At 38.3% G+C, this 120535-nt stretch overlaps 3 protein-coding genes and 1 non-coding gene across 12 annotated transcripts; 1 reads left to right on the forward strand and 3 right to left on the reverse strand.

Annotated features, from left to right (window-relative positions):
* Positions 1 to 295: 295 nt before the first annotated feature.
* Positions 296 to 44984, reverse strand: TOR1AIP2 (torsin 1A interacting protein 2). 4 transcript variants are annotated; one of them, XM_061383367.1, is made up of 5 exons: positions 44894 to 44984; positions 12046 to 12224; positions 9609 to 10118; positions 6656 to 6760; positions 296 to 5852 (listed from the first exon to the last, which is right to left on the reverse strand). In XM_061383367.1, exons 2-5 carry the CDS (start codon positions 12077 to 12079, stop codon positions 5092 to 5094), a joined length of 1410 nt encoding a protein of 469 aa, XP_061239351.1. In that variant the 5' UTR covers positions 12080 to 12224; positions 44894 to 44984; the 3' UTR covers positions 296 to 5091. The 4 variants fall into 4 exon arrangements, with proteins under 4 accessions (XP_061239351.1, XP_061239350.1, XP_061239349.1 ...); XM_061383366.1 differs by having other exon boundaries at positions 12046 to 12189; positions 44894 to 44983; XM_061383365.1 differs by lacking the exon at positions 44894 to 44984 and adding an exon at positions 39346 to 39435.
* On the reverse strand, positions 23930 to 44981 carry LOC133228050 (torsin-1A-interacting protein 2). 3 transcript variants are annotated; one of them, XM_061383369.1, is made up of 3 exons: positions 39346 to 39434; positions 27728 to 27821; positions 23930 to 26539 (listed from the first exon to the last, which is right to left on the reverse strand). In XM_061383369.1, exon 3 carries the CDS (start codon positions 25873 to 25875, stop codon positions 25480 to 25482), a length of 396 nt encoding a protein of 131 aa, XP_061239353.1. In that variant the 5' UTR covers positions 25876 to 26539; positions 27728 to 27821; positions 39346 to 39434; the 3' UTR covers positions 23930 to 25479. The 3 variants fall into 3 exon arrangements, with proteins under 3 accessions (XP_061239353.1, XP_061239354.1, XP_061239352.1); XM_061383370.1 differs by lacking the exons at positions 27728 to 27821; positions 39346 to 39434 and adding an exon at positions 44894 to 44981; XM_061383368.1 differs by lacking the exon at positions 27728 to 27821 and having other exon boundaries at positions 39346 to 39432.
* TOR1AIP1 (torsin 1A interacting protein 1) lies at positions 44246 to 89969 on the forward strand. 4 transcript variants are annotated; one of them, XM_061383359.1, is made up of 12 exons: positions 44330 to 45056; positions 47440 to 47517; positions 53913 to 53972; positions 55332 to 55376; positions 70534 to 70575; positions 71502 to 71585; positions 73553 to 73609; positions 76089 to 76130; positions 76666 to 76734; positions 84897 to 84941; positions 85299 to 85355; positions 87451 to 89969. In XM_061383359.1, the coding sequence occupies exons 1-12, from the start codon at positions 44576 to 44578 to the stop codon at positions 88236 to 88238; spliced, it is 1848 nt and encodes a 615-aa protein (XP_061239343.1). In that variant the 5' UTR covers positions 44330 to 44575; the 3' UTR covers positions 88239 to 89969. The 4 variants fall into 4 exon arrangements, with proteins under 4 accessions (XP_061239345.1, XP_061239344.1, XP_061239343.1 ...); XM_061383361.1 differs by lacking the exon at positions 55332 to 55376 and having other exon boundaries at positions 44246 to 45056; XM_061383360.1 differs by lacking the exon at positions 84897 to 84941 and having other exon boundaries at positions 44329 to 45056.
* Positions 89970 to 104210: 14241 nt separating this feature from the next.
* On the reverse strand, positions 104211 to 104317 carry LOC133228311 (U6 spliceosomal RNA). The gene has a single exon (XR_009730169.1). It is a non-coding gene; the product is annotated as a U6 spliceosomal RNA (small nuclear RNA).
* Positions 104318 to 120535: the final 16218 nt, after the last annotated feature.

A 120535-nucleotide genomic window follows, 5' to 3' on the forward strand; every position in this document is an offset into this window, starting at 1 on the left:
TAACACAATTCCCAATCAGCACACCAAGGTTAGGAGCAATTCCCTGAGCTCTACTTATTAAGCCAAGTCCTGTTTCTCTTACTCAAGAAAGCCTTGTTAAGTAAAAAGAGCACACGTAGAATGCCCAAAGAGGCCACTAACTGATGGCCAAGAGCCACCTGACATTCACAGGATTCTTTGGCTCTTGAACTTACTACCAAATGAGGGCCATCTCCCTTCCCATCATCAATGACAATATACCCATTTCTACAAACTTGCCATTTTGAGAAACAGAATCAAGAATTAGTCAACAGAGAAAAATTAAGGAGATTTATTTTTGGTAAAACCACATAATTTGAATAAGGCACATTCGTCAACATCAATGAGAAACAAATGAAAACACAATCATGGTTACATAAGGAAGAAGGGGAATACCCAGAATTTAGACATTAATATGGGCCATTTATGTTAAGTAGAAAAAAAGCAAAATGCAGTTGTTTGAAGGTCAATGTGTGCTTCTTTTATGACAGGGATGACAAACAGATTTTAATCTCCTGTAATCTGACCAACCAGAAGCAACTGCCTGGAGCTTTGGGCTTTAGAAGGCAGAGGCCAGTGTGGGCACAGAAAGAAGGTTCTGACTGCTGTGGGTGGGGGTGCCAAGCAGCGCATCTTCCTGCCTACTCAGCCCGCTGCTTCCCAAGTCCAAAATGTTCTTTCTGGTTCAGGTGACTGCTCTTAGCCAAGGACAAATTTAGTTTATGAGCCTCAATAAGGAAAAGTGGGAGATCATTTCTCAGTATAGGAACCAATCTATGGATTTTTAAAGCCATCAAAACAAACTGAAGTAAACAGAGCATGTAACCCTGGAAGGAAAGGCATTGAAGACTAAATTATTTGTACCTTTACCAATTATTTACACATTAGGGGATACTGGTTGTAGGCCGTTTAGACAAGGCTATAGTGCTCTTAACTAGTTAGTAAATTTTTAAAACCAGTTGAGGAGCATTGCCATATACAGATCTGATAGGGCAGTATTTTGGAAATGAGTTTCCATAGCCCAGTCTCTGAATGAGGCAAATTTAGGCCCCACATCATCAGCTACTTTACAGCCTAAAGCCTAAAACTTAACATAATAGGAATAAGGGATATTTTAAAGTCATCTGGAAAAACTGTTTTACACAGATATTTTTAGTTAGTTCTCTCTAGAATTGGTAATACCTTCTTTGTAAATGTATTACTCAAAACAAGTATTTCCCATGTGACTCACAAGCCTCAGTATTTCATAAACTCATAGAACCCTTAAAATATTTTAAAATAATCATTTCATCATAGTTCTATGGATTATAGTATTTGTAATCACTAATAATAATCATAATACACATATAAAGACAAATATCAACAGTCCCATTGAGCAAGTGATATAGTGTCCAAGGTATTTTAATTTTGGAAAAACACAAACAGAAAATAGAACCACTATGACTTTTCAATAAATAAATTTCAAAGTGAAATATATTATGCTGATTGACAAAATATTAAAATGAAGATTAGTATTTAACTACATATTCAACATGACAAATAGATTAAAAACTGCTTTTATAAAATGATGTTGAAGGCTTTATAAAGATGTCTTACTTTTATAATTATTTTTTATTTCCAGATGATAAAAATAAGGTGTCAGGTTCCTATTTGAAAGTCCTTCTCTATCAGTAAACTGTATATAAGCTTTATTCCCATTAAATGATAATCAGATATAATGATTATATCTTCTGCTTAGGTTCTGAAGTACTGGACACCTGATTATGCTGCATAAAAACTGGTCAGATGTATGCAAATACAGTCCCAGTGAAGACTACCTTGCTGAATTACTACTTCCACATGATGAATTCGTTGTATTTTTAACATCAGTGCTCCTTATGCTTCCTATATAAATCAAACAATTAAAAACTGTGAAAGGGACAAACCCACCTCAGCAGCTAACACTGTTTACCTGGGTCTTTACCTGGAGGATGGTGGGTCACAGGCCTGCTATACCTTACTCACCACATAAGCTTGGCAGGTTTCAGATGAAATAATATTTAAATTACTTAATTGATTTAAAAATTAGAAATAGAAACAACAGCATTGCTACCTTTGGTTTTATGAATCCCTAGAACTTCACTGCTAACCTGTGGGAACTGGGAAACTCAAAATTTACCCCATGGGGAAAGACACTTAAGTCTAGAGACGGTCTATAGTTCTACCAGTTGCTTCCAGAACTCTGATATCACTCAAAGAAGTGACTTACATTAATGTATAACATAATGAGAATTGTTCTGTGATAATAGTTAAACGGCAATGCTTGGATATCATGCATGGTTATCGTATGCCCACAAGTCATTGTTCGAAGTCAAACAAACTATCACAGTAATGAAAGATGAACACAAAAGAAAATTTGAAAACTTGAAAAATGTAAAAAAAAAAAGTACAACTGAATAGAAATTAATTTGAGTACATTATATAATAGATTTTATTTGTACATTTAAAAAATATGAAATTTTATGCTTTAAGAATAAATCATTGTATTCATGAGAAGACCCAGAGCTAACATACTGCTTCTTTTAAAAATGACTTTTGAAATAGTGGATAGAAAACTGACAACAGTTTCAGCTGACTGCACTTTCACATTGAAGGAGACTTTTTTAACGAAGTGAGTGAGTGAATGAAAGTCGCTCAGTCGTGTCTGACTCTTTGTGACCCCATGGACTATACAATCCATGGAATTCTCCAGGCCAGAATACTGGAGTGGGTAGCCGTTCCCTTCTCCAGGAGATCTTCCCAACCCAGGGATCAAACCCAGGTCTCCTGTATTGCAGGTGGATTCTTTACCAGCTGAGCCACCAGGGAAGCTGTTTTTAACAAAGACCAAAGAGTTTTGTTTTTGTTTTTTTAAAGAAAAGTGACATTTGGAAATGTTTTTCTAAATTATACTGAAAGGAAATGAGGAAACACCATATGCAACTGAATGAAGAAACAATCTTTGTCTGTGATCTGAGTCACTGATGACACGTACATACTCCATACCGGCTCTTTACAGATCCGAAGTAGCACAGGTCAGCAGGCATCAGTTCTACAAGGCACCACTGGTTTTGTGAGTGAATGAATGAAAGTGATGTAATGCTAGCATCTGAGATCTAGAAATATTGAAAAAAAATTGAATATGGTATATAGATTTTCCTTCCATTTCTATTGATTTTATACTGTATTAATATTGATCTTACATACACTATGTTTTAACTATTTGTTCAGGAAGGTCTCGCCTCAAATCTAGCAGAAGAGTCCTTCACAAAGGCCCCAGTGAAAACAGTTCCTTTAGGTATGTGGCCCTACACTCAATTGAGCACAGTGTCAGGTCTTGGTTAGAACAGATTTATATGTTTTTCCTGTGACAAACACTTTCAAACAGATTCTTCCTCCCATATCTTTATTATCTCTCTATAGGTATCAATAAAGACCCCTATATCTGATTACTGTTTTTGAAAAACCTTCTACCCTTTAGTCACTTGACTTTGGAGGTCAAAACCTAGCTGAAATATTCGAGGTTCATGGTGATAGTTCCTAGGTATGCCATGTAATGGGTTAGATCCTTCACTAGGTCAAGATCATTTTACTAAAGTTTCTGCTTTAGGGGTGAAATGCAAATCAATAATCACTGTCTCCATAAACACTGTTCTAGAGCTTTCTTACAATCACAGAACATGATCCAACAATTAATACTAGCTGTTAAAACCTCTTAGAATCTACCTACCATTTCTACTTCCTCTCACTAAGTATAATATCTCCTGCATTTTTCTAATTGTTAACCTACTGGTTCTTCTAACTAGAAGATCAAGAAATGAACTACATTATATAATGTTCCATCACTGTACAATAAGTAAACAGTATGGTAAAGTTATGCCAGCGTACCCATATAAAAACCTACTATTCAACTGGTTATTAAAATCAGTTCTGCATAAAGCATTCAAACGCATCTTAGACAATTACAGAATTTCATCAGGAGAGACAGAAATGCTGAGTAACAGAAATTAACAAACGCATAGAAATATGCTAGTAAATACAAGTTTACACATTCTGCTAATCATCTGTAGGTCTTTGTATTCTTCATAAATAGCATGTCTCTATGATAAACTTGTATTTCATCTTCTAACTACTTATGAGTTTTAATTCATTTCTTTCTACCCATTTCCTATCTTCCAAGCTGTCTTTTCCCTTAATCAGTGATTTTCAAACTTATCAGCAGAACTCTTTATTCCAATTAAATCTTATGTAGGATCCCAATATGTAAAATGGGCAAAAAAAGAACTTCTTTGATACAAAAGGGAGAGGGGCCAGTAGACGGCTTGGAAATCACTGCTCTATATCAGAAAATTGAAGCAAAGATACAGCCAGTTGCAATTTATTCATTTGCAATGATTATAAACAGTTCCCCCATCACTTCCAATTTTTAAGAACATTTCTTGAGCACAGGCTGCTTTTCCCTTAGAGCTCATTAACGGAAGAAAAACATACTGCCTTACATATAGTATTTAGGTAAATAAGTATTTGAATTCTTATTTCCTTTTTCATACTATTCAAAAGTGCAAAAAAGCATAAGACGTAGTCCTGCAACTACGTTATTAAAATGAGTTTTAAAAATATTTAACATGTAATAGAAAATTTTTAAAAATTTTAACTGCTTTATAACTGTAATTACTTTAATCTGAGTCCAAATACTATCCACAGGCTCCTTAGAGTCTCAAGAAAACAAAAATCACTCTGTAGTTACTGTGAGAAGATTATCTTCCCATTTAATCATTCTGTCGCTCTATTTTTAGATTGGAAAAAATTCCTCAGTTGTATATACCTGATTCACTTGAAAGGCAAGGAAAGAAAGTCAGGTCAACTTTTAGCTTTGCCAAGCTTAGATTAGAAAGATTTTACAGAAAGTAAAAAATGAAAATTTCTTTTCTAAAATAAGCTTGTTTGTGCTTTCCAGGCATTTCCTCACATTCATCAACCTCCTTCCACATAAAAAGGCTTTTCAACTAACTTTCTAATAATCCCATGCTGACCATAACCACCTCTGCGCTTAGCTTATACAAAGCAGCCTCGTTCTTCTATGCTCCTCACTGGCTGGACGGGCAGCACCAGGTGGGAAATACGGCTCCACAGCCCACTCAATTTGTCTGAATCCATGTGGTTAAAGGAGCTGGGAGTGTTAGAGTTGGTAAACCTCGCCCAGAGTAAATCTCGCACTTTCTCTTCGGTTTCCCTTGGGCTGACGCTTGCTTCTAATGTTTCCTCCTCCAGTAGGACGGTCAGGACCAGGGCCACATCTTTAAAGGCAGCATTCTCATGGTCACAATACTTATAGAAAATCAAGGTGGAGCCTGCAGGAAGGGATTCAAAGTGATGGACCACAGCTGCCTTCTGGCCCTTCTCAAATCCAGAGCTCAGCTCCGTGTCAACTGAATGCTTGACCTTATCACTGTCCTGCAGGGTTTTCCCAGCCCCATCAATCTGAATGGCAGAGACCTTCTGGGCAGATGTGTAGGCATCCGCGACATGGTGGCTGAGGCACTTCAGCGTCTCTCTTCCCTCTCGGGCTGCTGTGAATATGATGGTGGCTGGCTCACTGGGGTGTGAGGCGTTGAGGTGCTTCTGGAGAAATTTTCGTCCTCTCTGCCACAGAAAGGAACTCTGGCCTGGAAATTTATCCTTCAGTTGGCTAAAATGAACCAAGAAAGCCTCCAAAGCTGGATTTTTGGGGACTTGCTGGGCTGGAGATGAATAGTAGCTATTAACAGAACTTAGCAAAACTATGATAAGAACCAGGAAGCAAAAAATGATGGAGCCTGTCAGAGAAAGAGAAAATAAAAGACAAAATTAGAGAGAATGAGTCAGAAATAAAGCCTGTGGCAAACTAAAAAGAGGCAGATACACTGTCAGATTTTACTGACTGCGTTGTGTTTCTTTTGCCTAAATCCTTATAATTTTTAGCTGTTGAAATCTATCAGAAATTTTTTAATTTCTTAAATTATTTAAAGATACAATATCTTTGTTAAAAGGTAAAATATAATTTATGTATATTTTTCTATATCTAATGATGTGTTTAGAAACAAACTATCAGCATATTCTTCTACTAATACCTTCTCAGAAGTATCTACTACCTATAGGCCATTTTTTCCTAAATGGTCAAAATGTAAAAATGCCACTTCAAAAGTTAATACTTTCTTTCTCACTGAAGAGGCAGCTTTAATAGGAAGCTATATTGAATATCTTTTAATAGACTATAATGGAAAATAATCTGAAAAAATATACATATATATAACTAATCACTTTATTGCCCACCTGAAATTAGCACTACATTGTAAATCAGGTTTACTTCGATCAAAAAAATGTTTCAGTTTCTTGTTTATGAAAAGACCTTCCTCCATTGGGGATTCCCATTTTGTTAAGGATGGCAAAATATTGGCTAACACACCTAAAGAAAAAATCCCTAAAACTCAATTGCTTTGTTCTAATATTACTATCAAACATTAAAAAAAAAAAAAAAACTTAAAACAATGCTAAAGCTGTTAAATCTGTTAGTTTTCTGGGTATTTCTCTGCAGATTTCTGAATGTGAATTACTGCAGTAAGACCACTTTTGTTCTCACCATAGCTCAAAAAATCCTTTTTATCAGTCCTTCTTATGGTACCCTGGGCATTCTTCTCTTTGTTTTCTTCCAATTCTTGTGTTTCTTGTTGATGTGTCTCAGCCTCTGGAAAACAAAACAAAACATTATTATTAGGCAGTACACTAATGAGAATGTGCATTCCTTTATACTTCTTATCAAAGCAAAGAATTTGACTGAGGATGCCATACTTCATCAAAGTTTGTTTTGTACAAAGCTAATTATTTTTCCTGTCTTTTACTTAAGGCTCACTATTCTACTTCATTCTACTTAGAAGAATAAAATAAAATGCTGTGAAATCACTTAAGGATACTGTTGTTACATCCATAATTCTTCACTAGTCCTTACATCAAGGACCAAGAAACAAGATTGCAGCCAAACCTATATGTGATTTGACAAAATGTACAGAACTAAGAAGGAATTTAAGAAATGTTAACTATACACAAGACTCAACATCACAGGGCAATGATGCTCTAATTTCAGTATTTATATTTCAGAAGGTTCCTCAACTCCCAAATATGCAAATAATAGACACTAAGTTTAAAGACAGAAGAGATTACTATACACTAATAGCCTATTTTGCAAAATAGCTTACAAAAAAGCAAGCCTAAAACTTAATGAGAGGTATATGAAACAAGGACGACAAGGTTAAGAAAATTTATGAACTATATAAAATTGCAGGTATGGGGTGTGATATCAATCTTAAAATGTGTTGGTGAAAAGGAGGCAGTATTTTGTAGACTCTGAGCTAAATCCCTCTAGAGTCAAAATGTGTGCCTGACCCCAGCCAGGCACCTCATATAACAATGACAGCTGACTACTGCCCATAATCCTTACTACAGAAATAACTCAAATAGCATACTCTATTAACATAAAGGAGTACAGTCATCTTCACCTATAAAGAACAGTTCATTTAGTCAGATCACACCAAAATATGGGTTTTTAAAATATGTCACAGAATTTAAGGACTGAAAGGATCTGTAATGATCACCTACTCTAGCCTCCTACCTTACCTACTGTGACAAGAGGTCCAGAGATGTCAAGGGCTTTGCCCAAGGCCAAACTGAGATTAGAAAGAGGTTTCTTATCACCTGCTGCTGCTGCTGCTGCTAAGTCGCTTCCGTCGTGTCCGACTCTGTGCGTTCCCATAGACGGCAGCCCACCAGGCTCCCCCATCTCTGGGATTCTCCAGGCAAGAACACTGGAGTGGGTTGCCATTTCCTTCTCCAATGCATGAAAGTGAAAAGTGAAAGTGAAGCTGCTCAGTCGTCTCTGACTCTTCACGACACCATGGACTGCAGCCCACCAGGCTCCTCCGTCCATGGGATTAGATGAGCTCATTCCATTATATTAAGCTGCTTCTCACACATTAAACTGCATTTTTAAAACGATGTTTTCTTCCCCTACTCAGTGAACCTGCATACCACTGAAATTCTGATGGCACATATTGGTCCATATACAAATCCTATCATTTGCTCATTTAACAAATATTCATAAAGTCACTTCTCTGTGCCAAGAGCCACAGAAACACAATGAGTGAGACACAGCCCTTGTCTTCACTCAAGTTAATAGTAAACTAATGAAATGCATATTTGAGATCAGTCATTGACTTACACTGAAACATGGAATTCTAGTCCGCATTTAAGTCCAACAAAAACAATGTCTTACATTTTATATTCCTTTGCTCTGGCAAATAGGCATTTCAGGCTGAGCTTTTAGAGTACTTATAAAACACAAATCCACACAATCCAACTCCATAATATCACAGAAGGTAAAAGCTGGAAGAAACCAGCTGGATATCATCTTGTGCAACTTCTTCATTTCTACAAATAGGAAACTGAAGTACCAGGAAGTTGGGAGATTTGCTTAAAGTCACCCAAGTTAGGAAGTGGTAGGGCTGCAACTAGAATCCATATCTCTTGAGTTCCAGTTAAAGACTGAGCACACTGCAGCTATTCTTCGTGAGGAAGCTGTTCTCCTGAATACACAGGTGGGGAAAATCAAGTACAGAGAAATAACTAATTTGCTCAAAGTCCTATAAAACTGAAATATGACTGAGTTAAGGGTACTGGCTCAGACGGTAAAGAATTTGCCTGCAATGCAGGAGACCCAGGTTCAATCCCTGGGTTGGGAAGAACTCCTGGAGGAGGGAATGGCTACCCACTCCAGTATTCTTGCCTGGAGAATCCCATGGACAGAGAAGCCTGGCGGGTTACAGTCCATGGGGTCACAAAGAATCAGACACAGACTGTAGTGACTAACACTTCACTTCAAGGGTACTATACCACTGATGCTGGTTTTTAAATATACCTATCTCTTGATTTATGTAGCATTTAGTTTCCCCCAAAATAAAAGATTTTAAAAAGTGAAAGCGAAAATATGCTCGTAAGAAATAAAGAAAAGGCCAGGGGCGAAATTTTTAAGTCATACCTGTAAAAAATAAAAAAAATCATACATACAGTAAATAAATAGAAACTGTTAGAAAATGCAGCTTATGTATAAGTGGGAAGCATCTTAATGTAGTGAGCAGAATGAGCTAGCTTGAAAGCGAAAGCATTAGTTGCTCAATTGTGTCTGACTCTGCAACCCCATGGACTATAGCCTGCTAGGCTCCTCTGTCCATGGGATTCTCCAGGCAAGAATACTGGAGTGGGTTGCATTCCCTTCTCCAGGGGATCTTCCCAACCCAGGGATTGAACCTGGATCTCTCACATTGCAGGAAGAGACTTTACCTTCTGAGCCACCAGGGAAGTCTTAGGAGATAAGAAACCTCATTTAATCTCAATGTAGTCATATCTCTTTGTGAGCTTGGGCAAGATGCAAAGGCCTTAATCCTATGAAGTAAAGAAAAGCTCTCTGAAAAGAAGGGTCCCACCTATGTTGTGTTCCCAGGACAGAACAGTACACAACAGCACAGGCTCAGGGCTTCTCTCACCTGGTGCCAGCAGTCGCCTCCTCAGTGTGTGCTGGCTCTCCAGCCCTGCACTGGAATGGCCAGGGCTCTGGGCATCCTGAGGGTCAACGACTGGCGGCTCCTGAGATGCTCCGGGTCCGTCACTGACGTGCTCAGGGAGGGCTGCAGAGCTGCCCACTATGTGTGCGTCTGTTCTTCCTACCTTGTCACTTGGAGAACACTTGGTTTCTGGATCCACAGGGTCTTCACTCAGACTCTCTGAAGGGAGCTGATGGCCTTGTTCTCCACCCTGAAAACTCTGGCTGTTCTCACCTTCTGTATCCTTTAGATACTTCCCACAATCTGTTTCATCTGGATTTTCTGATTGAGCATCTGTATCTGTACTTCCTGGGCCAACTGTTTCTATCTCTTGGTGGTCTTTGTTAAGCCCAGGGGCGGGGTCTGGGGTCTGAGCTTCTTCAGTGGTACTTGTAGTGACTGTAGCCTCCTGAGTATTTAGTGATGGATCATTTTCCAAATCCTTTTGAGGGTCTATTGAGACAAAAATTTATAATTTTAAAAATTTCCCTATATTTTTTATTTCAACAAGGTCCCTGATTAATAAAAATATTTATATAGATTTTTATGGCTTAAGAGGCACTCTTCCTAAACATTATTTCTCTTGACTTTCACTAAAGATGACTGATTACCCAAATTTATTATCATGCTAATCTAACAAATAATATTAATTGAAAACTATTTTGAATGGCAAACCAACTTTTGGTAATATTAAATACATCCTCTTCCCTAATGAAACAACCTAGGCAATAATCATCAATAGCAACTGAAACCATTATTCGAAAGACTGAAGAGGAATTTTATAATGAATGAACCTGGCTGACAATTCCTGAACCCACTGATGAATCTTAATACCACAAAAAGAAGGAAAATCAGACATTTCTAACTTCCCAAATTCAATGCAATAAGAAGTACACTATACTACCTATGAGGTATTCTTGCCAAACTGAAGCAGAATCTGATCAAGCTTCTAAAGCTAATTACCAGTTTCCAAGAAACACAGGGATAGAGGAATACATTAAATTATGCCTCAGGAATGTAATCAGAAAAACTAAAAATGATTGAAATTCTAAGAGACAAAAGACTCTGTTTCTTTAGTAACAGCAAGAAATAAAAATAAATGGCAAGAAAAGATAAAAAAAAGGAGGGGTGACAGATTGATTGAGATACTTGAGACACATCCACAATGTGTGGACCACATTATAGATCCAGTGTCCCACAAACCAACTTTTAAAGAAGTATTAATGAGATAATCAGGAAAATCTGAATACCAGCTATTTGATGAGACTAAGGAATTATTGGTTCATCTTCTAGGTATGATAAAGGAATGGGGTAATGTTTTTAAAAAGGAATCTTTACCATTTAGAGATAAGTGTTCAAGTATTTTGGCTAAAATTATATGATATCTAGATTTTGCTTCAATACAATGATATGGGTATAAGGAGAAGTAAGAGAGTATAAATGAAACAGCGTTAGCCATATGTTGACAGCAGATGAAGCTGGGTCACGGAATTCATTTCATCTCTCTACTTTATATATGTTTGAATTTTCCATAATAAAGTTTAAAAAAAAAAGCAACCAAAAAGACTTATCAATGAAATGCAGTCTGTGACCCAAATGTAAAGAAAAAAAAATTAGAAACCCAACTGTGAAGAAAAAGAGATTATGAGACAATTGGAGAATGTGAATATTGGCTGTATATATGAAGAATAGTGTGGAATAACAATTTATTTTTAGGTGTGACAGAGCTATTTTGGTTCTTTTTTTTTTTTAATGTAAAGAGATGTAAAATGTTTAAGAGATGTAAACTAAAGTACTAACAAAATTATATCATGTCTTGGATTTGCACTTAAATATTTCAAGGCAGGTAACAAGAGTAGCATTATGTAGGTAAAAGTTGAAGTTAGATGTTGAGTACATGTGACTTCATTATACTGTGCTATTTTTATATATTGAAAAATATCCTTAATAAAATATTTAAATATGCCCTTCTCTTCCAAAAAATCTATTTCATATTTTGCCTATATTTCCTATATATACACTTGGGCAGGATGAAGAATTTAAATTTCATCTTTCCTTATAATTGAAAGATCCTGCTCTCTCTATATAGCATATCACAGCTAACTTGACTTTTAAAAATATAACTCTAAAGATCTGTCTATCATACTTTTTTAAGATGTATTTTCCCAATACTACAGGAGTCTCTAAAACTTAATCTTCTTCATAATTAGGGTCTGGTATGATGGTAAAATTCAGTAAATATCAAAGAATAAGAATCATAATAAATCAAGAAATTAACTTCTTTTTTACTTCCAAACTTCAGTTTTAATCACCAGAGACTTTCTCAGCACAGCCTTAGTTTCCAACAGCACAAACTTTGTGCTGTACAAATGAGTCTTACCCTCTGGAGGATCCCTAAGTCCTCTGTCGGTCATGTTTGAGTTCTATCTCTTCAGACTCTGGGGTACTTTCTGTTAGTATCTGGATTTCCTTGTAAAGATGTCTTGGTTTCTTCTTCTCCCAAGTCCCAACAGGCTCATGCTTCCTGTGGACCCAGGAAACAAGGCATATATACAGTGACTAAAACAAAATGAGAAGAATTAAAAAGACTTTTTTATTCATACATAGGAAAAATGACTAGTTCATCTTTATTTACTAAATCTGCTTAGTTTGAGTACTATTTCCTCTCTGAAACTTTTCTAGTGGATAAAAAATGTTTTCTGGCTTTCATGAGGCTCATATTCCAAATCCTAGACGATAAACAGAAAAAAAAAAGCTTCAGATTATTAACCGTTGTATAGATGACATAACCTCCTAATACATTCTAGTGTGTCTGGAAGGATGTAAAAAGTAAGAACAAGTGACCAGAATCTTTAAGGAAACACCTTTGAAACTGAAATAAAAAGTAATTCCAAGAGTAAAAATTTAAGTCAGTGCTGAGTTAATCACTGCAGATTTCCCTATTATCTTCAATTTCTGTCCCATACAAATTTCTCAGAGTTTGCCTACCAGAAACTTCCATTTTTCATTAACAAGGAACATGCACAGGGGTGACCTACAGATGAAGGTGGCTGTCTTGGTATTAGGAAGAGCAAATACACATTTGGAGTTTCATCACTAAGAGTGGTTCTCTTACAGTATTCTTTTATAAAACATGGAGACAGTTTTCTCTTTATACAATGCCCTTCTATACACTGCTCAAAGAAGTTGTTGTGTTTAGTCACTCAGTCATGTCTGACTCTTTGCAACCCCATGGACTGTAGATCAAAGAAGAATATATATCAATTATTAAAAGCTGTATACAAAAGGAATCAAAACCAGAGGTAACTTATAAGCAATAAAAACTCAATTATATCTTATAAGCAGTTGGTGCAAACGTAATTGTGGTTTGGGTTTTTTCATTTTAAATCATTATAACTAGGCTTGAATACATCTTAATTAATCAAAATAGGAACCATTACAATCAACGCATTTTTGCTAACAAGAAATAAGTTTGTTTATTCCTGTAGCATGAAAATCTATGCTTCATGATTTGACAAATTCTTGGAAAGCATTTCTGCATTCTGTTGGTTGTGGAAGTGTTTTCCCTGCAAAAAGTTTTCGAGATGCTTGAAGAAGTGGTAGTCAGTTGGCAAGAGGTCAGGTGAATACAGCAGATGAGGCAAAACTTCAAAAATACATAGAAAATCCAGCGACAGAGGAGTCTCGTGGGCTATAGTCCATAGGGTTGCAAAGAGTTGGACACGACTAAAGCAACCAAGCATGCATGCATGCACCTCATAATAAAAACTACAAGGCACCTAGTAATGAATCTACAGCACATATACAAGGACTTTGGAGTGGGGTGAAGCTTATGGTATGTAAATTATACCTCAATAAAACTATTTTTTAAAAAAAGAACTTTTAGGGAGAAAAGTATTAAAACTTTACTGAAGAAGATAAAAAGGACCCAAGTAGAGAAATATACTGTGTGTATCGACAGTAAGATTCAAGGCCATTTAATGCTAATTGCACTCATCTCACACACTAGCAAAGTAATGCTCCAAGGCAGGCTTCAGCAGTACATGGACTGTGAACTTCCAGTTGTTCAAGCTGGATTTAGAAAAGGCAGAAGAACCAGAGATCAAATTGCCAACATCCACTGGATCCTCGAAAAAGCAAGAGAGTTCCAGAAAAATATTTACTTTTGCTTTATTGACTACACCAAAGCCTTTGACTGTGTGGATCACAATAAACTGTGGAAAATTCTTCAAGAGATGGGAACACCAGACCACCTGACCTGCCTTCTGAGAAATCTGTATGCAGGTCAAGAAGCAACAGTTAGAACTGGACATGGAACAACAGACTGGTTCCAAATCGGGAAAAGAGTACATCAAGGCAGTATGTTGTCATCCTGCTTATTTAACTTATATGCACATTATATCATGAGAAATGCTGGACTGGATGAAGCACAAGCTGTAATCAAGATTGCCGGGAGAAATATCAATAACCTCAGATACGCAGATGACACCACCCTTATGGCAGAAAGCGAAGAAGGACTAAAGAGCCTCTTGATGAAAAGTGAAAGAGGAAGAGTGAAAAAGTTGGCTTAAAACTCTACATTCAATCTGATCCCATCAGTTCATGGCAAATAGACGGGGAAACAGTAGAAACACTGGCTGACTTTATTTTGGGGGCTCCAAAATCACTGCAGATGGTGATTGCAGCCATGAAATTAAAAGACACTTGCTCCTTGGAAGAAAAGCTATGACCAACCTAGAAAACATGTTAAAAAGCAGAGACATTACTTTACCAACAAAGGTCCGTCTAGTCAAAGCTATGTTTTTTCCAGTAGTCATGTATGGATGTGAGAGTTGGACTATAAAGGAAGCTGAGCGCTAAAGAATTGATGCTTTTGAACTGTGTTGTTGGAGAAGACTCTTGAGAATCCCTTGGACTGCAAGGAGATTCAACCAGTCAATCCTAAAGGAAATCAGTCCTGAATATTCATTGGAAGGATTGATGCTGAAGCTGAAACTCCAATACTTTGGCCTCCTGATGCAAAGAATTGACTCCCTGGAAAAGACCCTGATGCTGGGAAAGATTGAAGGTGGGAGGAGAAGGGGACGACAGAGGGTGATATGGTTGGATGGCATCACTGACGTGATTGCCATGAGTTTGAGCAAGCTCTGGGAGTTGGTGATGGACGGGGAAGCCTGGTCAGCTGCAGTTCATGGGGTCGCAAAGAGTCAGACACAACTGAGTGACTGAACTGAACACCAATTCCCTCCAAAATAATCTGTAAGTTCATTGCAATTTGAAACAAAATCTTCAGACAATTTTTGTACTGTTATATGTTTCTTATGGAATGAGTGAGCTGACTGTAAAATTCACAAAAAGCAGTAAAGAATTAAGAGTCAAGATAATTCTGAAGGAAGAAAAAAGAATTCTGAAAGAGGGAAATCTTTACCAGATGTATCAAGATATTAAAAACAATAGGGTACTGGCATTAGAACAGACAAACATAACACAGAATAGACAGCCAGGAAATATGCACACACTTAAGTAAAGGAAACTGAGTGACAAAGAGAAAGAAAGGATTAGTGAGTAAACAGTTTGGGGACAACTGATTTTTCAAATGGGAAAAAAACTAGATTTCTACCTCCACAAAAATCAATTGAAGATTAGAGACCTAAGGGTAAAGTGCAAAACTTTGAAATTTTCAGAAGAAAGTGGGGAATACCATTATAACCTCAAGGTTAAACGATGAGGGGAACAAATGTGATGACATTTAAAAAGTTAAATCTCTATACAAATCATCAAAATCAAGGTTAAAAGATAAATTCACTGACTAGAAAACTATCAGCAACACATATAATCATCAATGGATTAATATCTAGAATACATAAAAACTACCCCAGATCAGTTAAGAGACAAATACTGCTATTTTGTTTTTTTAAGTGGGCAAAAGAGATGAACAAGCAGTTAAATAAAAAGAGGACTTTAAAAGTCTAATGAATTGGTAAGAAATGTAGGCAAGGAAATGCAAAAATTAATGATGAGATACCATTTCACGACCACCAGATTGGAAAAAAAAAATGTAATGCCAAGTGTTGGTGAGGATTTGGAGATACTCAGACCTGTATTGCGGAGAAGGCAATGGCACCCCACTCCAGTACTCTTGCCTGGAAAATCCCACGGACGGAGGACCCTGGTGGGCTGCCGTCTATGAGGTCGCACAGAGTTGGACACGACTGAAGCGACTTAGCAGCAGCAGACCTGTACTGACAATGAGGCCCCTGTTACAACCTGGGAGGGCAATAGGGCAATGCGGAGTTGACACACACATTCTACAAATCAGGAATTCTGCTTTTAGACATGCACCTTAGAGCAACTTTTCCTAAAGTGCCCAATGGTGTTTGTGGCAGCATTGTTAAAAAAAAATGAGGAAAAACTGAGAAAATCTTAAATGTCTATAAATAAGGAACTAGATTTTTTAAATTGTGGCATATTCTTTAAATGTAATATTATATACAGCAATTAACAACTTATGTATCAAAAATTCATAAATGTACAATATTAAAGCCTTTATATACAATTTAAGAAGCATAAAATACTACGTGTGTGTGTGTGTGTGTGTGTGTGTGGGTGGGTGGGTGTGTGTGGGCGTGTGCGCACGCACTCAGTCATGTCCAACTCTGCAACCCCAAGGACTATAGCCCACCAGGTTCCATTGTCCAAAGAATTTTCCACACAAGAATACTGGAGTAGGTTGCCATTTCCTACTTCAGGGGATCTTCTCAGTCCAGGAATCAAACCTGAGTCTCGTGTGTCTCCTGTATTGGCAGGCAGATTCTTTACCTGCGCCACCTGGGAAGCCTATAAATACTATGTTGTTGTTGCTAAGTCACTTCAGTCGTGTCTGACTCTGTGCAACCCCATAGACGGCAGCCCACCAGGCTCCCCTGTCCCTGGGATTCTCCAGGCAAGAACACTGGAGTGGGTTGCCATCTCCTTCTCCAATGCACAAAAGTGAAAAGTGAAAGTGAAGTCGCTCAGTCGTGTCCGACTCTTCACAACCCCATGGACTGCAGCCTACCAGGCCCCTCCGTCCATGGGATTTTCCAGGCAAGAGTACTGGAGTGGGGTGCCATTGCCTTCTCTGATAAATACTATAGAGTAATTCAAAAATAATTAAATGGAAAAAAAATGAACCAACTACTGATACGTAAGATGGATGAATCTGAAAAATGTGATGAGGGAAAAAAGCCACACACAAGATTATATGCCAAATGATCCCATTTATATGAAGTTCTAGAATGGCCAATGGTCTACAGTGATGGAAAACAGAAGTGGTTCCGAGGGTAAGGACTACTGACTGGAAAAGGGCATGAGAAAACCTTTTGGGGTAATTAAAGTGTTCTATATTTTTACTGGGGTGGTGGTTACATTTGTCATCAAGCTTAAAATCTGTGCACCTTGTTGCATGTAGGGTATCTTCAATAAACTTTATTTCATGTAAACCTAACTGAATGCTTAAAAAAAAAAAAAAAAAACATATTACTTGGAAACTAGGTTGCAGTCAGTAAGTAATCTGCAAAGGAACACCAGAGATATATCTATAATTCTACAAGTGCTCAATATATGCCTTTCTTATCACAAGGCACATATCATTTCTGTAGCCCATTTCACTCAGACCCTTTGACACACACTGCTGTTCATAGCTGAACCAGTATTCCCTCAAGGCTACAAGGAAGAAATGATGTAATCACAGAAGTTCTTGATGTATCTTCAGAAAAAATTACATGGTGGGGTATCTGGGAGACCTGGAGGCAGATTCCAGAGGCAGGTCAATTTTTTGAACTGTGTCTAATCCATACCAGGAAATGTGCGTATTAGAAACCTCTGGACTGCATAACAGAACTGAGGTAGCACCTCATTCTGATGGAAAATGGACATGTTGAAAACTTTTTGCAGCTTCAGGAAAAACCATCCATGAGCATCTCAAAATACACCACCACCCATCTTTGATGGTATCTTGAAAGGAAAAAAAAAAAAAAAACTGATGAAGACCTACATGCTTCATTTAGCACAGAGGATGTTCGCTTTTAGTCAATCCCTTCTTTACAGGTTCAATTGTGAAATACTGGTTTTCAGTGCCCCATTTATAGAGGTTACAATGATTCATTTTCCCACTTAAATAAAACTTAGCCTTATCATTGGCAGGTATCTTTGCTTCCCTGTGATCCTGAAATCTGCAGCAAAACTTACTGTTTTCCTCTAACTGTCTCCATGAGGGCTCAAATCAGGTTCAAGTAATAAGGTTTTATTGTCTATGGAGAATACAACAGGGAGTAGGCTGAGGGATGGAGAAGGCAATGGCACCCCACTCCAGTACTCTTGCCTGGAAAATCCCATGGACGGAGGGGCCTGGTAGGCTGCAGTCCATGGGGTCGCTAAGAGTTGGACATGACTGAGCAACTTCACTCTCACTTTTCCCTTTCATGCATTGGAGAAGGAAATGGCAACCCACTCCAGTGTTCTTGCCTGGAGAATCCCAGGGACAGGGGAGCCTTGTGGGCTGCCGTCTATGGGGTCGCACAGAGTCAGACGAGACTGAAGCGACTTAGCCTTAACCTTGGCTGCACTGGGTCTTAGTTGCGGCATGTGAACTCTTAGTTGTGACATGCAGGATCTAGATCCCTGACCAGGGATTGAACCTGGGCTCTTTGCTTTGGAGTTCGGAGTCTTAGCCCCTGGACCACCATGGATGTCCCCTGGCTCTGTCTTTTAGGGAGCACCCTTTCTGCTCCGTCTCAATGTACCAATGGTAATGCTTTGACAACCTGGCAGGTGTTGTTCACTGTTTGGTACATAGAATGATCTCTGCACTGCAGTAATAAAACCAAGTTTAGCAGCCTGGAACACACAAAATTACAAGTTGTGAGAGTAATTTTACAAACTGATGCATAACACAGTTCATATACAACTGGTACTGAGTAATAAAATGTTGAAAGTGTTCAACTTTTTTATTGCAATGTACATTGTTTAAATGCACATAAAAATTAAACACATGATCAGAAAAGATACATGTTTGCTTCTGTGGAGGAAAGGATAGGAAGAGGATGAGAATGAGTTTCAACTGTCATCCGTTAAGCACTTTTTAAAAAATGAGGTATATGTGGCAAAATGTTAGTATACTTTATCTATGAACAGAATTCCTGTGCTACACAAGGACCTTGTTGCTTATCCATTCTGTATATAATACTCTGTATCTGCTAACCCCAAACTCCCACTCCACGCCTCTCCCTACCTTCCCTCCCCCATTGGCAACCACTAGTCCATTCTCTGTCTGAGTCTTTCCCTTCCATAAATTCATTAGAGTCATATTTTAGATTATACATATCATCTTCTATCCATGGACATTTACACTGTTTCTATGTCTTGGCTACTGTGGACAGTCTTGGCACTATGAACATAGAGGTACATGTATCTTTTTGTTTTTGCCATGCCAAGAACCTTGCAGGATGTTCCCCCACCGGGATTAAACCCAGGGCCTCAGTAGTGAAAGCAAAGAATCCCAACCACTGACCCACCAGGGAATTCCCTATCTTTCTGAATCATAGTTTTGTCTGGAGTGGGACTGTTAGGTCGTATGGTCATTCTATTTTTAGTTTTCTTGAGGAAGCTCCATACTGTTTTCTGTAGCGGCTGCACCAACTTACACTTCCAGCAACAGTGTAGGAGGGTTCCCTTTTCTCCACACCCTCTCTAGCATTTGCTATTTGTAGACCTTTTTTCTAAGAAGAGCTGCTTTTTCTCTTTTAATATTTTTATTTATTTTCAGCTGCACTGGGTCTTTGTTGCTTTGTGGGCTGGGCTTTCTATAGCTGCAGAGCGTGGGGGCTACTCTTCTTGCGATGTGTAGGCTTCTTATTGTGGTGGCTTTCTCTTGTGGAGTACAGCCTCTAGGGTTCGCAGGCTTCAGAAGTTACAGCAAGTGGGCTCGGGAATTGTGGCTTGTGGGCTCTAGAGCTCAGGCTCAGCAGTTGTGGCATGTGGTCTTAAGTTACCCCTCAACATGTGGAATCTTCCCAGACCAGGGATCAAACCCATGTCCCCTGCACTGGCAGACAGATTCTTATTCACTGCACACCAGGAAAATTCCATTTGTACATTTTTTAATCTTGGCCATTCTGACTGGTGTAAGGTGGTACCTCATTGTATTATAGTCTTGATCTGCATTCCTGTAATTAGTGACGCTGAACATCTTTTTCATGTGCCTATTGGTCATCTATATGTCTTCTTTCAGAAATGTCTATTTAGGTCTTCTGCCCATTTTTCTTTTTCTCTTTCACAATTACAGGAGACTTGGACAATACAGAACAAAATTACAGATAGTTCCACTAAAATTAAGATTTTTATTTGGAGTTTCAATATAAAACTCTCAAAAATTATCAAAACGAATATACAGAAAAGTAGAAGCACCATGAACCAATTCAACATGATTAAGATTTATAGTGTATGATTTCAGTATCTTTAGTTCATGAAATTTTTGCAACTGTTTTATGTCCCTGTGTATGTTTCAGTGTCTCCTAGTTTATAAAAACTTGAGTAGAATTTGTATCCTATTGTATGAAAATTGCCCATTTTTCATTTGGGTTCATTTTTTGTTGTTGAATTGTATCAGCTGTTCATATATTTTGGAAATTAAGACTTTGTCAGCTGCATCATTTGCAAATATTTTTTTCCCAGTCTGTAGGCTGTCTTTTTGTTTACGGCTTCTTTTGCTGTGCAAAAGCTTGTAAGTTTAATTAGGTCCCATTTATTTTTGTTTTTATTTCTATTGCCTTGGGAGACAGACCTAAGAAAATATTGGTATGATTTATGTCAAATGTTTTGCGTATGTTCTCTTCTAGGAGTTTTATGGTTTCAATGTTTAAGTCTTTAGGACATTTTAATTTACTTTTCTGTATGCAATGAGAGTGTGTTTCAACTTCACAGATTTACCTGTGGCTGTCCAACTTTTCCAACATCACCTGCAGAAGAGACTGTCTTTTTCTCATTGTATATTTTTGGTCTTCTCTGTTGAAGACTGATCACAGGGGTGGGGGTTTAATTTTGGGCTCTCTATTCTGTACCACTGATCCATGTATGTCTGTTTTTGTGCTAATATCATCCCATTTTGATTGCTGTAGCTTTATAGTATTGCTTGAAGTCTGGGAGGGTTATGCCTTCTCCTTTGTTCTTTCCCCATAGGATTGCTTTGGCAATTCTGGGTCTTTTATGGTTCCATATAAAGTTTAGGATTATTTGTTCTATTTCTGTGAAAAATGTCATGGGTGATTTGATAAGGAATCACATTACATTTTGTAGACTGCTTTGCTTTGGGTAGTATGGCCATTTTAACAATATTAATTCTTCCAATCCAAGAGCACAGGACATCTTTCCTATGTTAATATAGTTTAGATTTGGGTGCATAGGTGAATACTATTTTCAGCACTTTTCTATAAAATGACTGATGTTAATAAATTTTTTAAATGAGTAATAAAATGTAATGTATTAGCTTCTGTGAGGAAAAGTTAAGAATCAAAATGAAAAACCTGTAAGGGTTAACTCTGAGCCCACACACAGGGAACTTATGTTACAAAGGCACGCTTCAACAACAGTTTCCTATGCATTTTGTCACAACCAGCTGAGAGGAGACAGAACAAAGGAAAGCTACTCTCAAGAATAAAACTGGGGCTGGGAGAGCAGTAGGACCTTACCCAACCTCTATTCCATCCTGGGAACTTCAGTCTTATGATATATGGACTTAATATTCCTTCTATTTTACAGATGAGGAAATTGAGACAAAGAAAGGCTAAGAATCTTACCCAAGAACCCACAACTAGTAGAGACAGTTAGGATTTGAACTCAGGTGATCTGAACTCAGGTATTCTGACTGTGGGACCCTAGCTGTTAACCATGATACTAAACAACAACAAAAATAAAACCACATAGTAAACCTACTAAGGCACTCCAAATCTAGGTGTGAATTGTGACTCTAGCACCTATGACCTGGGTAAATTTACACACATTCAACTTTTCTCTAATTGCTTTTTTTAGCATTGTGTAAAGTCTCAGGTGATAATAAATCATATAATAAGTTATATCTACCACAATTATGACTATAAATGGGCCTTAAGAAATGTGACAAGGATCTGCCTTGGGTTATTCATCCCTCTAAGCCTCTTAATCTTCATCTCAGACCATTGAATCACACAACTACAGACTTAGCCTCAGTTACAAGATAAATCTTGTCCTTCATCAGAAAAGACCTAAGAAATTTTTGATAATTTAGCATCCAGTTCTAACAGTTGGCCTTAATCCTTATTCTAAAACTGAGACTCTATCTTATCCCTAGTTCTAACTTTTGCCTCATTCTCTTATACCTCTCCTCATCCTAAAGACTTACTATGCTGATAGACATGTATCACATTTAAACCTCACAACAGTATGAAGTAGGTATTATTACACAACTTATTTCACAGATGAAACTGGACAAAAAAGGTTAAAATGTCCAAGCTTATTTAATAATGTCAGAATTAGAAGACAAACTCAGGTCAGCTGGCTGCAAGGCCATTATTTTTCCTCTATAACAAGCAGTTTTTAAGCTGTGTTTCAAAGACTGCATTGACTCAAGGGCTGCCAGGGGAGACTCCAGAAATAGAGGGGTATGGCTCTCAACTCACTTTTACAGACACGTGTATTATGATTGCCACCTACCCTTGGATGTCATGGAATTCTTTCTTGCATGTGTGCTTGCCTGGACTATGTTCTGCTACAACTTAGAGATGAATCTTAATTCAGTCACCCACAACCCAAGATAGCCTTCTCTTTAGTACTTTCCATTAAATTTCTCCTCCTAGGTCTGCATTAAAGTAACAGAAAGTAGTTCTGGAAGTCATTTTAGAAATGGCCACAATTACATGTAAGTAATATTATCAATTCTCCCAGAGGATGGAAGTAGAGCTTAATATGGTTCACATCATCCTAAACAGTGGATCATCTGTCATAAGAATTAATTTTAGGAATACACTTATACTTTCAAATTCATTATTCATAACCATGAATGAGTATTTAAAATAGTCTGCAATGTTTTAAACCCAGTGAAGTCCTACTAAAGACCTAAGTTGAAAAGCTATGAAGTTTTCTAAATTTTCTCCCTTGCTCCATTTTATGACCTCTACCACACGATGTTATTTCTGAGAGCTGACCATATCAGGTACGTGATAATAATCATGTATGAAGGCAGAGTACCCTTCTTAATGTAATATTAAAATTAGTATTTTTGATTCCTTTCTCTTGCCCATATACTCACAAAGTTTATGACGACACCCTACAGAACTATTTAAGGGCGACAATAGAGCCCTCCCCACAAACCGTTGAGAAAAATATGACTAAGTTATGACCTGAAATATCAGCAGAGTCCTTCAGTCTGCTATGAAACCTCTTTATATGTCACTGGCAAAGTACAATAACTACCACTATCTTACAGTATTATGAGTACTCTTGGTTCCTAGTCTTTTAAGCTAGGCAACTAAGTATGATGGATATGCTGCTATGGTATTTTTCAAGGTATGGTTCATAGAGCATCTGCATAAGAATCTTCTGAGGCACTATTTATAAAATGTAGATTCCTGGGCCCCATAAGAAACCTTGGAAATCAAAACTTCTGTAAGATCAGGAAATTTGCATTTCTGACAAGCTCACCGAGGCACTGACTTGAAACTCAACTGTATAAATCCATTTAATGTCCTACTATTTAAGAATGAGATTGCTTAAAACAAAAACAAAAGGACCTTTCTCTATTCTCTAAGTGAAGTCGCTCAGTCGTGTCCAACTCTTTGAGACCCCATGGACTATAACCTACCAGGCTTCTCCGTCCATGGGATTTTCCAGGCAAGAATACTGGAGGGGGTTGCCACTTCCTTCTCCAGGGGATCTTCCCGACCCAGGGATCGAACCCAGGTCTCCCGCATTGCAGGCAGATTCTTTACCCTCTGAGCCACCAGGGAAGCCACTATTTAAGAATGAGATTGGTTAAAACAAAAACAAAAGGACCTTTCTCTATTCTCCTGAATTGAACATAAGTAGTGTTTTTTGGTGTGTGTCTAAAAAAGTTTAGGAGACAGTAATATTGACTATAATACCATCCTCAAAAGCAATACCTCAAAGTAAATTTTCACTTTTTAGATAAAGCTTTAGGATAGTGTAGTTCTTAACCAAGGATTAATAATCAACTAATTAGTCTTCACTCAGTATAGCAGTCCACACACAATTTATTCAGCAATAGAACAGAAGAGAACGTCAATCATGACAGACATAAGGCAGATACAGGGTAGATCTCTGGGGTACATTCTTTATACAGACTAACAAATGACTTTTAACAACATGTGGCAGGCATGATTTGTTGCATACCAACAGCCATTCATTCCTCACTTCTTCCTAGAAGAGCCCTGATTTTATTAGGGGTGACAATGTGTCCTACCCAGGCAATGTCAACTCCATTCCCCTCTGTCAGGTTTCCAGGCTCCCTTGTGAATCAAGGATGTAAGGGAAAATCCCTGATGTAATGAGATGTAAGGAAAAATCTGAGGGACTTTTGAGAGAAAGATTTTCTTCCCAAATAAAAAACAGAGACTTGAAAGGACAAAGGTTTTTGCTCCCTACTTCCAGTCTTTGAGAGAGATTGAAATGTCTGGAGCAGCAACAAGCTATATTGTACTCACTGAGAAAACCGTGAGGACAAAAAGCCAATACAATAAGGATCCCAGAGGGGAAAGACAGAAAGAACCTGGGACCTTGAGAACATCGTTGAGTTGCTACATAAGCAATGGATTATTTAGCATCTTAAGTGGAATTTTTAAATTGTTAAGTGGACTCTGAGATGTTTTCAGCTGCTTTTTCCAAGTTTCTTAACTCAAACTCTGGTTCCATGATTCTTATGAACAAGTGAAGGCCAGAATGAGGCCAATGTCAGGTAAGTCCTTCTTAGTTCCAAGAAAAATGCTTCCCCTAAACTGTTCATTATCTATATGGAGTCAAGTTTGATAACTCCTTCTGTCACTTAGCTCCTAATACAGGTACTTTTCCATTTCCAGAGGAGGACATTCTAAGTTCAGTCACCACAAAGACAGGATAGTCTTTGCTTATGTAGAGCCAAGTAACTAGATAGTGGCATTTCTGCATATTATTCTGTAACTTATATAGGTGTTGCCTGATTGAATGTGGTTTCTCTGACAGTGACCAGTTAATGTCAAAGCCACACTGAGGATAAACCAAATAGAGCCAATGATGAATGTTTGGTTAGATATGAATAAATCTTATATATATATATAGTTATCACTGATTAATATATAAGAGGTGGAATTTAGAACAATATAGATTCTTATTAAATGTCTAATTGTTTTACTGGAATAATCTAGAATTCAGCTACAAGGATGCTTTCCCACAAAAGTTATTACTAGAATATAATTAAAGTACACACAGTATGAGGCTTCTCCTCAGGACTACCTTGTCATAATAACATCAATGATTAGGCTGTGGAGATTTTTAGGAGGAGCAAGCTAATTCCAAAACATAGGAAATATGGATTAGTCAGGTTCCAGAGGAACAGTCTGGCTTGGACTACTAATTAAATTCATGCTGAACAAGAGATGCATAGACCCTGGAAGCAGATCCAACAATTTAAGCAGTTTCCCAAAGCAGTGACAGTCTGAATCAGATTTAAAAAGGAGTCATTTTTCCATCTTCCTTGGGCTACTAGTACAAAAATCCTCTAGAGTCTCCAAGATCTTGACTGTTTAAGAAGTTATTTGCTTTGGCCAAGTTTTTTGTTTAAGGTTTTGTCTGTCCTCGTCAGGATTAACTGTAGTGCAGGGTTAAAACCAGCAACTCTAGAATCATGTATTCTTTTTCTAACCAGTGGAGGACCCAGAAGAAATGGGTGGCAAGCTTTTTCAAAGGTCCACCTGGTAAGATTTTGAGGAGCCCACTCAAGTGGGAAAGACCAAGGAAGAACAAGGCTTCTATTAGCAGGATTATCAGGATAACACTCAGGGCAATAATCAGCTCTGTTAATACGGTCTAAGAAGACTTGGTAACATTCATTCTCAACCAGTTCAGTTTGGTACAACCAATGCCCTAGTTCTAAACTAGGGAACCACTGCTGCCCACAGTCAGGGCAATGTGAATTATCTGAGAACATTGGGACCTGGAGAGACAACACAGAAAGCAAATGTAACAGTAAGAGGCAACAATGATAATAAAGAGAGACACCCAAGTAACCAGACCTATTACAATTTTGGTTTAGCACTTTCTGAGTCCAACCACCATTACTTGGAGAGGGTAAAAGCTGGCTTGCACCTCCGTGCAATTCTTCAAGATTTCGTTGTCTATTTTTCACTCACTTGTAGCCAGTCTCCAAACTCAGGGACTGATCCAGTCTATGTTATCAGTCACTACTAGCAGCACAGATGTCACAACAGCTCCTTTAAATCTCAGCTTCTTAAGAAAAGACAGGGTTCTAGTCTAAGTTACTTTTTCTTGTGTGTTATCAGCTGGTGGTATTTGCAGAGGCACTTGGCTTACTCTGCTTTGCTGGTAAGTTATTATGTCTGTTTGGTGAAACAGAAGCTGACAGTCCAATGAGTCTTTGGTGGGTGCTGGCACTCTTGCCGCTGTAATACAAGTACCCAAGTCTTAAGGCCTTAGCACTTTATAGCGATGTAGAGGGGTCAGGAAAACTTGGCAGTGTCCTCTTGAGCGTGGATCCAATGAAGTCTTTCTTGGGAGGACCTTAATCAGGACCCAGTCACAGGGAAGTAGCTGCTGCTGAGTTGGTTGAACGGTTCTGGGAATGCTTCACATACCTGTAAATAATAAAACTTCAGACAACTCATATGGGCTTTGAGTTGCTCATAATATCATTAGAAACATGCATTTGGAAATCATTTGGGTCAGTCAAGGTGCATAAGAATTGTCTCATGGGATTCCCCATGACAACTTTACATGGGTTCAAACCAACTTATCTTTTGGGAGTTATTCTTATGCTCGACTGGGCAACAGGGAAGATTCTAGTTCATTTAAGATTTGTACTAGTCTCATTTATTTTTTAGGACTATGTATTTATTTTTCCTACTCCTTTTGCACTCTGGGAATAATACGGTCTGTATAATCATATACATGGTAAAACTTTGATACTTCTTTTATCTGTCTTCCATGAAATGGGTGCCATATATATAGTATTACCATAATGAGTGGGATGTTAACAATGGTGACAGTCTTCTAAAACAGACTTCAATGCAAGGAAAACCTTACAAAATTATTAGATAATATTCTTAACAACCAAGCATAGAACGTTGGGTGAAATCCTTTTGAAGGCTGGAAACGAAACCATAAGGGACATGCCTCACTGCCCACATCGTCTTTATAGGCTTATTATACACATTTAAGTTTAAGCCAATTAAGGCCCAGTCCCGAACTATTCTTGGGACATATATAGTAAATCAGTTGGGATTAAGAGACACTTTCACCATCTTTCACTCCTTCATGACCTTTAAATGTAACAAGTAAACAAGGTGGGGAAAAGTAGGATGTGCTGAACAGTAGATAGCCACCTACAGTGTGCCACAGATCATCAGAATATAGCCTGCCTTTCTCCGGCAATTTTTTTGTGATTGAGGCCTGATTCTGTGAGAGCACTAAGGAACACTGGGGAAGATGGGTGTCCCATTTACACAGGGTTAAAATGTATAAAGATAGAGCCTGAAAAGCAGAGGCAGTTATAGCCTTAGCTGTGATCAGCCAAAGCATTTTCCTTACAGACTATCAACAGTAGCTGTGATTCTCATTTTTAAAATGGCAACTTTAAAAGATAACTGAAGAGCCACCTCTGACAGGGCTGCAACGCGGAGCGGATATTTTGGTGGGGGCTCCAGATGGGGTGAGACAGAACCAGAGTCGATACACTGATGTGTTTTATGAGGTTAGGTGACAATGTGTGAAGGCTACCAATCCAGCCTCTCAGGCAAGAGTGAACACAAAATAGGATTTCTGACCTTTGTGGTGACAACACAGGGTACAGCAGATCGCCCTGAGGGTCTGCTGTCAGGAGCCACTGTAGTAGAAGTTTCACTTGCTGAATCAGGAAATCTTGGGTACATGAAAGAGATGATGAATAAAACCCACATTACTGTGGGGTTTAACACAGAAGTTAGTGGTAAAGTTATATGACTAAGTTTGATGTTGAAAAGATATAGAATTTTGGAATTTTTAGAGTAAAAAGGGGAAACTCAATTAAAACCACAAGATACCATATTTCATTTCCACCAGACCGGCAAAAATGAACAAGTTTGACAATGTGGGCTCTATACACCCTAGGCAAGACCTCCCCTCCACCATGACTCCACATCTCTGTATAGCAGAGTCAAGAAGTCCTAAAGCTCCAAATGCTCAGAATAAATCCACCCTTCTCCCAACCTTCGTTTCTCCAACTTCAAGAGTTAAGAAAGCACTAGAGCTCCAAGTGCTTATATGTTAAGCGCTTAACTTCTATGCAGAGTACATGATGAGAAATGCTGGGCTGGATGAAGCACAAGCTGGAATCAAGACTGCTAGGAGAATATCAATAAACTCAGATATGCAGATGACACCACCCCTAGGGCAGAAAGCGAAGAAGAACTAAAGAGCCTCTTGATGAAAGTAAAAGAGGAGAGTGAAAAAGTTGGCTTAAAACTCAACATTCAGAAAACTACTAAGATCATGGCATCTGGTCCCATCACTTCATGGCAAATAGATGGGGAAACAATGAAAACAGTGAGACACTTTATTTTTGGGGGCTTCAAAATCACTGCAGATGGTGAACGAAGCCATGAAATTAAAAGACGCTTACTCCTTGAAAGAAAAGTTATGACTAACCTAGACAGCATATTAAAAAGCAGTGACATTACTTTACCAACAAAGGTCCGTCTAGTCAAAGCTATGGTTTTTCCAGTAGTCATGTATGGATGTGAGAGTTGATTATAAAGAAAGCTGAGTGCCAAAGAATTGATACTTTTGAACTGTGGTATTGGAGAAGACTCTTGAGAGTCCCTTGGACTGCAAGGAGATCAAACCAGTCAATCCTAAAGGAAATCAGTCCTTAATATTCATTGGAAGGACTGATGCCGAAGCTAAAACTCCAACAGTTTGGCCACCTGATGTGAAGAGCTGACTCACTGGAAAAGACCCCGATGCTGGGAAAGATTGAAGGCGGGAGGAGAAGGGGATGACAGAGGATGAGATGGTTGGATGGCATCACTGACTCAATGGACATGAGTTTGAGTAAACTCTGGGAGTTGGTGATGGGCAGGGAGGCCTGGCGTGCTGCAGTCCATGGGCTCGCAAAGAGTCAGACACGACTGAGCAACTGAACTGAACTGAGAGCTCCAAGTATTCCTAAACCAAGAGAACTCTAGTGTTCCATGTGTTCCAGACAAAACCGACCCTCCCTTGGTCCTCAAGCCTCTACAGGTAAGCAGAGAGTTAAAAGGGGGCTCCAAAGCACTAAATGCTCAGAACAAGATCACGTACTACCAGCCTCCTGACTCATTCCCAGCCTTATCACCGGAAGAGTGAAGAGGCCTTCCCCAAAATACTCCTGGCAAGATTCTCAAACCTTCCCGCTTCTCACCCCCACAACTTCACTACCATTATCTGCTTGAAAATATGAGGACCACCTAATCCCATCAAACCTGTACCTCTGTTTATGTCAATCACCACATGGAGCCCAAAGCTTCCTGATTATACTTCATCCCCTTAGTCTCTAATCTCCTATGGCTCTGAGCACAGTGAGACAATATTCCCTCTCCTTCTTTACTATTCCTCCCCATAAAACATGTACCATTTTGATATATTAAATATATATCAGAGAACATAGAGTAACTTGAATTCTTATACCCGAATGACAGGAACATAAATTAGTATAACCATTTTGGGCAGTATCTAATAAAGCTGAGAATGTGCGTTTCCTATAACTCAGTAACTCCACTCTTAGGTAACTACCCTAGAGAAAATTACATGTTTATTTAAAAACATGAATTAAAATATTCATGGTAGTTCTCTGTATAATAGCAAAACAACAGCTAAAATGTCCACAAACAGTAGAATGGCTAAAAAACCCTGACATTCTTATAAAAAGCATACACTCACTCTCTCTTATGTAATAGTTTCCATTTACATAGTTTCAATATATTGCTTAGGAATAAATATGCAATAAAGCTAAAAAAGAAAAGATAAGCACAAGGACAATTACTACCTTTGATAGGAGAGGGAAGAAGATGGGGTCAGGAAAGGCATGCAGAGTATTTCAAAGATAATTATAAACATTTTTTCTTTGAATGGTTGGAGGTACATGAATGGTCACAGTATCACAAATCCTAACAATTTACATAACCTCTATTTGGTATTTTATTTTTTTTCTATTTCTATCTTCATTTTTGTATTTTAAATAATTTTTACTAGAGTACAGTTGATTTACAAGGTTAAGTTTCTGCCGTACGCAAAGTGAATCAGTTATACTTAAATATATATCCACTCTTTAGAGCAGAGCAAAAATAGGAGTGGACTAGAACAACAGATTAATAGGCAAAACCAAACTTTCACACTGTGGACAAGATCAGCAGCAATTATTGTGTTCAGAGGCAAGGTGGGTGACTGAGGAAGAGGAACCCTATAGAAAGACACCGAGCTGTGTCTGCAAGCAACTATCTCTTTCTAAAAACAAGGTAAAAGAAAATATAATATTGTAAATCAACTATTTGTTGTTGTTCAGTCACTCAGTCATGTCTGACTCTTTGCGACCCCACAGACTATAGCCTGCCAGGCTCCTCTGTCCATGAGATTCTCCAAGAAAGAATACTGGAGTGGGTTGCCATGCTCTCCTCCTGGGGATCTCCCCAATCCAGGGATCTAAGCCAGGTCTCCTGCATTGCAGGTGGATTCTTTATTGTCTGAGTAACCAGGGAAGCCCAAGAATATTAGGAGTGGGTAGCCTATCCCGTCTCCAGAGGATCCTCCCGACCCAGGAATCAACAGGGTCTCCTGCATTGCAGGTGGATTCTTTATTGTCTGAGTAACCAGGGAAGCCCAAGAATATTAGGAGTGGGTAGCCTATCCCGTCTCCAGAGGATCCTCCCGACCCAGGAATCAACAGGGTCTCCTGCATTGAAGGCGGATTCTTTACCAGCTGAGCTACTTGGGAAGCCCTACCTAATGTTAATTAATGGAATTAATTTCTCCATTAGCTACATAATGGAAAGCAAAGTTTATCTTGGCATATTCTATGAAGGCACGCATCTCTTTGCAGCACTTTGTTTTTTCATATGGTGCCTTTGTGTGTATTAGAAAAGAAGCACTCTCCTTCCAGGCAAGATGAAGCCCAAAGAACCTCGACTGGCCTCACCTGGCCAAGCATTCAACAGTAATCCTCCATCTGTGAAATAATTTTTTTTTCCTGGCCACACAGCACGGCAAGTAGGGATATTAGTTCTGCACCAAGGAAGCACCCCCTGCAGTGGAAGCAGGGATCCTCCGCATCCTAAGATTCAAACAACCACAGACTATGCAGTACCATACTATTTATCGTTGAAAAAATCTGCATGTAAGTTGACCCACACAATTCAAACTGGGTTGTTCAAAAGTCAACTGTACACACATTTTGATTCCCAAAGGAACCTGAAATGGTTCAGAACCATTGAGCAGGAATGGCTCCTAATCATTTCAATATCAAAGGCAATTTTTATTCGTAGGCTCCCCCCTCAGATCTCACTTTGGAAGGATGCCAGAACTACCACCATTCTTGTAATGATGTCATTTTCACATTTTATTAATTAGATATGTAACTCTGCCAGTCAGAACTTCTAATAAAACAAGTAAAAAACCAGTGTTAATAGCCCTGGTTTAGAAATTTTCAATACTTTAAATCAGAGATAATATTCAAAGCACCTGTAACAAAGTTGGAAAGACTGAGACATTCTGGATTTGTTTCCTTTCTCAACACCACTAGCTTAAGTCAGAAGTGGTTGATTTGAGGTGAATATATGATAACCATTTTCACATGCATGCACAGTCACTTGTGACCCTTTGTGATCCCTATGGACTATAGCCCACCAGGCTTCTCTGTCCATGGAATTCTCCAGGCAAGAATACTGAAGTGGGTTGCCATTTCCTACTCTAGGGGATCTTTCAGACCCAGAGATCAAACCCACATCTTTACCACTGTGCATCATTAGGCTTGTAGAAATGCTGAAAGTACCCAGGGAACAACCGGTACTCGACTGATTATTGTATTAAGTTACTGAGGAAACCACCATGTACTAGGCACAATGCTAAATATTATAAATACAAAGAGGAAAAAACCTTACAGAACTTCTAGATGTCCAGGGAATCCAGAGTGGAATCAATGCTTTAGGTAAAGGTCTTATAAGGGCTTTTGAAAGTTAAGTCGCTCAGTCATGTCTGACTCTTTGCGACCCCACGGACTGTAGCCTATCAGGATCCTCCGTCCATGGGATTTTCAAGGCAAAAGTACTGGAGGGATTGCCATTTTCTACTTCAGGGGTTCTTCCTGACCCAGGGATTGAACCCAGGTCTCCTGCATTGTAGGCAGATGCTTTTACTGTCTGAGCCACCAGGGTGGGTTTTAAGGGCTTTTAGATGGATATAAAAAGATTACCTATAGAAATCACAGAAAATTATGGAAGGCCCACAGAAGTTGGAATGTTTTTATTTTCAAGAACCTTCCAGCCAACAATAGCGAGCAAAAAACAAAGTTTAAAAGGCTTCTTTACCACATAAACTCTATACAGTCATGCTATATAAGTGGGGGATTCAATCCAGGATCACCCAGAGATACCAAAATACACGGAGGGATGAACACTCCAGTCCCTTATATAAAACGGCATAGGATTTCATATAACTTATGCACATCTCAAGATTACTTATAATACCTTATACAAAGTAAATTCTAAGTAAATAGCTGCCAGAGCACAGCAAGTTCAAGTTTTGCTTTTTGGAACTTTCTGGAATTTTTTTTCACAAATATTTTCTATTCATGGTTGGTTGAATCCACAGACATGGGACTTGTAGATACAGAAGACCAACACTACAAAAGAAAAACACAAATCAGATTTTTTTTTTTTTTTTTTTACTGCACTGTGAGGCTTAGTTCCCCAACCAGAAACAACCTGGGCCATGGCAGTGAATGTGCCCAGTTCTAACCCTGGACTACCAGGGATCTCCCTAAGTCAAAATTTTTGTGTGTGAGATGTTTTCTGCAGCTTTATTAGAGGAAAATTTAGAAAACAGCACTTTAACATCAAAATAGAAAATGCAGTTCTATTTAAACCAGTGAAATTTACATCTACTAAAAAATGGCAGCTCAATATATATTAAATAATCATCTCTAAATATTGTGAGTCTATATCAAGAATCACTATTTCCTGAATGCATGTTAGTTAGACAGCTTAAATCTGCCTTTGATAGACAAAAACCACCTTATTCTTTTTAGGCTGCATAATATGTTTCAGATTGAGTAGAGTTGGGGCGACTTCTCCAGGCAAATATATCAGTTCAGCCAAGTTCTCATATAATACATAAAACTAAAAGACAGACACAGAAAAAAATACAAATGCTCTAAATTTTCTTGAGTCTCCATTTTAAATATTTTCTTACATGGAATATTTTATTCTAAAGTTAATCAATCATCAAAACTATTTTTTGTATGAGACAGTTTCTCTAGAAGTCTCAACCGTGTGTGCTCTGTCATGTCTGACTCTTTGTGACTCCATGGGCTATAGCCCATGAGGCTCCTTTATCCATGGAATTAACTGGCAAGAACAGTGGCGTGGGTTGCCATTTCCTACTCCAGGGTATCTTCCCCTATAAGTCTCACATATAAAGTGAAATCTCAAAAGCTTCTTATTTCATTAAACAGTTCTAAATTTAGATGTTGAGAGTTAAGAAGTAAGGCTTCCCAGGTAAAGTGGTAAAGAATCTGCCTGCCAATGCAGGAGATGCAAGAGGTGCCTCAATCCCAGGGTTGGGAAGATCCCTTGGAGGAAGAAATGCAACCCGCTCCAGTATTCTTGCCTGAAAAATTCCATGGACAGAGGAGCCTGGTGGGCTACATTTCAAGGGGTCCCAAAGAGTCGAATACGACTGAGCAACTGAGCACACACAGCACAGATTAAAAAGTATGAAAAAAAAGAATTCCTCTTCTTTTTAAATTCACATAATCTAAAATAATTCTTTGCTTAAAATATATTATGAAAATACATGCTCCTGAAAGACGTTTTCAGTCTGTTGTGTGAGGAATTACCTTTAATTTGGCAAAGTCTTGAGATCACAGAGAGAAGGCACACTCCGGCACTATTTGGCACACACACTATTCCTCTTCGAAAGAAGATAAGCTGAACAAAAAATATCCTGAGTTGCACAGGAATTGACACAAAGAGAATTCCCCTGGTGGTCCAGAGGTTAGGACTCTGAGTTCTTAATGCCGAGGACCAGGGTTCAATCCCTGGTTGGGGAACTAAGATCCCACAAGCCTCGAGAGGTACAGTCCAAAAAAAAAAAGTGAAGAACTGACAAACTTAACAGGTGTGTTTGTGCATTCCTGGCATTCCACAAAGGGGAACAACTGGTTTAGACACTAACTGGTGCATTTCAATCTACTTTGCCCTAATGGACACAAGTCCATGGTTCAAATTCTGTCTACAGTTTCAATTTAACACACTAGGAGCCAAACTTTTAAAAGTTAATTCGTAGTTTTCAATAGTGAGACCTAGTAGTGCTAAGGTTACGTATTTCTGAATTTGTACCAGCAATTTGGGCTTCCCTGGTGGACCAGTGATGAAGAATCCACCTGCCAATGCGGGAGACTCAGGTTGGATCCCTGGGTCAGGAAGATCCCCTAGAGAAGGAAAAGGCAACCCACTCCAGTATTCTTGGCTGGAGAATTCCATGGACAGAGGAACCTGGCAAGCTCGTCCATGGAATCCCAAAAGAGTTGGACTAACTGAACACCAACCAACACCACGCATGTCTGTGTTGAAAACTAAGTACCTAACTAAGTCTTGCCCACTCCTCTGTACCATATCCATTGTCATAATAAGTTAGGATTACTATGATCACAAATTAAAGTTATTTCCCAGTGTTTTCCCTAGGTAGTACTTATCCGATATTTTTAAAAGGCAAGTTGAGAAAGTACTAAACACTAAAAATAAAAAGCAATCCACTTACTTCCCTAGGGAACTTTTTCAAGGGCCTGGAGCAGTTCAGATATATACCTTCCTTGAGTACAGAAGTCTTCTTTTCCTTCTTACCCTTCGTTCTGCTCCCTCCCAACTCCTCTGATTTGTATCTCAGGTTTAGGATGACTTATGTAGAGGCAAAAAGCAAAGGTTCAGAGAGTTTGCTATGATTCCAACAGTGGGCAGCACAACTGATTCCCAGTGTCAGTTCAACTCCACTGATCATCTTTAGTATCTACATTAAGCCAGCACGTTTTTATTAAACATTTTATTTTGAGCTAATTTTGTATCTATTATAAAACCAAGACATTAACATGAAGTCAATTAACTACAGACTGTTAGAATTCTGCCAGTTTCTCCACTAATGTTCCTTTTCTGTTCAATGGTTCAATCTGGGATCCCTCATTGCATTTAGTTGTTTATTCTCCTGAGTCTCCAATCTGTGACAGTTTCTGTCATTATCTTTTGTGACTTTTCCTGGTCTTTGCAACCTTGATATTTATGAAAAATATCAGTTGGTTATTTTGTAGAATGTCCCTCAATTTGTGTTTATAATGTTTTCCCATGAGTAGAAAAGAAGGCACTGGCACCCCACTCCAGTACTCTTGCCTGGAAAACCCTATGGACCGAGGAGCCTGGTAGGTTGCAGTCCATGGGGTCGCTAAGAATCGGACACGACTGAGTGACTTCACTTCCACTTTTCACTTTCATGCATTGGAGAAGGAAATGGCAACCCACCCCAGTGTTCTTGCCTGGAGGATCCCAGGGATGGGAGCCTGGTAGGCTGCTGTCTATGGAGTTGCACAGAGTCAGACACGACTCAAGCGACTGAGTAGCAGCAGCAGCATGAGTAGAAAGATAAAGAGGTTATGCATTTTGGGCAAGAATAATACCAAAGAAATGATGTATTTCTAAGTGCATCACATCACTGGGTTCATGATATCCATAAGCCTTATTTCTGTGGAGATTTTAACCTTGGTCAGTTGGTTATCATGGTATCGCCACTGTCAAGTTACTAATAATTATCTTGGGGAGACACTCTGAGACTGCGCAAATAGCCTGTATTTCCTCAAACTTTCACCTACCAGCATTACAGGCACATTTTGTTTGCAATAATTACTATGCTGCTGTTTTGCGTAATAGTGATTTTCTATTTCCTTCTTGCCATGTTTGTTTATTGGAATTCTTCTATAAGAAAGAGCTGTCCCTTCTTGAATCCTATTTATGTACTCCGCTATGTCAGTATGGACTTGTGGCCACTTATTCTATGAGTTAAAATCCAGTACTACCATTATGCATTCTATTACGCAAGTTGTTCCAACTTTGGCAATCAGGAGCTCCTTCAAGTCACTCTTGTGTCTTTTCAACGAGCTCCCAAACCATTTTGAGCATCTCCTTAATTTCCAGCACCACAAAATGTTTCAGGCTCCTCTTATATTTTCCCTGCCCATGCCCTAGATTCAAGAGCTTCCCTCCCCCCAAAAAAAGTTCTGGTTCCTTTTATTAGAGGATAGTGTTTTAAAACAGGAGCTGGGTGCTCAATGCTACTGAGGTTTCACTATCAGGCCAACAATTTGGACAACCACCACTAATACTTGTTTCCTTACTGAACTCATTAGCTGGAAATCATTAGCATCACCTGGGCATTTATTAGAAATGTAAACTCTTGGGCCCCACCCTAGACTGATTAGACCAGAAACTTTGAGGATGTACAGGAATCTGTGTTAAGAGGCTCACCAGATGAGTCTGATGCTCCTTATAATGTTTAAAAAACACTTATAAACACTGTTTTAGTGAAGAAAAGGTAGCTCTCTTTCACTAGAAACCCTGTATTTACTTTATGATGTTTATCTCTAATAAAAAAAAGGGAAATTTTAGTCTTAATAACTTGTCTGGTGTATAAATCATATTTTTTACTACCACAACTATTAAAACTATAGGTGAATGCCTCAACTGTGAAGACACTAAACACCTCCCTACTCCTGTTTTTTTTTTACATGTGGTGGTCATGGTTGTTGTAAGGTACAAATACTGTTTGTTGTTTTTATACAAAGAAGTTGTAAGTCAGCCTCCAGGATCATCTCCTGCATACACATACAACTTGACATCCATATAGTGAATCTATAAATAGGAAAGACTGGCAGCACAGTCCCCTAAAGTCAGACTGCCTAGGCCTGAATGACTACTCCAGCACCTGACTTGGTGAACTCTTCCCTGTTTCTCTGATTTTCTTAATAACCACAAAATAGAATAACACTACCTACATGAAAGAAGCATTATGAGTGTTAAAGAAACAATGTGCAGTCCTTACCACAAAATAAGTCTCAGAAAATGTTTATTATTAGTCTAACTAAGTGAAAGTGCAACTAGACAGTTACTTTTCGGACTGAAGAAAACAAGTGGAAACTGTGCTAAAGGAAAGTTCTGCTCTTTCATCACTAGTAGATCAGAGAGGCAGAACCAGAAAGCTCTATTTGTATAATTAAGACAAAACCTTCAGAAGTTTACAAACTAATGTCTTAAACTTGCCTATCTGCAAAAATGTTATTTACATTATGTTATATCCATGAACGGATGCTAAAGAAGAGTATATAAAAATTTAAAATTTTTGATTTGTTGAGGTAGTGGAATTACAGGTAAAGTTTCCTCCACTCTATTTTAATTATCAGAACCATATGCCACTTATTTTAATATTAGTAAAGAGAAAATTAGCCCAATTGGCAATAACTGTTTCCACTTAGGTTCTTAAACTATCCCATTTAATGTTCCGAACAACTCTAAATCTCTGCTTTCATGGACTCAGAGTGATAAAGTAACCTGCCCAAGTTACAAAGTGACAGGACAGGAATTTAAATTCAGCTGTGACTCCAAAGTCTATGCTCATAACCAATGTGGGAGCCATCTTTCTTTACTCACAAGTGCTTAATTTGCTGTCCAAAACCTACGATAAAGTATAATCAGTGTACTGAATTATCTCTTGCTGGGCACAATAGTCATAAAATATTGACTAGCAATGAAATTTTAACACAATTAAATTTCTAAATGCAAAATGAGAAACAGCATAAAGCATACCAAGCTTCTCTGAGCAAACTTTCCTTCAGGAAATTCAAGTTTCACTTCAGAGGAATGTGGATTATCATTCAGCTTTCAAAACTACTTCCACGGCAAAGATAGATTACATACAAGGCACTGTATATTATTAAATTCCCAATAACCCCCAAATAATTAGATAAATTCTTGTTACTTTATTTGTGAATTACAGACGCTCTCAGGCTAGTATTATCTCTACATAAGTTAAAAAAAAACAAGTGAAATACTGCTTAAATGAGTCACTTATGGTTACGTGATAAACCAGAAGCAAAACTGGTAATCAAGTTCTGGACTCTGCGTTCAGTATAAAAAATATTGCTGAGGAGAGGCTTTCAAAGTTTTCAAAGCAAAAGCCAGTTTTCCAAACTATTCTAATCCACATAAAAGATTCCAGGAACATTTTCAGTTCCTCTACCATTAAGTTCCTTTTAAAATTATTTTCCACTGGCCAGTTACATACTAATCCTGTGCTTGAAAAACAAAACTGAACTGATAGATATGGAGAACAGTCACAGCCCTAACTCTCAACAAACAGACACAATGAAGGAATCTCTTATAGAGATCCAAAATAAAATGTTTTAGAACCTTAAGAGAGGTAAAATTGAAATAAAAACAGTGTATTGAATCAGATTAAGATAACTGATTTTTGTATCTTGTGTATAAAATCTTTCAATTAAGCACTACTGATTAAGCACTACATTTTTTTTGAAGGAACGAAAAGGGGATAAACTTTCTCACCGGGTATGAAATACAATTGGGAATACATATATAATAATGTAATGAATTGGTAATTGCAGGGTCTCATTAAAACTTCAAACTTCGCTCTTTTTAGCACCATTAAGGCTGATTTTCTTAGTTACCACAAAATAGAATAACACTACCTACATGAAAGAAGCATTATGAGTGTTAAAGAGTGAGGAGTTGGGGAGTGAGGGCGGCCGGGGCACTATCTTACAAGGATGAAGACGACGAATGATGGAATCCAGTCAAACACGGAGGTAAGAGAGTAACCAACACCTGCACTGGTAGATTTCCCGTTTACATTTGAACCTTAGAAAAATTCTACTTCTCGTCTCAAGGTCCAAACCAAACATTTAGTCTCACCTTCCTGTGTTTAATGTTTACGCGATTCTCTTTTTCACTCCAAAACAAAAATATACCTCCAACCTGCTCCGTTTAAGGTTTTTGCGGTAAGGAGGTGGGGGTGGGGAGGGATCTTTTCTGAAAGATATTTAAAAAGAAGGTATCAGATCAAATATTAAAACATGGGAAAGTTGTACACACATTTTACTTACAATGTCTAGCGAGGTTTTAAACCGTCGACTGTCAACGTCAGGAGAGCCTTTCGAGCGTTCTTTCTGCTTCACGATGCGGGGCTGCACCCCTCGGACGCCGCCGAACTGAACGTCGCCCCGTCCCTGCCCACGTGATGGCGACCTCCGCGGGGAGGGTAGGCGCCCGCGGAATGCTGGGACTGGTAGGCGCCGGCCCCTCCTCCTCCTCCCCCAGGCGTCACCCCCGGCTCCACTCCCCCGGCCAGCCGGCGGCGGGGCGGGAAGCTGGAGGCGTGGGGAGAGCAGGGACAGAACCGCAAAGCCTCCCAGCGTTCTCGCAGTCGCGCTGCTCTCTGACCCGAAGGCAGACATCTCTGCAACATATTGGAGGGCCTTGGAGTTGGTGAATGGCCAGAGAAGCCTGGCGCAGCCCTTGGGGCCGCAAAGAGTCGGACACGACTGAGCGACGGAACTGAACTGAACTGAGCCCTTAAAAAGACCTAAAGCTCACAGGCTTGAGGAACCAATGGAACTTACGCAGTGAGCGGCACTAGCCAACGATAATGGCAAGCACCAGTCAGGCATGATTTGGAAACCGAGTGCCACCTTTATGAGGTGCGTGCCCCCATGTTAAATGCGGACAACGCTACATACATACCTCATAAGGTGGTTGTGAGTAAATGAGATAATGAACAAAAGTGTCGGCTAAATGGATAAAAGATCTGTTTTCTTGATCTATTAATTTCATAAAAATGAAAATTGAGAGATGGAAAGCAGTTTACCCAAGAACACATAATTGGTTAAGGGCAACTGTCAAGTCAGTCTAAAAGTCCTGTTCCTGAACTAGGCCATTCAAGACAACAGAGAAGAAATCTGCTCATATAAATCTCACTTCCCCTTTCCTAATTTTTTCCTATAAAACTCCTGACCAACGTACTATTTTACTTACATTGATTTTTATCTGACTCCCATAGAATATACAATCCTAGAAAGAAAAGAGGGTTGTCTTTGGTCTAGTCTTCTCTGCTATATCCCCAGCACCTAGAATAGAGTTTACCTAGTACACAGCACCGGAGAAGGCAATGGCACCCCACTCCAGTACTCTTGCCCGGAAAATCCCATGGACGGAGGAGCCTGGTGGGCTGCAGTCCATGGGGTCTCGAAGAGTCGCACGCGACACTGAGCGACTTCCCTTTCACTTTTCACTTTCATGCACTGGAGAAGGAAATGGCAACCCACTCCAGTGTTCTTGCCTGGAGAATCCCAGGGACAGGGGAGCCTGGTGGGCTGCCGTCTATGGGGTCACACAAAGTCGGACACGACTGAAGTGACTTAGCAGCAGTAGCGACAGCAGTACATAGCACAAGCTCAAAATTTTATTGGGTTAATGATTCTTCATGTAAATAACTTATTTTTTTGGTGTCTTCAATCATCCTTTTTTGGCAGAAGTTCCAGGATTTGGGAACATTTTTAGATGTTTAATTGCAATTTCGAATTTAACAAAGAATAAGTGGAAGGCCATTTATTGTTGTCACTTCATTTCCAGCAAGACATTTTCATTTATATTGTCTTCAAAATATTTTTTCTATTACTTGTGAGAATGGGGAATAAATGCAGCTGGCTATTATGTCTTTACTTCCTCTTATTTAATATTTTAATCTTTTTATTAAAAATAACAATGTTACCTTTTTCTACTAAGATATAACCCCACAGTTATTCTTCTGACCAAAACTGTGAACACTATGTACAATGAATTGATAAATGCTTTCTCACTACATAACAGGATTTCTGCTTACCCTGAACTAAACACTCCAGGAGACAGTGGAGGACAGAGGAGCCTGGCTGCTGGAGTCCATGGGGTTGCAAAGAGTCAGACATGACTTAGCAACAGAACAGCAAACAAAAAACTCATGTACAAAAATTATCTTATTAAAATAGCTGCTTTACTTAGAAATCCAGTGTCAAGAACATTAGATTTCTAGACTGAGGCCTAATAGGTATTTAAATTAATGCCAATATATAATTGGCATTATAATTTTGTATATATCTGTCTTCCCTAATATATGGCAAATTCCCTCAGGGTGAAAAATACTCTTAATTGAATTCATATATTTATTAAGTATCTATTCTGTTTCAACACAGACGTTTAATAAATACATGAATTAATGAGTCTATTCTTTGTTCTCGGAGAAGGCAATGGCACCCCATTCCAGTACTCTTGCTTGGAAAATCCCATGGACTGAGGAGCCTGTTAGGCTGCAATCCATGGGGTCGCTGACAGTCGGACACTCGATAACAGTTGGACACTGAGTGACTTCACTTTCACTTTTCACTTTCATGCACTGGAGAAGGAAATGGCAGCCCACTCCAGTGTTGTTGCCTGGAGAATCCCAGGGACGGGGGAGCCTGGTGGGCTGCCGTCTATGGGGTCGCACAGAGTCGGACACAACTGAAGTGACTTAGCATAGCATAGCATTCTTTGTTCTAATCATTTCTTCTCTTGTTCTCTTTCGATTCATTGAATTCCTCCACAGATCTCAAACTCCCACAATAACTGTTTAACATTCAGAGTTCATGCTTCCTATTGGTATTAGCAGTCCAGCAGTTCCCTTATGATATTAGTGGAGTCTACCGTCTCTATAATGTCACTTCTTTTGTGCCACCCTTGGGTTTGGAAAACATCTACAGCAGAATATCTGGTTCGACAAGGGTTTAGCTTTACCTCACAGTTGGTAATGAAAGTTGGTTATTTGTCAGGTTGCTAAGTGTGGGAGGCACGTATGGCAGAGCTAGGATTATGTACCCTTATTACCTAGACAAAAGAGGGAAAACCCTAAAAAAATGTATGTTTTAATGCTAAAGTTACTATTCCTCTGATCCTGCGTAAGCTCATGATTTTGAAAACCATTCCTAAATTCTTCAAGCATTTTTAATTACAAGATGACACAGGTGGTGCTAGTGGTAAAGAACCTGCCTGCCAATGCAGGAGACATAGACATGCAGCTTCAATCCCTGGGTCGGGAAGATTCCCTGGAGGAGGGCATGGCAACCCATTCCAGTATTCTTGCCTGGAGAATCCCATGGACAGAGGACCTGGTGGGGTACAGTCTGTGGGCCTGCAGTCTGGGACAGGACTGAAGCAAATTAGCAGCAACAATACATGTACTAATGTATTGAATCTCCTGTCTTTTTAATACATCCCCCCAAATCTGTTTAACAATCTGTATCCAAGTTTCTATAAAGTTAACTGTCCTCATAACTGTTTAAAGAGCTTAATATTTGTATCAATATTACCACTATAATATGAATTTTATTAATACTACTTGTATAGTTTTATATCCTTTAATCTATTATATCCTTTATTATATCCTTGAACCTATTATATCTTTTCATCTATTACAGTACTTTTCCTGTTACATATTAATAGAGTAATATAATAGGTACCTTATAAAGCACTAGTTAAAACCAGTAAAAGCCAGATATTAATCAAGTATCAACACTTCTCAGCATTTTGTCAGAGAAAATTCTCACAAATTTTCCAAATATACTAACTCAGGCTGACAAGGGAGAACATGCTTTTAATTTTCCCTAAGATAAAAGATTCTTTAAAAAGTAGCATCTCTCATGTTGCTATTCCTTTAGTTTCTTTGGCTATATTGTATATAATTAAAAAAAAAAACAAAACAGAAAACTAAACGAGAGCTTCCATCAAGCAAAAACCTAGGTGATTCTAAAGCATGTAATTACTCGTGTCTGTGACCAAATTTATGGACTATTAGTGAAAACACGACATCATTAAGATTTCATTAAAATGAAATATGTACCCAGTTTGGACAATGAGTTGCTCAAAAACATTCTAAAGTGATTTTAAATACTTGAAAGAGTAAACACCTTTGTGGCTCAGCTGGTAAAGAATATGCCCACAATACGGGAGACCTAGGTTCGAATCCTGATTGGGAAGATCCCCTGGAGAAGGGAAAGACTAGTACTCTGGCCTGGAGAATTCCACGGACTGTACACCATGGGGTCCCAAAGAGTCGGACATGACTGAGCGACTTTCACTTCACTTCAAAATTTTCAGGCCCATTCACTGTAACTGCTATCCAAACTGCAAATTTTTAAGTCTAGTCACTAAAATCAATTATAGAAAATCGTCCGAGAAGGGTGTGTGTATGTGAAGGCAAGATTAACCGATTTTTCAATAACATTCCCTCAGTGTGTCTAACTTTAGATATTTGCAGATTTTCCACACAGAAGTGAAACAAATGGCTTTGTCATGCTTTCTTATTCAGTAAACTAAACGCAGAAAAAACCCTGTATCAAATGCAGTGTATCAAGTCATGCTCAGAATCAAAGTGAAAATAATGGATCACAACTGAAAATTACAGTGCTGTCTTTAATCAAAGTATTTGTTGATTTCTCACTGTCCATAACACAGCACTAACAAAGTCTCTGAACAGTGTTGCTGAAGTACAGCCTTTATACGAAATCAGGAGTAATACTGGTTGCTGCGTACGTTTTGTAAATGGAAATCCACCCAAGTAAGCCTGTAGATGCGATTTCGTACACTCAACGAGACTTTTAAAACCTAAAACTGGTAAACTGCCTTCCCAAGGAACTTGAAACTAAAATTTTCTCCAGGGAAAGATGACACCTGCGAATATGTCTTATCAGCCCTGCAAAGCGACACTTGGAAAGGTACGGCGAAGGCAGGAGTCGATCAAAAAGGCTGCGGGAAAACTGCGCAACAGCCTGGGGCTGAGGAGCGAAACCTCCACCCGCGTTTCACTCCGCCTTTCCCAGCTACGCTGTGCTGGGGGCCCGACCCAGCGCCTCTTGCGAGCAGGCAGCAGTTGCCAGGAGCAGCTGGACTGTGGACCGGCAATTTGCCCAGCCACTTGTCCCTTCTCCGTCTTCCCTCCCTCCCTCCCCGAAGGCCGAGGACAGCGACGCCTCCTCGCTCTTCTCCTCCTCTTTAGTGCCTTCAGCCAGGAGGCGGGAGTGACCCGCGGCAGCTGACCCAGCACAGGCACTGCCTCTCCCACAGCCCTCGGAGCACACCATGGGCCCAGAGGCCGGTTTGCAGCACAGCAGCGACGACGCAGGCGGCAGCCCCGGCGACGCTCAACTGCCTTCCTGACCGCCGACACCACCGCCCTTCACTCCCGAAAAACGATCGCCACCAACGGCAGGAGACTCTTAACGGCACCGCAAAACACCTTCGCGATCGACTCAAGCTACGTCAACAACTATGGCAGGCGAGGGGCAGCGGGCGGAGCCGGAGAGAGAAGGATGGGCGCTGTACGTCACGCCCAGGGCTCCGCTCCGGGAGGGAAGGCCCCGACTCGCCCCTCAAAATGGCGGCAGCGGTGACGTGCCTGCGTACGGAACTCCTACGCCGTCGCGCCACGGCCGGCGGGAAGTGAGGTTCTCAGAAGAGCCGCCCGAAGTGTACGGCGACTTCGAGCCCCGGGCGGCCAAAGAAAAGGCCCGGGTGGGAAGACAGATTCCGCTAGAAGGGTTCCGGCCCGATTCGGCGAAAGAGGAAGTGAGAGAAAGCGCCTATTACCTTCGGTCTCGGCAGCGAAGGCAGCCCCGACTCCACGAAGCCGAGGAGATGCAGACGCGGAGAGCCACTCTCCTCCAGCAGCAGCCGCACTCGCCGCCGCCTCCGCTACGACCCTCTCCGGTTACGACCAGAAGAGGATTACGGGACTCCCATTCATCCGAAGGTGAGACAGTCGGAGGTAACAGTGTCAGCCGCGAGTCAGGGAGGGAGTGCCGTGGGCGGGTACGCGTGAAGGGTGTGCGCTCCCTGGGCGGGCGTGTGCCTGCCTTGAGCTCATCCCCTCTGAGCTTCTCCGGGATGGACGTGAGCCCCCTCCTCCGGGCTGCCCCGTCGGCTGGCGGGAAAGTGGCAGGGCGGGGGGGCCGGAAGGAAAGGCGGTCGTGCGTAGTGACCTGAGCAGAGTCGAGGAGCCGCGTGCTTCCCTGGGCATCAATTTAGAGGTGTCAGGAAATTGCCTGTTTTCTGCAGGCCTGCACTTCGGGGCGGCGAGTTAGGCAAAAGGCAGGACACTGAATCACTCAGAGTTCAGTTTCACATCGGTTTCAAATTGGTTCTCTCTACCCTGCGGATGTTTCTGCCTAAGCCACTTCCATTTCCTCCTTTAACTCCGAGACCAGAAGTCCTTCAATGAGATTTTTGGCCCTCCTCTAACCTTCCAGTCTTTCCCCGTCACTATCCAGGGGGGGGAGAAAGGAAGGGGAATTTCGTGAGTGGCCGTTTTGAGGACTAGCGTAGTTGATGAATTGATTTGAGATCCCACCCACATGTTTACACTGAAATGGGGTCAAGGCAGTCATCCTGAACCTGAAGCTTCCCAGTGTGTGATAAACTTGAACTGATCGATCTTTCTCTAGTGTGGTGGTCTCTGCCAGAAATTCGCATATTGGGGACCGTCAGTGTAACCTCAGTAGTTAAGTAGTAGCGTGACAAAGCAAGACTTTAATTAGTTTTCATCTAAATGGGCCACAGGGTTACTGAGAAAGTGATTGTGTAGTCTTAGGAAAGGCACAGATGAATCAACGCCGGTAATGCATCCTTTGCCACACTGCCCCTTCTTCCCCATCTAACACTGAGTCACAGATGGAGTTTCATGTTGGCTCCAGGTAGGGCACCTATGAGGTAAAACCAAGGGGTTTGAATCATAATGGGATTACGTAGTTGGTGATAGACCATTGGTGGATACGATGAAGAGGAGGTGGATTTTCAATTTAGAGCTGGGTAATAGACTGCACATTGCCTGCTGATGCCTAAAATGTGGACACAGTAGAAGTGTTGATGATTTTGGAAATTATGTTAAAGATATGTGAGTTACTGTTGGGAGTAGCAATGCAAGACCGTTTAACCCCTATACATGTTTTATCTCTCTTTTAAGGTTATAAACTTGTGAAGACAAAGATCCTACATATATATTTGAGGGACCATGTTATATTTCAGTGTTGATCTTCTTTCTGTATCTCCAATAGCTAGAAGAATGCTTTGGAAGGCAAAGGGAATATGCTAAGTTGTATTGACTCTTCCACACAGGCCGGTGCAATTGTATAAGCTAGTTTTTTTTTTTTTTAAACACACAAAGGATTTACTTCTATTTTTAGTAATCTATGAGAATCTACACGTTTTTCAGTCTTCCTCTTTAGTCCATCTTTTAAATTTTCTAGAGTAATATTTCTATATTTATTTTGTAAAGCATCATTGGTGAGTAGTTTATTTTTATATTGTCCTAAAGAGTAGCTCTTACTAGTTCAATTCCCAAGTTTTGGTAAACCTAATTTTTTGTTGTTTAGTGTCCCCTAAGTCGTGTCTGACTCTTTTTGCCACCCTATGGACTGTAATGCACTAGGCTCTTCTGTCCATGGGATTTCCCAGGCAAGAATACTGGAATGGGTTGCTATTTCCTTCTCTAGAGGATCTTCCCTACCCAGGGGTCAAACCCGAGTCTTCTGCATTGGCAGGCAGATTCTTTACCACTGAGTCACCAGGGAACCCCTTAATTACACATTTCTGAAGGGATTGAAACTGAGTGGGCCCCTGTGAGTCTCCCCATTGTTTGGAGGCAGTACGCCAGCCATTATGACCTTCTCTGAGTTCCAAATGGCAGGTTCCAACAGTTGCTAATCAAGGGAAGAACAACCAAGAAGTCACCTGATGCAAGATTAAAAGGCCCAGATTAATCATCAGGATTAGGAGACTGACCACCTGAGATGAGAGTAAAGGAGTGCAGACCCTGCTCACACCCGTATCTTGTCAGACACCCCACCTTTGACCCACTTATAAAAACACTCGTGAAGTCCTCCGGGGATGGGACACGTAGTTTTTCAAGGCAGAGGCCTGTGTGTCTCCCTTTGCCTGGCAAAGTAGTAAAGCTATCCTTTTCTGCTTCACTCACAACTCTGTCTCTGGGATTTGATGTGGCACCCGTGCACAGAGAGACCAAGTTTTCATAACAGAATGAATTACTTGCGTTTCTATTTATATATTGCTGTTAATATACATAATCTCTACTCACTTTGCATATTGTGAATTTTACAATTGTTATGTCTATTCTTTAGAGGATGAACCACCTTCACAAACTGTTTTAAGCCAAACGGTCACAAAGAAAGCTATCAGGAGAACACAAGAGACTCCAGGTAAGAAGAGTTGAGTTTGTTTTTTTCTAACCTGTCAGCTTTTTTTATGTATAGATTATAGCCTATAATTATTGGGTTATTGGATTATTGGGTCAATCAGGGGTCCCAAATCATACCTCATTCAAAGTTTCAGTGAATCTTATTTTTAGGTTGTTAAATTGTTAAATAGTAGCATTTGTCAGGATAGATGTACCCACTTTTTTGGTGAGGAAACTGGAGCTCAGAGTAGCTGACTTTTCTCTTAAGATTGCTTGCTTTGTAACTGAGCCAAATTCAGACCTAGGCTTGTCTTCTCCAGAGCCCCTTCACTTGCCCCAAGTACCTCACTGTCACTCTCCCATGGAATAATTAGCTGCTCAGTAAAGCTTGTTAAGTGTTGAATGAATAAGTGTCATGTAAAATGGATTAAATGGTCTGCATAGTAAAATCATGATACAATATAATCAATCTCAATTTGATACTATATTTTATTAAATCTAGGATCTCATCAGTTGTAAGATACATCCTCTTCTTGGGCTTCTCTGATAGCTCAGTTGGTAGAGAATCCGCTTGCAATGCAGGAGACCTGGTTTGATTCCTGGGTCGGGAAGATCTGCTGGAGGAGGGATAGGCTACCCATTCCAGTATTCTTGGGTTTCCCTGTGGCTCAGCTGGTAAAGAATCTGCCTGCAATGCAGGAGACCTGGGTTCTAACCCTGGTTTGGGAAGATCCCCTGGAGAAGGGAAAGACTACCCACTCCAGTATTCTGGCCTAGAGAATTCTATGGACTGTATAGTCCATTGGTCACAAAGAGTTGAACACAACTGAGCGTCTTTCACTTCACTTAGGAGGAAGAAATGCTGCCAGTTAAGGGTAATGTGCCTTAGATTGTATAATATATCCCAATTTTAGAGATGTTAAAGTATAGAACTGTTTGCATCTTAGTATCAAGTGGCATTAGGCTACATTTGATAGTCAGATCAGATCAGATCAGTCACTCAGTCGTATCCGACTCTCTGTGACCCCATGAATCGCAGCACACCAGGCCTCCCTGTCCATCACCAACTCCCAGAGTTCACTCAGACTCACATCCATCAAGTCAGTGATGCCATCCAGCCATCTCATCCTCTGTCGTCCCCTTCTCTTGCCCCCAATCCCTCCCAGCATCAGAGTCTTTTCCAATGAGTCAACTCTTCGCATGAGGTGGCCAAAGTACTGGAGTTTCAGCTTTAGCATCGTTCCTTCCAAAGAAATCCCAGGGCTGATCTCCTTCAGAATGGACTGGTTGGATCTCCTTGCAATCCAAGGGACTCTCAAGAGTCTCCTCCAACACCACAGTTCAAAAGCATCAATTCTTCGGCGCTCAGCCTTCTTCACAGTCCAACTCTCACATCCATACATGACCACAAGAAAAACCATAGCCTTGACTAGACGAACCTTTGTTGGCAAAGTAATGTCTCTGCTTTTGAATATGCTATCTAGGTTGGTCATAACTTTCCTTCCAAGGAATAAGCATCTTTTAATTTCATGGCTGCAGTCACCGGCTGCAGTCACCATCTGCAGTGATTTTGGAGCCCGGAAAAATAAAGTCTGACACTGTTTTTCCACTGTTTCCCCATCTATTTCCCATGAAGTGATGGGACCAGATGCCATGATCTTAGTTTTCTAAATGTTGAGCTTTAAGCCAACTTTTTCACTCTCCTCTTTTACTTTCATCAAGAGGCTTTTTAGTTCCTCTTCACTTTCTGCCATAAGGGTGGTGTCATCTGCATATCTGAGGTTATTGATATTCCTCCCGGCAATCTTGATTCCAGCTTGTGTTTCTTCCAGTCCAGCGTTTCTCATGATGTACTCTGCATATAAGTTGAATAAACAGGGTGACGATAGTAGCCATTTTAAAACTTATTTTGAAAAGCAAGGGAAAGGATTAAGTTCAGTTATTAATGCATAGTATCCTTTGCTTTTTGGTTCTGTTTATTTTCAGTTTGCTTTTCTTGATATTAGGAAATCCACAATAATAATGACTGTAGCTATTGAAACTGATCATCCGTGGCTTTTTTTTTTTTAACCCAAATCCTGACTTACTTCCTTACCCATTCCTGCTAATAAGATTTTGCTTTGTAGTTTAAACTATTCTATTTAGTGTAAATAAATATCTGGTTAAGGATCAATTCCAAATAACACACCCTTTATGCTTAATTCCTTGAACAGCCTGTGTTCCTGTGTTAAGATTAGAAACTATTTTAGAAAAATGCTTTGAGTGATAGGCTCTATAATCACATTTTTCAGGCCATTTGAGAAAACTATATTCTTGAAATTTTATTTACAGTAGCTTCAATTACATGACGCTTATGCCTAGAAAAGCAAAAGTTTCTCATTTTTAAAATCTACAGCAAAAATAAATAAAATCTACAATAAATTTATAAAATTTATGGGGTTAAGTAAATTGATACAATGAAGACAGTTGAGCACCAGCCTATAGACCATACAGACCATTATAAAACTATTAAACAATAGAATGTCTCGTACAGTCTTTTGGGGTTCACATTAAGCTTGTATTTTAGGACTGCTATTGAGGTACATGGCTGCGTAATGTTGTGCAAAGAGCACTGGACCTTGGTCATATTAGCTAGCCATGTTGACCCTCAGGCCTTTATCTGTATGACTTAACGTGTCCTAACTCACAAGCTCACTGCAAAAGTGAAACAATACTTGCAAAATCACTTAGTATACAGTAAAACATATGGCTATAAGGTGGGGTTTTTTTTTCCCTCACGGCACTTTGCAGGCAGTGTGAAGTTCATAAAATTTTGCTTAAGCATTTCTTTTTCTGACAAAGCTCATGCTATGGTTGATAATGCAAAAGACAAAACATTTCCCAATGTAGATGGTAGATTGATGGAACTCATGCACATATTACCTGGAATATATTGTGCTACAATATAACTAGACATAAAGATATGTGCATTTTGGGGAGATTTGAGATACTCTGGGTTCTTTTACTATAAAAGGTGCTTTTAAAAATCATACTATATCTACTACTTGTCTTGCTCCTCTGTCATTCCTCTTAAAAAAGGAGAATGTTTAGGAAAGTCATTAAATGAACGCTTGTAAAGTCCGTCTTTACAAGCTTTGTAAAGTACTGAATATTCATTGGAAGGACTGATGCTGAAGCTGAAACTCGAGAACTTTGGCTACCTGATGTGAATAACTGATTTATTGGAAAAGACCCTGATGCTGGGAAAGATTGAAGGCAGGAGGAGAATTGGATGACAGAGGATGAGATGGTTGGATGGCATCACCAACTCTGTGGGCCTGAGTTTGAGCAAGCTCTGGGAGTTAGTGATGGTTAGGAAAGCCTGGCTTGCTGCAGTCCATGTAAAGAGTAGGACACAAATGAGCAACTGAACTGAATTGAAAGTCTGTCTAGCAGAGGAATTACTTAAACAGGAGTCAGTTTGATGGAAAACTACTTTAAGTACAAGTTTAAGATAGGCCCTTCCTTGTTTGAGGGAATATTAATTGGTACAACCACTATGGAAAACACTAGGAGGTTGCTTAAACCTAAAAATAGAGTTGCCATATAATCCTGCAGTCCCACTCCTGGGCATATACCAGGAGAAAACTCTTAATTCAGAAATATACATGCACCCACAGGTTCTTAGCAGCACTGTTTACAATAGCCAAGACATGGAAGCCACCTAAATGTCCATCAACAGATGAATGGAATAAAGACGTGAAAGTGGTGTGTGTGTGTGTGTGTGTGTGTGTATGTGTGTGTGTGTGTGTGTATGTATACACACACATGTGCAAAATGGAATAATAGTCATAAAAATGAATGAAATACTGCCATTTGCAGCAACATAGAAGGACCTAGAGGTTATCATATTAAAGTGAAATAAGTCAGAAAGAGAAAGACGTATATATAGTATCACTTGTACATAGAATCTAAAATATGATACAAACAAACTTATTTACAAAACGGAAACAGATTCACAGACTTACAGTTACCACAGGGGCAGGAGGGTAGAGGAAGAATAAGTTAGTTTGGGATTAGCAGATATAAACTACTATATATAAAATAGATAAACAACAAAATTCTACAGTATAACGCAGGAAACTGTATTCAATATCCTGTAATAAACCATAATAGAAAAGAATATGAAAAAGAATATATATATATATATATATATATATAGAACTGAGGAGAAGGAAATGACATCCCACTCCAGTGTTCTTGCCTGGAGAATCCCAGGGACAGGGGAGCCTGATGGGCTGCCGTCTATAGGGTCGCACAGAGTCGGACACGACTGAAGCGACTTAGCAGCAGCAGCAGCATAGAACTGAACCATTTTACTATACACCAGAAACTTAATAATACAACATTGTAAATCAACTGTACTTCAGTTAAAAAAAATATATAGGCTCTTCCTCCTCCTTGTAGAATCGCAGACTTTCAATTCAACTCTGGTGTTCAAAATCGTGGTGTAATTGTATGTAGGACCACTGGTGTGGTCTGACAAAACTTTATCCAAAAATGTCCTTAAAAATGATGACCTATACCAAGGGACTTCCCTGGTGGCTCAGCTGATTTAAGAATCCACCTGCACTGTGAGAGACCTGGGTTCGATCCCTGGGTTGGGAAGAACCCCTGGAGAAGGGAATGGCTACCCACTCCAGTATTCCTGCCTGGGAAATCCCATGAACACAGGAGCCTGGTGCGCTCCATCTAGTCCATGGGGTTGCAGAAGAGTCAGACATGACCAAGTGACTAAACAACATTTCGTCATGAACATTTGATTCTCTGACTGCTGTAGTTACAGAATTCATTCATTCTCCAGATGTTTATTGAGCACCTACTTTATACTAGTTCCGTTGCTAGATTCTGGGGGTGCAGTGGTGAGCAAGAGCAGCAAACAAGGGAAGGAGATTGCTACGAAAGAAGAATCCTTGTTATTTTATTCCCTAATACCCCTCTCTGCTACTCTCTGTCCTTCAACCCCTCTTACATAGGGCTATGTATTTGGTAGAGCATACAAGAAAAGCTTAAATGAAAAGATGGAGTCTGAAATAGTAATTGGTATCTATAGATTAAAGTTGAGTTTTAGGTTTTAATTAAACCTGCAAAGGATGGGAATATAGGGGGAAAAAAAGAGGAAAGTCATTGTAATAATAAGAGTAACGGACATATGTGGTATTTCTTTTTAAAGCTATTTATGTAAGTTCTAAATATGTGTTATGTAGAATGCTAACAACTGATACATTGCATAGAATCTTAGAGCTGGAAGGTTTAGGAGAGTCATGTACTCAGAGTTTCTATCAGTGTAGGTGTCCCTCTGTTAACATCCATTCATGCATTGTTGATCATCTGCAGTGATGTGGAAATCACTCCCTCGCCATCAGTTCTGTTTTGGAGACAGCACTAATAATTTGGTTGCTTTTGTTTTTACCGTTGAACTAAAAGCTACTTTGCTGTAAATTTCTCTTGATCTTAATTCTGCCTTTCGAGCTACATAAAATCAACTTAAGTACTTCTCTATATCTCTGTCTTTAAAATGTACAAAAACATGCTCAATAAGTATTTTTAGAACAAATAAATGGATGTCCCTTCAGGATTTCTCTTCTTGATGCTGTGAAGAGGAAATGGGGTTAAGTCAGTTTTATGAGAACAAACATAGGCAGCCAATATAGTGGAGAGGGGTCAGTGATAGCTGGTTCAGAGCATGGTTTTTGCACTTCTCACGCAAAGCCAAACATACTGCTTTTTTTATAGATACAAATGAAACTAAGTGTAATATAATCCAAATTTAAATATAGATTGGGTTTTATATTATGTTGTGCGAGGCTCTTTGAGGACATACACCTTGGATTTCTAGGCTAACATTAACATTATTTAATGGGATTGGCTTCCTCATTAACCCTGTGCCATTGAACTGTAGACAGTCTGAAATAAATTATGGCTAACGATAACATATTTTTTTAAATTAGAGCTTGTATTTGCTGAAACACACAGGGTTAAATAATTGGAAGGAATGTATTATCTCTTAGGAAGTTAACCCTCAAATCAAAGTTTAACATAAATAATCCACAGTGAGGGTATGCCACAATGGAATAGATAATTGAGTTGGTGCTACGGTACAGATTTTGGTTCTTAATTGAGACATTTAGAAGTTTTATTTGATGTTCCTTTCTTTTTATACAAATATGGTCTGGTGAGAAAAACTGCCAAATTTTACATCAAACCCATATGTTTTTCATGGCAGCAAACCTTTCTCTAGTTCACTATTGTATTCCCATACTTAGCATAATGGAGAGCTCAGAAAAAAACTTTGCTGACTAAATAGGTGATTGTATAATAAATCGAATATGTTCGAATTTTATATATGTATTTTATTTTTTTCTCTTCCCATATTAGTGATGAGTGAAGATCCTCTAATCAGCCTGCGTAGACCTCCTCTAAGAAGCTCAAGATCTGGTAAGAGATTGTTTTGTCTGTTGGTTCAGCTTTCTCATATTTTTAAATAGGGTACTTAACATGTATTTATTGGAGAAGGCAATGGCACCCCACTCCAGTACTCTTGCCTGGAAAATCCCATGGATGGAGGAGGCTGGTAGGCTGCAGTCCATGGGGTCACTAAGAGTCAGACATGACTGAAGCGACTTCACTTTCACTTTTCACTTTCACGCATTGGAGAAGGAAATGGCAACCCACTCCAGTGTTCTTGCCTGGAGAATCCCAGGGACGGGGGAGCCTGGCGGGCTGCCGTCTATGGGGTCGCACAGAGTCGGACATGACTGAAGCGACTTAGCAGCAGCAGGAACATGTATTTATATAGTTCAAAATTCAAAATTTCTATAAATATTCGATGGAAAGTCTCCCAGCTCCCTTCGTTGTTTGTCCACCCAGTTTCCTTAAGCAACCAGTGTTGTCAGTTTCTTAGGCAGTCTTCCAGAGATATTTTATGGAGATATAAGGGAATTCATGTATAAATCATCCTTTCCTGTCTTTTTTAACCCACATTTTACCCCAATAATTACTCTTTTCTGTACCTTGTTACTGTTGATTTTTACTTAAAATATATTGAGACATCCTTCCATATAAGTGTATAAAATAATTTCTTCATTCTTTTTTAGAGGTTGTGTCCTTGTATGTTGCTATGATTCTTTTTGCTAGCAAAATGGCTTTAAATTAATGTCAGGGACTTTTTATTCTTCCCAGTATAATGCTAATAAAAAATTGAAGAATGAGGCTTTGTGGCTCAGGGCTATAAATTTTTCCTGCCTTAACGGCATTTCTTCCCTTGTGGCTCAGCTGGTAAAGAATTCGCCTTCTATGCAGAAGACCTGGGTTTGATCCCTGGGATGGAAAGATCCCCTGGAGAAGGGAAAGGCTACCCACTCCAGTATCCTGCCTGGAGAATTCCATGGACTGTATAGTCATGGGGTCACAAAGAGTTGGACATGACTGAACAACTTTCACTTTAAGACTGTAGAAGAGTATTGCCCTTAAATTGATTTCATGACTATGAAAGAAAACTAGGAATGTCATTCTAAGAGATCTACTTCATTTTTAGAGTTTCCCAGCCCATAAGGGTGCTTTATTGTGGAAACTAAAAAAGGAAACATTTACCTTCACATGAGGTTTCTATTTCTCAGTTATTCTCTTTTAAAAAGAGTTAGGTTTTTTTTTTGTTTTTTTGTTTTTTTTCTGATAAATGACTGTCCTTTTAAGTGATAAAAATCTGTTAAGGTTTTGATGATGAACCTGTGGTAAAGAACCATATGATGCATTTCCTTTTAAGCACTAATCATTTTGTTGCTATCTCTCTTGCAGATTCGGCACACAAAACAAATGGAAATGCTAAAATGAGTGAATTAGGTTTGTTTATCTCTAATTCTTATAGGTTCTCTTTGAGGCTTCAAATTAGCAGTAGAATACAGGAGTACTTTCATTTGGTCACTGGCTTGAAAATATTACTTTGTTCATTATTTCAGCTTGAGGGACAGTGTCTTTATGACCAATAGCCTTGGTTTTTATTCTCTGAAATTATGTCCTTTGTTATATTATTAAGTTCACGTAAGAAAATGCATAACCTATATTTTAGTTTTTATTAGCAGTTGTTAACACTATCGCGAGAAAAAAGATAACAACTTACCAATTAAGTTTTTTCTTGCTTTAGAAAGTGAATTGGAAATTTTTCTGTAGTAAGTTGTGTCCTTTGCCATGTTTGTTGAAGTGGTTTATATTCTTTTCAGGATTTGCCTTGATATAGGACTTGAGCTACCAAGATCTGTGGCTTTAAGTGAACTTACATTGATTGTGGTTGGACTTAGTCTTAAGTTACAAATTTTCTAAATTTGGAGATGAGTCAAAGGAGAGAAGCTTCATTTTTCTTTATAAATAGTTGCAGCTTGGTTTAAATTTGTCTTCCACTTAAGCTCAATTTTTTTTAGAGACTTCAGAATTTATAGTGTCTGGGTACTGAAAATGATCCTTGTAGTATGCAGCTTATCATTTGTACTTTTACCTACCAGCTTCTCAAATGCTCTATGTAAAAACTTAAAAAAGGATTTTTTTTTTTAAGTCATAGAGTCTTAAATAGAAGCAAACTTGTAGATGAAATAATCTAGTACTTTTCTGTTCTTTCTATGCTAGATTTAGAAATTATTTCTGTAAGTACTTAATAATAAAAACTAACTTTACAAAAAGTACTTTCCAGCTTAAAGGAAATTTCTGTGAGATCAATAAAGAATGACACCCCTTTTTTTTTCCCCAATAGTAATGCTAGTAAATCTTGAAATGTATAAAATGGCTGTTCATGGAGCTTGAACATTTGTGATATTTCCAGACTATTCTTTATTCTCTTCTTGCTGCCCACTCTCTTGTTCTCCAAAGCATAATTGGCATTGAATAGTAAGGTATCTATACCGGGGATCCCCAGAGTACAGCCTCTGAGTAAAACCTGACATGTGGTCTTGTTTTTATACAGCCGGTAAGCTAAGAAAAATTTTTACATTTTGTGGAATAAATATATATATGTATACACACGCATATGACAGAGACCTTATGTGGCTAGAGAAGCCTAAAATATTTACTATTTGGTCCTTGATGGAGAAAGTTTACCCATCTCTAATTGCATTAATGGCAGACCTAAAGACAGCAAATCACCTAAATTATCATTTGTTTTAAGAATAAATTCAGAGAGTTAAATAACTGCCTGGACATAGATATATGTCCACACATAGATTGAACATTCCACACTAGGTTTTACTGACAACACAAAAAGGAGACACAGTGACTCCTGTCTTCTCTTTGAAAAAGCATGATCGTCTCACTTTTGAATCTTCATGCCTTTGTCCCCAGACATAACACAATTATGAAGTTTGTATTTCCTTGAATACCCTTCACGCCTCACACCAACACATTCCATAAATCTCTTGGAATAAGAAAGCCTATAGTAGAAATATCCTGGGACTTTGTATTTTTCTTTAAAACTGACCAGACAAAAGAAAGTGAACAGGAAGTGATACAGATAATGGTTGATGTTCACCAGAGGAGGTGGTTTTAAGTGATCTGTTTTTTATAACAAACAGAAAGACCTTAAACTTCTGAAAGTACCTTTTCCTAATTGGTTGAAACTGTTAGAAACATGACATCTCCTTAATAGCACATTTAATTACTGCTATTTGTCTAAAAGCCACAGCCTTTGTAATTTTTTTTAAATAACCTTTTTTTGGTTAGGATATTATTGCTCCAAATAGAATTCTAATGTCTTGAAAGTTTTCGCATGTGTGTAGGAAAGAGTAATACTTTAAAAAAAAAATTTTTTTTTTAATGCTTTAACTTCCCCCATGTAGCAGCCAAGAAGTTTAGAATAAAGGAAGCTGAATGACAAAAGAGGGAAATGAAATTAAAAGCTGTATAGTCATAGATACTGCTGATTCATCATCAAATTGTATTTGGATATTTATCTATACATTCTTTGCCGCTTGGGTAAAAAAATTGTTATAAGCATTAACATAGTGGTATATGCATATGGTAGAGAAGAGCCCTACTCTGTGGAAGAGGTCAGGAAGGTTTAATGGCGATGGCATTAGAATTTTGAAGGATGCAGAACAGGCAAAATGAGAAGGAGAGTTATAAATACTACAGTTTGTCTTGTAATAGAACGTCACTCTTTTACGTTTACAGTTCAGGCAATGTGAGAAACTCTTCTACGTTAGAAACAACACTCAGAGTAACTGCAGCTCCTTGAACTATTTTGTGGTAAATGATTTTCAGAATGACATTCTCAGTTGGTAGACTTGGGTTTCTAGAGTGAGAACTATGTTTTAAAATGTGTATATAACCAGGACAAAAGCCTATTACAGTGAAGAGTATGTGTCAACTATATAAAATGTATTATTGTTTAAGGTGTCTTAATTCATAAAATACTGCTGGATTATAAGGCACAAAATAATACTGATTTTGTTTTTAATGATGTTACCATGATAGCCTTGCTTGACAAATTATTATTTATGTCTTACATAGTGCTGATAAATATTTACTGTTAGGAACATGGAATTCTAAAGAAAGGATTTTTAGACCCTATATTAAAAGTCTTAAAAGTGTTCAAAAATAGATTAAATCCATGATTTATTTAATACTTCATATTAAAAGTAAGTGCAGAACTCCCTTATAGAAGCTGATTTAAAAATATTTCTAAATCCTTCATTGTGCTAATTAAAACTAATTGACATAACTAACATAAACTGAAAGAAGGGAGATTGAACTGTAGGCAACCTGGTATAGGAAGGATTGATTATTAGTTAATTTGCTCTAGACAATTGACACAGATTTGCAAAAGTATTGTGGAAATATATTTTATCAGGATGAAAAAAGAGGGATTACTGTACTATTTGTTTTTTCTGATAGTTTGGTGAATGAATGTAAATTTTCAACATACTTTTATTTCCATTAATACAGATTCAAAAATCAGTTCAGCCTTAAATTTTGCTACAACAAATAATTTTTGAACTATATAAAACATAATGCCTCAATATAAATGTGATTTTAACAAAGCTACTGTATTACATTTAGGTATTGTTGAAACCTCTCATTTTAGAAAGAATTCACTTTTCAGCTTTCCCCGCATTCATTCATTTACTCAAAAAATTACTGACGGAGACTTTTTAAAAAGTTCCACATGTAAGGAGTTTGGAAGTCACCACTTTAGCCTAATAACAAGTCAAAAACTGACAACTGAAAAATCAACAACTCTTCTTAGATCCATAAGAGAGGAAATGACACAGGTCAAATCACTGCCCCCAAGGTTGGAGAAATGGGCAAATACAGGAAGTCATAGCTTGCTGGAGCCGAGACTCACAAGTGGAAGCCTCTGCGGGAGGTAGTGCAGGGTAGGAAAACCTGAACTGCAGTTAATGAATTGTTGGATGTTCTGTGTGGACAAGTCTGAAGAGTTAAAAAATTTCAACAGGACCCAGTCTATGGCGGGCCCCTACTGTGTTGTGAAATTTACCTCCAGAGGCTCAGCCAGGCTCACATTAAAAAAAAAAAAAAAATCTCTTCATACTTCTGCAAGGTAGAGGGAGAAAGGCAGCATTTTGAAACATGTCAGGATATTCTGTTCTTAACAAGACAAGCCCTCAAGGAAATCTCCTTAACTGGAGCCTGTCCGTCTAGTCAAGGCTATGGTTTTTCCAGTGGTCATGTATGGATGTGAGAGTTGGACTATGAAGAAAGCTGAGCGCCGAAGAATTGATGCTTTTGAACTGTGGTGTTAGAGAAGACTCTTGAGAGTTCCTTGGACTGCAAGGAGATCCAACCAGTCTATCCTAAAGGAGATCAGTCCTGGGTGTTCGTTGGAAGGACTGATGCTGAAGCTGAAACTCCAGTCCTTTGGCCACCTGATGTGAAGAGTTGACTCACTGGAAAAGACCCTGATGCTGGGAAAGATTGAGGGCAGGAGAAGAAGGGAACGACAGAGGATGAGATGATTGGATGGCATCACTGACTCAATGGACATGAGTTTGGGTGAACTCCGGGAGTTGGTGATGGACATGGAGGCCTGGTGTGCTGCGGTTCATGGGGTTGCAAAGAGTTGGACACAACTGAGCGGCTGAACTGAACCGAACTGAACCTACTATATCAAAGCCCAGCTGACTTGAGAGATGGGAAATAAACCCAACTCCAGACAATTCTGAGCTCTCTATTTCACCTAAACAGGAAGGGGAAAATCTTTGAACTGTTGTGAAGTTCATGGTCTTGAGGCATGAGCTTACTAAAAAGTGGACACCTAGAGCTGGAAGATATTTCCCTTCTCCCAGGATACTGCCCCTCGCTGAACACCTTACCACCACTTTACTAAAGACCTATTTACAGCAGTATTCTTTTTACCCAGTATATCAAGAAAAAATTATAAAACATGACAAAATGCAAAAAAGCAGTTTGAAAAGATAGAGCAGTATCAACCAGATATGGCATGGATGTTAGAATTATCAGATCAGGAATTTAAAACGACTATGATTAATATGGTGCAGACTCTAATGGATAAAGTAGGCTACATGCAAGAATAGATGAACAATGTCAGCAAAGAAGTAGAAATCCTAAGAGTCAAATGCTGCAGATAAAAAAACACTAACAGAAATGAAGAATCTTGATGGGCTTATTGGAGTGGACGTGGCTTAGACTCTCTAGCAATAGAATATCAATAGCATTCTCAAAGAAATGATAATATATGATATGATTTATTAGCTAGTGCTATGATGATAATAATACAGCAATATGTAAATGTATCAAATCAACACATTATATACCTTACACATACACAATGTTAAATATCAGTTATATCTCAATTTAAAAAACAGAATCCTTAAAAACCAAAAAGCAAAGAGAACAATGACTAAATAATACAGAATATGCTAGACTGTGCAAAAGCTACAAAAGGTATAACGTATGCATACAGTGAATAACAGAGAAGAAAGGAACAGAGAAAATGTTTGAAATATTAATGACTGTGTGCTTAGTTGCATCCGACTCTTGGCTACCCCATGAACTATTGCCTGCCAGGCTCCTCTGTCCTTGGGATTTAGGCAAGAATACTCGAGTGGTTGCCATTTCTTCCTCCAGGGTGTCTTCCTGATCTGCGGGATTGAACCTGCATCCAGTGCGTCTGCATTGCCAGGTGGATTCTTTACCACTTGAGCCGCCTGGGAAGCCCAGTAATGACTAAGAATTTCCCAGGTTAATGTCAAACACTAAACTCAGATCCAGTAATCTCACAAACACCAAGAAAGATAAATGCCAAAAATAAAAATGCCCTTAGGCATATCTTTGTTAAGCCACAGAAAGTCAAAAGTCAAAAAAAAAAAAAAAAGAAACCTAAACAAAGCCTGAGGAAGACAACACGTGACCTGTAAAGGAATAAAGGTCAGAATTACATCTAACATCTCAGAAAGCATGCAAGCAAGAAGAGATCAGAGTAAAAGATTTAAAGTGTTCAAAGAAAAAAACCCACCAACCTGGAATATTGTACCATGCAAACCTATCCTTCAAAGGTGTAGCCTCTGCCCAAGTTAACTAAGAAAAAAAGAAAAAGAAAGAAGGAAAAAAATGGAGGGGAATAAAAGGTAGGATGCAAGTTACTAATATCAGTAATTAAAGAGGGGACACTGTATATCCTATGGAAATTAAAAGGATAACATGGGAATATTATGAACAACTTTATGCCCACCAATTTGATAACCTAGATGAGATGTAACTGATTCCTTGAAAGATATAATCTGCCAAAACTCACTCGAAATAGGTGATCTGAATAGCTCTATATCTCTTAAATAAATTGAATCAACAATTAATAACCTTCCAAAATAGAAAGCATGAAACCCAAGTGAGTTTCTTAGTGAATTCTATCAAACATTTAAGGAAGAAATTATGCCAATTCTCTACAGTCTCTTGGAGAATGGAAGCAGAGGAAGTACTTTCTAACTCATTCTGTGAGGCCAGCATTATGCTGATACCAAAACCAGACAAAAACAGTAGAAAAAACTATAGACCACCAGCGTCAGAAACACAGCAGTGTGAAACATCCACCTTTGTCTTCCCTTCACTCCATAACCAGTGAAAAATCCACAGCTTAACAAAGATGTCTCTGCTAAAAGCAACAGGATGCTGGAGAGTTCCACACATCTGTGCATCTACAGATGGGTGAAATGTAACACTTAGTGGAAGGGGAACTGAGGTAATAGTGGAAATGGGGCTGCGATTTGGGTCCATTGATGGGAACAGCAGAGCCCAGAGACAGAGAACCCAGAAACAGCAAGAAAGGCTATATGCATGACTCGAGCGAACCAACCAGCCTGGCACCCAAGGCCACAAGTAACTGGTCGACGGCAGCAGTGGGGCCTGGGATCCCAAAAACCCCAAATAGCAGCACCTCAATAGCTGCTGAGGTGCCCACATCCACATCACCTCCCATTCACAGTGGCAGAGCCTGCAAACCTTATAACAGACAAGGTAGAGTTGCCTGTGTGACTCCAGTCCCTCTGCCCCCTCCATCATCTTCCCTCATGATGGAGCTTGTGTCTCAGGGGATCCCAGATGCAAGGAATGGAAAGAGCCCACCATCCTGGTGATGACAAAGGCTCTAGCACAAGCAAGGAGCTATGACCCTGGTGGCACAAAAAAACTACAACAAAGGCACAGTCACACCTCTTACAGAGAAGGTGGAGTCTGTAAAATGCCATTCAGATAGATGTAACCAGTGGCAGCTCAGGTAAGAAAAACAAAACCCATGTGATAGTGCCACCAACTGGAAAACAAAGGAGTCTTAACTGCTAACCTATCATTTAATATCAAATGTGCTTACAGAGGAACAGTTCATCATCAAACAACACGAAGAACCACAGTAACAGTATACCACAAAAAGAAAATAACAGATCTCCAAAAACAAAAAGTCATGAAATATTGTAATCTGTTAGAGAATTAAAAAGTTATCATGAAGATACTCAAAGATATAATAAAGATATAATACTCAAAGATACTCAAAGATATAATAAAACTCAGTTTAATGAGCTCACTGATAAAACTAATGGCAGAAAGACTACCTTACCAAGACATTAAAATTCTGAAACAAATTCTGGACCTAAAGAACACAATAAATAAGATGAATTCATTAGAATGAGAGCAGACCACATGAAGAGAGAGTTCAGTTCAGTTGCTCAGTCGTGTCCGACTCTTTGCAACCCTATGGACTGCAGCACGCCAGGCCTCCCTATCCATCACCAACTCCCAGAGCTTGCTCAAATTCATGTCCATCACGTCGATGATGCCATCCAACCATCTCATCCTCCATCGTCCCATTCTCCTCCCACCTTCAATCTTTCCCAGCATCAGAGTCTTTTCAAATGGCCAAAGTATTGGAGTTTGAGCTTCAGCGTCAGTCCTTCCAATGAATATTCAGGACTGATTTCCTTTAAGATTAACTGGTTTGATTGCCTTGCAGTCCAAGGGACTCTCAAGAGTCTTCTCCAATACCACAGTTCCAAAGCATCAATTCTTCAGCACTCAGCTTTCTTTATAGTCCAGTTCTCACATCCATACATGACAACTGGAAAAACCATAGCCTTGACTAGACGAACCTTTGTTGGCAAAGTAATGTCAAAGTAATGAAGAGAGAGGTAGTGATGTCTAGATAGAAATCTAGAAGTGATACAAGTAGATGAGAAAAGAGAAATAAGATGTTTTAAAAATGAAGGAGTCCTAAATACTCAAAATTCAGTAACAGTATTTTAAAGGCAGCCAGAGAAAAAATGGTGACCTACAAAGGAACCCTCATTAGGCTATTGGTGAATTTCTCAGCAGAAACCCTATAGGCCAAGAAGGAATAGAATGACATTTTCAAAATACTGAAAAATAGAAACTGTCACAAAAGAATACTCTATCCACCAAAGTTACCATTCAGATATAAAGGAGAAAAAGACTCTCCCAGACAAAAACTGATGGAGTTCATCAACACTAAACATGCCTTGCAAAATATATTGAAAGGGGATCTTCAGCCAGAAACAAAGTGGCCAAAATGTGCAAAACTTTGAGCAGATAAGTAGATAAGTAGAGCCAGAAAATTACAACTGTCTATCAAAAAAGGTTTTTAAACCATCTTTTATCACATAAAGATTAAAGGGAGAAAAAAGAAGAAGAAATAGAGCTATCTCACTTTGATAACAGACTCACAACTTTAAAAGGGATAATTTAAGACAACAAAAACATAAAAGGAAAAGAGGAAAAGGACAGAACTTGTATAGGTGAATGAAGATAAGATGCTATCAACAGAAAATGGACTATTTTAACTGAGATATTTCATGCAAAACTTAGGATAAACATTAAGCAGAGACACAAAACATGAGAGGAACCTGTGGAAAATATCTTAGAAAATCACCAAACCAGAATGGCAACAGAAATACAAGGAGAAACAATGAAGATATAGATCAACCAGGAAAAAAAAAAAAAAGATATAATAGTAGTACTGTCCTTATCTCTCAGTAATCACCATAAATATAAATGGATTGTAGTCAGCAGTCAAAAGACACAGAGTGGCTGGATGGGTTGAAAAACAAGTACATGTTGCCTCTAGACCTCAGCTCTAAAGAGGCTAGAACTCTAAACATAGGCTAGAAGTAAAGGCATGGAAGATAATACATGAAGCAAATAGCAGCCAAAAGAAAGCTATCTCCATACTCATATCTGGAAAAATAGACTTCGAGCCAAAAAAGGTAGCAAGATGTAAAAATGAACAGTATATAGTAATGAGACAACCCATCAAGAAGACACTACAATGATTATCATATTTGCGTCTAACATAGGCACACCAAAGTGTATTAAAGCAATTGTTAGCAGACCTAAAGGGAGAAAGCGACAGCAACATAATAATAATAGGGCATAACACCTCACTTTCATCAATGAGTAGATCTTTCAGATGAAAGTCAACAAGGAAACACTGACTTTAAATTAAACATTAGACCAGATTGATTTGATAGATTTTTAAAGAACATTCCGTCCAAATGCAGCAGAATATGCTTTCTTCTCAAGTGAACACAGAGCTTTCTCAAAGATAGACAATATGTTGTGGCATAAAACTAGTCTCAGTAAGTTTAAGAAGATTGAAATCATATGCATCCTCTCTGATCACAGTGGAATGAAACTGGATATCAACTACAAGAAGAAAACTGGAAAAGTCACAGATATGGAAACTGTTTGAACAACTATTGGGTCAATGATGAGACAAGTGCAAAATTTAACAAGTGAGATTACATCAAACTAAGAGACCTGTGCACAGCAAAGGAAACCATTGAGAGAATGAAAAAATAACCTACTGAATGGGAGAAAGTTTTTGCAAATGATATATCAAATATGGGGTTAATATCAAAAATATATGAAGATCTCATACAACTCAAAAATTAAAAAACCCCAAACAACCTGGTTAAAAATTGGACAGAGGAGCTGAATAGATGTTTTTTTCTAAGAGACATACAGATGGCTAATAGATTCATGAAAAAATGTTCATAACTGGTTATTAAGGAAATGCAAATCAAAATCACAGTGAGATATCACCTCACACATGTCAGAATTCTCAAAAAAGGAGAGATAAAGCAAGTGTTGGCAAGGATGTAGAAAAAAGGGACTCCATACATTATTGGTGGAAATGTAAATTGATACAGTGACTGGAAGACTGTATGAAAATTCCTCAAAAAATTAAGAATAGAACTACCGTATGATCCAGCTTTCCCACTCCTGGGCATTTATCCAAAGCATATGAAGGTACTAATCTGAAGTGATATCTGCATCACCGCTTACCTCCATGATCATCACAGCATTACGTACAGTATCCAAGATATGGGAACAACCCAAGTGCCTATCAACAGATAAGTGAATAAAGAAGATGTGATGTATATATATACATACACAGACATATATATATATAACATATATACAGTGTAATATAACTCAGTAATAAACAGATGGCATTTTGCCATTTGTGACAACGTGTATGGATCTTGAGGGCATGATGCTAAGTAAGATAAGTCGGAGGAAGACATACATGTGATTTCATTCATATGTAGAATATAAAAAGCTAATATTTAAAATAAGTGAACAAACCAAACAAAAGTAAGCATGTAGATATAGAGAACAAAGTATTGATTATCAAAAGGGAAAGAACAATGGGGAAGGGGAAGTAGGTAAAGGGGGATAAAATATTTGATTGTGAGCACATAGATGTAGATATGTAATGCTGTATGCATGAAACTTATAGATCAGTGTTACTTAAATATTTGAAACTGTTTTACAAACTACAGACTAATATTTCTCATGAACACAGACACTGAAAGTACAAGAAGAATACACTACAACCAAATAGGATTTATTCCAGGTGTTCAAAGCCTGATTTAACATTTGAAAATCAACTCATATAATCATTAACAGAGTAAAGAAAAATCATAAAATAATATCAATAGATGCAGAAAAAAGCATTTGATAGAGTCCAACACCCACTCATGATAAAAAATTAGGAATAGAGGTAAACTGTCTCAACTTGATAAAGACTATCTGCAGCAACTACAGCTAACATCATGTATAATGGTAAGGAACTGGAACCTTTTGTACTAACCTCAGGTACAAGGCAAAGATGACTTTGCTCACCACTTTTAAATATCAGGCTGGAAGTTCTAGCTAGTGCAGTAAGAGAAAAGGAAATAAAAGGTATAGAGATTGAGAAGGAAGAACTAAAACTGTCTTTATTCACAGATGATATGACTGTCTATGTAGAAAATCCAAAAGAATGGACCAAAAACCTCCTGGCACTTACAAGCAGTCATGCAAGTTTGTAGGATACAAGGTTAATACACAAAAGTCAAGCAATGTCTTACATACCAGCAATGAACGATATATTTGAAAATAAAAACAATAGAATTATCATTAGCATATCCCACAATGTAATACTTAGATATAAGTCTAACAAAATATATATAAGAACTATATTTTTAAAAAATACAAAACTTGATGAGTAAAATAAAAGAATTACTAAGTAAATGGGGAGATGTTCCATGTTTATGGATAGGAGAACCCAATGTTGTCAAGATGTCATTTCTTCCCAACTTAATCAGTAGCTTCAATGCAACACTGAACAAAATCCCAGCAAGTTAACTCACGGATATCAACAAATCAGCCCTAAAGTTTATGTGGAGAAACAAAAGACCCCAAGTAACTAACAGAATACTGGAAGAATAAAGTAGGACAGAACTCCAAGCTAAACTAAACCTAAAGCTAGAATAACTGAGACAATGTGGTATTGTCAAAAGAGTAAACAAATACATCATTGGAGTAGAGTACAGACCCATAGGTAGAGCCATATATAGTCAACTGATCTTTGACAAAGGAGTGAAGGCAATGTAATGGAACAGAGAGTCTTTTCAACAGATGATACCGAAACAACTGGACATCTACATGAAGAAAAAAAAAAGAATCTGCACATAGACCTTAACACCTATCACAAAAATTAACTCAAAATAGATCATAGACCCAAACGTAAGCAGAAAGCTATAAAACTTGTAGATTACATAGAAGAAAACCTAGATGATCTTGGATTTGGTGATGCCTTCTTAGGTATAAACCAAAAGCAGAATCCATGAGAGAAATAATTGATAGGCCAAATTTTGTTAGAATTAAAAACTTCTGCTCAGCAAAAGACAGTGTCAAGGGAATGAGAAGGTAAGCTATAGATTGGAAGCAAATATTTGCAAGTGACGTATTTGAGAAAGTACTGTTATCCAAAATATACAAAGAACTCTCAAAACTCAACAATAAGAAAACAATTTAAAAATGGGTCAAAGAGCATAATAGATACCTCACCAAAGAAGTTAGATGGCAAACATACGTAAAGATGCTCTCCATTGTGTGTCATCAGGGAAATGCAATTGAAAACAATGAGATACCACTACTACTACTACTACCACCACTACCACCAGTCCCTTCAGTCGTGTCCGACTCCGTGCGACCCCATAGACGGCAGCCCACCAGGCTGCTCTGTCCCTGGGATTCTCCAGGCAAGAACACTGGAGTGGGTTGCCATTTCCTTCTCTAATGCATGAAAGTGAAAAGTGAAAGTGAAGTCGCTCGGTAAGTGTCCGACTCTTCGTGACCCCATGGATTGCAGCCTACCAGGCTCCTCCGTCCATGGGATTTTCCAGGCAAGAGTACTGGAGTGGGGTGCCATATACACTTAATACCAAATGCTGGTATGAATATGTAGCAACAGAAAGTCCTGTTTGTTGCTGGTGGGAATGCAGGGTGGTCCCCTTTGAGGTTACTTTTATAGTTTCTTAAAAAACTAAACATACTCTTAGTATGCAACCCAGCAATCACACTCCTGGATATATACCCAAAGGAGTTGAAAACTTAGGTCCACACACAAACCTGTACACGTGTGTGGCACCTTTTTATTCATAATTGCCAAACCTTAAAAGCAACCAAGGTATCTTTCCATAGGTGAATGGCTAAATAAACATCCAGACAATGGGATAATATTGTGTTAAGAACTATCAAGTCATGAAGAGACATGGAAGAACCTTAAATGTATCTTACTGAGTGAAAGAAACTAATCTGAAAAGGCTGCATACTGTATGATTCTCACTATATGGCATCCTGGAAAACGCAAAACTCTTGAGACAGTAAAAAGATCAGTGATTGCCAAGGATTGGGGGTAGGAGATGGGGGAGCAACGAATAAGTCTGGCACAGAAGATTTCTAGGACAGTGAGAATATTCTGTATAATACCATAATGGTATTATACATGTCATTGTACATTTGTCTAAACCCATAGAAGGTGCAGCATCAAGATAGAACTGAAAAAAGAAAGAAAAGAGCTGTAATGTAAATTACGGTCTTTGGGTGGTTATGATGTATCTGTGTAGGTTTATCAGGTGTAATAAATGTGCCACTGTGATAGGAATGTTGGTAATGGGGAAGACGATGCATGTGTAGAGGCCTGGAGCATATGGGCAATCTCTCTCCCTCCCCCAGTTTCATGAATCTTCAACTGCTATAAAAAAATTAATTTAAAAATAAAATTTTTTAAATTACTGAGTGCTTACTATGTGCTATTATTATGAACAAAGCTGATGTAGTGATAGAATAGTAGACTCGAAATCAGAAGAGTCTATTCCAGTCCTTTTTTTCACTTGTTGGTCTTGACACCCTTAGACAGGGCACTTGATATCTTTGAGCCTTACCTATGATAGTATCTCTTAAGATGTTGTGGGAATCAGATTAACACATGAGGTTTTTTGAAAACTAGCAACATGAAGATATTAAGGATTACTATTATTAAAATAACTAAGACGTGACCATTGGCTTTTAAAATATTTTTTGTATGCTTTGTAAATAGTTGCATAAATGAATAAAGCAAAACTGCTGTATAAAAAAGAAGTACTGTTAATGGTTATGAATTTAGAAAATAAAATGTCAAAGAGGGCAATACCTTTTAATGTGAATGGAAATATTAACATTTTAATAGAATAACGATAAAACAAGTTTGACTTTCCAGTTTTCTGCTTGGGAAAAAGAAGATAAAATGAAAAGACAGTCTTTCTAAAGAAAGAATCCTGTGCTGTGCTGTGCTTAGTCGTGTCCGACTCTTTGCAACCCCATGGACAATAGCCCACCAGGCTCCTCTGTCCATGATTCTCAGGCAAGAATACTGGAATGGGTTGCCATGCCCTCCTTCAGGGGATCTTCCTGACCCAGGGATTGAACCCAAGTCTCCCACACTGCAGGTGGATTCTTTACCTCTGAGTCACCGGGAAAGCCCAAGAATACTGGGGGTGGATAGCCTAACACTTCTCCAGGAGACCTTGACCCAGGAGTCGAATCTGAGTCTCCTGCATTGCAGGCAGATTCTTTACCAGCTGAGCAACTAGGGAAACCCAAAGAAAGAATTGCATAGTATTATTAGCAGTTTTCTCAGAGTTAATTTTTTTTATAGCAAAAATGTTGTCAAATGCCGATTTGCACTTGGCACTATCAAGTAAAAGTAGCTTGGCTAGTATTGATGTTACACCAGTCTAATTAAACTGATTTTTAAAAAGTATTTCCACATTCATAGTACGATGGGTTGTTGGTAGTTGCCTTCTACAATACAATCCTTTTTTCTTTTGAAAAGCAAATAGGAGTTACAGTCAACAGAGGAAGATCTGAAAGGAAACAAATTTTCATTCTGGTTCATTCTATTCTCATATGATCATTCAGCAGTATTTTAGCCCAATTGTGCAATGCTTAACATTTGGGTATATGTTCCTTTATTTCAAAAAAATCAGGAAATTCCCTGTGGTTGGGACTCTGCTCTTCCACTGCCAAGGCCTCAGCTTCAATCCCTGATTGGGGAACTAAGATACCACAAGCCAAGCTACACGGCCAAAAAAACCCCCAAAAATCAGAATAACCCATGTGAAAATACTGCATTTCTTTGACACATTGTACTCATTTATCTTTGTTCAAATTCTCTGACTTGAGAATAGTGGTGTATATGGACCTGCTGGAACTAGGAGCGTTTCTTTACCTTTCTTACAATCTCTGTAGACACACCTATGCATTAAAAGACTGGTTTTTCAGCTCCGCTTTTGTGGTTGGCTTTTTCAAAGGAGTATGGGAAATCTAGCAGATATGAGAAAGAGAATACAGTAAACCTATTTACCAACCTAGGGGACTCTATTTATCAACATAGAGCTTCACATTTTCTACAAACACAGGTTACATTTTATAATACAAATAGACCTCTCTGAAGAAACAAAGTTTCTGATTCTAGTTTGTAGCACACTTATTTCTGAAATACAGTGTAAAGGGAAATAATCCTTTCTTTTTTATGATTTAACGGGGAAAAAAAGTTTAATTGGTGTGATGTAATATTCACTTTCCTAAATTAAATGTTCTTATTTATTCCTGAATTTTGGCTTATAATGTTATATACAACATGTATGCTTCTCTTTTCTAGAAGCTGCCAGTGTCCAACAGAAGGTCAATTTCTTGGAAGAAGGTATTTTCGCCTAAAATACCATGCAGTATTTTCTAAATCTTTTTGTTGTTGTTAAGATTAGAAGCAATTGTGGTAGGTATTTAAGAGAGTGGACAGTAAAGAAGGCCTTTTTCTTCAAGAAAAAAATATTCATGCTTAAAATCTGAACTGTTAAATGAACAGGTAAAATAGGATAGAATGCGTGATGATGGCTCTTATGTATATTTTAAGCATCTTTTGTATGTTGAAATTAATTTAAGCAAAGCTAATATGTTCCATTTCTGTCATGTTCTAGCCTTTGATTATGGTATTAAAATAACCAGTTTTCCAAATCTTATATTTGAATAGTACCATAAAATTTAGTGTGTTTTTTTAAATTTATTTATTTTTTAATTGAAATATAATTGCTTTACAGAATTTTGTTGTTTTCTGTCAAACCTCAACATGAATCAGCCATCGGTTAGTCTGCTTTTAGGTTCACCGTAATCTGAGATTAGTCCCCTGCATACTGAAATGTTTGTGTATGGGTGTATGTATATACACACCCTTTTTGCAAACATACACACATATATGTAAACACATTAGTGCATATGCTAATCTTGTATGAATTTGTACACTAATTGTATGTACTTTTCCTCACCATAAGGTAAAACTTTCCTTCTGTTTAATGTTCGTTTGTTTACTTTTTTACTCTAAAGCCTTAGAATACAATCTTACTGAATATTCATTTGGGATATAATTATGTACTTCAGAGAACATGAAATAAATGAGCTCAATTTTAGCTTATTTAGAACTTTGTGACTCAGGATAGTAAGTATAATAGCAGTTCTATATCTGATTATTTAAAAGGCTTCATTTTAATGTCAGATTGTTTTTATTTTTTTTTAATCCAGATTTTTAAAGACATAGAATAAAGACTATAATAGTGTGTTTTTATTTTGTTTTAGGGGAAACTGAGGAAAATGATCAAGACCGCTCTGACAGTGATGTTACTGTTAAGGTCAGATCCGGGGATTCTGTTGAGTCTGGAGGTAACATTGCTTTATGCTTTATGACTCTTATCTTAGGAGCTGTAGTTCTAGGTAGAGTATAAAGTATTCTCTGAATTTGCTTTTTTAAAAAATATTTTAAAGTATTAAAACTACTTTTTAAAAAGTGTACTTTTAAACATTTATTAAAATTACTGATTCCACATATGTATCTGGATTAGTAATATATATCTAAACAAACATATCACTTCTACCTTGCCTTGTTATTTGTGGAACATATTTTTTTGCACCAAAAAAAAGTTATTTGTGGTTTTTAAAAAACTTTGATAGAGAAACTGATTACACTGGCATAGACTCACTATACTGTCAGGAGTGTTAGCTAGGTTTTAGGAAGTTTTGGTAAACTTAGATTACTACTTTTATCTGAATTGTTCAAATTCACACCAAGTTAGCAGTAACAGTTTCTGATTGTTCATGAAAATTGATGTTTAAGTTTATTCAAGGAAAAAATCAACTGAGGAAAAAGAAGTACCAGCTTGAGGCTTAATGAGAGTGCCGATCAAATTTGTAAACAGTGTAACTTATGAGTAGTTTTATTTATATGTTAGTCCCATTAACAATTAAATCTCTATTTACTCTTCCCCACCTTTCGAGAATTTCTATAATTTGTTTATGTTTTACTTAATCATTCTACTTTCAAAATGAGCTCAGAAGCCAGTTTATGGACATTTGATATTCTTTATATTTCCCATCCTTTGTCATTTTTCCCCATCCTTTCTTGACACATAAATCCCAAGGGAGATATGCAAGACTCTAATATAGTGGTTAAGATCGTGGCTCTTGAGTTTCACTGGGTTTCAGTCTTCCAGTACTATTGATAGGTTTTGTGCCCTCAGGCAATTGCTTAACTTTTCTGTTCCTCAGTTTCCTCACTGGTTTGTTGTGAGGTTAAATTACTCAGAGTGCCTGGCAAATAGTAAACACTCAAATTACGTGCTGCTGTTAGTTGTTGTTAGTTTTCCTATATGCATACACCTATGCTCTAAAACTGAGAGACTGAGTAAGCCATTCGTATAGCCGCTAGCTCGATACCATTGCCACCAGGGCTACTCTTTGGAACCACATAAACCACAGGCTCTGTAATCGCTTTTGAATTCTAATAAATTCTTATTGAACCACATATACCCCATGCAGAAGAAAACTCGAGCTAAAGAACAAAGAAGTGAAGCATATTAGGAAGAATACTGATGTTTCTAGATTCTCTTCTGGGCCTGTTGTCACCACAGAGGTGGGAGAAAATCCACTGGAGTGCAGAAGGGAAATATTAGATTTTAGTGTGTTACAGCTTTTATTTCATCCATTTAAAATGTCTATTTTAGTTTGTTTTATAGTATGTACATTAGTTAATATTATTTTAGTAATGCTTATATATAAATTTAAAATATATTTTGGAGATTGATGCTCAAAAGTTTTTTAGTTCATAGGAGTACACTAGCAAAACTACTTAGCCACTGCCTGGATGTCAAGTACTTTTGCTCCCAAGATAGCAATCTGATTGCTTTTAAACATAATTTGTTATAAATGCTACTTGTAAATGAAAAAAAAATGAAGATTTTTAAGAAGGGAAGACTAAAATATATAACATCTTGATCATTTACAAGAAAAATTTAAAGCAAAATGGATGGTAATGATTCCAGGAAGATCCATTATTGTAAACTTTTAAGATTTTCCCCCACTCACAGGTGTCATTATTTCTTTTATCTCCTGCCATGTTCTGTATCTTACTTTTATCTTTAAAAAGAAAAGACAGATAATTAATTTTTCAGATATAACATGACCCTTTAGAAACTATTTTTTTAAATAAATTATACATTCACATTCAAGTGTTGAATTCCCTGAGGTTTATCTGAATATTTTTGCTCTTTTGATTATTCATTATTTTCTGGTAAATGTGCACTTAGAAAGTTAAATGTGCTTTATAGTATACTATATTTCTTTTTTGTTTTTAGACCAAACCACCAGATCGTCAAGTCAATATAAAGAATCATTTTGGCAGTCATCACAAAGTAGGTAAAACCATAATTTACACTTTTAAAAGTCTAGATGTGATTGTGGTCAAATGCTATTCTTATTTTTGAAGATTGTCTTTTGCAGTTTAGTGTAAAATGTTGAAAGAGGGTATAGTGAATGTTAAAAAACAAAACAAAACTCATCTTGTATCTTGAATTTGCTTCTTGAGTTAATCACCTCTGTACTCAACTTTGGTTTTTGAATGAAAGAAAAACAAAAAACTACTGCTTTCTGCGGCTTGTTGAATGTCCTTGTTTGCAGTACACATTTGTTGATAAATCAGGTATAGTAAAGTTCATGGTACATTAGTTTGTGTGTATAACAGTCTTACAGCCTTGCTTCCAACTTTGAAATTTTTCATAATAAAATGTTGAGAAAATGTAACACAGATTGGGAGGTAATATAAAGATGCTAACAATGATGTGTTCAGGACAGTAAAACCGTTGTTGATGTTTTTCATTTTCTTTTATCTATATTTTGTAGATTATCTATAATGAGTATGTATTTCTTAGATTAAGCAGAAATTACACTGTTTTTTTCTTTTCCATTTTTAAGTAAAATCCCAAAATTCAAATGAATAATCAATCAAAAATATCCTGGAATGTAAAATCTTCAAGGACTTCGTTTTCCTCCCACATGGCCATTTTAAAAATGAGACTTTTTATATTTTTAAAGAAACATGTTTTTTAATATATGTCATTTTATTTATTTATTTATGGCTGTGCTGAGTCTTCATTGCTGCACTGACTTTTCTCTGGTTGCAGAGAGCAGGGGCTACTCTCCAGTTGCGGTGGCAGGCTTCTCACTGCAGTGACTTCTCTTGTTGTGAAGCCTGGGCTCTAGGGTACGTGGGCTTCAGTAGTTGCCACTGCTGGGCTCTAGAGCACGGGCTTAATAGTTGTGACACATGGGCTTAGTTGCTCCATGGAATGTGGAGTCTTCTTGGATCAGGGATTGAACACATATCTCCTGCCTTAACAGGCAAATTCTTTACCACTGAGCCACCAGTGAAGCCACGAGACTGGCCATGAGACTATTTTTATAAAGAAAGGCTTTGGAAATCTGTTTTATAATCAATATGTTCATAGAATTCCACTTTATATATGTGTGTGTGTGTGTGTGTGTATATATATATGTAAGTATACATATATATGTGTGTGTGTGCATACATATATACATACACAAACCTACTAAACCTATATACATACATATATATGTGTGTGTGTGTATATATATATACTATAAATGTATTAGTTTTTAGTAGGTTCTAAGTTTGGAATTTAAAGCAGCTGAAACAAAAATCAATCTTTTATGGAAAATTACTCTGAATCATCTTATATATTTGCCCTTTGTTATTCTAAATCTTTACTCTTTGGAAGCTCTGAAATGTGTCTCCCTATATTAATTATGCTGTACTTATGGTATACTTTACAGTTATGGAAAATGAGTTAGGTGATCAGTATATATTTCATTGAATGTAAAATGCCATTGCTTTTACATGTCACTGAGAAAGAAAACCATCTAGTTAAACTGTGTCATACCATTGATTGTAAGTTACAGCCCTAATGCAAAGGTGTTTTTTTAAAAATTACTTCATAGAATCAATGAAAGACAATACAAAAAAGCATGTGTCTACTTTTTTGGAGTTCTTTGTTAGTATAGACTGAAAACAAATCTGGAATATACGTCTGTCTGTGTTATTCATCATAGTTTCCCTACAGTGTTTTGCACATAGTAGACACATAGTAGATGTTAATGAATTTTTAGGTTATGCATTTCTAGAATGGTGTGTTTGTATTACAGCCAGCATATATATTACATTTATAGTCAGGAAAAAAAATTACGTTGAACATAAATTTATATTGATGCTTGTATCAGTAGGTAGAAGTAACTTGTTTCTTCAGGGCAGATTTGGAAATCTACCACATTATAATTGTAATATCATTTTCTAATTATCCCCTTGCATCATTTTATAGGTGTCCTTAAATAGCATCCCAAAACATGAAGTAGCGTCTTGCACTACTTTGCTTATACGGTGTTCACAAATCTGCTTGTGTGGTATATACTGTCGTATATGAACTGCTGGGTTTATATCTCAGTCCTACTACCTTTACATATTTAATTTTGGGGAAATTTTCAGTTTCCTTATTTGTGAAATAGGAACAATAGTATCTACCACATAAAGTGTGAGAATTAATAAAATTATACTTAGTACTGGTTAAGCAGTCAGTACATTTAGCCGTTATTTTGATGGTGTTCCTCTTAAAGCTAGCTTCTTATTATCCAACTCCTGAACATTTTGAAGTTTAGGAAAGGAAAACACAGGTTGTATATGTTTGGGACTGATGACAGAAAGGTTTGATTTTTTTGTTTGGTTTTGGTGTCAGTAGTAAACAAGCAACATGTCTATGCATCCAGCCATCTTCATTTTTTCCCCCAAGGTTTCTATGACCTTATCTCTGGCTTCTGTTTCAGGTGGAGACTTCACAGCTTTTGATGAGCAACCATTGAAGCTAAGTAAGTGGTTGGTTGTCTCTTCTTTATCAGTTAACCAAGTCTAACCCAGTCTTATTCTGCCAACAAAACTCTGAATAGGATTGACAGTCATTTTACCCCTTTGCCTTTTAACCCACTACAGCTTGGTGCTGTATGTAATACTGGTGCTCTGATGTGGAAATGTGCTCAGGACTACTTTACCAAACATAATTTATTTTCAAAAGTAAAGGTTAACCTTTCTCTTCTTAATTAACACCAAAGTGTTAGTTAATGAAGTTCAAGTATTGACAATCCCAGTCTCATAGACCATAGCAAAGGACTTGTACATAGTTTTGTCTGTTAGGAGATTATGTGTTTATTTGTTGCCTTTTTTGTTGTGGGAAGTAGTTCATCCTCACGGATGTGATCTTTTGACATTATTGTTAACTTCTGAACCTATTGCTTTTGTTTTTTCCCTCCTTAACTTTGTTTTACCTTTCTGATAAATGTACCTTATAACACTTAGATATAGTATACATTTTCAAAGTATGTGCAGTGATATCTTGATATGTTGCAGGCTCAGGATATCAGAAAACTCCTCAGGAATGGGCTGAAAAAACCGTAAGAATAAGGACTAGGATGCTAAGTAAGTTGATAAATCTGTACCTGTTACTGAAGTATTTTTAAATCTGTTATTGAAGTAATTTTATTTGCTGTTTTCTTGATTATTTAACAGATAAAGCTGTTTAATTCTTCAGATAAGCATTTGAGTTGTTTGCGATCTCATTAATAAAGGACTTTTATTATGATTGCTAGTGTAGTTATTTTTATGTTTGGACTGGTAAAAAATGTAGATAGTAGTGTGAGAAAACCAGTGGATGATACGTCTGTACTTGACAAGTTGTCAGTTCTATCCAGCAGTTGTACAATCTGCACATGAAAATGAAATTCTGATCTTTTGACAATACCAGTTTTTTTTTTTATATTTAACAATTGTTTGTGTGAAAGTCACTCGGTAGTGTCTGACTCTTTGCGACCCTATGGACTCTACAGTCCGTGGAATTCTCCAGGCCAGAATACTGAAGTGGGTAGCTGTTCTCTTCCGGTTGGGATCTTCCCAACCCAGAGATCGAATCCAGGTCTCCAGCATTGTAGGTGGATTCTTTACCAGCTGAGCCACCAGGGAAGGTAAACAGTTGTTTACCATTATGTAAATAAACACTTAGACCAGCTTTGCATGCCCATTATTTTTCAGTTATAAATGCTGAAATCCTCAAATTGTATTTTCAGTTATAAATGCTGAAATCCTCAAATTGTATTTTCATGTTTAGGTTTAAGATAGAGTAGATGTCATAGAGTTTAAGAAATATTTATTTAAGAAATAAATAGGTGCTGTAAAACTTTGAATTCATTGTCTATCGTAACACCTATAGCAATGTATCCACATTAAACTTTGTATTAAAAAAAATCCATGCCATGCCTTAAACTAAATTGATAACTCCTATGTAGTATATTCTCTTTGCATTTCTGCTTTGTCTTAAGTTTGTACATTTGCTATCGCGTAAACAGTTATATGCTGATTGATAGCCATCCACCTTATATATAGGACTTCCAGAATTAAATAGAAATTATGTAGCAGAAGTTTGTACATCAAGGTGCAGATAACAACATTTTTTAGATTTTTGACTGCACAAGGACTTTAAGATAAGAACAATAAACAGGAAGAATTTTCAAAGTAGAAGACTGCAGTGGTTTCTAGACAGCCTTATAAATTTCTCTTCAACCTAAGATCATTTGAAAAAACTTTTCCTTAGGTTTCCGAGTTTCAATCTCATTGTCTTAACTCTGAATTTCTGCTTCTTTGAGGAAAAAAATACTCATTTTTAGATTTATGTAAACTTGGATTTCAGATTGTTATTATTCCTTGTTAGTCCTGGCTTCTTGGGTAGACAGGTCCCAGTTCAGGTTTCTGCATGTATCCAAACCTTTTGGGAAAGATAGAGCCACTGTCTTTACTTTTGGTGTTTCCCAGGTGATAAAATAGTGAGAGTAAGGAAAACTGTCCATGGAAAGTCAGGCCTCCAAGTCTGTGCTTCCTCAGTATACATGTTTTGGAACCTGCCTCTGAAAGTAGTATAGAGAAAAGAGGAGAGCTTGGAATTAGAGCTACTGGGTTGTGGTCCCAGATCTTCTATTTACTAATTGAGTGATCTCGGTAAAGTCACTTAACTGTTGTCAACTTCAATTTTCTTAACTTAAAAGTTGGGACGGTAGTACCTGTAACTGGGTTATTCTAATGAGCTCGATATGTGAACACATTTTTTAAGTCTCAGTGTATTAGTTACTCAGTCATGTCCAACTCTTTTTGACCCCATGGACTTTATAGCCTGCCAGGTACCTCTGTCCATGGGATTTTCCAGGTAAGAATACTGGAGTGGGTTGCTATCCCCTTCTCCAAGGGATCCTCCCAACCCAGGTTTCCTGCATTGTAGGTGGATTCTTTGACCATTTGGGCCACTAGGGAAGCTCAGGTCTCAATGTATCACATGAAAAGTGAAAGTCACTCTGTCTGACTCTCTGTAACCCTGTGAACTATATAGTCCATGGAATTCTCCAGGCCAGAATACTGGAGTGGGTAGGCTTTCAGATTTTCCCAACCCAGGGATCCAACCCAGGTCTCCCGAATTGCAGGCAGATTGTTTACCAGCTGAGCCACAAGGGAAGCCCCATGTATCACATAATTAATACTTATTTATTATTAACTATATACGTGTAATAATCAGTAGTAATACCTATGAAATATTCATGCCCTCTGTTTTTGACGTTATAGAATGATTGATTGTTACCTACTCTTCATACTAAAAAAAACTCTGAGCTTTATCTTTTTAAAAAGAGCTTTTTTAAAGGAATTTTTATTACTGTCTCTAAACATATTTTTAATAAGAAAGATAGAGTTTACCTTTTAGACAGTGTGCTGCCTCAACAGTATGTGCCCTGCTAAGTTTGTGTTCTTTGAATTCTACAAATAAATATTTCATATAGTGTATAGTAGCTGTTAATAGTAAATTTTCATACAGTATGTAGTAGCTATTCCATAATCTTTAAAATCATCATAGAAGGGCATGTAAAAACATTGTTATGTGTTGTCACGTTGGATCTTTGCAACCATGGATTCAAGATAAACATCTTGATGGATTTCCTTCCTTTTAAGAATATTTTATTGAAGTGTAGTTGATTTACAACATCGTGTTAATTTCTGCTGTGTAGCACAGCGATCCAGTTTTATATATATATGTATATTCTTTATCATATGCTTTTCCACTATGGTTTATCACAGGATATTAAATTAACTTCCCTGTGCTACACACAGGGACCTTGTTTTTCCAGCCTATACATAATAGTTTGCATCTGCTAATCCCAGACCCCAATCCACTCCTCCTCACCCTCACCCTCTTGGCAGGTCAGCCTGTTCTCTATGTCTATCTATGTCTATGAGTCTGTTTCTGTTTTGTAGATATGTTCATTTTGTCTTGTATTTTAGATTCCACATATATAATATCATATGGTATTTGTCTTTCTCTGACTTACTTAGTTTGATAGTCTCTGGGTCCATCCAATGCAAATGGCATTATTTAATTCTCTTTTATGGCTAATATTCCATTATGTATGTATGTATATATATATATATATGCCACATCTTTATCAATTCATCTGTAACTGACATACATTTTATGTATAAAATTTATGTATTTAATGTATACAACTTGATGAGTTTGAACATAAGTATACATCTGTGAAACCATCACCATAATCTATACCATAACATATATATCACCTCCAAAAGTTTTTTCCCACCCTCTTTACTTATTGTTATGTGTGTGAGATAAGAACACTTAACATAAGATCTACCCCTCTTAGCAAGTTTTTAATATATAGGACAATAAATACAGGTACTCCACAGTAGATGTCTAGGATTTATTCATCTTATTTAACTGAAACTGTGTACTCTTTGACTAGTATCTTCTGATATCCCCCTGTCCCAGGCCCTGAAAACTACGTGCTTCTATGAATTTGACTATTTTAGATTCCTCACATAAATGACATCATGAAGTATTTGCACATCTGTATCTGACTTATTTCTTTTCCATGGGGATGGTCTTGATCCCTGTCTCCTGTGCAATGTCACAAACCTCCGTCCATAGTTCATTAGGCACTCTGTCTATCAGATCTAGTCCCTTAAATCTATTTCTCACTTCCACTGTAAAATCATAAGGAATTTGCTTTAGGTCATACCTGAACGGTCTAGTGGTTTTCCCTACTTTCTTCAATTTAAGTCTGAATTTGGCAACAAGGAGTTCATGATCTGAGCCACAGTCAGCTCCCGGTCTTGTTTTTGCTGACTGTATAGAGCTTCTCCATCTTTGGCTGCAAAGTGTATAATCAGTCTGATTTCAGTGCTGACCATCTGGTGATGTCCATGTGTAGCATCTTCTCTTGTGTTGAAGAGGGTGTTTGCTATGACCAGTGCATTTTCTTGGCAAAACTCTATTAGCCTTTGTCCTGCTTCATTCTGTACTCCAAGGCCAAATTTGCCTGTTACCCCAGGTGTTTCTTGACTTCCTACTTTTGCATTCTAGTCCCCTATAATGAAAAGGACATCTTTTTTGGGTGTTAGTTCTAAAAGGTCTTGGAGATCTTCATAGAACTGTTCAGCTTCTTCAGCGTTACTGGTTGGGGCATAGACTTGGATTACTGTGATATTGAATGGTTTGCTTTGGAAACGAACAGAGATCATTCTGTTGTTTTTGAGATTGCATCCAAGCACTGCATTTCGGACTCTTGTGTTGACCATAATGGCTACTCCATTTCTTCTAAGGGATTCCTGCCCACAGTAGTAGATACAATGGTCATCTGAGTTAAATTCCCATTCCGGTCCATTTTAGTTGGCTGATTTCTAGAGTGTCGACATTCACTCTTGCCATCTCCTGTTTGACTACTTCCAGTTTGCCTTGATTCATGGACCTAACATTCCCGGTTCCTATGCAATATTGCTCTTTACCGCATCGGACCTGATAGATAGAAGGTCACATCCACAACTAGGTATTGTTTTTGCTTTGGCTCCATTCCTTCATTCTTTCTGGAGTTATTTCTCCACTGATCTCCAGTAGCATACTGGGCACCTACTGACCTGGGGAGTTCCTCTTTCAGTATCCTATCATTTTGCCTTTTCATACTGGCTATGGTCATGTATGGATGTGAAAGTTAGATTGTGAAGAAAGCTGAACGCCAAAGAATTGATGCTTTTGAACTGTGGTGTTGGAGAAGACTCTTGAGAGACCCTTGGACTGCAAGGAGATCCAACCAGTCCATTCTAAGGGAGATCAGTCCTGGGTGTTCTTTGGAAGGACTGATGCTAAAGCTGAAACTCCAGTACTTTGGCCACCTCATGCGAAGAGTTGACTCATTGGAAAAGACTCTGATACTGGGAGGGATTGGGGGCAGGAGGAGAAGGGGATGACAGAGGATGAGATGGTTGGATGGCATCACTGAATCAATGGACATGAGTTTGGGTGAACTCAGGGAATTGGTGATGGACAGGGAGGCATGGTGTGCTGTGATTCATGGGGTTGCAAAGAGTTGGACACGACTGAGCGACTGAACTGAACTGAACTGATCTGACTTATTTCGTTGGGATAATGCTTTCCATGTTGTCAAAAGTGGCAAATTTCCCTTCTTTTTAAAAGATGAATAATAATTCCATTTTGTGTGTGTATCACATTTTATCCATTAATTTGTCAATGGACATTTAGTTTGCATACATGTTTTGGCTATTGTGAATATTACTGCAGTTAACATGAGTGTGCATATATCTCTCCCAAGATCCTAATTTCAATTCTTTTGGATATATATCCAAAAGTTGGATTGCCAGATCATATGGTTGTCCATTTTTATCGTTTGAGGAACCTCCATAATTCTTTTCCTAGAGATTGTACCAGTTTATATTCCCACCAACAGTGTACAGGGATTCTGTTTTCTCCACATGTTCTCCACATACCTTGCACTTTTGTTTTTTTGATAATAGCTACACAATACATTTGATAATGTGAGGTGATGTTGTGATTTTGATCACGTAAGGCATTGTGCTTTTTTAAGTTCGATGTCATCCCATGGTCTAATTTTACTTTTGTTGTCTGTGCTTTTGGTGTCATAACCAAGAAATCATTGCCAATGCCAACTTCAAGAGGGTTTTGCCCCATATTTCTTCTCGGAGTTGTATTATTTCAGTTCTTAGTTTAAGTCTTTAGTCTGTTTTGAGTTGATTTTGGGGGGTGGTATATGATATGGATCCAATATCATTCTTTTATATGTGGATATCCAATTTCCCCAGCACCATTTCTTGATGAGACTGTCTTTTCTTCATTGCTTATTCTTGACACCCTTATTGAGGATCAGTTGACCACATCTTAGGTTTATTTCTGACTCTATTCTCTTCCATTGGTCTATTATGTCTTTTTTTATGGCAGTACCATAGTGTTGTGATTACTCTAGCTTTGTGATACATTTTGAAATCAGGAAGTGTGGTGCCTCCAGTTTTGTTCTTATTCAAAGCTGTTTTGGTTATTTGGGATCTTCTGTGGTTCCATATGAATTTTAGGATTGTTTTCCTTTTCTATAAAAAAGAAATGCCATTGGAATTTTTATAGGGATTGCACTGAATCTGTAGCTTGCTTTTGGTAGTATGGACACTTTAAGAATATTCTCTAATCCATTACCATGGGATGTCTTTTCCATTTACTTATATCTGCTTTAATTTCTTTCATCAATGTTTTAGAAGTTTCAGTTATAATTCTTTTGCCTCCTCGATTAGTCTTCAATTCAGTTCAATTCAGTCGCTCAATTGTGTCCGACTCTTTGCGACCCCATGAATCACAGCATGCCAGGCCTCCCTGTCCATCACCAACTCCCAGAGTTCACTCAGACTCACGTCCATCGAGTCAGTGATGCCATCCAACCATCTCATCCTCTGTCGTCCCCTTCTCCTCCTGCCCCCAATCCCTCCCAGCATCAGAGTCTTTTCCAATGAGTCAACTCTTCACATGAGGTGGCCAAAGTACTGGAGTTTCAGCTTTAGCATCATTCCTTCCAAAGAAATCCCAGGGCTGATCTCCTTCAGAATGGACCGGTTAGATCTCCTTGCAGTCCAAGGGACTCTCAAGAGTCTTCTCCAACACCACAGTTCAAAAGCATCAATTCTTCGGCACTCAGCTTTCTTCACAGTCCAACTCTCCCATCCATACATGACCACAGGAAAAACCATAGCCTTGACTAGACGGACCTTTGTTGGCAAAGTAATGTCCCTGCTTTTGAATATGCTATCTAGGTTGGTCATAACTTTCCTTCCAAGGAGTAAGCGTCTTTTAATTTCATGGCTGCAGTCACCATCTGCACTGATTTTGGAGCCCAAAAAAATAAAGTCTGACACTGTTTCCACTGTTTCCCCATCTATTTCCCATGAAGTGATGGGACCGGATGCCATAATCTTCGTTTTCTGAATGTTGAGTTTGAAGTCAACTTTTTCACTCTCCTCTTTCACCTTCATCAAGAGGCTTTGTAGTTCCTCTTCACTTTCAGCCATAAGGGTGGTGTCATCTGCATATCTGAGGTTATTGATATTTCTCCCGGCAATCTTGATTCCAGCTTGTGCTTCTTCCAGCCCAGCATTTCTCATGATGTATTCTGCATATAAGTTAAATAAGCAGGGTGACAATATACAGCCTTGACGTACTCCTTTTCCTATTTGGAACCAGTCTGTTCCTAAATATTTTCTTCTTTTTGATGCTGTTGTAAATGGGAGTTCTGTTTGTGTTAACTTCGTTTTCTTAGTTCTATGTTCTATGAGTTATAAATGTTACATATGTTTCATAATAACAAATTTAGCTATTCTCCATTATTAATATCATCATGTATGTCACAGATTTTTCATATATTATCTCATTTGATCTTTGCAGTCATGGAGTAAGGTATTTAAGATAAACATTATCTAGTGGAATTTTAATTTTAATTTTGGTGACCTAACTTTGAAGCTTCTAAATAATGATATTTCCTAGACTAAACTGTAATGGCAAAGCAATTATTAGTTTAGAGTTACGGTTGATGTCATTTTGTTTCATTTGAGGTTGTTTGTCATATGACCAGAAATAAGGCTATTTCTATTAAAAACAACAGCATAAATTGTATTCCTCCAGTTTAGTCCAGTGTTTCTCCAATGAAAAATGTTGGTAAATATACCTAGAAAGATCACTTATCCACATAAAAGCTATAAAGTTCCAGGCAAGTGATAGATGACAATATTGGTAATGTAGATCATACAAATGAATAACTCATCCTCTTCACCTTCTGAACGCTGTCTTTCCATTTCCGTTTTCTTAGATGTTAAAATCTGTCACCATGCCAAAAAAGATGGAGGGGAAAAGGAAAGAGTTGGATAGTTTTTTATTTATTTTCTAAAGTAACGATGGAAATAGAGATTTGATGGAGTTGTGAGAAAATTATTTTTTATATCTATTGTTTAACTAGCCACAAAGCTAAAACAGAATTACTTGTCTATTAACAGAAATGGTGAAAAGTTTTTTAGTGTAATTTCTAAAATATTACTGATATTTGTAATGGTCAGAAGCACCAGAGGCAGTATTGAGTCAGTTTGAGGTGGAAAATAAGATTTAAGATTGAGTTTTACCTTAAAAATACCTCATCCAAATAGCTCAGTAATCCATAATCTATATTTTGTCCTTCTTTCCCTCTTTACAGCATCATCACCAGGCATGCGTTCAATATATGGCAGTTTTTCAGATGGTATAATATGTTTCCTTTTGTTATAGTTGTACTTGTTTTCTTTGTCCTCTTACCTTTGTCCCGGAAATTTCACCACTCCCATTAAATAATTTGGATCAAATTCAAGGCTTTCTCACAAAACTAATGTATTAAGAGTATGCTTTGTACTAGACTCTTATGTGCCATGAATAATTATGAAAGAAATGGGTCTTATGTCTCAAACATCTGTCAATCTAGTAGACACCTGAATCTTCTGCTTTTTCTTCTGTTTCTGGCTGATCTCTCCCTTATTTTCTCTTGGTGACATTTTCTTTTTTCTATTGGAAATACTGAAATTATGAAACATAAATTGATAATCTTTATTACTCCTATCTTTAGATGACAGTGTTCAGAAATCAGAGCTTGGAAACCAATCTCCATCAACCTCCAACCAACGTAAGTTTGTCTATTCACCTTTTATTAAATGAGTCTCAGTCTCAATACCACTTTCCACTAGGACAGTTAATAAGTATCCCTTAATAAGTATCCCTAGAGACCTTTGAGAAAAAAAGGGTTATACCTGTCTATAATTACCTAGAGATTAAAGCTGAAAAAAAATTTTTTTTAATGTTTGTTAATTATTTTTAAGTAATTTTGTGTTTTCTCTAATCTCTAATGCCTGGTTTAATAAAATGAGCTGGAATTTCATTCTGCTTCTGTATTTAGCCTGTTACCATATATTGTCTTGGTTGAGGTATCTGCAAAAATTTAGCTTTGTACGGATATATAATGTTTTAATAGTCTTTAGACAGTTGTGAATATTCTCTTTTGATACTCTCCCAAACTCAGATAACATTAGTTTCTAAATGTTATTTGAAATATGAAATCTGAAGCCATATTAATGAACTTTTGTATTCTGTTACATTTTACATTCTGTTAAAACCCATTGGTCTTCCTGGTACTTTGAGTATCATGCACTGATCATTTGGAAAAGGTTGGTTCACTAAGTTATATAGACCTTCCAAATGCTGACATGTTTTTAATACTATATAAAAAGATCACATTTGTTAAGATCACCACCAGTCTCAAGACAAAGAAGTCATAAGTATTGAGAGCTGTTAAATTCCTGATGGCAGATATCCTGCAATTCTAATTTTCACTTGAAACCTTGAATTTTACCACTGGGAACAAAGATTGTCAGTTTCCTTGAAGGCAAGAGGCTCATCCTGTTCCTTTTCAAGAAAATTTCTCCCAAATACGAAGTCTGACTAGCCATAGTTTGTCACTTGTCCTTTCCAGTAAAAATTCTATGAAAAAGCACTAGTTCAGCTGACAACTCAATTGCACAAAGTGCTTTATATATACTTGCCATTTTTTCACATAGAATGTTATACTCAAGGATTGAGTGTTAATAAGGTAAATAGCTTTGAATGCTTCATGAAGGATGTTCTTAGGTGAAATTGATAACCTTAAATACATGGCCATGAAGAATACAAAGACAGTCCTAGTATAGTTTGGTGCCACTGCCCTGTGATTCATCTAAAGCGTCAGTTGTTTTTCCTACCAAGGCTTTTTACACCATTGGTGCAGATATGAATATGGCGGGGAAAAGGTTGAATAAGATAGGAGAACAGTTTTAACCTCAAAGATCCCCTTGAGGAGATCTTGAGATAGCCTACCAGCCGTACTTTGAGACCTGTTGGTCTACAGGGTCCATAAATAGGAAGTAAAAATATTATTGCTCTCATATTTAAATGGTGAAATGATACGGTATATGAGAAAATGCTTTATAAACTGCAGCTGCAAAGCACTAGGTAAATACAAATTGATATCATTGCCGATAATAATTAGGAGTGAGTTACAAACGAAATTTGCCAATATTAACAACTGCATGCCACAAAAGATAGGCATCAGTGCAATTATATGGAAGATTTCATTTATAATGCATCCTTTAGTTTATCCCTTTTTATAATTAAATATTTCACATTGGAGAATAATCCATGTTAGTTTCTAAATTTAAAACTATTTTGTAAAGTGTCTTCTAATATTGTTTACCTCCCAAATATTAGCAGTAGTAATGATAGCTCTGGTTTGTAAATTATATTCTTTCCAATTTGCATATGCCATTTCATATACTTAAATTCTACTTTTCCTCTGAGACTTCCTATCATTTTGATATTGAAGAGACATATACATACTCATACATATGTAAATACATAACTTAAAATACATGTGTTGAATTATTTCTTTAAGAAAGTAAGTTATCAGCTCCCTTCTTTAAATTCCTCCCTCTCTTATCTAATGTTTGTAAATATTAATGTGGGCTTTAAAAGTCACTTGCTCTTGAACCTAAGAAAATAATATTTGGTGGTGCGGGAGCGGCAGGCGCAGCTTGGGCGCTGCTTCTGGGGCCTGAGGGCGGGCGCCGGGGCCAAGACGCCGGTATGCTCCGGACTCCCGAGCCACAGTTGGGGAACGCAGGGGCCGCGGGCTGTAAAAAAAAAAGAAAAAGAAAAGAATATTTGTATGTGTCATTTTTTTTCCCGAACAGAAATGACTGGGCAACCCAAAAGTGTGTCTTCTGTCAAGACAAAGCGGTATTGGCCCTTTGCTGTGATAGCCGCTCTTCTCATTGGGGGTTTTTTGTACACTCGTCCTCCTGAAGCGGAAACCACTGCTGTTCAAGAATTCCAGAACCAGATGAAACAACTGATGAATAAGTACCAAGGTCAAGATGAGAAGCTGTGGAAAAGGAGCCAGACATTCCTGGAAAAACATCTCAATGGTTCTCAATCTCGGCCTCAGCCTGCGATTTTGCTGCTCACTGCAGCCCGAGATGCTGAAGAAGCACTCAGGTGTCTGAGCGAACAAATCGCTGATGCCTACTCCTCCTTCCGGAGTGTTCCTGCCATACGGATCGATGGGGCCAGCAAAGCTACTCGAGACAGTGATACTGTCAAAGAAGAAGTAGACCAGGAACTGAGCAATGGATTCAGAAATGGCCAGAATGCGGCTGTGGTCCACCGCTTTGAGTCACTGCCTGCAGGCTCTACTTTGATCTTCTATAAGTATTGTGACCATGAAAGTGCAGCCTTCAAAGATGTAGCCTTAGTCCTAACTGTCTTGTTGGAGGAGGAGACGCTCGGAACCAGTCTAGGCCTAAAGGAAATTGAAGAAAAAGTGAGAGATTTCCTCCAAGTCAAGTTCACCAACTCTGACACACCCAACTCCTACAAACATATGGACCCAGACAAATTGAGTGGGCTCTGGAGCCGTATTTCTCACTTAGTCCTGCCTGTACAACCTGAAAATGACCTGAAAAAAGGCATCTGCTTATAAAGGAAGACAGAAGAGAAAATTAAGTCTCAAGTACTGAGAATTTTTTCAAACTTTAACGAGACAGCACTCAGTTCTTTTTGAAAGAACTGTTTTCTTCTTAAAGGAGGTTAGGTTCTTAGGTAAACATAGAACATCTGTATTGTTTATTCAGCCTAATTATCTGTTACCTAAGAGACTCGTTTCCCACTGAGATCTGTGTTAATGATATCTACAGACTATAAATTATATACAGTCCCATAGAGGATCTGCTTAGATTCCGGAGTGAGTCATTATTGCTGTGGTATGACCAGTGGGAGGGATTTGGCTCCTTCCTGTAAATCCTCCCCAATTTTTTAATTTGGATTTTTTTTCACAGAGTTTGTTAAATAGTAAGACAACTCCCTGAACGCAACTGTGGGCTTTCCTGTTTTGTTCTCTTTTTACATCATTTAGATGTGAATTCCTTAGTCAGCTTCTCCTTATAGGAACAGAAATAATGAAGGGCAATAATGAAGAGCCATCTGAGTGTTTGGGTGTTTCTTTTTTTCTTTAATTTTGGAGGGCAGGGAAAAGGAGACCAGGGAAAAGTTGTGGAATGGAGAAAGAAAGGGGAGGAAAAGTCTTCAAGATGAAATATTAAAATAAGTCACTGGGGGAATTCCTTGATGGTCTAGTGGGTGGAACTCCATGCTCTCACTGCCAAGGGCCTGGGTTCCATCCTTGGTTGGGGAGCTAAGATTCTGCAAGCCACCCCATGCACACTCAGAAATTAAAAAAAGGTCACTGTCACCAGGGGTTCATCAAACATAGCTATATGAACTCCATTCTCAGTGAATTCTGTTGGGACTTTTATTTTTCTTTAAGAAATTTTTATTCCTCCCAAGGATTCTGAAGCATGTATATGATGAGGTTTATTATATTTGCTCACTTGGCTCTTAAGAACAGGCAAATCCAGGCAGTTTATTTTGTTCATATCCTGAAAATTTTGTTCAGAAAGATAATGTCAGAAATTGGTAAACCGTTTTGTCAACCACCTGTCAGTGACTGAAGAGGGATTTGATTTTCTGAATGTCCATTTGTTGCAGTCTATGTCCTTTAATGACACTCTTGTAACAAGTATAAAGACTTACCATGCACGTGATAAATTCTATTGAGTGCCTCAAGCCAAAAAGAAAGTGAAGTTTACTGTATATGAAGGATGTTAAGATGTACTGCTGTATATAACTGTACCGTAGGATTTCAGTTTTAACTTTGCATCTCTTAACAGCTTTCTCATCTGTCAACAGCTTTAGTTTTCTTAGAATCTTAAAATTCTGGATCAACTTTCTTTATTTCTTTATTGTCTACAAACCTTTAAATGACAATATTGTTTTTAGAATACTAAAGCCTGTCAGTGGCTTCTTCATTTACCTTTTGAGGATCCCTAACTGATGGTAGAGTATGGTCTTATTTCTTCCCACTAGGACTACCAATATTCATAAATTTATACTCCTTATTATAATTTGTTCCCGACACTGTCAGAAGTCAGATATTCTTGATTTATAGAGGATTCTAAAACAAGAATTTTTGAAAAGGCTTATTTTATACATATATGTATTATACGGAGAAACAGATGTTTTTATTAACTGTTTCATTGACCAAAATTTTAAAATAATATTACTTATATCAGGAAAAATAATTGTAGCAGCTAATCTGTAAATGACTTTAAAAGCTATTTTAGTAATTTAAATAAATTTACTTTTTTGGTTTGTACTCTGTGTGTTGTACGTTTAATGACTCGTATACCTTTTAAAAAATTATTCCTAGGGTTTTCTTTACACTTGAACAATTTTAGTGACTTCTGCTTGGAGAAACAAAGGGCAAAGAGAAAACTGGAGCTGCTCACAAGTACGTTGGTAGAAAATACAATCACTGTGGTTTTCTGTTTCATCTGGGGATTTTGAATTATCACGGAAGTTGAATTAAAGTATTCCTCACTTGGTAAAAATCTACACCATGTTTCTCAATTTTTTCATTCTCACCTCCCTAAGGAACCTTTTTAGGTTTTTTTTCCCCCCTAATCATCTACCCCCATGAAATTTTAATACTTCATACAGACTGTGAATCACATACATACTTTTATGCTTTATACACATGAAGGGTAAGATTTTGTTGCCCTCACTAAAAATGGGTGCTCAAGAACATCTGTATTTTAGATCATTGATGCCTGAAATACTGTTTTGTTCATGTTACCAATAATACTTTTGGAGGGGAAATTGTAATAAATCATTGGCTTGAAAATAGGAACTTGGGCCTCTAGAAATTAGGCCATTGTGACTTTGGGTGACTACATGGGCCCAGGGAAAACCACAGTGCAATGCTGACCTTACAGATTTCTGTAAACATAATTTGCTTCCCGTCTTTTAATGACTCATATTACTTGTAAAAAAGTTTTCTTAATCTCTAATCTTCAAAACAAAAACTGAAAGAAAACCTGATTTTCATTCTATGAAGAGAATTTAGAAACTTAGAATTTCTAAGAAATTATAATTCGTAACTTAGAATTTGCATAGTTAATACCTAAACTAAAGCTGTAAAGCCAAATTTACCTCTGATCTTAGATCATCAGAAAGTGGACTTGATGTTCACAGTATGAAGAAACATTTCTCATTGACTGCAAAAAAACCAGTGGACTTTTCTACATTGTCCTTATCAAGGCCACAGAGTAAAATCTTACGAAGATTTTTACTGACCTTAACAACCTGGGATGAAAGTGTAAGTCCTGAGTTTGGGAAACCAAACTGAGAAGTCTTCCATTGTTTGCCACTGACTTGGAAAAAGAGAAAACTCCTGCTTTAAGCCTGTCTTTGGCCTAGATTCAGAGAAGTCCTGTTTGGCTTTCAGGTTCTTTTGGATGGTAGGGGAAATATAACCCATCATCTAAGGATAAACAGGAGAAACCTTTGGCAATTTGCAAATTGTTGTCTTTCTGCATACTCTTGAACACTTCAGAAATATTCATATATCTTGCCTTCTCTCTTTCTCGTCTCTGCTAATTATGCTCTGCTAATTCTTACTTTTTCTGAAGCCTTTATTTTTTTAGGCAAAAATTCACTGAAACCTTCCTTAAGTCCCTACTATGGAATACTGGTGCAGGTGCCTCTTTATGCTTTTGTTCAGCCTGTATTACTCCTGACACCACATTTAGCTCATTCCCACTACGATATTTGTTGTCTAGTCGCTCAGTCACATCTGACTCTGCGATTCCAAGGACTGCAGCATGCCAGACTTCCCTGTCCTTCACCATCTTCTGGAGTTTGCTCAAATTCATGTACATTGAGTCGGCGATCCATCCAACCATCTCGAACTCTGTCATCCCCTTCTGCCTTCAATCTTTCCCGCATCAAGATCTTTTCCAATGAGTTGGCTCTTCGCCAACTGGAATCAGGTGGCCAAAGTCTTGGAGCTTCAGCTTCAGCATCAGCCCTCCCAATGAATACTCAGGACTGATTTTCTTTACGATTGACTGGTTTGATCTTGCAGTCCAAGGGACTCGCAAGAGTCTTCTCCAACACCACAGTTCAAAAGCATCAATTCTTCAGTGCTCAACTTTATGGTCCAACTCTCACATCCATACGTGACTACTGGAAAAACCAAAGCTTTGACTAGACAGACCTTTGTCAGCAAAGTGGTGTCTGTGCTTTTTAATACGCTGTCTAGGTTTGTCAGCTTTTCTTCCAAGGAGCAAGTATCCTTTAAATTCATGACTGCAGTCACCAACAGCAGTGATTTTGGAGCTCAAGAAAATAAAGCCTGTCATTATTTCCATTGTTTACTCATCTATTTCTTATGAAGTAATGAGACCTGATGCCATGATCTTAGTTTTTAGAATGTTGAGTTTTAAGCCAGTTTTTTCACACTCCTCCTTCACCTTCATCAAAAGGCTCTTTAGTTCCTCTTCACTTTCTGCCAGTAGGGTGGTGTCATCTGTGTATCTAAGGTTATTGATATTAATCCCAGAAATCTTGATTCCAGCTTGTGCTTCATCCAGCCCAGCATTTTGCATGATGTACTCTGCATATATAAATTAAATAAGCAGGGTGACAATATACAGCCTTGACATACTCCTTTCCCAATTTGGAACCAGTCAGTTGTTCTGTGCCTGGTTCTAACTGTTGCTTCTTGACCTGCATATAGGTTTCTAAGGAGGCAGGTAAGGTGGTTTGGTATTCCTATCTCTCAGAATTTTTCAGTTTGTTGTGATCCACAGTCAAAGGCTTTACCATAGTCAATGAAGCAGAAGTGGATGTTTTTATACCTGTTTTTAAAAAAATTGCATTTACAATGAAATTAGATTTATAATATTGTGTTAATTTCTGCTCTACACTAAAGTGATTCAGTTAACTATGTATATAGTCTTTTTCATGTTATTTTTATTATGGTTTATTACAGGATATTAAATATAGTTCCCTGTAGTTATACAGTAGGACCTTGTTGTTTATCCATCCTATATATCATGGTTTTTATCTGCTAATCTCAAACTCCCAATCCTTCCCTTCCATACCATTCCTCCCCCATTGGCTGCCACAAGTCAGTTCTCTGTAAATGTGGTTCTGTAATATGGATATATTCATTTGTGTCACTTTAAATTCCACATATAAGTGATAACACGGTATTTGTATTCCTCTTTTTTTCTATACAATTTAATTTTTATTTATTTTTGGGTGTGCTGGGTCTTTGTTGCTGAGCAGGCTTTTCTCTAGTTATGGTGAGCAGGGGCTACTCTTTAGGTGCAGTGTGTGGACTTTGCATTGCAGTGGCTTCTTTTGTGGGGAGCCCAGGCTCTAGGGCTAGTAGGCTGAGTAGTCGTGGCTCCTGAACTCTAGAGCGCAGACTCAGTAGTTGTGGCACATGGGCTTAATTGCTCCACAGTAAGTGGGATCTTCTGGGTCAGGAATTAAACCCACATCTCCTACACTGGCAGGTGGATTCTTTACCACTGAGCCACCAGGGAAGCCCTCTATTTCTCTTTCTGACTTACTTCACTCTGTAATTCTAGGTCTATCCTTGTTTACACTATCCTGCAAGTGGCATTATTTTGTTGGCATTATTTTGTTCTTTTTAATATACGTGTATACACACATCTTCTTTATCTGTTTAGCTGCAGATAGACACTTAGGTTGTCTCCATGTTTGGCTATTGTAAATAGCTGCTATGTACATAGGTATGCATGTATCTTTTTGAATTAAAGTTTTCTTAAAAGAGCTAGCAAGTTTCCTTACATCTTTTCATGTTGCCTAAGAGAGTATAGTCTAGATAAGAGATGGCTATTCATGTGGAGAGAAGATAGATAAGAAAAATATTTGAGAAGTAGAAATGGTAAGAGTTGGTGGTTGAATGTAATATTACAGAGAAAAACACCTCATAGAGGACTCTTCAAAGTGCTGTACTACTAAAAATATCTCTTCAGTCTATTTAGCTCATCTGTCTTCTCCCCAGATACTAAGTACACAGTGCTAGACTAAATTCTTATCTCTACATATCTTTCTGTTGACTTTTAGCATTTTGTAGTAGAGATGTAATCAGGAATTACTTAATTGTTAATAAAAATCCTGTCTAATCAACAAAAGAGAAAAGGAGGGGTAAGGTGGATATTATAAGAATATAGATCTCAGACTCCAAGGTGGGAAAATATGGGAACTGTGAGGACTGTTCTGCATGGAAACCTCATGGACGTTCCCTCTGCCTCTCTACTTCCTGCTTGCTGTGCCTCAGCAACTTCCCCCTTGTGACTTAAACACACCAAGAGAGTGAACCTGATTGGCTTGGTCCAGTGTATGGGGTGATCCCTGAAAAGAATGTATAATTAAACATAGCTGCCTAGGTCACCCCTTTAATAGGGTCTGTGGGCTGGGGATAGAGTTGGACAGTCTTCTGAGGTCAGGTCAAGGAATGGGCAGACACAGTTAAGGAACAACTGAATACATCCTCAAATTTATAGGCCTTCATATAATGTGATGCTATCCTTTTTCATTCATTTTGCCTTTAAAAAAAATCAGTGAAAGGAAATTAAAGGTAGTGGAAACAATGAAATTTTAAAATCTGAGTCCTGGTCATGGCTCTGTCTGATAAATTTGACCTAAGCAAGTCCTTTTTGTAGCTCTGCTACAAATGTGTTCTGAATTTTTCCCATTGCTTCTGTGTAGTGTTTCCTAGGAGAAGGCAATGGCAAACCACTCCAGTACTCTTGCCTAGAAAATCCCATGGACAGAGGAGCCTGGTAGGCTGCAGTCCATGGGGTCTCGAAGAGTCGGACACAACTAAGCAACTTCACTTTCACTTTCCACTTTCATGCATTGGAAAAGGAAATGGCAACCCACTCCAGTGTTCTTGCCTGGAGAATCCCAGGGACGGGGGAGCCTGATGGGCTGCCATCTATGGGGTCACTCAGGGTCAGACACAACTAAAGCAACTTAGCAGCAGCAGTGTTTCCTATGCTGAAAAAAAGAATGGCACAGTAAAAAAAATTCCAGCTACTATTTTAATGTATAATGGCTATTATTAATTTGTTCTAAGTCCCTCACAAGCACACCGAGCTTTCTTTAGTTTTCAGTCTGTTTCTTGGGCATGTGAGGTAGGAAGTGACCAAGTACTCCTGATTCAAACTTGATTTTTTTAAGAGTTTGTTTTCCCACTTTTAGAGAGCACCATTCTTAGGCTAAACCCAAGAAGAGAAACACTCCTTTCTATATAGCCCATAAGAGAACATTTAAATATAGTTGTTACGTCCTTTTCTTGACGAGCAACTCTTTTTAATGTGCTCTTAATATATCAAAGTTTCAATGGACTTTCTTTTACCTTGTCTGTAATGAAGATGGAAAAGATCTATATCAAAATTTTTGTATTTGAATATATATTAAGTTGTCCCTCATTCTAGTTTTTGTTAACTATTGAGTGCTTATTAATGCTCCAAACACTGTTTCGACAGCCCTATGTGTATTAACTGATTTGTCACAATAACCCTGCAAGGTGGTTCATTTCAGTTCAATTCGGCCCCTCAGTCATGTCTGACTCTGAGACCCAATGAACTGCAGCAGGCCAGGCTTCCCTGTCCATCACCAACTCCTGGAGCTTGCTCAAACTCATGTCCATCGAGTCAGTAATGCCATCCAACCATCTCATCCTCTGTTGTCCCCGTCTCTTCCTGCCTTTAATCTTTCCCAGTTTCAGGGTCTTTTCCAATGAGTCAGGTCTTTGCATCAGGTGGCCACAGTATTGGAGCTTCAGCTTCAGCATCAGCCCTTCCAATGAATACTTAGGACTGATTTCCTTTAGGATTGACTGGTTTGATCTTGCAGTTCAAGGGATTCGCAAGAGTCTTCTCCAACACCACAGTTCAAAAGCACCAATTCTTCAGTGCTCAACTTTCTTTATAGTCCAACTCTCACATCTATACATGACCACTAGAAAAACCATAGCTTTGACTAGATGGACCTTTGTTGGCAGAGTAATGTCTCTGCTTTTTAATATGCTGTCTAGGTGGATCGTAGCTTTTCTTCCAAGGAACAAGCATCTTTTAATTTCATGACTGCAGTCACAACCTGCAGTGATTTTGGAGCCCAAGAAGATAAAGCCTGTCACTGTTTCCATTTTTTCCCCCATTTATCTGCCATGAAGTGATGGGACCAGATGCCATGATCTTCATTTTTGAAATGTTGGGTTTTAAGCCTGCTTTTTCACTCTCCTCTTTCACTTTAATCAAGAGGCTCCTCAGTTTCTCTTTGCTTTCTGCCAGTAGGGTGGTGTCATCTACATATCTGAGGTTATTGATATTTCTCCTTGCAATCTTGATTCCAGCTTGTGCTTCATACAGTCCAGCATTTCACATGATATGCTCTGCAAGGTGGTACTATTACCCCAACTTTATTATCAGGAAACTGAAGCACAGAAAAACTAAAATGACACTTAAGAATACCCAAGTTAAAAATATTAAAGCAGAGATTTGAACACAGGCAGTCCATGTTTAAGACACCTATCCTTACTACTGTGCAGAGAGTCTCTAAAACCACATATATGTTTTCCTCCAGTTTATTCAGGCTCTATACCAGTTGGAGTATTTCAACTCCAAGTATTTTTGTATTTCAAAAATACAAAGTATTTTTCCAACTTTGTAGATTTTTTTTTCTATTGAATTATAGTTGATTTACAGTATTGTGTTAGTTTCAGATGTACAGCAAAGTGATTCAGATATATATTTTTTTCTGATTCTTTTCCATTATTGATTATTACAAGATATTGAATATAGTTCCCTGTGCTATACAGTAAATTTTTGTTTTTTGTCTATTTCATATATAGTGGTATGTATCCCATACTTCTCATTTATCCCACCTCCCTTCCTTTCCCCTTTTTTAACCATGTTTGTTTTCTATATCTGTGAATCTATTTCCACTTTGTGAATAAGTTTTTGTATCCTTTTTTAGATTCCACATATAAGTGATATCAAATGATATTTGTTTTTCTCTGTATGATAATCTCCAGGTCCATCCATGTTCTGCAAATGGCAATATTTCATTCTTTTTTATGCCTGAGTAATATCCTATTATATATATGTACAACATCTTTATCCATTCCTCTGTTGTGGACATTTGGGTTGTTTCCATGTCTTGGTTATTATAAATAGTGCTGAACGTTGGACTATATGTGTCTTTTCAAATTAGAATTTTTATCTTTTCTGATATATGCCCAGTAGTGGAACTGGGGTGTCCCATGTGGTTCAGTGGTAAAGAACCACTGAACCTGGCAATGCAGGAGACCCCAGTTCAACCCCTGCATTGGGAACATCCCCTGGAGGAGGAAACGGCAACCCATTCCAGTATTCTTGCCTGGAGAATCCCATGGAAAGAGGAACTTGGCAGGCTACAGTCCATAGAGTTGCAAAGAATCAGACACACCTGCGCATGCACACACACGGTAACTCTACTTTTAGTTTTTAAGGAACTTCCTTCCTGTTCTCCATAGTGGCTGTACCAGTTTACCAACAGTGTGAGAGGGTTGCCTTTCCTCTACATCCTCTCCAGCGTTTATTATTTGAGACTTTTTGACGATGTCCATGCTGACTGGTGCGAGGTGATACCTCTTTGTAGTTTTCATTTACATTTTTTTTAACAATTCATGATGTTGAGCATCTTTTCATGTGCCCGTTGGCCATCTGTATGTCTTCTTTGGAGAAATGTCTATTTAGGTCTTCTGTTCATTTTTTTTTATTGGGTTGGGTCTTTGATATTGAATTGTTTGCCAACTTTGTAGATTCTTATTTGTGATTTTCCTTTAAGCCATTTTCTTTCTTGCCTTCTTGCTCAGCTTCATGGAATCCAGTATTGCACACACCAAGGATCTAAAGAATTCTGAGTAGAGTGAGACAATCACACAGTCCTACCTGTTGACTCACATTGGTATACATTGACATCATGCTTTTTTAACTGGAAACCTGAAGTGTTGACTCACAATTCATCATTTTCGAAATAGCTGCACGCAACCGAGTTGTTAGCTGTGCCTGCATACCACAGAGCCTTTGTTTTTGCCTGCCCTCAGCCTTTGATATCAGACAGCACTTCTTGAAATTCCTAAGGAAGAGTCCATTTGCTTTAGTAGCATTGGTCATTTGGGAATTCCTTGTCAGTCCAGGGACTAGGCTTTCACTGCAGGATGAAGGGGGAGGTGGCCCAGGTTCGATTTCTGGTTGGGGAGCTAAGATCCAGCAAGACATGTGGTGTGGCAGACAAAAAAAAATTGATAATTTCACAGAAACTCTTGGAAAAGAATGATTAAGAGCACAGACCCTACAATGCCAGTTCCATACTTTTTTCAATGAGTGACACTGGCAAATTACTTCTCTGAGCCTCAGTTTCCTCATCTCTAAAAAGGGAGAAGTAATATAGCTACTCCCTTAATGGTATTGTGAGAATTAAGTCAGTTACACATACAAAGCACTTAGAAAGTGCTGAGCACATCAAAGGGTACAACATTAGCCACTTTTATTCACCTAAATTCTTACAAAGGATTCTCCTCTTCCCCTCTGTGTGGCATCCACTGTGGCTGGCTTCTATTGCTACCTCCTATGTGATCCTTATTACACAGAGTATGTGGGCTCTTTCCAGCTTACAGCTCCATCACAAACCCCAATCCGTTGCAATGTTCATTAAACAAAGGGCTTCCAGTTACCAGAATTCATCCTCCCCCCAAATCTGGGAGATTATGAAGAAGGAGAAAGCTTTCCATCTCACACATATTATTGATAGCTCTTTCATATTTCTGTGGCTTATTCAGCTTCACTGTCCTTGAATCCTTAAAGACCTTACTTTTACTCAAGCAACTGTAGTTTGTTGAGATTATTTTCCAAGTGCTGCACAGACCACTCAGTGTTAAATACAGAGATGTGCCACCTAGACACCCTTACAAGGAAAAAATTTTTGTGCCAAATGCTGAAAGTGTGGCCAATGGACAACTTCACAGTCTGCCACTTCATGGATTGCTTCAGCTGCAGAGTCACTTTACCCAAGGTTATGCCCGGGGAGAGGGAGGGGGTGCACATCCCATGGCTAATTGAGAAAATATATATAGACTCAGCTTTCTCAGCATGGAGTTCGGACTGGTCATTTGCATCCAGAGCTCCCCCATGAGCTTGGCTGAGGCTATAGCACTCTATCATAGTGTGACATCCTGCTTCCTTCCCCACCCTTCCACAGGTGTTCATTCATACCCAGCACATTCCCTGGTAAACATGCAGCATACTAAATTTTGTTTCATAGTCTGCTTCTCAGAGACACCCCTTCCTGTGTCATGCTCTAAGCTTAGTGTAGTCCATAAATGGAGCAAATAATAGCTAATGTTTACTGAGCATTAAGTATGTGCTATACACCATGATTAGAGAAGGCAATGGCACCCCACTCCAGTACTCTTGCCTGGGAAATCCCATGGACAGAGGAGCCTGGTAGGCTACAGTCCATGGGATCCTAAAGAGTCGGACACAACTGAGCGACTTCACTTTCACTTTTCATTTTCATGCACTGGAGAAGGAAATGGCAACCCACTCCAGTGTTCTTGCCTGGAGAATCCCAGGGACGGGAGCCTGGTGGGCTGCCGTCTATGGGGTCGCACAGAGTCGGACACGACTGACGTGACTTAGCAGCAGCATACACCATGATTGACACTGTAAATACATTGGATTGGCAAAAAACTTCATTTAGTTTTTTCCATAAGCTGGCTTTAGTAACAGTTATCTTTAACTTCATTCAAAGGAATTTTGTTAGATTGCATTGTAACAATTGTCATTAAAAAAAATCTAAGTTGGTGATTTTTTTATGTAGCCATTTTAATATTGAAGACAGAAGGAAAAAGTGACATTTTCAGCATATTATGTTTTATTATTTCAAGAAAGGTAAAAACGCAACTGAAATGCAAAAAAAAAAAAAAAAAAGGATTTGTGTAGTGTATGGAGAAGGTGCTGTGACTTATCAAACATGTCAAAAGTGGTTTGCAGAGTTTTATGCTGGAGAATGCTGCATGGTCAGGAAGACCAGTTGAAGTTGATAGCGATCAAATCAAGACATTAAGAACAATCAGTATTATACCACTCAGGTGGAAGCTGACATATTCAAAATATCCAAATCAAGCCTTGAAAATCATTTGCACTAGCTTGGTTATGTTAATCACTTTGATGTTTGGGTTCCACGTAAGTTAAGCAGAAAAAACAACCTTCTTGACCATATTCCTGCATTTGATTCTGTACTTAAACATAACAAAAACGTTCAGTTTTTAAAAACAAATTGTGACAGTCAATGAAAAGGGGTTATTGTACAATAACGTGGAATGGAAGAAGTCATGGGGCAAGCAAAATGAACCACCAACAACCACACCAAAGGCCGGCCTTTATCCAAAGAAGGTGGTGATGTGTATGTGGTAGGATTGGCAGGGAGTCCGCTACTATGAGCTCCTTCCAGAAAACTAAACAATTAATTCCAATAGTGCTGCTCTAAATTAGGCCAACTGAAGGCAGCAGTCCATGAAAATCAGCTGGACTTTGTCAACAGAAAACACATAATCTTTGATCAGGATAACACAAGACCGCATGTTTCTTTGACAACCAGGCAAAAATGGTTACAGCTTGGCTGGGAAATTCTGATTCATCCATGTGTTCACCAGACATCACATCGGATTTCCTTTTTTTTTCTGATTCATCCACGTGTTCACCAGACATCACACCTTTGGATTTCCTTTTTTTTTTTTCTTTACAAAATTCTCTTGATGGAAAAAATTTCAATTCCCTGGAAAACTGTAAAAGGCATCTGGAAATGAAATTGTCAAGTTCCTGAATAATGGCAGAAGGGGAACAAAATGGTCAATACATTGTTCTATATAGTTCTTGATGAAATGAAAAATATATCTTTTATTTTTACTTTAAAACTGAAGGAACTTTTTGGCCCACCCTATAGTATCTCATCGGAGAAGGCAATGGCACCCCACTCCAGTACTTTTGCCTGGAAAATCCCATGGACGGAGGAGCCTGGTAGGCTGCAATCCATGGGGTTGCTAAGAGTCGGACACGACTGAGCGACTTCACTTTCACTTTTCCCTTTCATGCATTGGAGAAGGAAATGGCAACCCACTCCAGTGTTCTTACCTGGAGAATCCCAGGGACGGGGGAGCCTTGTGGGCTGCCGTCTATGGGGTCACACAGAGTCGGACATGACTGAAGTGACTTAGCATAACATAGCATAGCATAGTATCTCATTTAATTTTCATAAACCTTTGAAGTAAATAGTACTACTATCTCACTGTTATAGATGAGAAAACAAAGATACAAAGCTATATTGTTAGTTACTGGTAGAGATAAAATTTGAATGCAGATCATCTGACTCCAGAGTCTACATTTTTAACCATCATGCTACATTCTATCCCATCAAAATACCTACTTCTTAAGAAGTGAAAATGATATTAAACTATGTCTTACAAACCATGACATATAGTGGCTGTAAGTTAGAAAAAACATAATGCATGACCTGTAAGATTACTTCACAATCTGATGAAATTTGTACCTCTCTATAAACACAAACAGAAAAGGCAACCGCAACCCACTCCAGTACTCTTGCCTGGAAAATCCCATGGACAGAGGAGCCTGGTAGGCTGCAGTCCATGGGGTCACTAAGAGTTGGACACGACTGAGTGACTTCACTTTCACTTTTCCCTTTCATGCATTGGAGAAGGAAATGGCAACCCACTCCAGTGTTCTTGCCTGGAGAATCCCAGGGACGGGGAACCTGATGGGCTGCCGTCTATGGGGTCGCACAGAGTCTGACACAACTGAATCGACATAGTAGCAGCAGCAGGATAGACATAAAACCTGGTTTTGAAAAATTCTTTTGAAACTCAATTAAGAAGAATACTTTTCTTTTTTTTTTAAATAAATTCTATTTTATTTTATTTTTAAACTTTACAATATTGTATTGGTTTTGCCAAATATCGAAATGAATCCGCCACAGGTATACCCGCATTCCCCATCCATACTTTTCTAATAACTAAGGCCTACTGTGGTTCTGATTTCCAAAATCTTAATGTAGGTTGAACTAGATGTGCATGTGTGTTCAGTTGCGTTTGACTCTTTGTGGCCCTATAGACTGTAGTCTGCCAAGTTCCCCTGTCCATGGGATTCTCTAGGGAAGAATACTGGAGTGGGTTCCCATGCCCTCCTCCAGGGGATCCTCCCAACCCAGGGATCGAGCCTGCGTCTACTGTGTCTCCTGCACTGCAGATGGATTCTTTACCCAGTGAGCTACCTGGAAAGCCTGAACTACGTGTAAGTTGAACTAAATCTCTGTCAATGCTCATTCTATAAATTTTGCAAAGGTTATGACTTCTGAAAATACTGTAAAGTCCAAAGTATTTTGCTTGATGTCACCTCTGAAAGAGTCTTTATCTCTTGTAGTGCATAATCTATCCATTGTTCAACAGATGATTCAAGCTGGGTTTGAGTGGTGTCATACTTGCTGCTTGAAATACAACACCCCAAATTTACTGGGCAAATTCCAGTAAAATCTTTCCCTTTGGAAACAGTCCCAAAGGATTAGATTTTCTGTTAACTGGTAGAATCCAAAGACCAAAGGTTTGCTTCTCTGAAACATTTTTATTAGCCTTGAATAAGCAGGTTGACAGACTCAGAGGGAATGGAATACTTTCATGTTCAGGAAATTCAGCCAACTTCCTATCTCTGTCTAAGTTTTTATTGTTACTGAATCAGCAAGTCTGCTCTTTGAATGATGTGGGTTATTCCTGAAGGAGCCCCTTTACTCTTGCCATTTTTCCTGAGATGGATGTGTGTTAGCTGGTTGGACTATAGGTTCAGCTCAGATTTAGTTCTAAGTGGCTAATCTTTTGCCCTTACAGCATATTATCTTGTTTCTCTAGAAAAGGCACACACACATCAAAATTTACAGCCATCTCAACATCTGCCTTAAATCGTTCACAGAGTGTACAGGAGGGACTATATATCTGTGCTAAAAATTGCCTTTTATTATGAAATAAAATGCAAATAATGTAAATAAGAGAGATAAATAAAGCTTGTATAACTCTCATAGCTATAGTTGTCTCTTCTACCTAGAAAGTTGTTCAAGTACTTTCTGATTTGTTTCAAATCTTAAATGTAAGCATATGAGTTTACATAAGTGAACACACCAAACATAAAACACTTTAAATCATGGTTTCCTCAAAGCATCAACTCTCCTTAAAACAACACAAACAGCACAATGAAGTTAAAATGCATAAAGAGTATAAATAGAAATGAATGGAGCTGAAAAGCAATTGAACAGGTAAAGGTCGGAAGTAAGGTGCTGGGCTAATCAGTAATCTGGTGAAGTTCATTTCTCCAGACAGTATGAGGTCATGCCTCAGATAACAAAATACTTCTGGCGCCTTTCATCTGAGTTCTTCAAGTGCTTTGCTGACATTATCTAATAGCAAATATTATTATCCCCATTTTATAGGAGGAGAAACTAAGATACTAGGAGATTAAATAACTTGCTTAAGCATGCACAAGGAGTTGGTGATGGAACCAGAAATTTATTTCAGGAATCTAATCTGCTTTTCTGTTCATATCATTAGGTCAGCTTTCCAGATACCAAAAGACATTTATTGGTATAAGTTTGTATTAAATGTACTTTTAAAACTGTTATCTTCTGTAAATAAGTCAATGAAAATGCTTTTCTTGTCCGTCATGGTTGCTTTTTGTAGGAGTTATTTGAGAGGTGATTTAAAAATAAATTCTCCCAGGTTCAAGAGTATCCACATTAAGTTAAGTTTACTTAGTAGAACTCGTTTTTGGATATCTAATACAGAACTATAATGAGATTATGTCAGCTAATATTCAAAGTCCTAATAATTGTGTGTGTGTGTCATACATTATTTTTGGTGGGGAATAGCATGAACAGGAGAGATCTAGGAATTATTCCATACTTCCTAACCCTACTCAACTCAGAATTGCCCCTGAAAATTCTATAATCTCTATGGGAACATATTAGGGGAAGAGGGGTGGTTTTTGTTGTTGTCCTTTCTCAAGATTATTATTCATTCTTTCCTTTGTCTTAATCTCCAAGTTCCTGTAAATCTTTTATAGTCTGCCTCACAAACACAAAATTTTCAATGTGTAATACTGACATTGCTTCTTCTGACAAGAATCACAAATATAAATTATTTATAATCACAAATATAAATTTTTTTTGCAAAGCTTTTAATTTTATTTTATTTTTAAACTTTACATAATTGTATTAGTTTTGCCAAATATCAAAATGAATCCGCCACAGGTATACATGTGTTCCCCATCCTGAACCCTCCTTCCTCCTCCCTCCCCATACCATCCCTCTGGGTCGTCCCAGTGCACTAGCCCCAAGCATCCAGTATCGTGCATCGAACCTGGACTGGCATCTCGTTTCATACATGATATTTTACATGTTTCAATGCCATTCTAAAAATATGGAACGCTTCACGAATTTGTGTGTCATCCTTGCACAGGGGCCATGCTAATCTTCTCTGTATCGTTCCAATTTTAGTATATGTGCTGCCGAAGCAAGCACTATAATCACAAATATGAATTATTTATATTCTACTACTATCAAATACTTGTGCTAAAAGTAAGCTGTTCACAGGACAAAAATAAAGTTTTATAGTATTAACTGCATGTAAACTCTAACTACATTGCAAAATGAAAAAACTAATAAACTTCTTCATTTTGGCCTGAACTTGGGATTAAAGTTACTGACAGGAGGTCAAGGGCAGGGCGCTGCATATGAACATGCAGGGATACACCCTTCCTTTATTACCTGTGTGTGCTGGTCCAAAGGTGACTTAAACTATACTTCAATGTGAAAAAAAAAAAAAAATAGGTCACCAAAGAGTTTCAAGAAAGAGAAAGATCATGAACTCAGCAAATACAGCTGTTCTTCATTTAGTCACTCATATCCTTTTTATTCAGCCAAAGCACAGAAATTCATATCCCAGTGTTCTTTCCAAAGAGCATCTAACTGCTTTGAACAGCCATGCTATGTAGTAGAACAGTAATACATTCTGGATCTAGAAGAGGGAGTTTCCAGTGCCGCCTCTAGCACTCTCCAACTTGTGTCTAAGAGCACCCTACTTCACCTTTGCTCATCTCAATGATGCAAATACTCCTCAGGTTTTCATGAGAATTACGCAAGACAGTGTGTGAATAACAGGTTATTGGAGGTTATACAAGAGTTACTTATATAGTATATACTATATAAGTACATATATTAGTTATATAAAATAAATATATAATAGTTGTATAGTTACACTGTAACCACTTATATGTGTAAAATAATTGTCAACATATGTTAGATCACTATATATGTTTGCTTGACACAAATTTTTCAATTCATGCTTGGTATATGCAATCATTTATATTTCCCAAAGCAGCTACCTATTCACCATCACTCTCATTTCTGCCTGTCATTTTTTGTCAGACAATTCCAGCTGCTTTTGCCTCTTATAATATTTTGTGGGCCTTCTGTTCATGCTCTAGGATTTGTAACCAAATGCTCACATGTTCTCATTTCTTGTTCAACAGGTGGGGAGCACTTGATCCTGGGATTCCAGGAGTGTTTTTAGTGGCTGATAAGCCTCATTAAAACCTGTGGGTCTTCTTCCCAGCTGCCTTTTTCTATTTTTGGAATGGCCAGAGAAAACGTCCTGTCAAGAGCTTAAAATTTTCCACTGTCTGTAAATAGGATGGTTTATCCCTTGCAAAACTTAACCTGGTTTGGTTACATACAATCTCATTCAGACTTATAGTCTTCAGTGTTTTTTGTTTTTTTTTTTTTAATTGCACCTGTCTTGCTATCAGATGTTTCATTGCACATTTCATTTGTATAATTAGTTCATAAATCAGCTCTGAAACCAAGAGATTCTCTTAAGAGAGATGGTCTCTCTGAGTGCTCTAAAAAACAGGGCTTGCCTTTGTATAGTGAAGGGATTACCATGTCTGTTAGCTAAGCTATTTACAAGCAATGCCAGTAGGTAAAATACTAAAAAGAAGGCACTCAGCAAAAAAGAGGCTAACCTTTGAAGATTCATGGAGATTAAACACAGGAAAATACAATTTTTAAAGCTTAGAAACGTTTCGAAATCACATGTTTCAGAAGGACTCTTGTTCTTAACAAGTATACAATTTAAGTTCGGGAAAATGGGAAAGACTTAGTACTTATATTCAAACATACTAGTTGTCTCACTCATAAATCTTGTTGAGGAAAACTAAAAAGATAGAAGTAAAGCATAGAGAGAAAATGATCAAAAGCCAACCTCACCCTAATCCATACCTCCTCTCCAATTTCAGAGTTTATCATTTTTATATATTGTTGCATATTTGTATATACACATGTACCCACAGAATAAGTATAGAATCATTTTGTTTTTTATTTACATAAAAGTCAGAGTGCAGACATCTGTTCAAGCAAGTTGCTTTTTTACACCCAACAACGCTTTTATTAAACAATATTTTTGAGACACACCCATTGTTTCCAATGTCTCATGATTGTCACAATACATGAATCTATGGTTCTAATCCTGTATATTAAAAAAAAAAAAAGATCAGCCTCAGATGTGCGCTAAATCCTGGTTTACTTTTGACCTTACCAGAAATTGAGGAAGGAAGAAATTCTCTAACCCCATTGCCTGTCGCTATGCCAAGAGTACTTCAACATTCATCTTACAAGAGGGATTAGCCATCAAAAGTGAAATGTGGGTTTGAAGCAATTTTCCAGATAATTCAGTCTCCCAAAGCTGCTTTGATCTGAACGAGAAGATACTTAAGAAATGGCTTTTGTTCTGCCTTAGACTTCCAACTAGTTCTCCTCATCTGCTTCACTAAAGGAATGAATTCATCCATCCATCCATTCAGTCAGTTTTTATTAACTCTTACAACTAAATGCATAGCACTATGTTAAACAGGTCTGCATTTTTTTGTGATTGCAAAGAAGGGCAGGCCCTGTGTGAAGGGCGTGTTTGTCCTTCTCACGTCAACTTTACACATTACAGGATGTACTCCCTTAATCCTAGCTACCTTTCCCAACCACTATGAACCAATAACTCAAAAACAAGATGGGAAAAAGTGTAGGTCCTACCACAGATTTAACTGCTCTACAATTTCATCACATCTTCAAGTCATACCCTATCTCACAAAAGTGGAAATAGACCCTAAAATCAGAATCCCTGCTAACACTAGGTCCATCCAGGTTAAATTTCTTGTTTTAGAATCACAGGGCAAGTCTGTGTGAGTAGAGTTTGGAATCAGACAATCAACAATGCCCTGCTATTTAAAATTTCAAGTCCTTGTAAACCCTGAGGTATTTTATCACAAGGCTTTTATTCTCAACAACTGGTTTGTGCAAAATCAATGTTAATTATATCTATAGATTATTTGGAATGGGGATATTAAGATCCTTTTTTTGGTCTGCAGTGCATGGCTTGTGGGTTCTTGGTCCTCCAACCAGGGAATGAATCCAGGTCCCCACAATGAAAGCACTGACCCCTATCCACTGAACAGTCAGGGAATTCCCATTAAGATATTTTTTAAAGTTCAAAAATAAATTTCCAGACCATCCAAAAGTAAATCTGAGCCTATTTGGGTTGTTTGCTGCTAAACTCATTTAGCTGCAACATACACTGAAAACCTCTCATTTCTTTCTGAAGCATGATGTCTCACTTTCCCAGGCAGGGTTAAACCTTTTCCTTAGCAATAAGACAAAGATAATATTTTAACATTTACTCAACAAGAGGTTGTAAGTAAATTAAGTGAAGGTCTCTGTTTTCATTTTACTAGATCCTATTTAATGAGAACTTCTTTCACTTCACTTCTTTCTTCTGAGCTATGGCTTTCTGCAATGGTCAGGTAACTTTTTACGTTTAAGAAGAGTGAGTATTCTGAGCCATGGCTGAGCTCAAATCCTACGTCCTTTTTTCACTGAGATAGACAACACTGCTGCCTTATTGGTGTATTCTATCTGTGACTTGAATGGCTGAATTCTCAGAGAACTTGAAGACATATTCTTACATGATGTATTTCTAATCAGCAATAGGCCTCATTGTGTGCCCTCTCACAGAATCTCAAAATCCCAGAGCAGTTCCTCTGAGCTGAGTCATGGTCTCAGGACTGAGTGGCATCCACCATGAGAAACACAATGCATAGACTGATGCCTACCCGTCTGTCCAGTGAAAAAGGGATTCTGCCGAGGTGACCCAGTAGATTCTTACCAAAGGCAAATTCTTGCCATATATTTCTTCTAGGGCTGTTGGGATCATTAAACAAATGGGCAAAGCCCACTGAAAACACTGCCATAAAGTATTATACCTAATTCTCAGCTGATGTCTAACTAGTCTGTACTAGTTGAGTTGTTTAAATATTAAAATAGTTCTGTATGAGTTGCTGAAAAACTGCTGTCCCTCAATAAACTGATTCATAAGATCTAACAACTAAGGAGCTTGTTATCCCCATCCCAAAAGAGGTGGTGGGGGGGGTGTGCTGTGACCCTGCTGCATCCTTATTGGCTCCAAACCTGACCACACATCATAAATTTTAGTGTCACTTTCACCTAAAACAAATGTAAAAATAAAAATGAATGATGCAACAAACGCATATACAAGTAGACGGACTATGTTTTATAAATTTAATGTCCAATTATTCACGTTACATAGCACATTATCCAGAAATTTAGTAGGTTAAATAAAAATACTGCTCAGAAGTCTACAGATTGGGCAGGACTTGTCTCTGCTTCAGTTATGTTAGCTGGGGTGGCATAAAGACTTGTGTGATGGTTAATTTCATGTGCCAACTTGGCTAGGCCACATAAAATAGCGCTCAGCTATTTTATCAAACAGCAGTCTGGATATTGCTATGAAGGTATTTCTTCGATGAGACTAACATCAAATCAGTAGATTGTGAGTAAAGCAGATCACCCTCCATGATGTGGATGGGCCTCATCTGATCAGTTGAAGACCTAAAGAGAAAACAGACTGAGGTCCCACAGAGAGGAAATTCTGCCAGTAAACTGCCTTTGAATTGAATTCTTCCCTGGGTTTCCAGCCTATTGGCCTACTCTCAGATATTGGACTTGCCAGGCTCCATGGCTATGTGAACCAATTTCTTAAAATAAATCTCTCTCTCTCTTTCTCTCTCTCCATATATACATAAAATATGTCATTTCCTTCTCCAGGAGATCTTCCTGTCCCAGGGATTGAACCCTCATCTCCTGCATCTTCTGCATTGGCAGGCAGATTTTTTTTTTTTAACCACTGTGCCAGCTGGGAAGCCCCATTTTTTACTTGAACTGGTACTAATTTACCCCCAATGAAGTTACTGTTGCTTTTTCTTGGACATAAATTCTTTTCTTGGCTTAAACTCTGATGAAAAGAATGACTGTGCTTTTCTGTCCAGTGTTGAAAAGGTGAAAACCTTCTTGAGCCCCAATTTTGTAAGATACCATTTCTACTGAGTGAATTACATTTTTGTGCTGTTCTTCCTCACATTCCCTGCAAGGATTTTTAAATTGCTTATTTTTATTTTTAACGTGTACTATTTATTTATTTATTTTTAAATTATGTGATAAGTGTTTATAACTAAAAATTATCCTTAAATATAGAAAAAATGGACAGGAAAATTGGTACATGGATTATAGTGGTTGTACTGGATACTTAAATTATAGCTTTTTTTTTTTTTCTTTCTACTTATATACATACCCCAAATTTTCTATAACAAGCAAGAAATACTTAGTTCCAAAAACTGCTTTTCTATATTCATGACTTGGGGGAGGAAGACAGTGGCTCAGTGCCGGGACCCTTGGGTTCTCATGCTGGTGTACACTTCTGACTCACCCTGAAAGTGACTTCAAATTTGGGGGCCTAAGTTTTTCATCTGTTAAGTGAGAGAAATGGGGACACTGGCCTATATAGTCCCAAATTGCTCTATGATTCTTATTCTTCTGCCTCTTCTTTTTTTTGTCCTTTTCTGCTTGCCCCTTTCTTCCTTCTCTTAATTTCCCCCTCCTTTCCTTTTTCTTTTCCTCTTGTCTTTCCCATTCTCTGACCTGCCTCATTATCAAAACTCTTCTCATGCAAACATCAGATAGCAGCAAAATTCCAACCAGTCTATAAAATGAAAAGGATTTATTCCTCCTGGAATAACTTTCTTGAAGTCAAGGGAAGCATAACTTCAGGGATGGCATTAACGTGTACTATTTAATATTTTGAATATAAAAGGGCTCTGAAGAATAATAATAGCACATCTTTATATCCACTGGAGAAGGAAATGGCAACCCACTCCAGTACTCTTGCCTGGAAAGTCCCATGGACAGAGGAGCCTGGTAGGCTGCAGTCCATGGGGTCACTAAGAGTCAGACACGACTGAGCGACTTCACTTTCACTTTTCACTTTCATGCATTGGAGAAGGAAATGGCAACCTGCTCCAGTGTTCTTGCCTGGAGAATCCCAGGGACGGGGGAGCCTGATGGGCTGCCGTCTCTGGGGTCGCACAGAGTCGGATACGACTGAAGCGACTTAGCAGCAGCAGCAGCAGCATATATCCACACCCAGCTTGAGAAATAAAACATTATCAACACAGTTGAAGCTTCCTGTTTTCACCCCATCACACATTGATTCTCCTTCTGCTCCCTCAGAAGTAATCGCATTTCTGAATTTGGTATTTTTTTATTCCTTGATATTTGGGCTTCCCTGGTGGCTCAGATGACAAAGAATTCGCTGGCAATGCAGGAGACCTGGGTTCAATCCCTGGGTTGGGAAGATTCCCTTGAGAAGGGCATGACAGCCCACTCTAATATTCTTGCCTGGAGAATCCCCATGGACAGAGGAGCCTGGCAGGCTACAGTCCATGGGGTCATAAAGAGTCGGACAGAACTGAGCGACTTAACACATACATTCCTTGATATTTAAAAATATTTCAGTATAATTGTGTGTATTCCTAAGTAAGCTATACCAAAATTGCATGTGTTCTTAAGTTTTATGGTAGCGGTACTATGTATATAAGGGCTTCCTCAGTGACTCAGTGGTAAAGAATCTGCCTGCCAATGCAGGAGATTCGAGTTCAGTCCCTGGGTTGGGGAGATCCCCTGGGGAAGGAACTGGCAACTCACTCCAGTATTCTTGTCTGGGAAATCCCATGGACAGAGGAGCCAGGTAGACTACAGTCCTTGGGGTCACAAAAGAGTCAGGAATGACTTACTGACTAAACAACAACAACAAATTATGTACATACCGTTTTTCAATTTGCTTTTTAAAAACTATGTTTGTGAGATTCATTCTTTAATTTCATTGCTGCTTAGTATTTTATTGTATAACTATTCCCCAGCTTACTCACCCATTCTCCTACTAATGGGCCTATTATTTCCCATTTTTGAGATTATGAACAATGCTTTCATAAAATCTCTTGTACTTGTCTATGCACTTGGGTTTCTTATAGAAGTTAACACAAGTTTGAAATAAGGAACTTGTATCAGAATATATATCAATGTACCATTTCTTTCATCAGGAAAGTTTTATTGCCAAAAAAAAGGTCAGCGCACCTAGGCAGTGTGCTTAGTGATGCAGCTGATTTATATCCTTGCACAAGCTTTTGGGGCTTCCCTCGTAGCTCAGCTGGTAAAGAATCTGCCTGAAATGCAGGAGACCCCAGTCCGATTCCTGGGTCAGGAAGGTCCCTGGAGAAGGAAATCACAACCTACTCTAGTATTCTGGCCTGGAGAAGTCCATGGACAGAGGAGCCTGGCAGGCTACAGTCCATGGGGTCACAAAGCATTGGACACCATTGAGTGACTTTCACTTTCACAAGCTTTTTATCTTATTGTGGCTCAGTAACAACAAGTTTGAGAACGTGAGCCACTTTCAGTGAAATTGTTGGTTCATAGGGATATCTTCCGGAGAAGGCAATGGCACCCCACTCCAGTACTCTTGCCTGGAAAATCCCATGGATGGAGGAGCCTGGTAGGCTGCAGTCCATGGGGTCACTAGGAGTCAGACACGACTGAGCGATTTCACTTTCACTTTTTCACTTTCATGCATTGGAGAAGGAAATGGCAACCCACTCCAGTGTTCTTGCCTGGAGAATCCCAGGGACAGTGGAGCCTGGTGGGCTACTGTCTATGGGGTCGAACAGAGTCAGACACGACTGAAGCGACTTAGCAGTAGCAGGGATATCTTCAACTTTACTGCCTATTTCTAAACCATTCTCCCAAATCATTGAATCAATTTACACAGCTATCAGAAGTGAATAGAAATTCCCATTGCTTCACAGCTTTGCCAACATGTGGTATTATTATACTTTAAAATTTTTGCTAATCTGGTGGTGTCAGATGGTTTCTTATTATGGTTTTATTTTGTCTTTCCATAATTGCTAGTGATGCAGAGCATCTCACCATTTAGAAGAATTTTAAAATTATTTTTTATTGAGATATAACTGACATATAACATTGTATTAGTCTTAGGTAAACAATATTATTATTTGATACTTGTATCTGTTGTGAACATATAGTATTTGTCTTTCTCTGTTTGACTTATTTCACTTGGCATTATGTCCTCAAGTCCCATCGATGTTGCAAATGGCTGCCACTTTTAAAAATTGGTTTTCAGTTGTTTTTTAAATCACTGAACTTTTCTGGACCGTTGCTACTAATCTTTCTTTTTTTATTTAGTCTTTTTTCTAAAGATGAACTATATCAGCTATTGCTTTTTCTTGTTTTTATTTATTTATTTATTTTTTTGATGTGGACCATTTTTAAAAAGTCATTATTGAATCTGTTACAATATTGCTTCTGATTTTTATGTTTTGGGTTGTTTTTTTTTTGATTGGGAGTCACGTGGGCTCTTAGCCCCTTGACCAGGGATCTTAACTGCACCACCTTCATTGAAAGGCGAATTCTTAACCACTGGACCGCCAGGGAAGTCGTCCACTACTGCTTTTTAAATCTCCTCCTCTTTCTTTCCCCACTGTTGATCATTCCACTCTTGCCTGTGGAATATTACTGATGCATGTATGACAAACTTTCTGCTTTTCTAACTCTTTGCTGGCTCAAATTCTCTCAGGATCTATCTCCAGTTGTAAAGGTCATGTAACTGACTGCTAAATAAGCAAGACTTAGGGGTACAATAATAAAAGCAGCATCATTCTTGCACTGTCCTGCTAAATCTATTCAGTGAGGGAAATCCTTCTCTTACTCCTAGATAAAGCTCAGGAAGTTCTCATGACTTTTCTGATCAATTTTAGTTAATAAAAAGTCTTAAATCACGTAAGCTGGCAAACAATGTTAATTCAGTAGTAAAACATCCAGTCCAATTTATGAATCAACATTTCTATTCTTAATCAAAAGTATGACTTCTACTTCCCTCCTATCTAGGGCTTCCTGCATTTGTGCTGTCTCCTTCCACAGAGGGAATAAAGTGCTTTTCTTTTTCTATCTGGACTGTCTCCCTTTCCTCAGGTTTACTGCTTAAACAGGGGAGGAAGGCAGGAAGTCAAGGAGGCAGCAGGGAGCTGTGAGGCTTAGGAGAACATTCCCACCTGTTGTAAGGTAGATGTTTAAAGCCAATGTTTAAAGCCAGTCCTTTCTCTTGGAGTACTTCCCTGGCTTCTTTAAGGGTTCTCCTGCCTGGTCACCATAGCTGCAGCTCCCTGGGTGGGTGTCTTGTGTCCTCTTCAGCTGACCACTCCCAATATCCCCTCATCTTCAGTTCCTGGACAAATACTCTTCTTTCTTTCTGAATTTCAGGCTGCCCTCTTGAGAGGATTCCTTCACTTTTGATTTTTTTTTTTTAAAGAAAATACTATTCTTTATTTTAAAATATTGGGTTGGCTGAAAATTTTGTTCAATTTCCCCAGAATATCTTGTGGAAAAAGCTGAAGAAACATTTTGGCCAACTCAATATTTGTTTTTTCAATGGTTAGTATATTCACATTCTTTACTGACAAGTCGCTTTAGTAACCCAGAGAAGTGAAGGAGAAAGCAGCTGCCTCACCACCCAGATATTGATTTGTTCAGATATTCCAGTGCCTCCTGATACAATAAAACCATGAAAATTTTCTTTTAAAAAAAGTTCAAAATTTTAAAAATATAAAGGAGTACAACTGATGTGTCTCCCTCTAGTCCCTGTTTCCTTCCACATTGACAATCAGTGTTGCACTCTCCTCTGCACCTCTGAGTGTGTAATCAAATGTTATATATCCTCCCCCCTTTTCTTAAGTCGAGTCAGTTCTTAAATTGACCAGTGGAATACTAATGACATGGGTTTCTACTTCAGGTCCCATCTCTGGTTCCTGGGATTCACTAATCTCTGACTCCCCTTTCAGAGCAAGACAAACTTGATTTCACAAGTAGCGTCAGATACTCAGACACAGAAGTTGTTCTTTTTTCAGGCCCATTTCCAGCCTCAGGCTACTCTGGCGTCCAAATTCCGGAGCACACATGTAGTTCTCCATGTCGACTCCTCAGAGCTCCTCTCTCACTAGCCTGAGGTAAGGAAGAAGCTACCTCTGCACCCCACTGCCTGTTTTTTCCCCCAAAATCTCTCCCTCAAAGCCTCTGAATCTACAATCTCTGAATTCCTTCATATCAGTGACCAAGTTGAAGGCTCTTTGGTGAAGTTATATGAAGAATCATAGTTCTCCTTTGAAAATGTGCTTCTTGGAGGTCCGTCATGTAATTTACTCTGGTTGTTGCTATCAGTGTGCCTTAGGGCTTCAGTCAAAAATAGTAATTTCACATTTTTCCAAAGAAGACATGCAGATGGCCAACAAGCACATGAAATGATGTATCACTCATGACCAGGGAAATGTAAATCAAAACCACAGTAAGATGGCACCTCACCTCTGTTAGAATGGCTGTTATCAAAAAGAGAGAGCAAGTGCTGATGAGGCTGTGGAGCAAAGGGAACCCTTGTACACTGTTGATGAATATGTAAATTTAGTGCCACCACTACTATGGAAAATCATATGGAAGTTACTCAAAAAGTTAAAAATAGAATTGCCATATGATCCAGCAATTCCACTTCTCAGTATTCATTTGAAGAAAATGAAATCACTTAACTTGTATAGATATATGCACCCCCATGTTCATTGCAGTCTTATTTATAATCGCCAAGATATGGATACAAACTGTTTATCAACAGATGAATGGTTAAAGAAAATGTGATATATATCTATATCTATATATATGTACAATAGAATATCAGCCATTGAAAGAACAAAATCCTGCCACTTGTGACAACATGGATGAGGGCATTATGCTGAGGAAATAAGTCAGACCAAGAAAGACAAATACCACATGATCTTACTTAGATGTGGAATATAAAAACAAAAGGAAAAGAAAAACTAAACTCATAGGTACAGATCTCTGGTGGAGGCCAGAGATGGGGAAGTTGAGGTGGAAGAAATGGGTGAAGGGAATCAAGAGGTAGAAAACTTCCAGTTATAAAATAAATGAATCATGCAGTTGTAATGTAGAGCATGGTGACTGCAGTTAATAATACTGTATTTCATGAAAACTGCCAAGAGAATAAATCTTGAAAGTTTTCATCACAAGAAACAAATTCTGGAACTATATATGGTGATGAATGTTAATTAGATTTATTGTGGTATCCTTCTGCAATATATACAAGCATCAAATCATTATGCTGTACACCTGAAATTAATATAATGTTATTTTTCAATTATATTTCAATTAAAAAGAAATGAAAAAATTAAAAATTGCAATTTAATATCCCTGTTAACAACAATCATATATGGGTACAAGCTGCCTTTATATATATTCTCCTTTTGCTTTCTGGATTTGGTGTCAAATGACTTCTCTGACCATGACCTGACCTTGGCTCATGTATACATACTCACATATGCACAACTATTTATATATATGAAGATAAATGACTGTGTCTGTTTTCTTGTCAAGCTTCTTATTGATAAATTTTAGGTTTTTTTTTTTTTTAATAATTCTGCACATCAGAACACCAAGCACTCTAAAATATTCAAGACTAAGCCAAAAGACTGAATCTAGAAAAAGCAAGTAACCAGAAAACCCATCCCTAAATTTGCACAATTTGTTAGAATTGAAGGGAGATTTGCAGTCTGAATGGTTGCATTTATTATTGAAAGGGTGTGGACAAGATTACAGATCAGATTTGACACCTAGGCTTGATATTTCAATAGAAGTGTCTTTAGCCAGTCCTGACACATAATTTCATTCAATTAACCTCAAATAGTGAATGACACCACCATAGCTGTGTCTCTCTGTTTCTCAATTTGTTATGTCTAGAGATCATTGTCAAAATTTACATTCTCAGGAGAGAACACATGTAGCGATTTACCTCAAACTTAATTAAATCCAACAAACATTCAGTTTAATTCAACAAATATTGAGTGCCTAGTACATGACAGGCACATATTCAGCTGATAAAAAATAGTAAAATATCATGTAAGAAACGAGTTGCCAGTCCAGGTTCGATACACGATACTGGATGCTTGGGGCTAGTGCACTGGGATGACCCAGAGGGATGGTATGGGGAGGGAGGAGGGAGGAGGGTTCAGGATGGGGAACACATGTATACCTGTGGCGGATTCATTTTGATATTTGGCAAAACTAATACAATTATGTAAAGTTTAAAAATAAAATAAAATTTAAAAAAAAAAAGCAAAAATAGCTAACATTTTTGAGCACGTACTATACACAGAGTATGTCCTTTATTTATTATTTATTTTTGGCTACACTGGGTCTTCGTTGCTGTGTGCAGGCTTTCTCTAGTTGCGGCGAGTGGGGGCTACTCTTCCTTGCAGTTCAAGAGCTTCTCCTGCAGTAACTTCTCTTGTTGCACAGCACAGGCTCTAGAGTGCTCGGGCTTCAGTAGTTGCAGCGCGTGGACTCAGAGTTGCAGCTCTTGGGCTATAGAGTGCAGGCTCAGTAGTTGTGATGAACGGGCTTAGTTGCTCCACATGTGGAATCTTCCCAGAGCAGGGAACGAACCTGCATCCCCTGCATTGGCAGGAGGATTCTTCTCCATTGTACCACCAGGTAAGTCCTATGTCCCTTACACATGTTGTTTCTTTTGAAAGTGATAGTGTTAGTCACTCAGTCATGTCCAACTCTTTGCGAACCCATTTCCTTCTCCAGGGTATCTTCCTAACCCAGGGATTGAACCTGGGTCTCCTGCATTATAGGCAGATTCTTTACTATCTGAGCCACCGGGGAATCCACACAAAACCTTATGGCTGTCAGGAAGATCCCCAGGAGAAGTAAATGACAACCCACCCCAGTATTCTTACCTGGAAAATCCCATGGATGAAGCAGCCTGGTGGGCTACACCCCATGGAGTTGCAAAGAGTCAGACTCTACTGAGCGACTAACACACAGAAACTATTGTAATCTCTACTAGACAGATGCGGGAATTGAAGCACAAAGAGGTTAAGTATCTGACCAAAATTATTTTATTTAATCCAGGCCCACTGCTGCTGCTGCTGCTGCTGCTAAGTTGCTTCAGTTGTGTCCGACTCTGTGCGACCCCATAGACAGCAGCCCACCAGGCTCCTCCATCCCTGGGATTCTCCAGGCAAGAACACTGGAGTGGGTTGCCATTTCTTTCTCCAATGCATGAAAGTGAAAAGTGAAAGTGAAGTCGTGTCGGGCTCTTCGAGACCCTATAGACTGTAGCCTATCAGGCTCCTCCATCCATGGGATTTTCCAGGCAAGAGTACTGGAGTGGGTTGCCATTTCCTTCTCCAAAATTTATGCTCTTAAGTAACTATGAAGGAGACAAAGGGCTTTACAGTCTAATGTGATGAAGATATGTGAGCTAAATGCAGAATTATCTATAGTAGATAAGCCCTAAGGAGGTACACAGCACTGTGGAGTGCAGGGGTGTGCTCAGTACTTGCAAAAGATGAGCAGTCATCTTTTCCTGCAGTTGATAGCTTTTGAGCTTGTACTCAAGGAATGTGGCAGAAATTATAAACCAGAGTGATATGTGATCTAGGTTATGGACAAAAGTCTATAAGTAGGAATGAACAGGCCATGTCCGATATCCAATTTGACTTGAACATAACATTCAATTAGGGAAGTAATAATAGCCACTGTTTATTACTCTCTTTTATGTGCAGGCTCTTGACAAATGTTATTTCTAATCTTTACGGATTTCCCAGGTGGTGCAGTGGTAAAGACTCCGCCTGCCAATGCAGGAGATGCCAGAGACACAGGTTTGATCCCTAAGTCAGGAAGATCCCCTGGAATAGGAAATGGCAACCCACTCCAGTATTCTTGCTTGGAAAATTTCATGGACAGAGGAGCCTGGTGGCCTACAGTCCATGGGGTCACAAAGAGTCAGACATGACTGAAGCGACTTACCATGCATACACAGACAATAAAATGAAGGGTTTTGAGTTCATAGGGCAAGTGATAGAGCCAAGATTTGAACTGGAATCTTCCTGACACCACACCCCTGCCCTGTTTGTTTGTTTTAATATGGCCTTACTTTAGTGTTAGTGTTAGTCGCTCAGTCGTGCCCGACTCTTTGTGACCCCATGGACTGCAGTCTACCAGGCTCCTCTGTCCATAAGATTTTCCAGGCAAGGATATTGGAGTGGGTTGCCATTTCCTTCTCCAGGGGAATCTTCCCAACCCAGGAATCGAACCCGGGTCTCCTGTACTGCAGGCAGATTCTTTACCGACTGAGCAACAAAGGAAGGAAGATAGAAAGCTTGGCTTGTGCCATATTGAGAAGATCTTAATGACTGAGGTGAGGAATTTTTACTTATTTTGGCAGGCACAGGCAGGCAGGGGCAAAACTCAAGCTGAACTCTAGGAAGACTGCTGAAATTATTTGGGCAATAGAAATGAGAGCCTGAATTAGAAGAGCAGTGGTGCAACTGGACAGAAAGGGAAGAGATAAAAGAAATATACATTCCTGGTATTTAGAGACAATAGTTGCTTGGGTATGAACAAGGCATAGAGAAGAATATATAATATTTTAATACTTTTGATTCTCTCAGTTCTCGGAAGTATGTTTGCAATGATCATTAGCAGAAATACAGGGCAGGAGGAGGATCTGGCTTTGTGGAACTGAAAAGAGGGAAAACAATAAACTTAATTTGGGAGTTGGAGGCACTGATCTGTATCTATGTGGAGATGGGTAAGACAGAGATTCAGTCTGAAGTTTTAGGGCTAAGATCCAGTGCTTAAAGAGAGTTGAGAATCAAAGCTAAGTTCAGAAAAATTTGATCTTGGTGTCTACTAAGAAGTAGGAGAAAAAAACAGAGCTGCATTAAATACCTATTATGTGGCTAGCACTGTGGAAACTACTTGGAGGTTAACGTTTCCTCATTAAGCTTCCAATCTTGTTCAAGAGATTAGTTACTCTTATGAAGAGCAAACAGTATAAAACTTAATATACTCAGGAGCCAACCTGTAGGGTATAAACAATAGGAGTAGGAGATGTTGGAAAGGAGAGAGCTTGATTTGTTTAAGGTATTTTGAAGGTGAGGGAGAGGCCAAAGATCGTAACAACAAAGATTACAAGTTGTAAGAGATGGAAATCGTGCATAGGCTGAAATGAGGGTAACGCTGCTCCCCATACAGTGACAGAAATTTTTGGCATTTTCTCTATTGCCCAGGGGATAGCATGGGGATGAAAAAAATATAAATAGTCTTTGGATTAAGGAGACCTCAAATTCTACAAATTCTGCCCTTTATTAATGGTTTAATACTGGGCAAATTACATAGCTTTTCAGAACTCATTTCCTGTTTTTTTAAAAAATAAGTATAATACTCAATAAGATCGTTGAATACATTCAGAAAATAGCATGAAAAGCATCTATTTCTTTGTTTTATATAGAAAAGTTGGGGGAAACCTAATGAACTCTTTCCTTATGTTGTTTTTCTAGCTACCACTTACACCACTGGGATACCCACATTTCCTGTTCTTCCCTCCAGCACAGCTTCCTGGAGACACAGCACACATTTTACACGTGTGCAGGAATTTTGTACATTCATTTACCTCCTATTTAGGCACAGGTATAGGCCCTACATAGAGGGGACAGTTATTGCCTCCTGCTTTTATTAAGATCCACTCGACAAGCATTTATTGAACACCCACAATGCTTCAGTTACTATGCTAGAACCTGTTGGGGTAAAGGATAAAGACGAAAACAACCTTTGGATATACGAGTTCAGAAGGTGGAGGAAAGTGATGGGTGCAATGTGCAATGAGCTTATGTGCAATGAGCACCTAGCAGGTGGCATTATTTGCAGAATAGATGTCATTTAAGCTAAGTCTTGTCAGATCATAGAATTCACCATGCAGAGTCTAGGGAGAGGATAAAAATGTTAGACTATATGGTGATCAAAGGGTCTCTTAAAGCACAGTTATAACAATGCCAACACCTAACGGGAGAAAAGTCCATTTTACTTGCTCTGGGGTCTTAAACCACTAGACAGAGCGCACGCTGAACAGAATTGTAACCCTCGCGAATAAAACGGCCAGTGACAGCAGTGGGTAACTGCGGCAGCCGCAGAGCCGCAATTACTCTGAAACTGACTGGGGTACAGAAGATTTATTTGGAAAACTGGTGAAACATCGTAAACTCTGAGAAGCTGCGATTTTCAGACTTCCAGTTCATTCTTGTCACAACCCCAGCTTGTTGTTTTTTTTTTTTTCCGGCCCAGGGTGAAATCCGCAGTCAGAGGCCCAATTAGCTTCTGAAGAAAGAGGGCGGGGGATGGGAGTGGGGGGGGAGACGAAGG

This window comes from Bos javanicus, chromosome 16, assembly GCF_032452875.1.
Source record: "Bos javanicus breed banteng chromosome 16, ARS-OSU_banteng_1.0, whole genome shotgun sequence".
Classification (NCBI taxonomy): Eukaryota; Metazoa; Chordata; class Mammalia; order Artiodactyla; family Bovidae; genus Bos; species Bos javanicus.

What these genes read in the sequence shown, in the direction of transcription:
- TOR1AIP2 (XM_061383367.1), bottom strand. Translation starts at nt 12,079, where the DNA reads ATGACCGACAGAGGACTTAGGGATCCTCCAGAGG. An exon ending in GAGGCGACTGCTGGCACCAG is followed by an intron (nt 6,761 to 9,608) that starts GTGAGAGAAGCC and finishes TTTGTTTTCCAG; the next exon opens with AGGCTGAGACACATCAACAA. An exon ending in AAAGGATTTTTTGAGCTATG is followed by an intron (nt 5,853 to 6,655) that starts GTGAGAACAAAA and finishes TTTCTCTGACAG; the next exon opens with GCTCCATCATTTTTTGCTTC.
- LOC133228050 (XM_061383370.1), bottom strand. Translation starts at nt 25,875, where the DNA reads ATGTTCTCAGATAATTCACATTGCCCTGACTGTGGGCAGCAGTGGTTC.
- TOR1AIP1 (XM_061383359.1), top strand. Translation starts at nt 44,576, where the DNA reads ATGGCAGGCGAGGGGCAGCGGGCGGAGCCGGAGAGAGAAGGATGGGCG. An exon ending in GAGAACACAAGAGACTCCAG is followed by an intron (nt 47,518 to 53,912) that starts GTAAGAAGAGTT and finishes TTCCCATATTAG; the next exon opens with TGATGAGTGAAGATCCTCTA. An exon ending in TGCTAAAATGAGTGAATTAG is followed by an intron (nt 55,377 to 70,533) that starts GTTTGTTTATCT and finishes TCTCTTTTCTAG; the next exon opens with AAGCTGCCAGTGTCCAACAG.